Source organism: Sycon ciliatum, chromosome 13 (genome assembly GCF_964019385.1).
Source record: "Sycon ciliatum chromosome 13, ocSycCili1.1, whole genome shotgun sequence".
Taxonomy (NCBI): Eukaryota; Metazoa; Porifera; class Calcarea; order Leucosolenida; family Sycettidae; genus Sycon; species Sycon ciliatum.
The window spans coordinates 15,447,993-15,567,522 of NC_088655.1; the positions used below are offsets into that span (position 1 = coordinate 15,447,993).

Genomic DNA, 119,530 nt, shown 5'->3' on the forward strand with positions numbered 1-119,530 from the left:
TTGTGCGTAATTCTGACAATTGAGATCGCTATATTTGAAATAAACTATAGACGTATCAGGGACGGCTATTGGGACGCACAGTGACAGAAGGATACCACAGGCACTAGTTGCATGCATGAACAGCAACAGAAGGGGCGGGAAACGGATGTATCGTCTAAATACCAGACGCAAACAATTGCGTCAAATATTCAAATTATTGCAATTATTTCAGATTTGAAATATGCAGTTTTTACTGATCTACTCACGTCGAGCGAGGATTGGTGATTGAGAAGACAAGAAATAGTTACTAGGGGATGACCTCCACCTGCCTTGGTGATTTTATGCCATCGCTGCCCTCCCTCTCGCTGCTACTTGGAGAGCGAATGCTGTGATGGCTTCAGCGATGAAATTTGGCAGTTTCGATTCAGATCCTGAAGAGATATCGCTGCTTCAGCTCTCTCCAGGTGTCTACCACGACTAGAGGATGTCGATATTAGCTGGAGAAGGCTATATCTCTATTAGCAGCAGCGCGACGGAATGAAAACACGATCGAAATTGGCAAAATATATCGCAGAGCGCTGCATTTGCGAAGCGCACATTTCGCCGCGATCGGTCTCCATACTTTCAAATGGCGACCTACCCATATCATACGTCAAAATTTTCAGTGGGATCTCAGCTGTCCACTGCAAAAAACCATGAGTCAATCAGAGGAAGGCCGCCGCCGAACGGCGCGTTCAAGTGCGGCGCGCCGAACCGTAAATATTTTTACGGTTCGAGATGGGCGCAGTACATAAAGGGTTAACCTCTCTATTATGTGCATGCTGAACCTAGGTCGGCATATTTAGGTGGGTGCACGTGCCCCCTGTGCCCCATGCTGGCTACGCACCTGACCTACATGCAGACATTGTACAACTCTCAGCAGCCATCTGACACAGACCAAAGGTAACGAGTTGGCCTTACACAGCTAGGACTGGCGGAAGCAAGTATATAATTGGTCCGGCCGTACCAAATTCTTTCACACTTGTGCACGATACGGAGAGGATGTACATGTTTGACTTCGTCAGCAGTGAACATGCGTTAATAGCTAAACAGTTAGTCCGACCGCAGCCCAACCAACCGTACCTACCAGTTCAGCCGTCCAGGACAGCAGAGCACTCCGTGAGCACACGTGTCATCACACCGTTGCAAACCAACCCTCCCCCCCCCCCCCCGTTTTCCTTTTTTTGTAGAATTTGGCCTTATCCCCTCCCCCGCACACAAGTGTTGCCTGATGTTTACAGGCTGGCCGGAAGGAAGTTTGGAGCGATAATGACAACATCTCTGGTGAAAGCATCCTACCTCTTCGCAGGTTCTTGAGCACTACGTCTGCAAAAATGATCCTGGATATGAACAGCTTTTTGGCTTAGGATCCGTGAAAAAAGAACCCTGGATGACACATTGTTATTTCAAGGGCACATTCTCTTGATTAATCGGAGCTGATAAGGACAACTCGACAAGTTGAAAGCAAAACATAGCTACAGATCAGTGTAGGTATTAGCTGCATCTAATGTTTGGCATTAAGTGGTCTTTGTAAAAAAAAAAAAAAAAAAATGTACGTTTGCTGTCCCTTACAGCGCTCGAATGTGCCTTGTAGGCCAAGTCCCCCCCCCCCCCCCGTCTTGACAGATTCGCCTACTGATGGCCGACCCCTTTGGAGGTAATCATGCAGTTTAGGGTCCCAAATTATTTTGCACTTTCCCAGTGTTCAGTGTACTGTCACATGCCTTTTCCCAGTGTTCAGTGTACGGTCACACGCGTTTTCAGTGTACTTTCACTATGCTTCTTCTTTTCTCGTGTCAAAGTTTTGTTTCCTTTGTCAACGTTTCGTCTCCTTTATGGAAGTTTTTCTTTGACTTTGTGGTAATGGCTGGGTGTCCCGGAGCGCCGATACGCATTGTCCCTCAGGCACACATTCTTAATGATCATGCGATTTTGATGGAGAAGTGGACGGTGTTCACACTAGTGCCGATCTTTTCCAGAACCGAACTTGGTCAACTGGAGTTCCTTGCCGCTCGGCGCTGTATCAGCAACGGAATGCCTTGCGCCACGTGTGGGGCGCTATGTGGCCTCACTAGACGGCAGGAGAGCAGCGACGGGTTTCGCTGGAGATGCCGACCTTGTAAATATGTCCGGAGCGTTCGCGGTGGTTCTTTTTTCGAGGGAAGCCATCTGTCTTTCCGAGAGATACTGTTTATCTCCTACTGGTGGGCCCAGGATATGCCGCAAGACATCGTTATCCGGGAGCTGGGCTTATCGAATCACACGGTTGTGGACTGGTACAGTTTCCACCGAGACATTGCCATCCAGGACATCCTGAACAACCCCACTCAGCTCGGAGGCATCGATCTTCAAGGTCAAGCGATCGTTGTTGAAATCGACGAGAGCAAGTACTTCCATCGAAAGTCCTATCGTGGCGCCTGGCACGAAGGGCACTGGGTGTTCGGGGCCATCGAGCGACACTCTGGCCGATGTATGATCAAGGTTAGCAATATGATCTTGGATTAATGTAGGCTTACCGGTAGTTCTGATTTTGGTCGTTCTGAAAGTGGTCACCAAATAATTAATTGGTGCTTCTTGTCATGCCTATGTTGTTCGTACAGGAAGTTCCCGACAGGCGTGCTGCCACGTTGGTCCAGCTGATCGGCAGTGGATTCTGCCTGGCTCACGCATCATCTCTGACGGCTGGGCCGCATACGCGCAGATCAGGAACATCCACGGTGGCGTATACCAGCACGATGCCGACGACAACTTTGTTGATCCGGACGACCGAACGATCCACACCAACAACGTGGAAAACATGTGGATGCGGGCCAAGCGCCAGCTGAAGCGCAACTTCGGCACATCGCGAGAGTTGTTCCCGACGTACCTCTGCGAGTTCGTGTGGAGACAGAGAGTTCGTGCGGAAAACAACACGTTCGGCTCCCTGCTCCGCAGTGTTCACCAGCAGTAGTCTGATCTGTCCTCAGCTTTCATGAAAATAAAGTTCATGATAGTGACTGTGTTGTTGATCTTGGTTGTTCAAGGTTCAACGGTCGGAAAGCATGTGAAAGTACACTGAAAAAGCGTTCGACAGTACACTGAACACTGGGAAAGTGCGAAATAATTTGGGACCCTAAACTGTATGATTACCCCTTTGGACACACGTAGGGAGGTGCGGCTTTTGTTAATCATCGGTTACCTAGTTGCTAGGTCATATTTGAACAACGGCTTTTCGCTCTCTTGCTACAACACAAATACCGAACTTCCCTGTGATTCGAAATTGCTCCTTCCAAACGAAGGAAAACATTGCTTTGAAGAGTGGAACAAGGCGTTGCTTCCAATTTGTCGAAACCGCTAAAACAAGATCTTGCTTTTCCAACAGTAAAAAAGGACTCCGCAGATGTGCAGACTGATTCCTTTCCAGCAGCCATTTGTTGATTCAACACTATTATAATTATTATCGGGATTAGTTTGCGTTAGCTTTCAGTTTAGCATTAGCGGTTTATCAGTATCATCAATTCATCAACGCATTAGGTTCGTACAGCAACAGAAGAGAACAAGATAGAAACCATAAACTGATAAGGTGCAGAGTTAAGTTAAGTTGCTGGACAAGGAATCAGTCAGCACTGTTCTCAATCGTAGCGAGTAGAGCACACTGGTGGCACACTTGATTACAGTGACGCTTAGGTACTAAGGAAGAGTTTTGTCGATGGCGCTGCCGCGGCTTGTCTTCGCTGTAGTATGACCACGCAACTGGATAACCGATAAGCTTATGATAGGACTACGAAGAGTAGGATAACCTCTCCACACACACACACACTGTGTGACACAATGTGTCATGCTATTCACAGGAGGAGCTGGAGCCTACTGGGAGGTGCACAAAAGGACTAATATTGCTTCCTTCCTTCTTTTTCGGAAGTAAGGGGGGGGGGGGGGGACCCGAGCCTCTGCGGACCTGCCAAGGATTTAGGTACTTTAGTTCAACTACGTGCATGGCTACAGTATAGTATATCCTCCTTTGGCGGCTGGAACCCCGTGAACCGCCGCAATATGGTACAAGTAATAATGGATGCTCAATTGGCCCAAATAATTCACATTGAAACAAACAGATTCTTGTGCATTAGCATACCTACATGCATGTGCAATAACGTACAAGGATTGTTGCTTCAATGGTTGGCACTGGAACTCGCCAGGAAACTCGACGCCTAGAAGTTGACCTCGCAGTTCACATGCATGCAGTGGGGCGTAACTGGCTGGCCGATGCTTGTATGCGTTCCAGACGTGGTAAATGTGATCTCGCCAGACCAAACCACCCATCAATCGATGACCAGATAAGATACGCATATCTACAGCAACCTTGCATCCATGCACATGTACCTGCCCACAAAGGACCTGCTCGGATATAGTCGAGCTTGAACAGTTGAAGGTAGGAGCACCTTACTCCTTAGCGGTTCCGAGTGGCTGCAAGTAAATACACAAAAGATAAAATCCCACAAACAGTTGAAGGTAGGAGCACCTTAGCGGTTCCAAGTGGCTGCAAGTAAATACACAAAAGATAAAATCCCACAAAGTCTTCCCAAAAGCAGGCGTTACTAACACAAGTGGCTGGTGAGACACCTCACAGGAACACCAACAAGTAATGCAAGCAAGTGGGATTTCGTCAGAAGAAGAATGGATAAGTTTGACGCATAGTGCACGCACGCACGCAAGCACACCACAGCACGCGACGATGGAGTGGGGTGATAGAACCGCCCTACTCACGTCGGACCTTTCACTTACCAGTCGTTCGGCACAGATTCGGAACATTTACAGCAGCACTCCGGCCGTCGTGTTGGCTGGGGCCTTCTAAAATCTTCGCCGATTTCACTCGATGATCTGTCGACCATTGTCCCGGTCGATTACCGTGAGTGCGAGCGGAACGAGTTAGCGACCACCGATTCGCCTCAAATTTTCACAAGATGTTCTTGATAAGGACTACAACTGACCCCTGTTATGCTTGTGTCCAGGAAAATTCGTTTCGCCAAAGCACTTTCGAAAGTTCAGGAGGAAGAGAAACACAGGCTACTTTCGCCACCACAAACCAGAACTGAGCAAGAAGAATGTTCGGGATCCTTTCTCGCCCAGCGCGTGCAGCGTGCGGCTGACGACGCGGCTGGCTGCATGCGCGAGTGGAAGTGAGCTGAGCGTGCTTGGTACGGTAAACCGGTAGACAGCGGCCGACCTGCGGCTGCGTGAATGTCACACGATGTGCGACGCGGGCTCATCAAGCTTTCCGGGAAGTAGAGCGCTGATTGGTGGGACGATTTTTGCCGCTTAGCATGTCGGTCAGTTTCGTGCCGTCGGGTCAAATCCTGAACTGACCCATCGATATGCATCGTCGTAAAACCCAATCTGGTGTTTCGACGCACAGCCACTGCACAGACAGTACATAGCTCCGGGTGAGTGAGGGAAGCTTCCGGCAAGCCTACAAGCCGCGGAGGTCATGGGCCGGAGACAGCCTTGCCCTTGCAAGCTTGGCGCAGCACGAGTGGTTGCTGAGTGCAGATCAGCGCTCTCACTTGTGTGTCTGACACTGACAGACTCCTCACCTACAAGCTTGGCCAATGCAGTCTGTCATGTCTACTCATCTCGTTTTGGGACTCCGTAGCGTTGCATAAATCAGGGAGTCGTGAAAGCCCCTGCCCCTGGGCATGGTGCAGACCAACGGTACGGGTAGACACAGCCCGACCGAGATCAAGAGCCTTGCACTCTGTCGTGTAGCATGTAGATCTACATGATGTAGGCTGTAGCTATGATGGTCTACCAAGTACAGTCTGTATCGGCTATAGAGTGACCGGATATAAGAATATATCGGCTACAGTGATATTGGTACGAAATATCAAAAGCAAAACGTATTTTATCCAGTACAAATATCACTATAACCAATATTATCAGATGTAATGATATATCGGATATTATGATGGCAACAACGAATCAAAACATGCATAACACACTACATTATTATCGGCTATAGTGATAACTTTAAAATACATGTTGCAATAATATCAAAGGCCCTATTTCTTTACTTTCTTCACGTTGCTTATTTTGATAGTGACACATGTTCATGTACATAACAGAATTTTTTATGGAAATGCGGGCACTGTCAACTATGCAGCATGCTCATTTGTCAAAACGCCATGCTGGAAGTATTTCCTTGCCTTTCATGTGTCGCTCGAAAAAAATCGATCGTATCGCATATAGTGATGCATCGGTTATAGTGATAAAATCACGGAAATCAAAAGGGTACGCTATAGCCGATACAGACTGTACTGTAGATCTACCAATGACGTCATGGGCATGACCAGGAAGATCTACAGTAGCTGAGGTCTGCTTCTGATAAGCTGAGGATAAAGATGACTTACATCATTGTATGGATATGCATTCAGGGAGTCGTGAAACCCCTAGTAATAGTAATACTACAAGGTAGTAGATCTACCCGACTTCCTGGATGCAACAGCATCTGACTAAAGCCTAAGTAAAGCCTAAAGGTAGTAAAATCGTCACCTTGTGGACGGCCATCACAGACACTGGCACTGCCTAGCGCCGTAGCGGTGTTGCAGTGCGTGTGGAGCTCGCCCTATACCATGTATACTACAGTGCTGGCAACAGAAATCCGACCCCCTTGCCGGCGCGCCGCGGCGGCAAGGGGGTCGGATTTCTGTTGCCAGCACTGTAGTATCGAACACTGTCTTGTCGCCTTGATCATTTTGGCAGCGAGCATGGCACAGCTAGCTAGCTAGGCGAGTGACAGTAGCTCAGCTGGTTGATCTTTTTTTAGTGAGCTGAAGGCTGAAGTCATTTCCGCTCGTGTTCGGAACAGATGGATGGATTACTTACTTCGGCATTATTTTGTAAAGCACGCAACCCAGTATGCGGCTATTATGGCACTAGTTATCATGGTTATATCTGGACTGAAGTTTGCTTTCCAGCAGTGACCATGGTGACATCTTACTACATACATGTATCGGTAATCGTACTTGGATCTACAGAAAAGAGATACCTAAGACTAAGTCACAGTAAGTGTGTTCTCGCGTTTGTTGCGCAGGGGTTTCTCTCTGCGGTACCCGCGCAGTTAGTTGTGCGGGCGTTGCTCTTTGGGTTTGGCCAAAGCCGACTGCCGAGCCGCATATCTACGTAGATATCACAGTGTTGAACCGAGTCCGAGTGTGGAGTGTTGCAACTGACAGAACCGCCTTCACGGTCGTGTCCGAGTCCATTCATTCGTTGGTCCTGCTCCCCTTGCCAGCAAGAATGGGAGCGAAGGTAAGCAAAATCAAGCCGGAGGAAGTAGCCAGAATTGAACAACGCTACATGGACACAGGCGTGCTGATTTTCTGGCAGCTGCAACGCAGCAATCTAGAAGAGCAGCAGCAGCAGAGGAAAAAGAAGTCGCAGAGGAAAAAGAAGTCTGGTAAAACCGTGGTGACTGTGCGTGCATCGAAAACAGATTCTGTAACGACCAGTGATAAAGACGAAGTGCACAATAATTGTAGCTTCAATGTGTCTTGATGCGAGTCGATGAAGCTAGCGTTTAGCTGAAAGCCAAAGAGTCCTACTATCTGCTACACCACTCATTGCCTGCTGCACCTCAGCCGCCCTGGCTGGTAATAACCATTATTGGAGCTTTCTGGTGGTGTGCCCAGTCAGGGACAAAGAATATGCCGAAGCCACCGACTTAGCTGGAGCTGCAACCTCCTAACTCTATGCTGGATTGCAAGTCAGCACGCCATAATGGTCGCGCCAATGCTAACGATGGTAACCACCCTATCTGACTGCAGCCAGTGTGTCCGAAACATAACAAAAAAGATCCGTTGATCCCACTCCGCCTGCACTGCCACTAACTGTACATCATATCAAGAAAGTAAGTTGATCGCGAAGAAAGAAGTGCAATGAATTCCGGGATATAGCAAGGTGCCACATGCAGACACCAGAAAGTGCATGCAGGGGATAATCCTCCATGAGCTTGAACGAAGACGTGTGCATGAAAATGTCATGCCACTGCAGACAAGAAAATAAGGAATGGAGAGCCGGGGAGAGCTACGTGAGTGCCTACTCAATGGCAACTGTACTTTGAAGTAGCCGTGCAGTTCCGCTGCTTCCTGCCAATGGAGAGCGGCGGTGCGCATGCCAACCCTCCGTACAGCTTCATGCATGGACCACGTTCAATGATTCCACCAAGCTCCTCTTTTTTTTGGCCACAGTCCATTGCGAGGATAAAGGATTTCAGAAAAGCCCAAGCAATGATATCACTCAGGTTGCGTGCGGACGTCACCCAGTTCATTCAACGACGTCATCTAGATCCCATGCTGTTACCCAGACTTCCATGACATCACCTAGGCCATTCGATGACACCACCCGTGCAAGTCATGCTATGCCGTCGCCCCGATCATTCAAGGGAGATCACCAAGACCTTGCTTCCACTGTGGCCTATGTCAGCAACGCCTGCATGCGAGTGGCTGTTCACTTGCCACCGCCTGGACGCACAAATCTAGCCAACGTGTAGGTGTGTACGTCCTGTTGTTCATTTGCTGTGCTCTTACAATATTCATATAGACTTTGATTTTGAAGTGTACAGTATTGGTCACCATGGTACAGTAAAACCTGTGATTAACAATCGATCACCTCTTGGGGCCCAGAGAAAGCGGTCTTTAGTGGCAGGTGGTCCTTAGCTAGAGGGTTGCACCGCACAACCATAAGAAGTGGTCTGTAGTACAGGCTGGTCGTAGTCACCGGTTTTACGGTAACTACATAATTGCCTGCACTATCACCTTGATCGCAGGTGTAAAAGAAGTGTATCACCCGTGGAGGGTGGAAGTTATCCGTCCTCGTGCAAAGCTCTCTGTGTTCATCGACACTGACTTTCACTGTGACTTTGATGCCTTGAGCCGGTTTCGTAAATGCTTTGCTGCTCATGACAAGACTTCATTGCAATTAGTTCGGCCAGTCATGCTGAGCTCCGCTGATGAGACCTAAAAAAGTTGAAACGGCTACATTGTAGCTGTCCAGACTGGAGATTGAGTATTTCCTGTGTTTCCACCAATGCATGGTACACACTACGAGTGTGGGAAGACTCGTACAGTAGAGTCGCGCGCTGAAGAACGTGGAGCCCAAGAACGTCCAGCCTGAAATACTAAGAACGCCACAGCCTAAAGCTAAGCACGGCGGACCGCGGTGTTGGTTTTCTGGGAGCTTGTGAGATACATATGATTCAGTACGGATTGTTTCATTGTTTATAAGAACGCAGCCAGATTGCTGAACAAATAAGAACGTCCCAGGCTAACCCCTTGGAAACAACGTTCTTGGGCGTGTGACTCTACTGTAGCGTGTGCCAGCCTTCTGCAAGACTTAGAGAAGCGCACAAGCACACACATACTTCAAAAGTACACACACACACACACACACATACTATAACTGTGCTTGCTCACTGCCATAAACTGGCCACATCGTGACAGCAGGTGTCCCCCTCCCATTTGGAGAGGGGAGGGAAAGCAAGTACACACACACACACACACACACTTGTACTTGTTGCACACTGCCAAAACTGGTCACGTGGGTCTCCCCGGGAGAGGGGAGAGAGACTCAAAAGGAATCTTGGAAAGATGACTCAATTGGCTATTGAACCGCCCAACGGCCGACACCCCCTGAAATCCCCAAAACTCTGGGTGGACTTGAAAATGATCCCACTTATGGGCTCACCACACCTCAGTAAGTGGGTGAGGACAAGGTGCAGAAAAGGATTGACGGCATCAGGGTATCCGTCCTGGGATCCAACTGCAGTTACCCCTGCCCCCAGTGAAGGTAATACGTGCTACTAGTGTGGGTGGCTAAATCAGAGTGGATCTGATATTAGCTTCACTAGCACCATTGATTACACAAGAGTTAATCTAGCCAGAAGCACACACACACACACACACACACTGACAATCAAGCACCAGTCCTGCGCACGCACGCACGCACCACACAGCAACATGCCAGGAGGAGGATCTCGCATCGATGTAGCTGCTATACTTCCAAAAGCACCGCTGCATCACCCTAAACTATGTTAGGTGTACTAACAATTTTCGAAGCAGTATACAAATAATCATGGCATAGACTATATCTCTTATACAACATGATGATGATAATGACGATAAAGTGAAGAAAGAAGAAAATATCAGAAGTGAAGTGTGAAGCAAGGGACGACAATAGTGGCAAGATATATATAAAGGCAGAATGGACATTGAACAAAACAAGTGAGCACTACAGGGCACGCAACATATCTGGACGTGGTGCCAGCAGAGTGTCAAAAGCAGTACGATATCGGGTCTAGGGATGATAGAGTCTGTGGCATGGTTTGTGGACGACACGGTACGGGAAACAACAAACAACGCTGCCAATTATGTACATAAAGCACATATGAATGCATGCACGCACACACATTCGGCAAGTATAGATAGTTACTTTCAGCAGCGGGAGCAATGGCCCAGTGGCCTGAAGGCACAATTGAACAGCCTCAATGTCCAGCAAACCTCAACAAAACAAAAGGGGGGGGGGGGGGGAGAGCAAGATGCCAACCAGATCAGGGTGATCGGTGCATGGACTACAGCTAGCAACACACGCACACACGCACAAAAAACACACTCGGTGCAGTGATGCACCTGAACACACAAAACACATGCAATGCATTCTCTCAAGTTGTGCTCGGTGAGCATGTGCGCACGCATGTTTGCAGTCACAAAACAACAAAAACAAACACAAAACGAAGTTTAGGGAAGGTTACGCACGACACAGGAGCTCTCGGCTTCAGGCCAAACTTCCGAGGATGGAAGAAAGAGAAAGAAGAGAATATAGAGTTAGCCTGGCTCTTGGTAGCCAACACAGAGTGGCCTCCCAGAATAGAAAAAAAGAGAATAAAGGAACACATACAAAAGCAGAAGCACAGACACACAGCGCACCCGCGCACACACACACATGTATTGCACAGCGTGGTGCGGTCTACTCCTCTGAAGATGCTGAGCGCTCCGACAAGCTTAGGTCCAGTTAGGGGGCAGGACTCCAAGCGGTAGCATGAACAGCAGCGGTGCTGGTGGGCAGCAGCAAAAGCACTTCGCGGACAGTGGAGAAGAGTCAGTGTAGCAGAATGCAGTAAAGCTCCAAGGTGGATGAAGTGGTGATGTGCGCGCACCCAAGCAACCCTCTTGCTCGGGGATCAGGCCATGCCAGGTCAGATGAAGGACGATCTCAGCCAGCAATGGCTTCCTATGCACTTTGATCAGCGTTGAAGTCAAAATCAGTGAACTGAGCCTGAAGCACAATATAGAAAGAGAAACTCGTGTGAGATCACAAGACAGACAAAGCGATAGTAACTGTTGATCAAGAGCCAAAGATCACATAAGGTACAAGAGCAAATGAAGAGGAATTAGGCAGCACGATAATTTCTTCTTCCAGTTTGTTACTGGTGTGCGCTATGCAATGTGCAGTGTGCTTGTACCACAGTGCTTGTATCGCACAGGCAAACACTTTTCAACAATAAAGCAGCAGAAAAAAATTGTCCGTTAGCACTATTCAAGAGTACCCACATGTTCCGATGTGAGGGAACACCCCCCCCCCCCCCACACACACATACCATACAAACACTTGCACAGATTGCGTGCGTGCGTGAGTGTGTGCATGTGAGTGTGATAGTGTAGGGGTCCTGCTGAGAAGCGATCCGTATATTCAAGTAGATCGGATAAGAAAATATGCGACCGCAAGAAGCACACACTTGACACAATCATATCAATGCTACATTACCTGATCGCTAGCGTCCAAGTGCCGCGGTTCTCTCGGTGGGCTAAGGCATGGCTTTTCTGTTGTGAATTCCTCATCAAAATTGCTGACATCGTGCACATTACGGACCTTGGGCTTGAATGCTGGTGGAATTTCCTTGGCCAGTAGTTTGCCGAAGTCAAGCGTCTGGACGTGCACATATAAATGAACACACACGCGCGCGAGTGCGCAGGCACATGAAAACAAGACCACATTAGGTTTGCTGATCTTGAGGGAGGGCATGAATGTTCAGCCATGACTACAGCACATTTCCGAATAAAATGCATTGCACATGTAATTGCACAACATCCTAGGCCATGGACCATTCTCGCACAGCGATAAGCCACACTCGCTACACACCAAACAACAGCACATTTGTATTGCGGTTAGGAGGGCCAGAAGTGTAAGCTGACGATAGCTTCGGACACAAATGATACATGTTTGAAACAGCTTGAGTGATTTTTGGAACATAGGGTGTGGGAGTGGTTGTGAACGGTAGATAGTAACCATTACTTAATACATTGAATGTGAAGGACGAGCAGCCAATAGATGACCAAAAACTTAAACAATTACGAAGGCGACCGCTGAGTACAACATTACACGACAAGGATGATTCACAATAAAAATCATTGGCAGAATGCATAGGATAGATCAACTCAGCAATATTACATTGAGGATACGATTGAGGATACGCGTGATTCAAATGATAATTCTCTGGCTCATCGAGCTCTCCTAGCGTTTCCAGAGGCTGCGTCTGGGCAAAGCTTGGCCCAGTGGCCAGGTTTTCCGCAGGCGAAGCATACGACTTTCGCTGACGGGGCAGCAGACGACTGCTGTTCGGTTCGCGGAGCTGGAGGGACCCTGGGGCTCCGCGGCGAGTATGGCTCGTAGTGAGGACGAAAACTAGAACTGGGCCTCACTGATCGGCTCTGTCGCCTGGTCTTCTCCACTTCAGTCTCAGCCCTCTTGATCCTTTTCGCGTCCTCGTCATCGTCGGCAATGTCATGCTCGCCTTTGTACTGGATCGCCGTGGCCCAGTCATATTTGTCGGCGATTTTTATAATTTTCTTCCTTTTGTCGCATAAGGACATACCTTCCATGATGGCGGTTTTGGCAGGTCCATCCGGGATGGTCCGGGCCGCGTCCTCCAGCTTCGCCTCCACCTGGTCCACAAAGTCGTGATGCTCCTTGCAGCTCTCCTTACGAAAGGAGTAAGTAGTTGTTTGCTTTGCTTTGAGGCGATGCAACTCCGCATTGGCAGTTTCCAGTTGCTTCTTGCATGCCTCCATTTCAGAGACAGACTTCTCTGCTAGAGCATGCTGCTCTTTGACAAGTTGTATCAGGTTCGTTGCCCAGTCTGGCGTGGCGGACGAAGCTGAAGCGGGAGCAGATGCGTTCTCAGCCATGCTGGTGAGAGAAAAATTTCATAAATGTCTGTTGGAAAGACGAAAAAGAACGTGGTGTCGAAAAGGCTACCTCAAGACGACTGGCCAGTCGTGCTCATGCGCAGCGGTTTAGAGAACATGTGAAGATGTACGAGTAAAAAGAAATTGATCAGATGACTGCTCACTTGTGAGAAAAAAACACGAGAAAAAACCGCTGTGACGAGAAAATACTTCTCGCCTCTGTCGCTGCGCTCTGCCGTCGAGAAGATACCATACTTTCCCCCATACAGAGAAAGTTTTCAAGGCTCCTTCAATGGCCAATTACCTATATTTCTCACACAACAAACAAACTTGCATGCAATGTCCACAAGACCTGGAAGAGGCCTAGATCAGTAACTGCAAAGTTCTGGACAAGAGTTGAGTGACAGAACGACCCCCCCCCCCCCCACCCTAAAGTACATTGTATTCTGAAAAATATGTGTAGGTGAATTAGGTTGGGTTCAAGACAAGCTACAACCTACATCCACTCAGGACAAAACAAACCCATCTTGATAGAACAGTGCACCGACTGAAATAAAAAAAGTACCTATAACGAGCGGGTTAGAAACCGTTGGCTTACCCTGAAAAATGCTTGTCTGCGAATATCGGCAGCATCTGCCTCACTGGCACCAAGACGCTTCTCAGGGTTTCTTCTCATCAGACGACGCATGATAGAGACAGCCTCTTGGGATAAGAAGCGTGGGTAGCGCACATCATCATTGACAATGGAGTCGAACACTTCTTCTTCATCGTCTCCCGGGAAGGGCGACTAAAAAGGAAGTTGGTAAACACACCACACACGCACGCACACACACACACAAGAGAGAACAAGGTTGTCCACTATTCTATGAGAGACAGCCACTGGCTGGAGAATATAGCATATGAGTGATGACAGAACATAAGGAACAGCACACCATGCCCACGCGATGTACAGATACCAGGTCTGAGATACATGATGAAGATGAGCCTGCCTTTCCCATTATTAAAGCCCTACCCTCTTGTATGCAATGGTACTTCAAATCAAAAACACTCTACATTTTGAAAAGGACACTGTCGAGCGCCTGCACCGGCCAAACTCTATGTCATGTCGAGTGGCATCACCTTTGTACAAGCAGACCAGAAGTAACTGGCAGGGGCGAGAGCAAAGAAATCAGAAGATGGCCAACTCATCCATCCATCATCGTCTGCAATGCTTACCTCTCCGACCAACATTTCATAGATGAGTACACCGAGGCCCCACCAGTCGACAGCACGCGTGTACGATGTATCCGTCAACACCTCCGGAGCCAGAAACTCCGGCGTGCCACAGAATGTACTAGTTCGCTGTCCATAGCCCATGTTCTCCTTGCAGAGACCGAAATCAGCAACCTTGACGTAGCCGTCGCGATCCAGCAGCAAGTTGTCCAGCTTCAGATCACTAGAAAGTAGTACCATGGATACACACACACACACACACACACACACACACACACACACACACACACACACACACACACACACACACACACACACAGACGCACACACAAGCACGCACAAGTTTAAAAAAAAGATGTACAGTCAACTTCGCGTATAACGACACTCGGCGGGGCATCAGAAAAGTGTCCTTATTCGCGAAGTGTTGTTATACCCGAAGTCCCATTATATGTATTACAGTTGGATGGGACTTTGCTCTGGGCATGGACATTCTGTCGTTATTCGCGAATTGTCGTTATATCTGCAGTCGTTATTAGCGAAGTTGACTGTACACAACACACACTTGAACTAAGTATCCCAACATTGGCTTCTGAAACCAGGACATTTTTCGCATGCCCACTAGTGTGCCATCACATCCAAGCTACTACAGTAAAACCTGTAATGGCGACCACTCGACCGTGGCGATCACTTTTCCTTGTCACGGACGCATTCACATTCAAAACACCTCGGATAAGGCGACCACTCGCTCAACGCGACCGGCGACTGCCCACCCGCGACCGCGTTGCACAGTGCTAGTCATGTAAATGTATGCATTGCATGGTGCACCAGGCATGGTAGATTTACACATCAGTGCAGGAAGTGTAGATGAACATGGTGCATGCACGACATTTGACAGGTCTGAGGACCCCAGGCACATGAGTCGTGCTAGAGTAGCATAGGTGTGTGCACTGTGATGCACTGATCAAAATGATGACAGTATCACATGTGGATATGGTCACGTGACTCACTGAACCTGGATAAGAAGACCACCTGGCCAAGGCGACCACTTTTTCTCGTCCCTTGAGGGGTCGCCTTAGACAGGTTGTTTCACTGTATGTAATTCGCTTAGCTTCAAGCACTACGAAAGGCTTACAGTCATCTCATCCTATTAGGGAGTATTCACGAGCTAGGAAGAGTAGAGCAGTGATCATTGAGCAATGCTGTGTATTGCAATGTGACTCACCGATAGACAATGCTCTTCTGATGAAGATATTCCAAACCAAGCACGACACAACCAGCGTAAAAGCTGTAAGAGAGAGAAAAACAAGAAAAAATCGGATATCAATTAATGCCACACACAGTCACACAGATACACACACAAACACACACAGGGCAAGAACGTAGCTCGCCATTATGAGCGCGATCTGCACAGAGACAAGACAAAAAAGCCGAGGCTTCACAGGCTTTTTTTTGTCTCCAAAGAACCAAGTACATTTGGCACTATGTCGGTACAGTCTGTACTGCACTTCAAGAGATTTAGTACACGTGGAGCCATCTATAGGGTACTGGTACTCAACACGGAGGAAAAATAGCACCAGGGCCAGCTCTGGTTTACTGCACTAATCTATAGCACAGCGGCATAGGGTGCAGTACTACCGTGCAGCGTGTTTCTCTTACATAGTACGCGGCTCTGTGAAGATGTCGGCGTGGATGTGCATCATGAGATCACCACCACAGGCATACTCCATAACGAAGCAAACATGATCCTGCCAGCAAACAAGCAAACAACCAACAGCAACAGCAGCAACAGCACAGCCATTGTTAAATTCTGCAACAGCCACATTGTAGTCAAGCATTCCGATGAATCATACGCTACAACATTCCGTCATCCACGTCACTCTCACAGTTAACACACATGGTACCAGTAGTTAGAGTCCTATACTCTAAACAATGAGCTGATGCGATCGGGGACAGGGTACACAAAGAAGAGAGAGAGAGAGGGAGAGAGAGAGAGAGAGAGAGAGAGAGAGAGGGAGAGAGAGAGAGAGAGAGAGAGAGAGAGGGAGAGAGAGAGAGAGAGTCCACTAACAGTGCATTGTGCAAAGCAGCATGTTCCTCGACTCGAAGCAAGGTTACCCCCATCAGTGTTTGAAGTGTGTTGAGCAAAGTGGCATCACAAAACACTGGTTCGACACTCAGTACAGACAAAGACTACGTCATTTGCAAAGCCCTCCAGTCAGCTATGTAGTCACTGTAGATGTGACCAGGAGTGGGATACTGACGAAGGTAGCAGCTAACATCCAACCCAACACCCCCCCCCAGACTCACCTGTGTTTGGAAACAAGAGATGAGATTGACGAGGAAGGGGTGCTTTGCCTCATTGATCACTTCGAATATTCTCCTTTCAGACATCAAGCTGTCATGGCAAGAATGAAGAAGAGCAGAGCAAAGTGCATAACGTCATGTTGGACTCCAAACAACAGCAACTATCTACAACATCATTGTCTAAAGTAAAGTGCAGTGTAAAACGGCTATAGCGCGAGCTGTTGATCGTAGTGAGTTTGTCACTTGATGTCACTTGAGTCGGCATAATCACCACGGGCGGGACATGTACGAGTACACATTATAGATGACTGAATGACGTCTTATACATCATATGAACGCACGTAAGATCCATACTCATGGCGCACGCATATGATTTTAAAATTTAAACAGACATGTGATGCCTTGTACATGTGCATGTTGGATGCGCGGGACTTTTTTGGATCTTCCTAAGTTCAGGGTCGACAGAGGTCCGAAGAATCGGTGAACTGTCGCTGAAATCAATATAGCCAATGAAATGATTGCCAGTTTAGTTTGTTCTGATGCACCACAGCCACTATCACACCCGATATATTAGAGAGGTTCCGCACTACGTAAAGTTGAGCAACTTTACATTAGTGGGCGGGAAAACCCGTGAATTCGCGAGTTTGCACTCCACTTACGGAAAGTTGTCTACGGAGAGTACGTAGATAGGGCTCTGATAACGTAGCTGGTCCGTAAGTGGATTGGGGTACACATTTATGACTCTCTCCCCAGGTCGGTCTGGTCGTACACTGCCGCGTTCGGAGTTGCCAAGGGCAGCTACGTGATTTGAAAACTCTGTATGGCGGAACCCAGATGCGCATGCAGTTTACGTAAGACTTTCCGTAGATCGACTACGTTTTTTACTAACGTAATTACGTTATGCGGAACCTCTCTATTATTACAAACGATATCAAGAGTCCATAATCCCCCAGAGTGCGCAACTGGGATGGGGTTGTGGGACGGCGTAATCCGTGATGTACGTCAATTTTTGGGTCGGACTTGCCTCATTCCGTCGACGCGGACACGCGGTGCAACACAGTCCACACTTCCCCTACTCATGACATCATTATTATGACGTGCAACACGGATGTCGCCGTCCCAGATCTGATAAGTGAAGTTGCGCACTCTGGGGGGTTATGTTACCTTGACGATATTATATCCGATACAACGAGTGCATATGATAATGATTGTGCTGTTTCAAGATCCAATCACAACATCCGATATACGTGTACATATCCCCCAAAACCGATCTCTTTTATAGCCGGCGCAGACCATAGAAGACAAATCTGAATGAGTGAATAACAACGACCAAGCATGAAGATCTGATGCGATCCTCAGTAAGACCAATGTCGTCAGCACTACATCTGCACAGATAGATTACCTTTCTACTTCATCACGGGCCAGGATGTCACCCTTCTTCATGGCCTTGATAGCTACGACAGGTGTGTTCGGGTTTTTCACACTCTGTGCCAACATGACCTGAAGTGAGAAAACGAATAAACAAACACGTCAAAACGAGAGAGAGAGAGAGAGAGAGAGAGAGAGAGAGAGAGAGAGAGAGAGAGAGACACAGAGAGAGAGAGAGAGAGAGAGAGAGAGAGAGAGAGAGAGAGAGAGAGAGAGAGAGAGGGAGAGAGAGAGAGAGGGAGAGAGAGAGAGAGACTAGCTCTAGTTCAATATGACGTCTGCAGTACAGCAAGTCCTAACTCAATACACCAGTCCAGAACACACACACACACACACCATGTGCGCCCGTCGCAAAAGAAGCATGCAGATCTGCAAGTGCAATGAATGTACACCCACTGATTTTCTCTTATAGCAGCGACAGCGGACAAGATCTGAATGAAAACAGATCAAGACTTGCGCCACATACATGCCTAATCCACATAACTTGCGACGCCAAGGGGAATTGACCTACAATACACATCTGGTCACACACACACACGCACTCTCGGGTAATACAATACAAGCGGACACAAGAAGGGAGCCAGTACCTTTCCAAAATGCCCACGACCAAGCACAGACATGCACTGGAAGTCATTGACGGTGAAGTAGTTGCCGGAAGGCGCGGGAATGGCGGACATTGACGAGACCGACGACGACGTAGCAGCACTCGATGAGCCGTGGCGCGTTTCCGTTGGACTACACAAGCAAGAGTAGAGAGGAGAAAATATGCCGCAATGCAAGTATTTAAACCCAACGTTACCAAGAACACCTAGTAAGATAGCGGCCACACCGCACAAGCCTCCTGCTGGCTGATGAGCCAAAACGATTTGTGCACTGCCACCGCCATTCAGCTGATCGTCTGGTCACACTGCATTCCCAGCACCTGCTAAATGAATGAATGGATGAATGACGTATATGTTTTCAAAAGTCGGATTATTTCTCTCAGAAATGGATCCCGTGGGGTCAAGACCTTCATCAATATGACCTTCAATCACCAGGTATGCTTGGCAGAAAAAAAATTATAGTTCAGGTTTCCTGCGCTGACGACGATTAAAAATTTCTTCAAAATGTTCGTCTTGAGAGAACAATTTCAGCCTCACACCATGATTTCTCTCTGGCAGCTGAATGCAAGCAACACTAGACGGTCTAGAAAGGCCAGTGACATCGAAAGGGCTTGAAAACACCCCCCCCCCCCAAAAAACCCCGTCAGCTTGAGAAAATGGGCGACTGATAAAAGTTCAATGAAAACACGATCAAGATACTCAGGTTGCGGATGAATGCACCTGGCAGGATGCGGTGGGACCTTTTTGGACTAGATGATGCTCAGCAGAAAAAGAGTGGAAGGCAGTCATTGCCATCGAAAATGCCGCGTGCCTGTGGCTGAATGGCTGAACGCTGTGCAGTGTGACAGCGTCCTAAAAGAGAATGGGTGAAGTGTGGTGATGCTATACTCCGACAAGTACACTCTTCTCCTACTACGCATGTTTACCAAGCACTTGCAGCACTCACTCTACTCTCGTGAGTGTTTGAGGCAATAGTTTCACTACATGTCATTGTAATCGTCTTCAACAGATTGATAAGGGCAAAATACACTGACTTGAGAGATAGCGAGAGCACAAGGGGACACTTACGTCTCATCGGATACCGATTGGTTCTGCGAAGGCTCGGCCGGTGTTGCAGCCTGCGTGAATAGTCGGAGGGCATCCTAGAATTGAACATGCCAAGCAAATGCAAAATGAGTCAACTAGGACACACAGCACAAACATATGACCAGGTATTGGTCCATCACACACAAGCCATGCACAGAAACACAATACCGAAGAGTTAGGCAGTTAGCAGTTTAGCAAGTTATGTTGTCAGAAGTTAGACATGGCCGACCATGCGAAGAGCGATTACAATATTAGTCACATTAGGGGCTACTCTTAAGGCCGATTCATACTTCATTTCGCGTACGGGAAACGCGTCGCAAAAAAAGTTGATCTGAGCTCAACTATTTCGCGTCCGGGAAAGCCATCGCGCGATGGTCGCGCATGACTTTCCCGTGTGCGAAATGAAGTATGAACCGGCCTTTATTTGCAAGTTCTAAAAGCGAAATCTAAATGTCCTGCCCTGCATCAAAACTATCACTGTGAGGAAGAATTCCCATCTTAGAAAGCCACCAACTTGGTATGTCTGCAGCAGCAGCAAAGTCACCCCCCCCCCCCCCCCCCCCGACAAGCCCATATCATCTGACCAAGAGGTACTGCAACATAACACATGCGGCAGGACAAACTAGAGGGCAGTGAGTGAGTGCAAAAAGAACACGCAATGACCTTCATCTCGCGTGACAGGCCGCTTTGATCTGGTGACGGCGCCCGAGCTGGCGGTGGCAATGGAGGTGGTGGTGGAGGCAGCGGAATACTGCTTGCAGCTTCTGAAAAGCCGTTAAGATTCTCTGCCGTACCAGCCCCACTGGTTGATCCAGAGCTGCTGCCGACAGTCTTATTCATGAGCGGTCTCTGAAGGTTACGTTGGCTGGCAGAGCGCATTAGCTCCATCATCTCTCTTCAAACTTGTCGGCTACGCCACCAGTCTCGGCAAAAACAGGTGCTTCGTCCGAGCTGACGACATGCGACTGTGAAAGGCAACAACGTGACAATGGCAACGTGAGATATGATATATGGCTTGAGGATGGCCTTCTCCTCTCTCTCTCTCTTCTCTCTCTCTCTCTCTCTCACTCTCTCTCTCTCTCTCTCTCTCTCCCCCTCTCTCTCTCTCTCTCTCTCTCTCTCTCTCTCTCTCTCTCTCTCTCTCTCTCTCTCTCTCTCCCCCTCTCTCTCTCTCTCTCTCTCTCTCTCTCTCTCTCTCTCTCTCTCTCTCTCTCTCTCTCTCTCTCTCTCTCTCTCTCTCTCTCTCTCCCTACACATACACACGCGCACACACGCGTTATCCATACAATGACCTCAACAGTAGCATAAGTCAGGAATCGAAAATAGATGGCATATTATGACAAGGAGCCCCCAAGCAAATGATTCTTTGTACGCGGAGGTTTGTTTGATTCGAACATTCGTTCGTTGGAATTCGAAATGAATACCATTGGAACCTTTGTCACAAGCAACATTAGTCAGAATCAAAACTGACGTCACAAATCTCCACCATAGTGTTCAAAGAGCTACTGTCCACGAGTAGGTGGAATATCGCGAGATTGGCACATACACACAGAGTTAGATTGTTAGTAGGTTAGAGGCGGTCAGCCATGTTTGTTCTCAGTACACAGTCATCATCATGCATAAGGCAAGGTACATCTGATCATCATCATGCATAAGGCAAGGTACATCTGATCATCATCATGCATAAGGCAAGGTACATCTGATCATCATCATGCATAAGGCAAGGTACATCTGATCATCATCATGCATAAGGCAAGGTACATCTGATCATCATCATGCATAAGGCTAGGTACATCTGATCATCATCATGCATAAGGCAAGGTACATCTGATCATCATCATCACCACGGGTACCAGCATCCATGATGGTAAGATTACATAACCCCAAGAGTGTGCAGCAGCGGCTATGGGGTCTGCGGTGGCAGAACATCACACCACGCGACAAATCCGTACACATACTTTACATCCTGCGCATGATAGCAAGAGTACATAACCCCCAGAAGTGCACAACTCCAGCTATGGGGTCTACGTCTCTACGACGGCAGAACTTCACATCACGCGACGAACGTGTACACATTATTTGCACCCTGTGCATGATAGATACAGGCTTGTACGCAACCCTGCTTCGGTTTCAACTCTCTTGTGGTCACTTTGCACTGTTTGCCAGCATAACCGTTGAACCATATCATGCGATGCAAAGTTCTGCCGTCGCAGCACCGTATGGACCTCATGCACGTTGTACAGATGCACAAAGTTCTGCACTAGGATCGTAGGTTTGTACAGAGCCGGTTGGGTGTTCATTGTGTGCTCTGCATGCGCATTTGAACAATTTTAGCCTCATAATTAATGGCAAACAAACGCTTTTCCAGCTTCTTCACTTTGGTTAGAACTAATGACTAGCTAGATCTTCGTCAGAAAAAAAGTTTTCGTATGAAAAGCCTTCAGGGCCCATTTCTCAGTGGAAATAGCAGAAAACACAATAGGGTCCTGCACATTCAACATCCAACCGGGTCTACGAGATTCTATGGAATTTCGTGCATCTGTCCAGCGTGCATAATGCTCATAAAGCTTGTGCAGGCAATTGCACACTCTTTACACAGTGCTGCGATGGCAGAACTTCACGTCACGGGCAATGGTTCAAAAGGATACGCTGGCAAACAGTGCAGAGTGCCCACAAGAGAACTGAACATGAACCCAAAGCAGGGTAATGCACAGGGTGCAGATAATGTGTACAGGTTCGTCACATGATGAGAAGTTCTGCCGCCACACACCCCATAAAAGGAGTTGCACAATCTTGGGGTTATGTGCTCTTGATGATAGATGCGGGGGTGTACATAACCCTGCTTTGGGTTCAACTCTCTGGTGGTCACTTTGCACTGTTTGCCAACGTAACCTTTTGAACCATGTCCCGTGATGCGAAGTTCTGCCGTCGCAGCACTGTATGCTGTAGAGGTTGTGCAGGCGGTTGCACACGCTTGGGGGTTATGTACTCTTGACGATGGTTATTGCCATGGACCACGCAACAAACTGACATAAAGCCATGCTGTTTAGTGCACATGCTCACGTAGTTAAACCTTACCGCGTTCTTGTCACTCTCACTGCCCTCCTTGGACTTCTTATCCTCCTTGCGTCCTGCTATTGGTGAAGTGAGATCACGGTTGTTCTTGGAACCGCCGCCCACAGATTTGTTGATGGTTCCGGACGAGGGCGTGAAGAACATTCTTGTCCATAACGCCACGTTGGTGTTGAGATCCGCAGCTCTCTGGAAACCTGAGTCAAAAACATGCCATGAACACACCATAGACCATAGATAGGGATATCAGCGAACGCACTGCGCAGCCCATCTGCGCAGGTCAGCCTGGCCCATCTACGCGCGGCCGACAAGAAAACTCATGAACACTTTCATTTTTTTGCAAAATAAATCGTGTGAAGAAGATGCACGGAATGGCTGAAAACTAGGCTGAGGAATAGTAGCATCCAGAGACTCTCAAACAAATTCATGGTCCATCGCTTCTGACAATGGCAGGGAAGACATCAGGGAGCTGATTGCAGCAACTCTCTACCAAGCGCGATTCTGGTTACTCACCAGGGCAGGGCGCTTCCATCGGGCAAGAAATGGCCGCGAGCGAGAAATGCAAGTCCGATTTTGGAACGATCCAACCAGGGAAATCTCTTGAAATTTGGCCTGAACACCTCTCATACTGGTGTTTCACGATGTGCAAACTTTTAGAGAAATCGACCGGGGAGAACGTGGTGAGTACGTGGGTCCTTCGTCTCGCGTATGATTTGAATGGTCGCGGGGACAGAAGAACAGTAATTTTACGACTCCCAGCGGTGCAAACAGACCGCGGCCATGTTTTCTCTGTCGGCCGCGATCACGTTCAAAAAATCGATGACGCAATGCATGCGCAGAGGCCTGCGCAGTGCGTTCGCTGACATCCCTACCATAGAAGTTAGGTGATCAAGTCACATGAGCACAGCACAGACCAAAGTTAGGCAGCCAACAACATTAGAGAACAAATATGCTGGACAGTAGCACATTGCAAAGCAAAGAGTAGAATACAAAGCTGGCCTCGCACTGACCTTCTCCCTTCCTCTTGAAGATGCGGCCTCTCTTCAAGTTGACCTTGCGTACACCAGACTCTGGAGGCTCGTATTGAATCTAAGCAGAGCACAAGACAACGGTGGATTAGTTTCAGTCCAGTCATGAGAGTCTGGATTCGGAATAGAATCGGTAAGCAACGTAGACACAGATGGTTGGCTACGATCAACGGCATGACAAAGAAAAGGAAAGGCCCCTTGGCATGACAGACAGCAACCCCGGCTCTGATCGCAGTACAAGCCGATACGCATGACAAGTGCATGTGAACCAAAATGCAAAGCCAATTCGATATCCATCCACAAATGGACAAGTTGCCGCCAATTTTTCTCGTTCTGTGCGCAGATTTCCAGTAGCAGGTCTGTGAATCTGGGTAGCGTCAATCTTGTACTTACCTCACAGTGCAGGTGACCTTGTGGGATGACACGCAGCTGCTGTTCAAAGCGGTTCATGTGAAGATACTCGTCCAGCTTGACGTACACCAGACCGACAAGGTTTTGCCGGTCGTGTCGGAAAAGCAGAATCTCGATTTCACGTGCCTACACAGGATAACACACACACCAGAAAGCACGGTCACCGCAATTGCCCGTGGCACCAGCAACACCATCATAAGCCCAACTCGCATGCATTTGCAAGTGTGTGTGTGTGTGTGTGTGTGTGTGTGTGTGTGTGTGTGTGTGTGTGTGTGTGTGTGTATGCGGTGTGTGCAATCGCACAATCAGCCAGCTGTGTGGTGTAGACCAGGCTAAAAACAGTAGCGGTCAATTCATCAGCCTTGCACGCTGTTGAATGGCATAATCCCAGCACAAGTTGCTATGCCTGAAAAAACTGTTCGCTATCATCGCTTCCGCGATGGGCATGTCTGAGTGTGTGTGCACGCTCGGGCGCATGTGTAAGACACAAAGAGAGAGAGCGGAAGCCAGAGAGAAAAGCAAGGCATAGCGGAGTGTCGGATAGCCACATGTTTCACAATGTGAGCTACGCGTAATCTTCCCGCCGTTTGGCTTCGTGGGGCAAGTCCACTTTAGCCGCACACAGAACTCGTATGTCACCAGCTCCGCACAAAAGGTCATGGATTGGGTACAGTCCTACCTACAGGTGCACTAGAGCTGGCTTTACTGCTAAATATGGGACAAGTTGCAAAAAGGCTGCAGCCATGGGCAATGCAGAGGTGCCATTCAAATAAAATAGCAGAGTGCCGCGTACCTTAGTGACTTGAATGCGGAATGCAGTCTGCCAGCACGACACGTCCATTGGCTTCCAGGTAGTGGTTGCAAGCTCGTTGCTATCCACTCGCAGGATGGCCTTGACATCATTGGTACCTACACGGGCAAACAGGTATGCACATGCACAAGCACACACACATACACAAATAGTAGGGGAAAAAGGTCTCAACAATGCAGGCTGACGACATACCAAGCATGAGGCTAAGGACGCACAAGTAGTGAAGAGCAGGATTAAAAAAGTCAATGCTTGAATTCCGCTGTCTACATTCAACATACATTCTGAGTCACTATAGTAGGTGCAACCGATGACGCATATCCATGCACACATATAAAGAGAAACATCACAATTTATAGCAGCCACCACACTGACTGCAGGAACGAGATCAGAACCAAGAGCGGATAGACATACCGTGTGTTTCGACAGAGGAACCTCTCTTCGGCAGGGTCTTGAGTGAGAGTGTGGTGGTTGTACCGCTACAGTGCTCAGAGCACAAGTCCTCCACACCGCTCAGCGTGATCAGAACTGAACCAGTGACAGGCACAGGCATGGGCCAAGGGTAGAGCGGTGCATTGCGACCAGCCACCTGGGCAAACTTTTCCGTTGGTGACTCAGCCGTGCTGGATGAAGATGCTTCTGCCTCAGCTGCGGGTCGCTGCAAAAGCAAAACAAGACGAGGAATACAACACAAATGACAAAATAGCTAAATACGAATATTCAAAATAGAAGTACATTATGTGCGCATTGACAATCGGATGCGAAAAAACCAGTATATCGCCTCCCTCAAGTGCATGTGTGATTGCACACACACACACACCTTTGAGGCCCATCGCCGGAGGCGATGATAGCAATGCTACGGCAGAAGCCATAGCAACTTGTGCTGGGATTACACAATTCAACAGCTTGCAAGGCTGAGGAATTGACCATCACTATTCAGCCTGGTCTACACCATACAGCTATTTGGAGTGACATTTTCTGGCCAGTAAATCCCTATTTTTGGTCTTTTCATTTTTTTCCCCCCGCACACACATCACACCACATACTCCGGCATGCACTGGCTGTTGGTAACCACCCAGGAGAATGAAAGAAAAGTCAGGAAGAGTCTGAGAAAGAGAAGAAAGACGTGTGTGACCATAATCGTCGGGAATCGAACCCGCAATCTATCGATTGGAAATCGCTGCACATACCACTGCACCATATGGGACACACACACACACACACACACACACACACACACACACACACACACACACACACCTGGTCCTGGTAAACACTGCCATTACGGTCACGTGTCCCCTTACGGGGCCGACAATATAGAACGACGAGCGGGACCATGTTCGAGAGAGCCATCTCCAGCAGCTATGGATCTGGCTTATCATCGGAAACGATTCCTCTCACGGCTGCCGCTAGAACTGGTCCATCACTCTCCACAACAGAGTGAACATTCCATGAGCCAACGCTCAGAGTCGTTCCAAGTCGTCGTCTTCGTGCGGTAGTTTGCTCCACTCGCGGGCTTGCAAAGCCTCGCGAAGGACTCCGAGGTGGGGGCGACGAGGAGAGTGTCGGCATCGTAACTATCAGACCAAGTCTCCTGTCGGTGAATACCCCACCTCAGGCACTGTTGGCCTGGATGGCTGGGGACACCCCAGGCCGTCCACAACGGCGAGAACAAGCACGTACGGAGGCCAGAAACAAGAGCCCGAAAAAGTACAACCGTCCTCCACCAGAGCAGAGAACACACACATTGTCAAGATGTTCAGCTATTTGAAAGATTTTCTTATCGTCGGAAACGATTCCTCTTACGGCGGCCGCTCGAACTGGTCCATCACTCTCCACAACAGAGCAAACATTCCATGAGCCAATGCTCAGAGTCGTTCCAAGTTGTCGTCTTCGTGCGGTAGTTTGCTCCACTCGCGGGCTTGCAAGGCCTCGCGAAGGACTCTGAGGTGGGGGCGACGAGGAGAGTGTCGGCATCGTAACTATCCGACCAAGTCTCCTGTCGGTGAATACCCCACCTCAGGCACTGTTGGCCTGGATGGCTGGGGTGTCCCCAGGCCGTCCACAACGGCGAGAACAAGCACGGAAGGAGGCCAGAAACAAGAGCCCGAAAAAGTACAACCGTCCTCCACCAGAGCAGAGAACACACACACGAACACACACACGAACACACACACACACACACGTACACACACACGTACACACACAGAGGCTCAGAACTAAAAAGGTGCATGAATCGATGACAACCAAAAGTCAGTTCAAACCCCCATGTGAAAACTCCGTTGTGTTCCAGCGTAACGAAACAAACATCAAACCTACCGATCGGACGGAGAGTTCCAAGGCAGTCTCGAGCAGATCAAGCCTTCGCCTTCCATCTGACAGCTGCTGTTGAGTCTACAATGCAGCAGCAGCAACAACACACAATGAAACAATAACTTGTGCAGCACACACCCATTGGTAAGCAAAGAAAGGCAAGGACAAGGGCACATTATTGCAACCAGCAGGCAAAGCAGACACAAATCTACCAGGATCAGACCCATACCGGAATGAATAGTCTCAGCTACGGCCGCGGTCACACCGAGCTCGATTCAGCCGTTCAGCCGAAAAAAGCGCTTGTTTACGTCACTATTACCATGGAAATGGCTGAAAAATGTCCTACAAGCGACTTTCAGCCGTGGCTGACTCTCAGCCGTTTTTTTCGGCTTGTTTCAGCCAAAGCTTGTACAAGCGGCTGAAAGCCGAAATTCAAAAAATAATTTGAGTGCGCTTGGAGCACACCATGTAGCTAGTTGACATGATGAACTGATATTGATGTTCTTTCTTGTGTCCGTGGAACCGTGCTATCCCTGTGCCTTTGGTTTTGACCGTGAGTCTGTCTATCCAACTACACTGTATTCAGTTTGATTTGGATTTTGTCCGACGACCATGGATTTCTGCCGCTGTGCCTCTAGACTGCTGCGTAGATTGTTGGAGCTGTGGTTTGAGGCCAAGACAAGGCACCACACTCACGACCGAATTCCTGAAGAAAGCCGGGTACGAAGAAGTGAGTGGATTGCAACTGAGTTGAAGAACGGCAACCGGCGGGGCAGAAAGCTCGACATCAGGAAACACCACCCGAACCATCGCGTCCATGCATACCGAACAAATAAAAAGAGCACGACTTCGCAATTCAGAATCCGGGCTTCCTTTGCTTCTTCATCAAAACTGAACACTAGAACAAGTACAGTTTTAGATCGTGAACGTTCTGCTTTCCGCTTCTTGCAAACATTGGTGTGTTTCGAGATATACAAAATTTGGCGGGTAAGAAAAACAAGCCATTCAAGCTTTGCACTCAAGGTCTGGTGTGACCACGTCACAGGGACCACGCAAGCCAGCTGAGCGCCAGCGATAACACGCCCAAAGTGGCTTGTTTCGGTGTGACCGGGGCCTAAGTCAATACCACTACGGAATGCACCTAATCACCTGTAGACATACACACTAACGTGACCACCCACCTGCACAGACATGTACACAGACGTGCACTCACATACACATACACACACACAGACACACACGTGTTCCAGACAGCAACTATCACCACCTTACCATGCTGATGGCCTTCTTGTCAGTTGTGGTCATCCTTAGCATGTTCTCACAGCCAGATATCAGGCGACGCTCGACATCAATGCGATAGTCCAGGAACTGCTCCCAGTCCTTCGACGATGCCATGTAGCTGTTCTCCATCTCATCGCTCTTCTCCGCCGTGCCGTCAATCTTGCGCTGAGCAAGCATCTTCTCCTGTAGGATCTTCATGCGCAACACTTCAATCTTCTGCTTGCTATTTGCGAGCACCTGCAAAGGTCGGGACACAGCAAAAACAAACACAATCCTGGAGAGTAAAATCGATGATAGGAGGAGTAAAGAGAAGGTATTTTACGACAAACTCGTACAATGATTTGCACCCAGTGCATGAAAGATGCAGGGTTGTATGCAACTCTGCACTGGGTTCAAATCTCACTTTGCACCTTGCCAGCGCAACCTTTCGAATCATGTAGCGTGTTGTGATGTTTTACCGCCGCAGCAGTGTATAGAGGTTGTGCAGGCAGTTGCACACTCCTGGGGTCATGTAGTCTCGCTAACACAGACCAAAAAACATGGGTACAAGACCTGCATGTTTTGCATGTATGTCTGTCTATACAGAAACATCTTTACTCAATCTGCGGACAGAACTGTTTCGTCCTTTGTGGACTCCGAAACATCTTTAAAAATACAATAAAACAATTTGATGCTCATTGGCTTGAGGGAAAGATGCCGTCGCTACTAATGCTAATACACACCAACATTCAACATGCAGCGTAACGTTACCTGTATTGTCTGATTGCGAATCTTGTCCTGCTCCTTGCCGCCACCGCCAAGCGTGCGAAGCATGTTCTCCGACCCATCACGCACCTTCAGCTCCACTGTCATCTGCTTTTCTAACAGCTCGAGGCGCGCAACCTGCGGTGCGGTCATGTGCTCCTGTTCCTGCTCAGATAACGACGTGGAGGGAACAACGCCGCTGCCGTCATTTTCGTCTGGCGCTAAGGGGACAAATGACACACATACACACACAGGAAACCAACAGGGACAGTTAAATTTTGGAAGCATGCAGTCAAACACACAGACACACACACACATACGCGCGCGCGCACACACACACACACACACACACACACACACACACACACACACACTATCAACGAACTTCAAAGCTGACACAAATTCGACGTAGGGCTAGGAAGGCATCCCATGACTATGCGCAATTCTTCAAAGAGGAGTGTACCAGGCTACAGAACATGGCACCTCCAGTGAGTTCACATAGGCGCTCATTTATGTTCGTGTGTGTGTGCCTGGGTGGAAAACGGCACGATCACGGTTTTAACCGTTTATAACGGTGCATAAACTTCCATAAACACCGCGCCTTTGGGCTATATTTAGCGTACAAATACCAATGTACGTTGCTTATAGCAAAAGAAGATCCCCAGAGTGTGCAAGTATGCGTTAGATTATATCGCAGTGAAAGGCGAAAATATCGTGCCAGGGTAATCAGGTCATAATATGTGGCAGGATGTATGACTTTTCAGGCACATCTGTGATTGGCCGGCGCACAAAGTGTGATTGTTGTACTCGCCTTTGTGTAGTAGCACGCACTACGATGTAAGAAGTTTGTACTCAGCTGTGACGAATCGCCATGCAGAAAGTTATGTACAGTTGCACAACCTGGGGTGTTCTGGACTCTAGGTTACAGCTAATGTCATGTAGATACATAAGGGTGAACATCAGTCCATAAACTCTTTTCCATGACAGATGGCCCAGTCCTTTGTTTATGAACTACCTGCAATACCCCAGACACAGTGCCTGCATTTGAAATCAAGTCTGGTTGAAGTAGTCAACAGCAGGTCAAAAACGAAGTTCAATGACAACAGGTACATGTGCTACAGAACATAAAGATGATTAGATTCGCCATGCACATGCACACCCAATACTCTACTGCCCATACTGCAACAGGATGCATCATTTGTCACATTCGAAGTGAACACACCAAGTGTCCCATCTCAAGCCGCTGACAGGACAGGACAGGAAATTATCTCGCAGTGAGCGAAGATGATAAGGAATACAACCAGTCTGCACAGAGATATGGGTGCAGCGAGTTCAAACACTACAACTCTGAACTATACTCTATAGTATGGGCTATAGCAGGGTCAACAGTAGAACATGAAACTGTGTAGCAAGTCACAGACAGTCAAGCACAGTCGAGCCAGTGGCAGCTGGGTGGAGTTGTGTCAAATCTTTCTGTAAAAATAAATTGAATTTATTGATACTCTCATTTCGATCCACCCATTATGGTTTCATATCGAGTAGCGGGACGAACAGACTGGACTTATCACGCGCACGATTGCGCGACCTGTTATGAATATCGATCGTACGAGGTGTTGTGTTGTACATGCACCAGACGTCGGTGTATGTCGACATGTCGTACATCTACCAAGAATATTTTTATTTTTTCCTAGCAGCAGAACAGCCAGATCAGAAGCCGTCAAAATAATTGAACGATTGTGAATGTGACTGTATTGCGCTAAAGTCAGCAAACTCGCCGTTCTGAAGCAGTAACCAACAGCGAATCTTTTGCTGTGTCGGCCATTCAACATGCGATTGGAAGTACGAGCAGCGTACACGCCTTTCAAACTGGGAACAGAGCGCAATGAAGCAAACGAGGCACTCAAAAACCGGATCACATGAACAAAGGAAAAAAAGAACGAACAAGGGAAGCATCCTGTCAACTCTGCACTGCAAGAGGTCGAAGCAACAGTCAGACCAATGCCGAGCGCGAGCCTTTGACAGAAAACATGATTATTAGTAACAGAAATGTGCATGCTGGTGTGAATGACGAAAGGGGAGACGTTTGCTTTACGCACTGGCCAAATACAGTCCCTTCAAAATGCAAGGGAATGGGAAGGGCGGAAATGGATCTCAAAACAAGAACTTCTGAAGATCCAACACATCTTCTCAACCTGCCTCTCTTGAGCAAAAAATCGACTGGAATGCGAGGATCACAAACGAGATGGCCAAGAACACCGGGGTAGTGCCGGCCTAACCCAGAGACCGGGGAGAGAAAAGGCCCTCCGTACATACCAAATAATATGTTGACAACTGACTGATTACAATACGTGTTCAAAGGACAACGTTGCGATTTGAAAGGACACAAACATCCCAGAAGAACGCACAATAAGCAATAAAAGGTGTTACTGAAGGCATCCACTCACCAACTGAGTCGGCAATAACCGTATTGAGTCTCTCCAATTCATCTTGCAGTTTAGAAATCTTCAGCTGGCAAGTTTTCAGGATTGCTGTAACCGATCGACGTTGTTTGGCATCTTTGGCAACTTTAGCCAAGTTATCAGCTCCCTCTTTGATTTTCAACTCCTTGCGGATCTCAGCCTTGATCTTGTCTTTCCTAGACTCCAAATCTACGTCCAAAACACTGTTGGATACGGATTTTTCCAGTTGAGGGGGCTCCATGACAGGTTGCGAGCTGGCTCGTCTTCCTGCAAGGCCTGGAGTTGGCATTTCAACGACCCAAGCCAAGCAGATATGGAACACAGAGAGTTTGAAAGAACCGACCCTGCACCGCACACTCCGTAGCGCGCACCGCGCGTTTGCGATCCTATTTTTTTGCCGCCTCCTACGAGCAAACGCTACAGGGACACTCAGTAGCGCACCCCATACGTTCAAAAACTAACGTTACTTGGCTACCTTCTGTGCTGCTGTTTGGAGCTACAGCTGCCCACACCGGCTGAGGACTTCTGAAAACTAACAACACTGTTCTTCTCCACAATCGTCCTCGAAGTCAACGACTTTACGACTACTCGACTCCGCAGTCGGAGGTGATGTAAAAGAAAGCTGCATGAAGATTATTTTCGCCCCAGAAAATCATGTCAGCTGCGAGTGCACAAATGCCAATGCCAATGGTCACTGCATGCAGTTTTGCAGTACGGCAGTCAGTCATGCATATGGGCATGGTTGAGGTAAAAACAGTACTGTCACTCAGTAGAGCATGCATGGTGACCGGGGAGAACGAGTAGGGTGATCTGGTGATGTTGACCCTCGTGAGTCGTGTAGTGTGCAGACGTCACTTGCACTTGAACAGTCAGTGTCGCTTGTATGATTGTATTCACACCTTCGACATGTCTTTCCCGTATTCATGGTATTCGGTTCAGAACGTAGATCTGCGTGCCCACTATGTCGCAAGTATGTACCATGATTGTGCTAGTGCAGTCTGTATGCACTGCCACCATGGCCACTGGCACCACACTGCATGCCCACACTGGGCCACAGCAGCAGCGTGCTAGCATGCTGCACATAATCGTCATTCACCATTTTTGGCAGTGTGTTATCATGGTTATCTGGTTAGATGTACCGCGGTACCGGTACATGTATGTGTGGTAGTCATGACCACTGTCACTATGCACGCTATGCGGATAAGGCCGGCAGAAAAATTGGCTGAATTCGGTACTTTTTCTGGTAGGTTTCATGCATGTTTGGTATGTGGATAAAGAAATGGAGCAGAATTCGCCGGGAATTGCCCGCCATAAGGTTTGTATGGTTCTGCCAATTTCACTGTATTTCGAGCATTATCCGCACACCCCTAACTGTCACTGATCGATGCCGTCATCATAGTGTTATATTTTTTTATACATGTACATACATGTACACTGTAAAAATGATTCCTTGCCGTGGTTGGCTAACACCCTCTCTCTTTGTATTGGCCGGTGCTCTGTGCTATGAGATGCTGTAATAAATAAATAAATAAATGAATAAATACACTGTACATAATGTCTGTACATGGATAATGATGACAGCATAGCACAACGAGGCGGATGTCATTATTAATTTTGCCTATTTTGGCTTTGGGGTTTATTTTGAAGTGGCAACAGAGTGAATAGTGTACTCCACAGCGCGGCGCAGCAGCACCAGTACTGTAGACTGGTATACGATACGTACATGTACATGTACATGTACATGATTGGTTTCAAGAAAACAAGCCCAGGCTTGCGAATTAGATGGTTTGGAGGCAACAGCGCTGTGAATGGCCAATGGTCCTCAGCGCTGTGAATGGCCAATGGTCCTCAGCGCTTGTTCACTGTTCAGCACCTCCATAAACGAAACTGACTCCAGCTGCTATCTGCTGTTCTCCAGGTGTGTGTCGCGCTAGAAACGGAGCGTCTCTGTAAGTATGTTTGTATCCCTGGTGATGTTTGTGCCTGGAGAGAACTATAATTATTATAACTTATAAGTATAAGTGGTGCTCTTCCAGGGGCGTCGGACACGGTGCGGTCACTACGGTATTGACCGTACCACTTTTTTCCCCAGGTACCCTGTGAATGAATAAAATACTATAAATACACTGATCTGGGATCTAAATTTCCAAAATTTTCGGCTCAGCCACCCCTCTCCCCACGAGTGAAATGTACTTTAGATGGCTGACCGTACCACACTAAAATACCTTCCGACGCCCCTGTCTTCAGGCACAATCTTCCTCAGCCTAGTCAAGCTCAACTGATGATCGAGGGGTGAATTCCCCGAATAATGCTCCGAAAATGTTCGTATAATGCTGATCATAATGCTCCAAAAAACTACCCTGTAATGCTGATTATAATGCTTCAACAAGGGCTATAATGCTCTTGGTTTGGAACAAAAATGGAAAAAGGCTGCACATTGTCAAAACTTCCAGGAAAGGATGCATTTAGCCGATTGGCCTCTGAAACTGCTACAACACCTCTCACCAGCTCTACCACTTCTTAGCAATATAACACATGATCGCGTCTCCATTGGTTGCTCTCCATTGCAACTTTGATGCAGGGCTGTGGCTCAATGGTGGGTGTATCAAATCGTTTCCCTTGCTTATCCATGCAGTGAAAGGTGAACCCATTATTTCTGGTGATCATTTGGATGTTGGAAGCTTATCATGGGAAGTGGTATTCCTGCCTGCAGAAAAGCTGTCACTGCTTCCACTCTGTGAAAAATGTCTTCATCTGAAACAGCTCACGTGAGGCCAGTTCCTGAGGGACGATCTCAGATCGAGATCCCTCCCATTTGTGGAAATCCTGAAAACACGGGGTCAGAAGTTATTTCGCCGTTCTACATCCTCTGCTTGTTGTTGTTGTTGTTGTTGTTTATTTATTTTACATCGCATGGCAAACGGGCAGTTCTGCCCAATATTATGAAAGCGATGACAACAAAAGCTTGCGCTGTCTCCTTCTCCTGAGGTTGCGTGGAGACAAATGGTTGGCCACAATACTCTTCTTTTCTGATAGCACTTCACTTTAGGCCTTGCATCACAATCGTCCACGACGAACTGTACGTGCTTCAACAGGAAGACACGCGCTCCTGAGCACTCAAATCGACTTGGCGCTGCGTCCATGAGAAATTCTAGTTCTTTTCGAGCCTGCTGAGCTGGACTCGGCAAAGGCAGTTATTTGGAACAAGCTCTTTCTGGTTATAGCCGCTCCTTCATCCAAATGTATCAATGGATCAGTGTTTACTTCAGTATCGCTAGAGATGCTATGGCCAGAGCCTATAGTATGGCATAACAGGAAAACTCCTCTTCGTCTGTTTGATATTCACTTCGCGTACACCTAGTCTCCTCCGTGACCTGGTGATTCTCCATGACTTCTAAAAAAGAACTCCTCGTAAATCATCGTTACGGATTTTGTGTAACAGCCTCAGTTGCAATAATTATTATTAATATTTGCAAATTGGGCATGCTACATTGCCTGTACTTCAACGAAGTACATCATGGTACATTTACCTGACTATGTACATAAAGACTTTATGTAGCAATGGCATTACATGCACATGTATGTAGTCAGGTAAATGTAGCATTAGTGCTAAAGGTGTTGCGTGTCTACAAATCACAAAGTCATGTGCTGGTACAACACGTGGTGTTGCACCTCATGGCTTTAGCCGATTGTTGCAAAAAAACCCTGATATTTCCCGACATTATCCACTATTAAACTCGTTATGCCGCTCAAACCTCACATAATGCTCGTCTTGTTCCTTTCTAATGCTCTGATGCTCGGATCGTCTCATAATGCCGAATATAATGCCGGCATTATCCGCTGGACCCTGGCAGGGAGTGGTACTTTCTTGCAGGTTTGCGAGTGGACGGTTCGATGGACTTCTCGTGTGCTCTGGATCGCAGTCGTGAGTCAGTCAAGTGAGACAAGTCGGCAGGAAAAGCGCGAGCTCCCATGTAGGAAGCAACACACAATTCCCCAAGACCAAGTATCGCCGAAGTCGCACCAACCTCTTCAAAACAAGGTTTATCTACTGTACAATCATACTGTACACTCATGTAGATCTACATTAAATTTTTGTTGGTTGACAGCATGTAACAAGGTGGAGGACACCGTGTTCGGAAACAGTGACCTTTCCACCAGGGAGTAGTACAATACGTATTGTACATGTACTACTCCCTGCTTTCTACAACCATGCACGGTTGGTAGAGCCTCGGTCGGTTGCGACCAGGGAGTCGTAAAAGGCTTTTAAAGGGGAAGTATACCCTAAAATCAAATTTTCACCAGTTGTAGTCTTCTGGGTGCTGAGTCGAATGGTCTTGGTCCGAGGAAGCTGCGACGCTCCCTTCCTACTTGAATCCCAATCGAACTCGCGCACTTCCACCGAAACTGGGTGACTGCGCCCTACTAGATGGGGATTTGTATGCAAAATGTCACTAAAAGCGCCATTTCGTTCTTATAAAAGCACGGATGACCGCGATTGGCCCATATGTTGTAGTCTTTTGGACGCTGAGTCGACTGGTTTTGGTCCGAAAAGCCTGCGATGCAGCGTTCCTCCTTTATTCCCAATCGAACATGGTTGAACAAGCGGTCACGTGCTCCTGGGTGCCCAAATCACCTGGTCACCGCGCCAGCACAGGCCCAGCAGGCGACAACTTTCACACCAAGGTTCAACTCGAGTTCAACTCGAGTGACAGGACTGCACCCAGAAAAGGTCAAACAGGCTAGTAAGTTGTACCCTGCAGGCACGGTGACCAGCTGACTGGTGTACGCAGGAGCACGTGACCGCTTGTTCAACCATGTTCGATTGGGAATAAAGGAGGAACGCTGCATCGCAGCCTTTTCGAACCAAAACCAGTCGACTCAGCGTCCAAAAGACTACAACATATGGGCCAATCGCGGTCATCCGTGCTTTTATAAGAACGAAATGGCGCTTTTAGTGACATTTTGCATACAAATCCCCATCTAGTAGGGCGCAGTCACCCAGTTTCGGTGGAAGTGCGCGAGTTCGATTGGGATTCAAGTAGGAAGGGAGCGTCTCAGCTTCCTCGGACCAAGACCATTCGACTCAGCACCCCGAAGACTACAACTGGTGAAAATTTGATTTTAGGGTATACTTCCCCTTTAAGTTTTACGACTCCCTGGTTGTGACCATCTGAACCGTAGTCTCGCGTAGATCAATGGGTTTTACTTTTACTTAGACCCAGACAGTATCATGTATGAATAGTCTACCAAGCGAGTTCTGTACTCTGATACTGAGATGTTGCCAACACTGATCGACACTACTGTATTTTGAGAACTATTTTGACTGAGCTCCATGCATTGCAGCCTTGTCATTGTTGAAAGCCTTGAAAAGACTATCTTCGCAGGCGTCCGCAGTCCTTTGGCTACACAAATAAATAATTCAAAATGCACATGATACACCATTGCAGACTCTGAGAGGCTCTGAGTTGTAGTGTGAGTTTTTCTTGTTTTTCTTGCTCAGTGCAGTGCGTCAGGCAACCTGGGGACGCTGTTTGCCACGCCAGCTCAAATACATACATGTACATATTGTGCACCCACTCAACTTTTATGTTTATGTATCTATGTCATTCGGATCTTCTCAAGTTGTACATTGTACTGTTGAGATACCGAATTCAAAAAAATCAATACCATACCATACATCCATACATGCACATTGTATAATATATATTTTAAATAATGTAGGTATCCTCCAAATATCACCTGCCAACTGTACATAATGTGTTCGCTAGTAGCCCTTGACGGGAGATACTCGAAAAGTGGCAAATTCTGCTCAAACAACAGTGAAACTGGCAAATTCTGCTCGAAAAGCAGTGAAATTGGCAAACTACCCCATACAAACCTTATAGCAGGCACCTCCTTGCTCCATTTCCTTATCCACATACATGTATGTGGATAAGGAGCAAGGACTGAAAAATTGCCTGAAAAGATGAGTTAACATTCATTGAGTGACAGTCAGTAATCAGTATCCCAATCAGTGCCCAACTCCGATGCCCGCTCCATCGTGGAGGGACAAACCAATGAGCCGTCGGCGAGATCCACGCAGCCGAAGGTCGACAGCACGAAAGATTGCGAACTGGGTGCGAACACGAACCCATGCCATCACAGCTGACAGACGCGTATGACCTCCCCCATTTGTGTGCAAGCTGACTGGCCAGGCGCCGCTGGTAGGCAGCATACTCAGTACTCGCGATGAAGTACAGCATCGGTTGGTGCGAACAAGAGGAGTAAACGATGCACGCAACTCCTCGCTCACATGGCCATACTTCTTCTTCTTCTTGCTTTCTGCTGCTTTCCGATCGATGGCTTCCCAAGATGACCGGCGGTAGCTGGGTGCATCAGCTTCAACGATGCGACTGTCGAACAATGCCACCCGGCTACCCTCCCAGACACCCCGGGCTGACCAATCAGCTTGCAGGGCAGGAAGGTTGTTCCAGCCACCCCTGTGGCAATCTAACCCATGCTGCAGGGTGAAGCGAGCGCCGCAACCATTGCACTCAGCAGGAAGATGCATGGGCTCGCGCCCATATCTGATGGCGAGCTGATCCCGGAACTGTACAGACGACATGTCATAACCTTCTTGACGTAGAGGGAGAACGGTGAGCCATCACTCTTCTATATCGATTATCGCCCTCCACTATTTCTTGTGATCTTGACTGGTCCTACTTCGAAGTATATTATTACCCATATCGCCGTAGTATCGACCGCTTGTATCGACCACTTACATTGTAATTTTTCGACTTTGGAAGGACATAGCAATTTCCTCTCCACTTCAAAAAGAAAATTTGAAAGAAAGAAGACAAAGGAAGAGAACAAGAAAGATTCGAACCGACAACAGTATGAATCTCATGCAACCCCTTGTACCACCCAGCCACTGTGCTGCAGATGCTGAACCCTGTTGTTCTTACAGTCTTGTACCCAAAATAGGCAACATCCTATGTACACTATAGTACAAATGCTATACTAAAAACTAAAAAAGGTTAAAATAGCTCCTAAAGGATCAAATTGTGGAGTTATGGCAAAGGAATCGTGATAAATAGGATATTGACCTCGACTTCGGTTTATGTTTCCCATATACATGTAGGCCCCGTCTTGGTCAATATCTTATACGTAGTAGTCGAGAATACAATGTACATGACATAGTTGTACTGTCTTGTACTTATAGTCAGGAACACTGTGTTCCTCATGATTTATACGACCTACTTCCGAAGGGATGTCAATTGAGTGATAATCCTATCCTTTCAATGTTCTTACATCTTTCCTTTTCCACCAGGCCTCCTCCTTGGGTTCCCATTTTCTCTCTAGCTACTCTCTTGTACCTTCTTGCTATTATTCACTCATGTGGGGCTTTGGATAAATCGTGGATTACTCAGGAATGATACAGGCAGTAGCGGTAGCACAAGGCGGACGGCGCAGTGTTATGGAATATAGTCGCGAATGGTTGCAGTCAGGAACACTGTTTTCCACTTACATGTACATGTCATGTACATGATAACACAGACAGTCAGTGTGTCCTCCGACTCCTCCGCCATGTGCTATGCTGTCACCATCATCATACAATTATGTACCTGCCACTTGATTTGTGGTGCTTACTAGTCCTTGAACCCCATAGCCGCATGGGTCATTGCTGATTAGCCTTTCAGTGTACATTGTAGCTGTCGTCACTGTTGTTGTGACTAGAGTCTAGACTCTCTTAGTTCCACAACATAACTAACTTCATAAGGACTGGGATTAATTCTCATTCAGTACTACATGACTTACTCTAATCTCTAATCATCAAGAAGCTAGGTAAAACCATAAAAGCCATCAAAACAAACAAAAGGGCTAATGCTACGTGGACGATAACGTCACACAAACATACACGTGATATTATGTACAACTTCGTGATGTAATCACGACATTCCCACACACAGGTGGAGAGATCAATCACAAAAGACCTGGTGACCAAAGGGAGAAAGATTATAATAGCGCATAAGAACCGTGTATTTAGGTGATTATTATTATTTGGGTATTGTTAATGTTAACTAGGGCAGTCCCCACAGACGCATGTCTCCTGACAGGCTACGCTAATGATGTGACATATCTTGTGAACCAAATTGCGAAGGTACTGAAGAGCAAGGACACATAAGTCATGGAGCCATACTACACCCTAGTGCCAAAGTAGTGAGTGGGAGAGCAAGTTGGCAGAGGAAAAGAAAACTCGACTAAAAAGGGGGGTGAACATAATTATACAGCTTGAGTGGATGATAGCTGATTGAGACAGACACCAGCATGGTGAACTAAACCAAGTCTGCCTCGTGCAAATCCAGGACACGTCCTAAGCCTTCGATAGCAGCTCGTCTTACCGGTCGAGAAGCTGTTGCAGGGACGTGTGCGTCGTTGGTTACAGCGGGAGGCTGTGGTTCATTCGACGAGTGGTCAGCAGGTCGAGCAGACTCACACTCCAACGGATATAGGTGCTGTAGTGAGCGCCGTAGGAGCTTGTTATTGGGCGTCCTCACAGTGGCGGAACGCGTTTCTCCATCACGACTAGCGTGAAGTTCGCTGATGATACCCAGTTTCCACATACCTCTGGGCGCGTCATCCTTGATGAGGCACACATGTCCAATCCTTGGCTTCACGGTAGAATGAGCAACCTGTTTCAACTGCGATTGTTGCCGTTCTCGTAGACTGGTTAGGTATTCAGATCTCCAACAGTTCCAAAACTCATTCAATCGCTTCTGACCTTTCTTCCACGTAGAAAGTAGCAGTTCCGCTGACGACATTGTTGGGGCGAAATCAGGGTCCTCTTCTACATGCCCTTGGGGTAGACTGATTTCGGCTGATAATGATAAGAAGTGGGCAGGTGTCAAGACCGTATAGATCTCATCGCTTACGTACACCAGCGGTCGTGAATTTACTACTGCTTCAACTTCGACGAGAATGGTTGACAGCTCCGTTGTTCCGAGAACTAGTCTGCCAATAGACTTACGGAGGGCTTTCTTCACGATTCCAATCAACCGTTCATAGAACCCGCCCATCCATGGGGAGAGTTGCACAATGCAAATCCATTCGATTCCATGGGAAGCAGCATAATTAAGAGTGTGGTCATCCTTCACAATGGCTTCCCAAGCAAGCTGTAGAGTCGATTTCGAAAGCAGGAATTGCTGAGCGTTGTCAGAGAAGATCTTGCGCGGTACTCCTCTTCTTGCCACAAATCTGCGCAATGCCATCAGGAACTGTTCTGTGGTCATGTCAGCAACAAGCTCGAGGTGGATGGCACGTGTGACCATGCACGTAAATAGGCACACCCATACCTTGTGGATGAGTCCATGTTCTCTGACTGTCATTGGGCCAAAGTAGTCGACGCCGACGTGTGTGAACGGTTTAGACTCAGCTACGCGCTCTGGAGGGTAGGGTGCCATTTTTGGTAGCGAGTACGGCCGACCATTGAACCTCTTGCATACACCACATTTCTTGAGTACAGTCTTGACGGTTTGTCGTCCTCTGGAGACCCAATAGTCATACCTGACTCGCGATAGGGTATGGTTAGTTCCACTGTGCAGCACCATGCGGTGACAGTCATTGATGATAGCTGTGGTTACTGGATGTGAACGAGGTAGAAGGATGGGATACTTCGCTGAGTATGGCAGGGATGAATTCTCCAATCGACCCTTGCAGCGGATGAGGTTATGTTCATCTAGAAAGAGCGCAAGGTTTTGGACCAGCTTGTTCTTGGCGTTGCTTTTGATAGCCTCAATCTCCGGTGTATAGTGTGTTGCTTGAACATGTTGAATCCACAGATGTTTGGCGTTGTCGATTTCAGCAGCAGACAAATGAGTGCCGCATGTGGTCTGTTGACGGCATCTCTTGACAAACTTGATACCGTATGCTGTTACACGGGCTAGCTTCTCAAACGAAGTATACTTGCTCTCATCTATACTCAGCGGTGATGGCTTGCTGCTGGTCTCGGTTTCCGCAGGACCCTCCGCCGCGAATAGTACTGTGGAAGGAGCATCGATGACGTCTTTGGGCCAGTGTACAGGAGGATCTCGAAGCCATTCTGGACCACACCACCAAGCTGTACTGTCTGTCAGTGTGGCTAGCGATGCTCCACGGGATGGTAGGTCGGCTGGGTTGTCGGCTGTACGGATATAGTTGAAGCACACACTCTGGTCTGCACGGATTTCCTTCAACCGATTGGCGATGAAGACAGGGTACGATTTCTCAGTATTCTTAATCCAGCCAAGCACGCACTGTGAGTCAGACCACAGGTGGGTAGCTGAGATGTGAACTGCGCCCAGAAGCTCTTTCTTCAGAAATTTGATGATCCTGGCGCCGATGAGTGCTGCTAGGAGCTCTAGACGTGGTATACTTGTTGCCTTGATGGGCGAGACTCGTGTTCGGCTGTAGATCAGGTCAACTGACGAATAGGCACCGTCAACTTGTCTCACACACAGGTACGCGGCTGCACCGTAACCATCTTGAGACGCATCACAGAAGACGTGGAGTTCATAGGTGACCTTGTCGACGTGGATTTTTGGTCCAATGAAGCGAGGAATGGCAACGTCACTTGCGCAGGACAGATCGGACAGGATATCCTTCCATTCATGAACGAGAGCGTCAGGCAGCGGAGAGTCCCAGTCTACATGTAGCTTCCATATACTCTGTACTAGGATCTTCGCACGCATGATGACCGGGGAGAACAGGCCCATCGGATCATAGAATTGGGCTATGCTGCGGAGGACATCTCTTTTGGTAATGACGGAGTACTGGTTTGTGGTTGACTTTGCCGTCGACAGAGTATCGCGATTGGTATCCCATGACATACCCAGTACCTTCATTACATCACAGCTAGACTTGTCTTCAGGAGCTAGAGCATCTCTGAAGTCAGGATCGTTGGTACCCCATTCACGCAAGTTCATGGTGGCACTGGCAAAGGCGTCCTTTGCCTCTCTGTAGTATGCAGTAGCATCCTGGACGCTGCTCTGCCCGGTGACAACGTTGTCAACATAGATACTGCGACGCACATCATCGCATGTCCCTGTCTGTTGCTGTTGGAGATGGTGGTCGACTGTGGCGGCAAGAAGAAACGGGCTAGCGACAATGCCAAATGGAACTCGGCAAAAGCGGTAGATCACTAGGTTGGCTGTGGTGACGGGTTTTGTAGGATCGCGAAGCCATAGGAACCGTGTTACATTGCGATCTGTCATAGATAGACCTAGCTGAAGGAAGGCCTTCTCAACATCGCTGACAATGCCAATGGGGTGTAGCCGAAATCTCACCAGGATACCACACAGATCCGGCAGAAGTATCGGACCTCGGTGCAGGCAGTCGTTCAGGCTGTTGTGTTCTGCGCGAGTTCTGGCGGAAGCATCATATACCACACGGACCTTTGTTGTGGTACTGCTGGGGCGAACAACACAGTGGTGGGGGATGTAGTGAATCGGCCCATCCTGGTGATCAAGGTTCACTTCCTCGATAATGCCATTGGCTAACTGCTCTGTGATGGTACAATGATACTTCTCTAGCACTTGTGGTGTCTGCTGGAGTCGTTTGACTAAGGATTTGAGACGGCCGAAGGCGAGCTCGTAGTTCTCTGGTAGATTAGGTTGTGGAGTATGGCTATCTTTCCATGGCCAAGATACCATTATATCGGCCGTTGATCAGTTGCAAGGAGCTGCGAAAGTGTTCCAGGGCAATGTCGTCCGCTGTCTGCGGATCACTGATGTCATCGGTGATACCAATATCTTCAAGTCGCCAGAAACGTTGGAGATCAAATACTGGGTCTGGCAAGGTGGTAGCATCTGTGAGCATTATGTGGCCCGCAGTGTCATCTGTCTCTGTGTCAGTAGGGCCTGCTGGGACAAATCCCAATTTGGAGTTCAGCAAGACCAGGCCGTTGTTGAGTTGGATGTGACCGTTACCCATGATGGAGAAGTAGAAATCCGTGCCGATAAGGAGGTCAATTTCTACCTCCTCACGCTTGGTGACAATGGTGTCAGCTAGTTGGATGTTCTTGACTTCAGGGTACTGGCCGATGTCGATTGGGGATTTGACAACAGGACAACAAATCCACGGCATAACATTGGCGGTTACGGGCAAGGCTGATCCATCTCGACATAGGAGGGAAAACTCCACTCTCGGCAGGGTGACCGTTCGCCGGGACGCAGATCCAAAACTAGCGATGGACAACACGTCTTCACCGACAACAGCTGCGTTGACAGAGGCAGCTAACGATTCATGAATAAATGTGCGAGTTGAGCCGGTGTCAAACAACAGTCGGCAGTCTGAGATGTTGCCTTGCCCGGCGACAGTTGCGATGGCGGTTGGGAGATTCACACCTTTGGACTGGACGTGCACCGTAGCGGTAGTATGTTTCTGTGGCCCTTGCTGCTGCTGAGTAGGATAGAAGGTACTTGCGGCAGCTGACACTGGTGATGAGCCAAATTTCTGAGGGCACAGGGCACGGTGATGGGTCAACAGATTGCAGTGATAGCAGGGTCTTCTAGCAGTACAGTCCTTTGCCCAATGTCCCTTCCGTAAGCATACAAAGCAGTGGTCTTGTAGCTGCTGCTGTCTGGTAGAAACCGTGTTGAACGTTGGGCAGGTGTCCGAGAAGTGTTGCAACTTGCAGAAGAAGCATCTCGGAGTGGCGCGCCGCACAGAGCTAACTAACGTGGCTGCCGTGGCCGGAGGTTGGGAGTAGGCAGCATGAGGCTGTGCGGAAACAGGCGGTGGTCGTGGCAGAGTGCTCTCTGGTTTGCTGGCTGTGTCTCCTGCCAGTCGCTCGGCCGATTCACGGACCTCCAGGTAGATTCCCAGCTGTTTCCGCAGCTCATCAACAGTCCAACTCTGATTGTGGGGTTTCTGTGTCTCAAGTTGTACGATGACGCACTTTGGTAACTTGGAAGTGATGACAGGAATCAGCAGTTCCTGTTGCACACTTTGACCTTCCGCTTGCAAACAGCGCAAATTAGCCTCCACCTCGTTGTAAAATCTCCGCAACATGTGAGGTTTATTTGATGGCACTGGCATTTCGGTAATTGCGCGGTATCGGGCTGCGATGATGGCATCCTTCTTGCCAAAGCGATCCTTCAATAATCCTAACGCCACGGGGTAATTTGAATCGGTGGTGGGAATACCGGCAATAACATCCAGGGCCATGCCTGTCAAATGACTTCTCAAATACGACAGTTTCTGTACGGCAGACAGGCTTTGATTTGTACCGATCGCAGATTGAAACATGTCAATGAACTCAGTGAAATGAAGTATGTCACCATCAAACTTCCTGATTGTGAGCACGGGCAATTTCACAGATCCATGAGCACTCTGTGCAGGCTGTGCCGAGTTGGCCGCCAGCTGGCCAACCGTGCTGGTGTGCTTCCCAATGGCTGACAGCAACTGCTGTGTTTGTTGCTGAGTTGCGGTGTGCATTGTCAGCAGCTGCTGGACGTCAATTCCAGGTGCTTGACTGCTGGTACTGGTGTTCTGGGCACTGGCGCTGGCTGTGGCTCTTTTGGCTTGAGCACTCAGCAGGGACAGATTTTTGAAGTACGACGGTAACGTACTGGCCATATTTTCATACTCTTCTTCATCTTCTTTCTTTTTCTTTTTTTGAGTTGCTCCACTAGCCACGAAATCGTATAACGCAGCGCCGTACTTATCTAGGTCAGCATCCAACTTCGTGAGGGCATCTCTATGCTGTTCACAAAACTGGGTCCGAATCCCGACCCACTGGTCTGCGTCGTCAGATGGACAACTTTCTGAAACTAAACGTTGGCACTTCGTATCGTCATCGTGGACAGTAGAATACAATGCACTAATTTTATTTGCTAAAACTCGGAGACTCCCTGGATACTCGGACATGGTTTCGGCACCAATTTATGTTGTGACTAGAGTCTAGACTCTCTTAGTTCCACAACATAACTAACTTCATAAGGACTGGGATTAATTCTCATTCAGTACTACATGACTTACTCTAATCTCTAATCATCAAGAAGCTAGGTAAAACCATAAAACTTAAAAGCCATCAAAACAAACAAAAGGGCTAATGCTACGTGGACGATAACGTCACACAAACATACACGTGATATTATGTACAACTTCGTGATGTAATCACGACAACTGTTGTCGTGCCCTGAGTGCCCCATAGAGGCGTACAAAGACTGAGGAGAAAGAAGGAGGAAGGCCAGTTGTTTGGCGGATGATGCGGGCAGAAAATGTGCCAGAATTTGGCACTAGTACTTTCTCTGCGGGCATGTTTCATGCATATTTGGTATGTGGATGGAGCAGAATTCAAGGAAGTGCTTGCGATAAGGTTTGTATGGTTCTACCGATTTCACTGCTTTTCGAGCAGCATCTGCCAATTTTCCGAGCATTATCTGCCAAGCGCTACTCCGGAGAGGTGTACAAAGAAGAAGAAGAAGGACAGTGACGGGGAAGGCCAGTTGAGTGCCGTGTGCGATATGTTGGTACATGTCATAATTGTAGACGTTGGTCATTGTTCGTCCCAATAATTGCTGGCTACTCAACGTTGTGCTCTGGGTGTGCTGAGGAGTCCTGTATGTCGGCGAGACCAGGAGAAATATTCGTACTGAGCTTTTTGAGGAGCATTGTAGAGAGGCTGGAGCAGAGGCACTAGATGGCATGCACCGTGGGGAGAACGCTACGCACAGCACCATCACAGCTACTGAAGTAATAGTTAGACCAACACGGCAGTACCCGTCACTATTGTTTCTTGCCACCCAGTCATCCGGGCCCTTCACTTCAGGCTCGTCTTTTACATAATAGTCGTTGTACAAACAATAAGAGGACGGAAAAGTGTCACTGTTTCCGTCCTCTTGTTGTTTGAACTAGCTCTGCCTCTCGGTATTGAGCACTCTCTTGGACAGCTTGGAACCTCTCTGTTTTATTAGTCATTGTACTTCGCGTCTGGGAAGTAATACTTGTTCACGATAGGTGTTCTTCTGTGAACACCAGGGGTTAGTCTGTGGATGGGCCGGGGGGGGGGGGGGGGGGGATTTGGACGAGGGCTTTAGCCTTAGCCTATGCCATGGATAGCTAGGATAGGCTTAGGAAGTTAGGTGTGAAGTGTAGAGTTGCTTATGAAGTTATGGTGGGCATTTTCGCACACGGGTCAATCCGGTATTCTGCGTGACTTACTGAACCTCTTTGTCATCCATTTACTAGTATTATTTAGGTCTCACCCTGGTGGTGAAGATCCAGGCCCGAATATTTGGTGAATTGTATAACACCCAGTTGTTTGGAATGAAGAGATGGCGTTTGGGAGAGACTGAAAGAGAGTTACGAATGATGTGTCAGTGGCTGAGATGGAGGCCCTAGTAACGAGCAACTACTTGAAAAGGTACTGTGTCTTAGGTCAAATAACTGGTATAGCATGATTCATAGTTCTTGGACTTCTATTTTATTTTTAAATGAAGAAAGCTGATGCTGCGTCGTACTATGCCATTATGTATTCCAAAAGAGGCTTCGTAGAAGGCTGTTAAATATGGCGAAGGAGGCTGCCTGCCGGCACTCCGCAAGAAGATAATTCCACCGGTGACCCATCATCGGCCAGATAGGGCAAAGCATAGAAACCGTGTCTTGAAGAACCACTAGGTAGGGCTAAAGCGAGGATGGTCTGTACCCTGGTCAAGGCTTCAGTGTGGTTACTATTGGATCTGCGAACAAAAACCTCTACAACCAGGCGGCTGCGGCGGCCATGCACACATTCATCAGTAAACAGGGCGAACAATTTAAAAAAATGCCATCCGGTATATAACCTTGAGAGGTTATACGGGGTGGTGACAGGAATGATTTGTTGGCAGTGACAAATGGTAGCCAATGGGTGGCATGGTGAGTAGCCAAATGTTATCCTGAGAGTGTGAGTGAAACAATGAATGAGAATTGTTGTGCAAGGTTACTGACATGGCATGCACGTAGCAGTTACTAGAGTATTCCACAAGGAACTGAATGATGCTGAGGTAGAGCGAACGCTGCAACCGGACAATGAAGTCACTGAGGTGATGTCGTGTCCTGCAGTATGCGGCCAGCGTGTGGTTGACATCAGTAACATAGCCGCTCTGAACCTACCCAGAGCTACGTCTCGTTACGGCCTGAATGCTATTTCATTTTTGGCAGCAGACAGATGGAACATGTTTCCACCTGGATGTCGTCAAGCTAAGCCCCTTTCTGCATTTGTCACAAGCACCAAGTCATTCCTAGGGTTCCCAGTAAAAAGGCAACGCCTGTTGGGAGTTCCCTAGTAAAAAAATAAATTCTACTACTCTACTACTACAACCTTCCCAACGTGCTCCTTGAAGGCGAGATGCTGGTCGCCTAGCACTCTGAGGTAACTGACTAGGCTTTCCCCAAATCGGCCCGTTTTTTCGCCTATTCGGCTTTTCGCTTAGCTGAAAATTACATCAGATTTGGCTGCAAAATCAGCTAATTGTTTGAAAATCGGCTGCAAAATTGGAATGATTTTCCAATAATTATATTATATTGGAAAATCGGCTAAAATAATTGTTGGCACATTGGCTTCAAAATTGGTGAGATATTGGAAATACAGCTCTGCTAGATGGAACTCGTCACAACTGTACGTTGTAGTGTAGTATTTTACAAGTTACGATCTTCCTAATGGCTAATGTTTGTTTGAGAGGAGGTCGAAGGACACGACTCACACGAGTCACACGACCTCAACGCACTAGTACTACAAGTTCTGAAGTAGAGAACTCGAGCGATCATGCTTGCAGCAACATCATTCGTTCGTAAATGCACTTTGCAACAAAATTTGGTAGATTCTCGGCGATTCTCAAAGTAACCCTCCACAATCGGCGAAAATCTTAGCGATTTTTCGCTAAAGTCTTCTTTTCGGCGAATTTTTCGGCTGGCCGATTTGGGGAAAGCCTATAACTGACACACTGGGAAGGGCACACAGGGACACAGTGGACGCTGGTGGGACTGGGCTGGTCTTCTGGTGGACGATAATTTAGTTGCATCTTGTCGGGGGTTCAGTTGGCTGCCCAGTTCTGTGAGATGCAGTTGCACCACAGTGAAGCTCTCTGATAGGCGGTTCTGGATTGTATTGATGCCACTGATCCATGTGTAGAGTCCAAAGTTGTTGGCGTGGAGTATGTTCGATGTGTGAGTTGGTGTAATGTCAGTTACGTGTCTTGTGTTTATTGTGTCTATTGTGCATAGAAAGGGGTCCAGGACAGAGCCCCAAGGTACCCCCAACTACAGGTCACAGAGTCAGGGGGGACACAGGTGCACACTTTTATATATCGGGAAAGGAACCAAGGGAGAGCGATTATTTTAAAGTGAGACAGAGAGGGAACAGCTAGTTCTTCGGCACATATTTTCAGGGGAAGGCATGGACATTCGTGGTGTAAAGCAGACCTGTGCTTTCCTGATCACTCTGCAAACATCAAGCTCCTATTCATGGTAGGGGGTCGATGACTGCAGAGTCATCGAGACGTTCATAGAGCAAACAAACTCATGCCTGGCGCCCATCCCGATTTGGCCGGGATCGTCCAGATATCGAGGGCGGTAATATGCACCCAAAAGTGCATTTGTCGCTTGCTTCATGGCTACATTTGTACACATTCTCATACCTAGGTATGTCATTGCCCCGATCTCAGGTTTGTATTGGTTAGCAGGTATGTAAACCGTTCCAATGGTGATGAGGGTATCTACATGTACACGACTTTTTAGTTTTACAGCATATTACAAGGTGGTTCAACACGTGTTCGGAAACAGTGCGCCGTACTACAACCATCCACGGTTTCCGAACACGGTGTTCCACCACCTCGCAACGTTAGTATGCTGTCAAACTAAAAAGCGCGTTTCTATAATACAAGGTTTATCTAATGTACATGACTGTACATTATGACAGCGAACATTATTGTATTTTTCATGGTTATAGGATCGTGAAAAAAAGTTTTCAAGTAAAATATGTTTGTCATGAGACACCGTGGCATTTGTACACAGCCCTACAGAGATAACCAGGTCATGGACCTTAGGGTCCAGCGGATAATGCTCCGAAAACGTTCGTATAATGCTTATCATAATGCTCCAAAAAACTACCTTGCAATGCTGATTATAATGCTTCAACAAGGGCTATAATGCTCTTGGTTTGGAACAAAAATGGAAGAAAGGCTGCACATTGTCAAACTTCCAGGAAATTATGCATATCGTCGATCTGCCGCTGAAGCTGCTACAATATCTCTCACGAGCTCCATCACGTCTTAGCACTATAAGACATGATGGAGTCTCCATTGGCTGCTCTCCATTGCAACTTTGATGCAGGGCTGTGGCTGAATAGTGGGTGCATCAAATCCTTTCCCTTGCTTATCCATGTAGTGAGAGGTGAAATCATTATTGCTGGTGATCATTTGGATGCTGGAAGCGTATCATGGGAAATGGTTTTCCTTCCTGAGACAAGCTGTCACTGCTTCCACTCTGCGAAAAATGTCTTCATCTGAAACAGCTCACGTGAGGCCAGTCGAGAGACGATCTCAGATCGAGATCCCTCCCATTTGCGGAAATCCTGAAAACACGTGGCCAGAAGTTATTTTGCCGCTCTACATCCTCTGCTTTGATCCTAGAGGGTGGTGGCGTTCCCACGGCGGATGCGGAAAACTCGGCTTCCAGCCGAGTCTCACGCGAACCGTGACATTTATTCATTATTTATTTATCCTCTGCTTGCGCTGTCTTCTTCTCCTGAGGCCGGTTGCGCGAAGACAAATGGTTGGCCACAGTACTCTTCTTTCCTGATAGCACTTGACTGTAGGCATTGCATTACAATCATCCACGACGAACTGTACGTACTTCACCAGGAAAGTAAGACACGCGCTCCTGAGCACTCAAATCGACTTGGTACTGCGTCCATGAGAACTTCTAGTTCTTTTCGAGCCTGCTGAGCTGGACTCGGCAAAGGCAGTTACTAAGTATTTGGAACAAGCTCTTTCTGTTTATAGCTGCTCCTTCAGCCAGGTCCAAATTTATCAATAGATCAGTGTTTTCTTCAGTATCGCTAGTCATACTATGCCCAGAGCCTATGGCATAACAGGAAAACTCCTCTTATTATTACTATCTTTATTTGAGAGATGACCTAGAGGCAGGTAGCCTACCAAGGTCTTCGTCTCTTTGATATTAACTTCGGGTACGTCTAGTCTCCTCCATGGCTCTCCATGATTTCTAAAAAAGAACTCCTCGTAAATCATCATTACAGATGTTGTGTAACAGCCTCAGTAGCAACGTTGGGGATGCTACATCACCTGTACATTTACCTGACTACAATCAGTCATAATTGCTACACAAAGAATTTATGTAGCAATGGCATTACATGTATGTAGTCAGGTAAATGTAGCATTAGTGCTAAATGTGTTATGTGTCTGCAAATCACAAAGTCACGTGCCGGTACAATACATGGCGTTGCACCTCATGGCTTTAGCCGATTGTTGGCAAAACCTGATATTTCCCGACATTATCCACTATGAAACTCGTTATGCCGCTCATACCTCACATAATGCTCATCTTGTTCCTTTCTAATGCTGCATAATGCTGTGATGCTCGGATAGTCTAATAATGCTGAATATAATGCCGGCATTATCCCCTGGACCCTAGTCATGGTGCACCTCAAGTTGTCATGTGCGCAGGCTAGGTACGCTGGGGGCCTTGGTTGATGGCAGCATTACCTTGATCTGGGGAGGCTTTGCCATCTAGTGAAGCTTGTACACAAATGACATGGCTGCCAAAAACCAGCGGAGCTGGAGACTTTGGAGGATGGTGCCAAGTCCTGGGAATTGCAGGGTACGTCAGGCCCGGAGCCAGCTCCTGAGGGTTGGTGTAGCCTCAGGTCGATGGCAGTGCGGATCATTTTTCCGTGCCTGATTTCACTGAGTGTCAAGGGAGGACGCATCTCTATGTAACTCTACGCGGCATTACCTCGGGTTGTTTCAGCTGCTCACACTAATTATCTTTCCGATCACGTTACCATGGATTTTCAATATAGTGTTTTGAGTAGCTAGCATGCAACCGGCATATGGCCCGGGAGCACATGATGTGTACAGTTATCACGGTAGTCGTCACAGGGCACACAGTAGAACAGTTGAAGAGGGAGAGCCTGATTCTAGCCAGGATAGTTTATTAGTACATACACACAATTCATTATACATTGTGAGAGCTGGAATTGGTTTTACATTGAAATTGTATGGCCATGGCCGCACCAGCCACACCAGTGGCGCCGGCCCTGCACGTTGCTGAACCGGATCCGAATGGGCCGTGTTGCTCTTGGCCTGCTCGACCAGGCTAATGGAGCATGTTGGATTAGCGGTCGCATGAAACTGGCTCAAAAGTTAGTCCGATTAACTGGTTTGAGACCGGTTTTGAAAAAATAACGATCAACCGTTTGTGGAACGGTTACGCCGGTACTTCTTCGAGTTTTTTTACACTCTTTTATTGAAATAGTGAACACCTGCAGACACATTATACCCAACAAAATAATAATATGTAGCGCGAAATAAACAGAAGGAAAATAATAATCAGTCGAGCGCTAAAAACGAACATCAGAAAAATGAAATCATAAGCCTCAAGGCGCTAAACTGCGCTTAAATTATATGGAGGGGAAAACCGGAATTCGAGAAAATAATACCATTCAAAATCATAAAGGGAGGGGAAAACCGGAAAACCGGGTGGGGGGTGGGTGGGAGGAGAATGAAACAGAACAGTAGACAAACACGCCACGGATAGTTACCGAAAGCACTCTGCAGCAGCAAAGACCATAGGAGGATATGACTCTCTGGCGGGCATCTTGAGACCGTGGCCTGTGGTGACCTCGGAGGCTGGCATGGGAGGCACGAACAAGAGAAAAGGAAATCCTTGATCTTATAAAGGCAAGAAGTGAAGAGAAGGGCTCCTTTCTCTTGTCGGCGAGCATATAGGCGAATTCTTGAATAAAGCGGAGGCGGACTTGCCGTAGCTGCCGGAAGCGCTAAACACAATTGGAGAAAACGAAGCGTTGTCAACTTTGTGGACGCGTTCTTCGTACGCAAGCCTTTTCTTGGCCGCATGCTTTCGGTAGGTAGCCGTTATGGACTGCTGGCGGTTGGAGCGGGCGTGAGGGTTGAACACCCGGATGTCCAGGAGTGCCCGTTCGAAACGTCTGCCGCAGACACCCGATGCAGCCACATCCAGGCGGGCACCATCATCGGAGATGGTGGAGCGGTGACGGAAGGTCTCACCAGTCAGCGGCCGGAGATGCGGCTCGACCTGGACGTCATGGGCCACTTCACCCGGGAGAGATGCGGTGAGATCCCATAGCTCATTATGCCGCATGGCGGGGTGGCCACCAGTTGGGCAAGACAACACGTGTTCCGGTGAGAACGCTTTGCCGCACACACATTCCGTTGGCAGGCCTGTAGGGGTCCAACAATGCCGTAGGCAGAGAGCGTCCCAGAACGCCTGCTTGTGTAGGTTGAAACCATACTGTCGAAGGGGCCAACAGGCCAACCAGCTAGCTGGAGGCGCCCTTTTCGGCAGCAAGATGCAAGGTGCGCTCTGCGGTGCTGGTGGAGGTGGCAATGACCGAGGTAACAGCTTCCTTCGCCAGGCGCCGGGACTGGGAAACAATCTCTGCTTTGGCTGTGATGGTGGCAGCCGGGACCTTCGACGGACTGATCTTGGTGGAGGATCTTCTGCATGAGATACTTGGTGATATGCATGGAGTCCTGGAACTGGGAGGCAAGGGAGGGTGGGTTGACGATCTCCAGCCCTCCATCCCTGCACGGTAGGGCCAGCATGGCACGCTCGAAGTCTCCTGGTGGGACGCGGTTGATGATAGCAGGGATGACTTTGCTACGGATTGTTTCTTCCAAGGGTGCAAGCAGGTCAGCCGTATTTGGCACTGTCCGGGCGACAAAGGACCACTTGAGGCGAACTCTCTGGCCGAAGGCAGCAACTGCTGCTTGTGGTTGGGTGCGGGCGAACTCAGCCATAACTGTGCACACGTCAGGCAGTTCAATATTCTAATTCTTGGGAGAGCTTGATTAGACTGAATTTATTGCTGACATTGCACAAGGGGTAAATCTTTGTTCTTGTTGTGAATGGAGAAAGAAGACGACCAAGGCGCTTGCGCAGAGAGAAAAAGGAGCAGAAAAAACATGGAGGACGTAGTTTAGAGGTGAGTGCGTACGTCTGGAATAATCTATGCAGACGGAAGTACTGCATAGCATAAATCTGATGACGAGAAAACCGCATCAGTCAGCAGAAACAATAAACTCGCGGCCCAGCTTCGGTGTGGGAACGCGGAAACAAACTGGGAATGAGAACACAAACTATGACGTGTACATTGGCTAGTATGCGTACTCTGAAGACTAGAGAAACTACAGTGCAAATAATCTCATGACATTGAGCATCATGTCAATGTCGTGACAATAACATCCACTTCGCGACATCACTCATTCACCTTGCCCGACATATATGCCGAACAGAATGTTGGTGATCCGAGGACGGCACCTAGGTGGCGACACCCATCCGACCGGATGTCTATGCTGGAGTCCTGGACGATTTGTAATTTTTGTAATTTTCTATTGTTTTTAATTCCCCAAAGACTTTCGCCTATCGAGGGGGTTTCCAAACTTTCCATAATACCAAAAACTGTAAAAGAAGGGATGAGCAATGGGTGAGCAAAGAAGGAGATAAAGACAAAGTCTAGGGCCGCTGAGAGCTCTGCGCTTGAACATAATGATTGTAAGCGTGCAGAACTCTGGGAAAATACATGTAAATGATGAAAAGTGTGCCAGAGATAAGCTTCTAAAGAATACGATGTGACGCTACATATTCAACGGAATTCCGCGGCAATGAAACCAATGCTTGTAGAACTGTTTTCCCCTGGCCCGGTCTAAGTACTCAGGCTTCATCAAGAGTATCGACCTTTTGGCGTTGATGTAGCAACCATAGGATGGACCTTCTCCTTCCAGGATGGGCCACCACTTATGAAGCTTGGTGAGAGTGCTTGCTGCCGTGGAATCATCTGTGAACCACGAACGTACGGCCTTGCTAGAGGCTGCACGACGGATGAGAGGCACAGTGCCCAATGCATACATCGCCATTGCGAGCGGATCGCCTTGCGTAGTCCCTTCGCAGGAGAGAATGGTCTCGCCACCAACAAACAGCCGAGATGGGACCTGTACATGTTGACGATGGTGGTGGAGAATTATGGGCACAGACGCTGGATGTTGCGAATGCATACGTACTCACTATTACGTAGCGGTTGATACGATTGAACGCATTTGATGCATCGGCTAGAAGCAAGGCCTCAGTGTCGTTATGCGCGAACGTGGATTTCATGGCACGGATGGCTGCTTCCATACCCCTCTATTGGCCTGCACACAGTTGGAGGCACCCTGTGGCTTGCTGAATCGCTGGGCCTACTACCATCATCAATATGGCCTTGCCGATAACATGTCGGACGACCTCACCAATTCCGATGGGCCGAACTCCGGGTTGCTTGTCTAAATGGATGAGCGTGAAAGCAATATAGGCCTCAAGGGAGGCAGGGTTGATGACAGTGGTCGCTATGCGATGCCCACACAGGGCGAGTGCATCGCAAAAAGCATCAGAGGCACTATGGAAGGAGGAACAGATTCTTCGCCAGCTACTGGCGTCCATGCCTGAGTGGCCGGCCGCGCCGTTGGTGTTGAGAACTGATTTCATGATGACCTCTCTCGTGATAGCTGAGACCATGATGGCATGTGGTTGTTCGGGAGGTATTCCCGGTATGAGCACTGCCTCATGGAGTGGCTCACCCGGAGGGTGCTTGGAGATGAGGACCTCTCGGACTGGTTGACCGTCAATGATGTCATTCAAGAAGTGCGTGCCTGTGGATGAGCCTTGGGAAAGCAATCGAACCGCTGCTCCGGTCTTCCCTGCCGTGATCAATGATGCAAAGTTGCGTGCCTCATTTTCCCTGACTAGCTGGATTGGAATGGGTGGAGGATTTGCTGGACTCAAGTTGCTCCTGAATTGTCCGGTTTCCCGTACTAGATCGTCCGCGTTTGCGGCATTCTACAGCGGCAATCGGCGGTTGAGGCAGTCCAGGTGTTCTTGCCGGCTGTTGGCTCCGTATGGTTTCTGCAAGATGTGTTGCGTGGCTGTTATGGCTGGCCTGATGACATAGCCTTCACCTGCACCCTCTTGCCCAAAGCGCCTGAAAAGTTGGGATAACAGTGAGACAAACTGCACCCCGACGGCTCCAAAGGGCACTAGCAACAGGTTTGGGCGGAAGTGCACCACCTCTTCATATGAGGCGGAGAGTACTTGCTGGGTGTCCGCTACGGATAGGTTCCCCAATTTCAGGTCACATTTGGCAGGTGTATACGATGGGAGTTCATGGGCCCTGGTGCTAATGTCGGGAGTGGCTCCACTGGCATTGTTGAGTGCCCTACGTCGCTCTCATCCAAAGTGGCTAGCAACTCGGCATCCAGGGTTTGACTGGACATTACGGTGGGGTGAGCACAGCCTGTGTGCTGTGTGTCGCTTCACTCACCTCGGCAGTGAGTAAGTGTTGCGCTCCAGCTGCATTGCTCAGGGGACATGTAGGCTGCGCAGCTGCTGGGGAACACTGGGTGTGTTGTGTGTTGCATCATTGGATCTCTGCACTCTGGGGCGTTGGTGGTGGGCGCATGGGGGTTGAGTCGGCCTCGCTGTCCTCATTTGCTGACCCGTGCACATGGTTGTGGTTGGTGTTCCCGTGACTGTGGGTGTGGCGGAAGCTTGGGAGTCTGGTGCTCTGTCCGGTGTAGATTGTTGCTCCTGCTCCACAGTAGTGTGGACCGCGGCGGCACTACCTCCTACCGCTGTAGCTGACCTTGCATGGTCCACAGACTGGGTCGAACTCAATAGTGTCTTGCCAGCAGTCGAGGACCACAGAGGTGTTCACGGTTGCGGTTGCTGGAGCTGGCAGCGTGGTGAGGCTACGCCTGCTGCTGAAATATCCGTTCAGAGACTGCTAAGGGTATGGGTATGGTAGCTGTAATCGTCGGTTGAGAAGACGGTTGGGATGTCGGGGAGCTGTTTCGGCAGCTGTTCTTCTTCAAGGGGACACAATTCCGACACTCTCGACTCTCCTTCATGCAATCGCACCGAACGCAGGTGCCGTTGCCGTTGCATCGGCAACAAGTGGCACCCTGCATCGGCTGGTTTGCAGGAGAGGCACGTTGAAGTTGGAAAATCCAATGAAAACTACAGAGCTCGAGAAACGCGTACCTACGTCAACATAAAAAAAACGTTTTTGAGTTTTCGAAGTACACATTGTGCCTGGAGAGCACTATAATATAAGTGGTGTTATTCAGGCACAATCTTCCTCAGCCTACTCAAGCTCAACTACTGAGGGGTGAATTCCCCGAAACACTGTGTGTTGAGCAGAGAGTGGTGCTTTCTTGCAGGTTTTCCGAGTGGAAGGTTCGATGGACTTTGCGTGTGCTCTGGATGGCAGTCGTGAGTCAGTCAAGTTAGAATTCAAGTCGGCAGGAATAGCGCAAGCTCCCACATGGGGAGCAACACGCAATTCCCCAATTGTCGCCGAAGTCGCACCAACCGGCCTCTTCTACACATTGTTGTCCCCGGCGCGGGCTTGCGAATTAGAGGGTTTGGAGGCTACAACGTTGTGAATGGCCAACGGTCCTCAGCGTTTGTTCAGCACCTCCATGAGCGACACTGACTCACGCTGCTATTTGGTGTTCACGAGGTGTTTGTCGCGCTGGAAACGGAGCATCTCTGTAAGTTTGTATCCCTGGTGCTGTTTGTACCTGGAGAGCACTATATAAGTGGTGCTCTTCGGCAGCAATCTTCCTCAGCCTACTCAAACTCAACTGATGAGGGGTGAATTCCCTGAAACACTGTGTATTGAGCAGGGAGTGGTGCTTTCTTGCAGGTTTGCCCAGTGGACGGTTCGATGGACTTCTCGTGTGCTCTGGACGGCAGTCGTGAGTCAGTCAAGTTAGAATTCAAGTCGGCAGGAATAGCGCAAGCTCCCACGTAGGGAACAACACACAATTTTTACGTTATGTCTAGGCATTCACATACTGAAATACACGAACATGATGGGATGATCTGAACCTCTCTATCCTAATGCCAAAGACCAGTGAAACTTGACCTGACCAAAGTAGCAGCACTGTGTTCGAGTGCACAAAGCAGTGGTGTTAGTGACATTCTATTCATGAGGTCAAATCTCACTGACCCTGTCTATCCCATGTTCTTTAACTTTTTTTTAATTTTTTTTACTAGAGCCACATAAACCCGTCATGTGTGAGCCATGAATAAGGGGAGTGGTGGCGTGGTAACTGCGAGTCTTCTGCTTTCGTGTATATTGCTCTGCACACTTTCGACCTCCCCGCGTACCTTGGTTACGTGTTTGGCACCTGCGTTGTGTGTGTGTGTGTCTGGGGGGGGGGGGGGGGGGGGGGTAATGCTGTTCCTGCGCCGCTATTTCAAAAGGTTTATCTTGCCGCATGCCCTGTGCCAGGCTTTACATACCAAGTTACCCAACCAAGTCAAGGTGCACAAGTGTATTGTTGATAAGCAGACCCTGACATACATGAGTACACATACATGAACATGTCGGAACTGCACAGCAACCACTAGGGCAGGCTCAGCTCTTTCAGCATCACATTGCTCTGTATAGGACAGTGTGAGAACAGCATTATTATTCATGTACAGATACATGATTCGTCACAATGTGTACTTCAAGTTCAACGTACAAATCTCTATGGTCACTTTGTACGGTACAACGAGTGCATGTCAAGTGTAACCCAAAAGCGTTTGCATGTGATCATTTGGGGCCAAAATCGATGTTCCCGCCAGGTTTCACAGTGAAAAAGTAAAACTGCTCTGGTTGCCCCATGATCCAGCCTCAAACTCAAAGCCAGAGCGTTCACATGCTCAGACCGATCCAGAACAGGTGCAGTCCCAACCTAACGTGCTGTTCTGCTGAATCCTGTTCTAGATTGTACAGACCAAACACTCTTAAAGTCTTTGTAAGACTGGTGCCCGATTTGCTGCCAAAATGTTCGAATTTGACATCACACCTACATGTAAAAGTAAACACCGTGAACACAGTTGATTGTTGTTCAGTACTACTGTTTGTGTTGTTTGTGTGTGTGTGGGGGGGGGGGGGGGGGGGTATTATGCAGAATGAATCACAGTACTATTAGCATGCCAGGTATTACTTCTGCGGCCCCTTGCTTGAGTGGTACATGGTATGAAACAGAGGGAACCACGGGCACATGTTATGGATTCACCAATTTCTGGAACAGCGACCAGAACATGCAATGGTTAGGCTAAACTTTAGCATTGAACTGACAACTGTGCATTGATGACTGCTGTAAGTCAACAACCTGAACCCGAACCCTTTGCACGTTTGGAACTGTTCCAGATCTCGTTGAATTGTTTGACACTACGTCTGTAACTCATAGCATGTGCTCCATTGTTCCCTTTTCTATTCAGCCGTCTCATCAACCAACCACATCCATAGGCGAACACTGAATACATATAGACTGATGATAGAGAGAGAAAGAGAGGGAGAGAGTCTGTGGGGCGAAGAGAGAGGGAGAGAGAGAGGGGGGGGGGGGGGGGAGAGAAAGAGAGAACTACCGTTCGTGACGGTGTTGACAAACCCTGAAGTCTGAGACATGATGACAGAGAATGTACGTGGGAGAAAGCGAGAGGGAGAGGAGTGGGGAGAGGGAATGCCACTATGCATGCAGGTTGTGACCTCCCTAAAAGGGTGATAGATAGCGTTTTGAACAACGCCCATTGTTTACTACATGCATGGACTTGACTTCCGCATTAATCGCTACCATGGCTTGTTTTCTTCAATCCAGAAAGTGATTAGTCAGTTGCATCTATCTTGGGATCGCGCGATGTGTGTCGGCCTAGTACATGTACTGGCTTGGCTTGCATCACACTTGACTGATTCAACAAGCACCCATCCCAACCCAGTGGGATAGCTACGATCGATGCTCCAATGCACTCTTGGGCCAGTTGGGGGTCCAGGTATCGTCAGTTTGACTGTCGTCTAGGGATATGTATCGTATTGAACACGGGTAGCAGCCCCCTCCACGATCACACTACACGCTATGGTGACACAAGTCTGCGACCAAGGCTGTACTGGCCTTTCAGCGCAAGACAAGCATGCAGCTACCAACTCCGAGGGAGATGGTGGAGTGGGTGGGACACACCAAGTTTTGTTATTCTATGTTTCGTGGGGGGGGGGGGGGGTGTCTGAAGATTTGTGAGTACCCATGAAACTCATGGATGGTGGGCAGGACAGTGCCCTTGTATTTTCCTGTTTTTTTGTTGTTTTTTTGTTTTTGTTTTTTTTTCTCGTTTTTTTTGCGTTTTTTCACACATACAATTGTTTTCATTTTTTGGTGTTGTGTTCTAATCATTCGCCATGCCACTGTCAATTGTATTCTGTTTGCCCGTAAAAGAGGCCTACTTACAGCCATGAAACTGAGAGTTAGAACCAAATAATAATTAGCCTTGTTCCATTGCCCACCTGACTGTGTCATATAACACGAGGTGTTTTGCGTTAATTTAAGTTCGTTTTCACTCTTTGGGCTATAACCATTCTTAAGCGCTCCGCATACTTGATAGACTGATAGGAGTATCAAGATTTTTCTCATCTCTGTTTTCTGGCGATCGCTTAGTGCGTGAAACTCGGAGTAACAACACTACACCTTTGTCATCCTCTTATTCTTGTAGGCGTACTTGTAAGTAGTAGCACATCATGTAGAGTGTACTGACTCCACACTATGATCTTCACTCTACCTAATTGAATTCGAAATGACACCTTTGCCAGGGTCTGCAAGTATTCTCGGTCTGGTCTAGAAGATAGGAATCTCTTGACTAGTAATGGCAGCTTGAAGCACGTGGTTTGCCTGAGTGATGTACCGATGCCATGGCACAGGAGCTGCAGGGTACCGATACATGTCCTTGACGGCCTGTGCTAGACACTCCAGCACTCGCGATGCGAGCCGATTGCGTTTCCTGGGTGCGGACAGCGGAATCTCCGGGCGACTACCCGCAGGCTACTCGGACTAAGGAGCTCTTTCACGCAAGACAGGGATAGTAACGCCACGAGGTAGTTGGACGAACAAGATAAGAGTATCATGGCCTGTCGATTATAATCCTGAGTCCGAAGTGTCATCATTCAAAGTGGTACCTGTACTGTCCTAGAATATGTTTGCATTTTCATCGCTCTCAACGCGTTAACGAGAAACGGATACAAATAGTTTGTTCTTTGAATCTCACTTCTGTCCAACCATCGAGGGGTGTAATTCTGTTTGACGATTCCCAGTCACAGGCGTGGTTTCTCGTCCGTACTGTTTGTGTGAGGATGCCTAGCGATCAGGTGCAGTATCTTCCTGGCCTCTAGCATTAGCAATATCATCACGCATCGGCGCAGCTTGACCAATAGGTAGGGTGCTAGAGTGTCTGATTTTCCAATACGAAATACTTCAGTCCTGAGAGCGAAGTAATTCGTTGCTGTGGCAATGATGGCGTGTTCGGAGACGAATCACTGCATCTGTAGTCAGTGGTGTGCGATGCATCACCTCCTCGTCCTAACGCTGACAGTAGTAGCTGGGAGTCACACCACTGACTCCAGCGCTGTTTCACCATCGGGTGTGCAGTTTCCTCGTGATCAGATTTCACCAGGTCCGGAGGCGGAATCCCAAGTGGGCATGGATTACAGCGGCACTACGGCTGTAACAGGACACTGGATCCGACAACAGGAGATTTCGGTCAATCGCGCAAAAGAGATTCGAGCACGGAGAGAAGTCACATCGGAGGATCGCTCCTTGAAAAAGTAAGCCAATGCCAGCACAATACAGAATATTTACACTGAAAATAGTGCGAAGAATATCGGGGGTGGGAGGTTAATGATATTGATTGTGCCGTACAGTCAGTACTAATCTTTTTGAGTTGTTCGATCCTCCGTGTCATGCCTTGCAGCCAATACGCACATACAGGTGAGATACAAACGTTCCAAATCACGTACATGACGTACGTAGCGAGGAGAAAGTGTACATACACACAGGCATTTGAGCACTACTTCGAAGTACATCAATGACCAGTTCCGATTCTCCAACTCTTACCTTGCGCTCTGGATTTGACTATCAATGCCAAGATACAAGTGTTCAAATAATTATTATAATAGTGCTGCTATACTTGTGGAAGGTGTTTGCTCCCCACAATGGAGCTCGCGCTTTTCCACCGACTTGACTTGACACTTGACTAACCCACAACTGCCATACAGAGCACACGAGGAGTCCATCGAACCCTCGACAGTGTTCCGGGGAATTCACTCCTCATCAGTTGAGCGTGAAGCCATCAGTAGGCTGAGGAAGATTGTGTCTAAAGAGAACCGCATCATAATAACAGGTTCGGTACATCTATAAAGGTGGTTTGAGGAAGATGAGTCTTGGGACATATTTGGCCAAGGACACACGTGCGTCTTACCAAACCAGCAGCCGAGCCAAATCCAATAATATTACCTGCTACAAGAAAGGGTGCGCTCCTACTTAGCTGAAGCAATCAGATCGATTGTGTTAACTTATAATCACGACGGAGAGTCACGATGAATGCGACAAGGCGAGCGACTGTGCAGCCGGCCACCTTGCTAAGCATGCAGGGAACATGTAACAGACTGTGCAGCGCTGCATCGTGGATCTACAAGACAGTCTGAGACTACAATACGGGTTTGTAGTGGTATGACTATCACACACAGAATGTCCAACCATTCCACCCTCAGCACGATAGTCCTGCTTTGGACAAAGACACAAAAGTCATTTATTCAGGAGACAATAATTGCATGTGCATGTATTGTCCCTGCATGCTTAATCGGGTGTCCTGCTTTCAATCAGACAGCTAAATGTAGCTCGGGAATCAAAATTCCCATTCCTGGCACTTGGGCACCGCCCATGGATCCATCTATCGCAACACTAGGTGGTCCTGTTATTTTCCGCTCATAATCGAATGTTTGCCTTCAACGAGTTTTGATAATGCGAGTTTGAGTAGACTTTCAGAGTAGTTTCTGCCAGCACTCGTGGTAGACTGTTTCGTTAGAAGTGCATGCCACTTCATCGTGCTGTGAAATCTCAATGAAGAGAAGCGCTGAGGATAATATTACGCACACACTCATGGCCAAGGCCAATCAAGGAGGAGGTGAGGGCGATTATAGCCAGCCATGGCAAAAAACCCAAAAAACCAAAAAACAAGTGCAAATCAGAACAACAACAATATCAGGGGTATAAAAACCAGTAAGAGCAAGGAGGGTTGCTGTCACTCGGTGTCAGATGGTCGCCCTTTGGCGTACAGTAACAACTAACTAACTAACACGTTCCATTGTGCGTCAAACCAAGAGTAAGTACTGTAGTTGTTTATCTACTCTTGGTCAAACCAAAGGAGATATTTTCTGCTGGTGTGATGATGGTTGTGTATGTATGGCTGGTCGAAGACCACTACTAGTGACTACTAGTAGTCTTCATGTCGTCACTTTCATCAATACTAGTATAGTGCAATTTTTACGCCTCTCCCCTACCACATCGGCTAGCTAAAAAAAGTATTATCAGTACCTGAGCGCATGTGTTCCATATGTCTCATCGCTGCCTTGCTGCTTTGTGCCGTCAAAATTAATGGTGTGTGTGTTTTTGTAAAAAAAAAAGTGAGTTGGTAGATGTCGTACGTCACATGTCAACACGACGTGAAATGTACTCGTCCGTCCTCGACGCACTTCAGGTTTTCAAGTGGCAACTATTTTGACCTGAAGAGATTCCATCAGTCACGATGGAGGATACTTGTGTCACGTCCGGATTCCACAGGTCTATCCTTCTGTAGTGTAGAGTGCTGAAGGAGTGGAAAAGCTCTTCACACTGGACGCACGATCCCAATCGTAGTGGATCACCGATCAGTGACAGGGGTGTCGGAAGGTGTTTTAGTGTGGTACGGTCCGCCATTAAAAGTACAATTTACTCGTGGGGGGGGGGGCGGGAGTGGTGGCTGAGCGGAAAATTTTGGAATTTTAGATCCCAGATCAGTGTATTTTGTTGCAGGATTCACGGGGTATCTGGGGCAAAAAGTGGTACGGTCAATACCGTAGTGACCGTACCGTGTGCGACGCCCCTGAGTGAGTTGTGAAAACCTCACTTATCGCCCCTCCCCCCCCCCCGAGACACACACATCATAGCACCATAGAATGGGGTTGCATTTTTGTTGTTTTTGCCATGTGATTAAGCAATCACGAGTGAAACGAGGGTTGCCTGCTGCTCCTCGTTGCTAGTCTTGAAGAAAAAAAAAATCACGCCCATCTGCTGCTGCTGCTAGCTGCCAATATTGATGCTGTCCCTGCGTTCGCCACCTCCAACTGCTGAGGTGCCTCGTGCTGTGGCACTACCACACCTTGGTCCGCCCTGCGATGATCCGGCCTCGTACTCTAGTACTCTGCTCATGCTGCCGTACTCTCGCGTTGTGGCCTCGTGGGTACGTCTTACGCTATTTGCGCTTGCCACGTGCTTATGTGGCCCGCCTTACCTGGTGGGCTCTCGCGCCTTATTTCCCATATAAGCATGGTGGTGTCTGTCATTGTGGGCGGCGCCGGGCGGCATCCGGGGACTTCGCCTCTTCCATACGTGGTATGTTTGCTCCGCCACACCGCCTGTTCTATCTTGCGTACTCGGTTAGTACTGTACCTTGGCTGAGGCTTAGTACGCGCGCTGGAGTCCTTTCGTGCCATAAAAGGAACTGCTTCCTAATATAGAGATTAGGTGCCATGAGCCCTGCTTGTAGTAAACATTGCATTAGTAGCGCTGATACCTTTATGCAAATATGGGGTATTCAGACATGGCACGTGCTTGTTGCCAGGAGACGGCCAAGGAGCGGCCAGAATAAGCAGTCAAGATCAGTCGATCTTGACCGCTTAGCCGGTCAAGAACAGCAGTCGTACAGCATCGCGCCGCACATGCGCATTTACCATTTTTCGAAGTCCTTGCCTTGGGCAACATCTCCGACGAGGACTAAAAATTCGTCTCCCTTCTCCAAAATTATTATATACTCACTACTGTCTTGAACGTCTGCAGGGAGACCAGAAACGCCAACCGACCTTGCAGCCGGTCCTGTTTCTCGCGGCGAAACGTACACAAGGGAAGCAGACCTCCACAAGTACATTTTGTACCTGCCCTAAGGCTGCAGCTTCTCAGCACTCGCATTTGAACCTTACTCTGGCAATCACCTAACTCGAAGGTCGGGTTTATTCCGAATCCGTCATATTACTGGTACTAACGTTACTACTGCCTTCACTGTACTTGAATACTTTCATCTCAAAACTGGAAAGTCCCGACCAAACAAATAACTGTTTGTGATGGTCACTGCACACAATGTGACATCAACTCATTTGCCGTCAAGGCTTTCTTTCTGTTTGAATCTCTCTACTACTGTACTGGGCCTTGTTGTTTGTGAGGTGGGCCTTGTCTGAAGCGCAATCCTACACAGTTGCGTCGGGCATGCCGCTCTGATCAGGCCCTCGGTCATGTGAGTGATCTTGCCCTCGGTCGCGACGCCCTCGGGGCTACGCCCCTTGGGCGTCGCGACCTCGGGCAAGATCACTCACAGACCTCGGGCCTGATCAGAGCATCATGCCCTCGCAACTGTGTAGGATTATGTATGTCTCGCCCGCGCATATGGGCGTACTCGTACTGCGGCCTGGGCTTTCCCCAGTACGGCTGCCCGCCATTGCATGCCAGACACCCCCATTGTTGCGCGCCTAGCCACGCGCATGGCTTTTGCCTGCTGCTCGGTTGTCAGCGATAACTACGGTTTGCCGTACGCTGCAAACCTACATAGTTCGTAACCACTGTCTTCATGTAACGAAAACACCGTGTGGAAGTTAGCCCTTGGCGGATAACGCCGGCAGAAAATTGGCAAAATTTGGTACGTTTTCTGGTATGTTTCTTCAACTTTCTTTCATGTTTGGTACGTGGATAAAGAAGAGGAGCAGAAACCAAAGTACGGCAGATATTGATTCCTCAGTACAGCTGTTTCCATGCCTTAGAAATCGAACCATGCGTTCCAAAGGGTTTAACTAACTTATGTTTCTTTCTACACGTATCGCTATCGTCATTGGACATCAACATTCTACATTCACATGGTGAATGTTAATGAATACTGCAAACACTAACCAGCACCGTCGATGGTCTCTTGAATATGCCACTGCAGTTCTAATCAGATAGGGCAGCGCGCGCGGGCACTCGCGCAGGCGTAATGCAGTGGCTGGCAGCTAGCTAGCTAGCTGCATGTAAAATACATGATCATTCGATTCTTGCTTGAAGCCTGCTGCACACCGTGGTACATGATACAGTCGTTCAGTGCTTGGTCCCCGATTTCGGAGCAGTTGTCGCAATTCGTCTGCAAGCTTGATTGATGACGCTAGCCCAGATCGTTCACAAGTCTCGCCAGCCACCTAGCACGCAAGCAGGAAAGCAGGCAGGTGTTCCAGCCGAAGAAAGGTGTGTGTCGTCTTTGGAACGCAATTTAAGGAGAGACAATTGCCAACTACATTCAGATCTCTAGGAGGTTGCGACGTACAAGGAAGACACAAAAGGAGCGTGTTGAAGTGGAATCTAGTGCAGTGTCCGCTATGAACCTGGTTCTATCACAAGGTGTGGAAGTTTGCTGTTATAATAATGCATGCATGTACATGTATGTTATCATTCAGTGAGTATTTTGCAGTAAAAACAAACAGACACTGTGGAACAAAAATCTAGAAATTTGAATCCCAATGGGAAAGCTGGTGATTGATGGCTTAGATCTTGAGTCTCCAATTGTAATCTGCACTTCATAAGACTGTGACTCTGCACTATGAACGTGTGCATTATGTACGAGTTGATGCACGTCACCACCTACTGCAGGCGCAACGCTGAATGAACTAACTTCACTCGCAGAGGACATTCAGCGGCCATAGGTTTACTTCTAGGAGGCTTTAATAGCGTTGGTGAAGCATAAGCTGACACTACTTGACGCGACATAGACAGCACAGGACGAGTCACGACCCAGTTATATTCAATGAAGCATGCAACTGGAACTGATAACTTTGAGGGAGGGAAAAAGGGTAAGGTCTGAAGAAAGGAAGAATCCTGAGTCCTGGTGGTAATCAATCTGATTGATTAGGACACTAGGAGCCGGGGACCTTGGCTGTAGGCCAATGTCAATGACGATGTACCCCTACATTGTCACTTTTAAGCCAACGTGTAACTGTAGTGTACAAGTAGCTTCGACCCTATCCTCCTCCATTCCACCAGCTGCTCACCACACCTATACCCTGGGTGATTCTTTTCTTATCATATTTCACTGCTCTAGCCTACACAGCACTCCACGGTCCATCTATTATATTTTCGGTTGCTTGCCTTTAGTTGCTCAACCTGATGATGGTGAAGGAGACCGGAGAAAGTGTTGTACAGCAGAGGAGTCCGGGAGATCATAGTTTTACTGTGCGTGCTGAGATCGTATGATGTGTACACTGTTTCAGTACTTCCAAGTAAATGACTGCATTTGTGCGTGAACATTCGTAGACATGTGTTTCCTCTGAAAGTTGTCAGTACAACCATGTACATAATATTGCAAATCAGGAAGGTGGAGTCCTTCACAATGCAGTACAGTGTTTGTTGCACTGGAAAGTCCTGTTGACGGTTGTGAGGCTCGTCATTCTGACCGTGATTGTGTCTGAAGTTTGAAGTTCGAAGCAAGGAAGGCCGAGAACGGTTGTGCATCGTTAACCTTAATTTGGCCGTCACAAGAATTCAGCGTATTCTTGCAGTTTTTTTCTTATGTTTCGGCTTGTATTGGACCAATTAAGCATGTTTATAAGTTTGACCTCAATATGTCCATGCGTTATGGAAATATTTATATGTTCCCAAAAGGGAACGTTGGCCGGATCGCGTACCGAAAAGACCCTGGTTTTTATGAAGGGAAGATGCAATATGATATAATGGATTATGTTGCATTCTAAGTGTTTGTGGAGCAATGCAAACATGAACAAGCAGTAGTGGAGAAGAAAAAATATGTAATAGTCGTCAAGGAGTGTCCAGCAATGTTTCTTAGTGTTTTCGTCTGCTACCGTTCGCGTCTCGTATACACCGTCGTATTCGATCCACGATCGAAATGCAGTCGAACTCCACACTTAGAACAGTAACATATCGTGGTTTGTCTGCACCATTTACAACGACATTGTGTTGTCCACATTCTGTGTTGTCAAACGCCCTTATATTGCACATCAACAGCAAGACACTGGTGGTTCTGGGCGGGGTCGGCTATAATAAAATAGGACGGCGATCTCGGGATGAAACTGGATGTAGGACGTCGGCTTGGCGCTCGCCGCTGCTTGAAAAATTGGCACTCTCAGATCAGTTGTAGGACTGTGGAGCCAGACAAAAAGAATTACAATGAATCTCTCAAGATTGTCGGTCTCCGAGCTAATGTGGGCCTTGTCCGTATCGCGGGTATCGCGCGGTACTTACTCGTCAAATAGTGTTTAGAGATGTACAGGGTATGTATATCTCGCGATTGGCAAGTGGGTGATGCTGTAGTGATCTCGTGGTGATCGTGAAGGGATTTGTCCAGTTCAATTTCAGGACGCCTATCGTAAACACCAGCCTATTTCACCCAAAGCGTTGCTCCAGCGGGTTGGCGTTTTTTTGCCGTCGTACTCACTATCAACAGGACAGGCACCAACATCATCATCCTCTCCATTCGTCACCTGGTAGTTGTCTAGGTCCATATATCTTGCAAGTTCGATGAAATCCTTATCATCCGTTGAATCATCTGAATATTACTCTATTTCATCGTCCATGTTCAGATCAACGAGAGTGGTGAGAACACATGCTCTTTCCCTGGGCACAGCAAATTCACTGCATCAGAATCACTGAATCATTAGCACCATGCAGTGAACTGAGTTGTGAATTTGCAGTGCTCAGGGAAGGAGCAAGTGTGCTCACCACTTCTTTTCGAGTTATGAAGCTGCAGGATGCCTTACCCCTATAGCGCTTACGTTCAGATTGCCAGTAATCGGTGGCGCTATGACTAGGTCCTGAAGTGTGTTGGAGTTCTCAACAATGTCCTTACCTTCCATTGGAATCACTTTTGAGTCCCTCAGAAAGGACTCTGCTACTGTAAAAATTTCCCTCTGCCATACCTAATTACAGCTAAAGCGATATTTTCTGACAAAAATGCAACCGCGCGGAGGAAAAAATCATCGAAAGTCCAGGAGAACGGCATGAAGCATCCATACTTTGCTGAATATTGTTCAAGTGAATCTTGTTACACAGAAGAAAACCTACTTCAGAAGTATATCCCTTTGGAGACTGTTTAGCAATCTTTACTTTGGCAAATGTCAGGCTCGCAAAGCATTGCTGTATTCCGCATGTCAGTGAATCACAAATATATCACCAAATTTGGTTACCATGGAGACGGTCCAATCACCATCAAAACATCAAAAAGGCTCCATCAGTTATATATCAACGTTTACGGATGTTACAAACAAGACATATGCGCTAGATATACTGGTTCCTGAAATCTGGTGAAAATGAGGTATATCTGGGTCTCGGATCAGGCCAATGTTCCCTTTTGGGAACATCGAAGAAAGACGGCGGGTTTCTATGTGCCATGACCAAATTTCCGGTGAATCTTCAGGCCAGTTGGGTGGTTATAGTAGCAGAGTGCACTTCTTACATTTGGAATAGTCTGATAAAGACTGTTTTTCACACCAGAATTCTCAATTTCTGAAGTACGGCCGAATTCCGAAAATTCACCACATTTCGCGTTATATACCGATACTCGAAAATTTCAAAAGCCTGACAAATATTCCAAGATTCATGATCATCAGCCTTCTAGATATGTATATAAACAGAAAATGCGGAGGAAAAATGAATTTCCCTTGACCAAATCGCATGCGGAAAGATATGTTCCCTTTTGGGAACATTGGCCTGATTTAAGGATTTAAGGTTTTTGGGTGCATTCTCTGATATTTTTGTATTCTAATCCAGCTCGTCTCCACGTGAACGCCGAAGCAGCCAAGGAGGTCAGCAACACCGGCAGCAAGGTCAGAGTGGCAGTACGTCACCATCGCCTGCACTGGACCACAGCAGCTGCTTCCGAACACTGGTGGCTGCGCGGTACATTCCCGTGTATGGTACTGTGCGCCATCAGCGACTGACATGCTACACAGGTGCACCATACTCAGCGGGGAACCCGTGGTGCAATACTACAGTCCAGTGAGTGTCCTCATCATGAATTCAATCATGACTTAACTACTTAATTCGAACACATATACCGCTTGATAAGAATTTTCCTCAAATGTGAAAAAGTTAGCAAACACATAAATGCATTGGCGACAAGTAAAAGGCATAATGTAATTCCCCCGACTGTAGTCGCACATCTGACTGCAAATCCCATGACGCAGCTCTCCAGATCAAGATCTGGGTCGTCTTCACCCGGCCGGTAGAGCCGAGTCAAACGAGCTCGTACTGTCGGTGCTGAGAGGCGGGCTCACACATGGCAAGCTCCCCATGTCTCGCCTCTAAGACGAAGTGAATAAAGTAGCAGCATACAGGCCGAAGATAAAAAATATCCCAACCAAGAGGAGAAACTGTGCGGTAGCTACAACAATGTACTTCTATTTTATTGAGGATGCAAACTACAAACATGAGAGAGAGAGAGAGATTTAATTTATGTGAAAGGCACATGACGTAAAAGGTAAAGGTGTTCAGAACATTTTTCTCGTTATGTTCTTGTTTATCTCGCTCTCATGTTTGTAGTTATGCATCCTCAATGAAAAAGATGGTCACCGCACAGTTTGTCCTCTCGATTGCAATTATTATTTTACAAATTGTTATCTCCGAAACTCTTGTTTAGACAATTGTTAAACACACTAATACTAGTTAGCGACGCGGAGACAATAATTTAATGGTAGCAATGAATAATCCACTGATGAGAGTGACAAGAAAATCGATTTTGGTTAAACCTCTTTTGAGACTTCTTTTTTGTGTGATATGACCGCGAAACTAATATTACTCATTGCTATCGTTAAACACACTGCTTACAAAACTGCCAAATGTGAAACAGCTAGCAAAAACACATTTCCCTGGCGACAAGTAGTGTATACGGGCTAAGACGCTGATTGTATCTGCTACGATGTTGCAGGTTTTCACGGCAAATTCTGCGCTACCAGCAGCGAACGGAAACAACAACCAGGTGCTGCCCCGGTTGGTCGACGGAATCAGCACACTCGTCAACAACACCCAGCTCTGTGTCGGAATGCTCATTACGTGAGTAGGTATTATGCTCGATGAGCTGTTGACTGCGCCCTTTTGCAGGATAATATCTTGTAAAATGGTGGTCAACAGCACATCGCTAGAAAAGTACATGTAGAGTCTTGAATCATTATTCTGTGCAGAGCCTGCGCATGCACACTAGCACATTGCGGACTCATTGCTTCGCTGCTGCCTGAGCTTATGCCTTACTGTATGCCTTTATGCCCTTACTTTATGAAATAGTGATTGCGACTTCGGCGATGGTTTTTTTAGGAATGGGTTTGCTCCCACACTGGAGCTCGCGCTATTCCGCCGACTTCACTTGACACTTGACTGACTCACGACTGCCATCCACCTTACTTTATGCCTTACTTTATCATGGAGTAGATTGTTGAAGACCTCAATGGCAACATCTTTGGCCGCACAACAGTGCATATTGTATACGCATGACCACCGTCGACGCTCTGTCTTCTCCACACTGTGTAGATCCTGATGAACAACCGACAGTTGCTGCACCAGTCACGCTATCCCCAGTAGATGTGATCCAGACCTCTACCTCTGGTGGACCCTCTACAGCTCTGGTAAGCACCGGTCTATGGAAGTGGTAGTAGTTGCACGTATGCAGCACGCATGAAGCAGAAGAGCAGAAGCAAGTTGCGTTAGCATACCGGAGGTAGTTGTTATCATATCTGAGCTGAGACTGGCATTTAAATCAGGAATTGGAGGGAAAATGTCAGAAGGTATACTGTTGACTGTGGCCCCACACTGGTATGATTTTAGTGTACCTTATTTTTCCAGAGGATGAGCCGCACTCAGATTGTTTTTCACAAAATACAGACATCTATCCCGTTTATCACTGTTATTTGACCATCGTGTATGTACATGTAGTATAAGCTGCAGCGACTTTTTTTGGCTGAGTTACTGGTGTTGAAAGTGCGGCTTATACTCTGGAAAATACAGTAGGTCTACGTAGTCTATGTGTCCCAGTACCCCAGCTGATGGAGTAATCTCCTTTTGTCCTGCAAACAGACAGTGGATACTCACCATGAACTGCGAAGACTGCGGCGTAGAGTTCGCCAACTGGAAATGGAGCAGGGAGTGATGATCGAACGTCTCCATCGAGAAATCAGCCTGGTTCAGACTATGCAGCAGCAACTCTCCCAGGCCCTGGAGACTGTGAGTTGTTAATTAATATCCTGCTGGCATTGCTGCAGAGACAAGTAAAGGAACGTGTGGTGCATTGTACACTTATACCTCGTTTATCCTGGCAGTCCGGGACCGGGCACTGCCCATAACTTTCATCTGTCCGTATCTCCGAATCACATACATTTTGAGGAGGAAGGCCGTAGATATGGCATATGACGTCACTATTTCCACACAAAAGTGACAAAAGAGTAGTAATATTTCCACTAAAACTCGCCCAAAGGGTACCTGGTAGACCGAAGCGCCCGTAACTTCGGGGTCCGGATAACCGAGGTATGAGTGTACATGTACATGACATATGTGCATGTGTTTGTGTGCTTGTCATGTGCTTCCATGTATGCAGGCTATCCAGCAAGAGAATGCACATGTTGATTGTACTCTGGAGTTGCAGTACACCCAGTCCGACTACTTGCATTGCAGGAACAAAACGCGAACAATGGAAGCACAGATGGTCAGAGGTGAGTTGGTCATAAACAACAAGCATACTGTTTATTTCACTCCGCTTTAGCTGCATCTGCGCTTTGATCATTGAATGGTAGTGGCGTTCCTACTAGTACGGATGCGGATAACTCGACCTCTGGCAGAGTCTGACGCAAATCGTGAATATTTTACTTCACAGGCGGAGGTGGTGGTGGAGGTGGTGGCGGTGGTGGTGGTGGTGGTGGTGGTGGTGGTGGTGGTGGTGGTGGTGGTGGTGGTGGTGGTGGTGGTGGTGGTGGTTGGGATGGTGGTTGGGATGGTGGTTTAGGTGGGGACAGGCATAATCATCAAAACCTCATAAACTAGAGTGTTGGTTTTCTGGAGTATGATAATGCAAGGTACACGACTCAAATGAAAAGCACCAGGTAATACTCCTCTTTCAACTTGTGCTCACTGCTCAAACTTCCCCTCCAAATGCATGTAGGTTACTCATCGAGAATCAGTTTAGCCTCCACCATTACACGTCATGTGAAATTTGCCGGCAAGAAAATGTGTACCTTGGCTGATTTACTTACTAAATTGCAATACAGATATGAGAGAACGGAGACAGACAACACTGCAAAAATCACTTTGCCCTACAGGACCAACAACTTTCACTCATGTACCCTTGTACCCTTTACACCTGTCCTTGGACTATAGCCCCAATGCAGATGTTCTCACTTTCAATCATGTCCTTTTTGCCTTGTGACTTGCAGAAGAAGCAGTGAAAAAGTACCACGGCCCGTTTCCACCTCGTGACCCGTGCCATGGCTTGCAGTGTGAGGGCTATCCGGAGGCGATCTGCCTGCTGCAGGACAGTGGCTGCTGCCAACGACCCAGCATTGTATGGCTGGACCTTACTGGTGATTATGTCACGTGTGGATCCAATCAATGACGTCATCCACAATAGTATGGATGTGCTTTCATTCTTCAGTGTGGCACAAAGACAATTGGAAATATTACTACCGAAGTACACCTAATACAGATCTTCCACAAGTAACGCCTTATGCCACCACCCGTTGATGATTTCAGATGTTAGGTAGCAGCATCATTTCAAGGCAGGTGCAAACAGTCACCAAACGCTATTCAGTATGCTTTCGATGCTGTCTGTGAGAACGTTGATATTAATGAACCACTATCAATATTCATACTAAATACGGTGTGCATGCACTGAGCAGCTGCATGTTGCAAATGATGCCTTTTATAAGTTGCTGGCCATCAGCACTGCACAAACACCAGCAGGAACAACGCAAGTGAGCTATGCCTATCAAGAAACTTGGTTTGACTTGAATTTCATGAAGGCTGGTGTATCTTTTATAACACCTGCTCTACGGATTATGTTGTGCACAATGCTGGAGATGTTCAGATCGCGATACACTAGCACAGAGTGTTTCGTGGTCTTGGCTGTTGAGTTGTGGATTATGACGTCAGGGAATCCGCATCGAATAAGCCTAGCAGTGTCTAAAATATCAAGAGAAAATAGGCTAAGGGGAGCTTTCAAACTCAGCTTTGTACTCTTCTTGTCTCTTGCTTACAGTTCACGTATTTCTAAATAAAATGCAGGGAGGAGTGAACCTCAATGACGTAACAGCTTTTGTGTTTGTTGCTCTTCGACATGACTGTAGTCATGAGTCACAATAATTATCATGACATCATGACACAGACATGCATCCTGGTCACTGGGGATAAATTATACTAGTAAAGTGGTAGACCATTTTGAGAACGGATTTATTCACAACACCAATATCGTGAAACCTTGAAGTAATACCCAAAGCAAAAAGGCAACACAATTCGGAAATAAACAGACACTCAGACAACTACTAGTACGTCAAGTAGTATTTGAATTTTTTATCGCCGGGTTCATCTCCTGTATCTGTGGTGTTCTTCCTTCTTTCCGTGTCAATGTGTCATGTTGAATCAAAATTGCGCTTCCCAGTAAGTATGTGTATGTATGTATATTTTTATTTGAATTCGCAAGTACACACGGGCTACAAGCCCAATTACATGGAAGCGAATGCCATAATGAGGCCAATTAAGAAAGAAAAAAGGTGGAGGAAGGAGGAGGACGGTAGCAAAGCAACAGGGAGGACAATTCAGGACCAAAATCAACAATTGCACAAATGTGAGAGCACCTGAGACCGAGGGTACCTGTGGAGCGATAAAATGCCAAGCAAACAGAAGAAAGGAAATCACAAGCCAATACAGAAGTAGAAGACCTGCAGAATCAGATACAACACCCAACAACACCCATCAACACCCATCAACACCCATCAACACCCATCAACACCCAACAACACCTATCAACAACCATCAACACCCATCAACACCCAACAACACCCATCAACACCCATCAACACCCATCAACACCCAACAACACCCAACAACACCCAACAACACCCATCAACACCCATCAACACCCATCAACACCCAACAACACCCATCAACACCCATCAACACCCATCAACACCCATCAACACCCATCAACACCCATCAACACCCAACAACACCCAACAACACCCAACAACACCCATCAACACCCATCAACACCCAACAACACCCATCAACACCCATCAACACCCATCAACACCCATCAACACCCATCAACACCCAACAACACCCATCAACACCCATCAACACCCAACAACACCCAACAACACCCATCAACACCCAACAACACCCAACAACACCCATCAACACCCATCAACACCCATCAACACCCAACAACACCCAACAACACCCATCAACACCCATCAACACCCATCAACACCCATCAACACCCAACAACACCCATCAACACCCATCAACACCCATCAACACCCATCAACACCCATCAACACCCATCAACACCCATCAACACCCATCAACACCCATCAACACCCATCAACACCCATCAACACCCATCAACACCCAACAACACCCAACAACACCCAACAACACCCATCAACACCCATCAACACCCAACAACACCCATCAACACCCATCAACACCCAACAACACCCAACAACACCCATCAACACCCATCAACACCCAACAACACCCAACAACACCCATCAACACCCATCAACACCCAACAACACCCAACAACACCCAACAACACCCATCAACACCCATCAACACCCAACAACACCCAACAACACCCATCAACACCCATCAACACCCAACAACACCCATCAACACCCATCAACACCCATCAACACCCATCAACACCCATCAACACCCATCAACACCCAACAACACCCAACAACACCCAACAACACCCATCAACACCCATCATTACCCATCAACACCCATCAACACCCATCAACACCCAACAACACCCAACAACACCCAACAACACCCAACAACACCCAACAACACCCATCAACACCCATCAACACCCATCAACACCCAACAACACCCAACAACACCCAACAACACCCATCAACACCCATCAACACCCAACAACACCCATCAACACCCATCAACACCCATCAACACCCAACAACACCCAACAACACCCATCAACACCCATCAACACCCATCAACACCCATCAACACCCAACAACACCCAACAACACCCAACAACACCCATCAACACCCATCAACACCCAACAACACCCATCAACACCCATCAACACCCAACAACACCCAACAACACCCATCAACACCCATCAACACCCAACAACACCCAACAACACCCATCAACACCCATCAACACCCAACAACACCCATCAACACCCATCAACACCCATCAACACCCATCAACACCCAACAACACCCAACAACACCCATCAACACCCATCAACACCCATCAACACCCAACAACACCCATCAACACCCATCAACACCCAACAACACCCAACAACACCCAACAACACCCAGCAACACCCAACAACACCCAACAACACCCAACAACACCCATCAACACCCAACAACACCCAACAACACCCATCAACACCCATCAACACCCAACAACACCCATCAACACCCATCAACACCCATCAACACCCATCAACACCCATCAACACCCATCAACACCCAACAACACCCAACAACACCCAACAACACCCATCAACACCCATCAACACCCAACAACACCCATCAACACCCATCAACACCCATCAACACCCATCAACACCCATCAACACCCATCAACACCCATCAACACCCAACAACACCCATCAACACCCATCAACACCCAACAACACCCATCAACACCCATCAACACCCAACAACACCCAACAACACCCATCAACACCCATCAACACCCAACAACACCCAACAACACCCAACAACACCCATCAACACCCATCAACACCCATCAACACCCAACAACACCCATCAACACCCATCAACACCCATCAACACCCATCAACACCCATCAACACCCATCAACACCCAACAACACCCAACAACACCCAACAACACCCATCAACACCCATCAACACCCAACAACACCCATCAACACCCATCAACACCCATCAACACCCATCAACACCCATCAACACCCAACAACACCCATCAACACCCAACAACACCCAACAACACCCATCAACACCCATCAACACCCAACAACACCCAACAACACCCATCAACACCCATCAACACCCAACAACACCCAACAACACCCAACAACACCCAACAACACCCATCAACACCCATCAACACCCAACAACACCCAACAACACCCATCAACACCCATCAACACGACAATACTAGACCAATAGTGTCAATGACTTACCAGTTCTACAATGATTATGTCATTGTGCTTTGTAGTGCGTCATCACGTTACCCAGGGCTACGGTTTTCATGACGACTTAGACACCACTAATACTAACTGTCTTACTACATGTACTTCCCTTTGGGAATGGACACGACATTATTAACTTTTTACTTACATGTACAATACTTGCATGACTCAATCTGCGGACAGAACTGTTTCGTCCTTTGTGGGCTCATCAGCGCAACACAGAGAAAATGAGGTCGAACATGACTTGTGCTTTTAAACTTAGTTTTAGTTTTACTTACTACGAGTCGTAGTACGACCAGTGCAGCTGAACTAACTGACGTGACCATGGTGACAACGATGCTGACTGCATCATTCATTCATTCTGTCCCTCCAGGAAATCGCGATTCCACGGATGCAACAAATTTCGCGATTTTCGCCCAAACCCGCGATTTTCAGCAAAATCTGCGATTTCCCGCGTTTTTTGTTGTTTTCTGCACTATATCTCACTTTTTATGCACTTTTCACGCAGTGCTTTCCATGATCCTGTTATGTTATGTGCACAGTACGACTCGGACTACTCCCGAGTAGATATACGATGCAACAAATTTCGTAATTTGGCCCAAATCCGCAATTTTCTGTAAATAATTCCGCGAAATCTTGGCAAGTTCTGCATCATTCCGCACTTTTCGTCGCATTTTTTGTTGTTTTCTGCCGCAATTTCTTGCGCAAGTTTTCGAGAGTTTTTTCCGCAAATAATTAATTCCCGCAGGGACAGATTCATTGCATGCTCATGCCGGAAACATTCCAACCCAACATCCTGGACATCTAGTCCCCCATGGGTGACACGGTCCCTCGTATCTGAAGTGAAGCGCAAGCGTGATCTTTTCAGCATCTACAAGAAATTCCCAACGCCGGTTAACCGGGAGGCTTACCGAGTTCAACGCAACTTCGTCAAACACCTTTCTCGTACCTCACACCGCTCCTTTCTAAACTCTCTTTCTGCAACACTCTCCTCCCCCGATCGCCCATCACTCCACCAATTCATTCGCAACCAGTGCCGCGGGACCTCCCGCGCGCCAATCCAGTACCTGACGGACTCCAATGGCAACTGCCAGCACGATGTGAAGGCGATTGCAGACACACTGAACAAGCAGTTTGTTTCATCCGGCATTCCGGAAGATCCGAATTGGGTCATTCCATCGCTGTCCCCAGCCCCTGAACTTAGCGCACCACTCACACGCGTCGTTACCACGACTGCTACCGTCTGTAAGCACCTCAAACTCCTGAAGAATTGTAAGTCCCCTGGCGAAGATGGCATACCCAATGAGGTTCTCAAATGGCTTGCGCCATCTCTGTCCTATCCCTTGTGCCTGCTCTTTAACATGTCATATCGTACAGGAGTATTTCCGTCCGTCTGGAAATCTGCTGTTATCGTCCCGATCTATAAGAAAGGCCAACGCTCTCAGGCTGGCAACTACAGACCAATCTCTCTCCTTCCCGCTGTGTCCAAGGTCTGTGAACGTATTTTCTTTGAGTCTCTGTACTGCCACGTCACCCCAGCGCTTTCACCATCTCAATCCGGTTTCTGCCGTGGAGACTCCACAACTTTCCAACTAACACGTCTAGTACAAGACATCTACACCCAGCGGAACCTCAGGCGGCATGTTGGCATCGTGTTCTTTGACCTAGCGAAAGCTTTCGACACCGTCTGGCATCGTGGTCTGCTTGCAAAGCTAGAGTCCGTCTTCTTGGTACACGGTCCAGCCCTGCAATGGCTCTCATCCTATCTTTCCTGCCGCCACCAGACTGTCAGAGTATCTACCTCCCTATCAGACCCATTACTAGTCGTGTCTGGGGTACCCCAGGGGTCCATACTTGGGCCGCTCCTATTTCTACTGTACGTTAATGACTTGCCAGCCCTTGTACCAAATGTAAGTCTTTTTGCTGACGACACTGCTCTGATGTGCTCCGACAGCTCGGCAGACAACCTCACGGCCTCCATGCAGTCCGGGGTCAACGCTACAGTAACATGGATGGAAACCTGGAAACTGAAGCCTAACCTCGCCAAAACCGAGGCCATGTTCTTCTCTCCCTCGCCCCCCACTCAACTTCTGTATTTTCCTGGTCTAAATAGTACACCTATTAAAGTTGTTAACGAGCACAAGCACCTGGGCGTTATTCTCGACCGCCAACTCTCCTGGTCTCCACAAGTCCAGTCTGTGTGCAAGCGTGCGAGTGCGTCCTTAGGTATGCTACAACCCCACTGCCAACACTTGAATGATAACTGCAGAGAATTGTTCTTTAAGTCGTACATTTTGCCTATATTTGACTATTGCGATATAGCTTGGTGCGGGTTGTCTCAGACTTTACTCCACAGACTGGAGGTACATCAACGCTTGCTTCTGAAAATTCTGTTTCGAAAAGACCAAACATTTGCCTCCCTTTGTCTTTATAAACTTGCTTCCACGCACCCTCTTCTTGCCCGACATCAGCAGCATCTTTGTATCCTTGTGCAAAAAATCTTCCTAGCCCAAGTCCCGAAACATATTGCCAAGTACAACTGGTTTGTTACCACTAGCCCAACACGCAATGCCTTATCACTGCCCCGCGCTAGTTCCTCTCTGTTTTTGAAATCCCCTTTCTTCTCAGCATACTCCCTTTGGTCTAACCTGCCTACTAGCATTAAGACATGCCAGGATATCAGGAAATTCACAGTCCAGCTTTCCACACTGTCTCATCCGAAGTGATCCCATGTATTATTAAAGGGGAAGTTAAGGCAAAAATTAAAATTTCACCAGTTGTAATCTTCGGGGTGCTGAGTCGAATGGTCGTGGTCCGAGGAAGCTGAGACGCTCCCTTCCTACTTGAATCCCAATCGAACTCGCGCACTTCCACCGAAACTGGGTGACTGCGCCCTACGAGATGGGGATTTGTATGCAAAATGTCACTAAAAGCGCCATTTCGTTCTTATAAAAGCACGGATGACCGCGATTGGCCCATATGTTGTAGCCTTTTGGACGCTGAGTCGACTGGTTTTGGTCCGAAAAGGCTGCGATACAGCGTTCCGCCTTTATTCCCAATCGAACATGGTTGAACAAGCGGTCACGTGCTCCTGCGTACGCCAGTCACCTGGTCACCGTGCCTGCAGGGTACAACTTACTAGCCTGTTTGACCTTTTTTGGGTGCAGTCCTGTCACTCGAGTTGAACTCGAGTTGAACCTTGGTGTGAAAGTTGTCACCTGCTGGCGTGGTGACCAGGTGATTTGGGCACCCAGGAGCACGTGACCACTTGTTCAACCATGTTCGATTGGGAATAAAGGAGGAACGCTGCATCGCAGCCTTTTCGGACCAAAACCAGTCGACTCAGCGTCCAAAAGACTACAACATATGGGCCAATCGCGGTCATCCGTGCTTTTATAAGAACGAAATGGCGCTTTTAGTGACATTTTGCATACAAATCCCCATCTCGTAGGGCGCAGTCACCCAGTTTCGGTGGAAGTGCGCGAGTTCGATTGGGATTCAAGTAGGAAGGGAGCGTCTCAGCTTCCTCGGACCACGACCATTCGACTCAGCACCCCGAAGACTACAACTGGTGAAATTTTAATTTTTGCCTTAATAATAATAATAATAATAATTCGCGGGATTCGCGTTGGCATCGCTTGAATGTTCAGAAACACACAAACTAGCCTTCGCTTCCGCAGGCCACCACTATGCCTACTACTTCTTAACTTCCCCTTTAATGTGCCTCCCTTTCTTTTTCTCTCCCTATCTCCTTTCCCTCTCTGACAGCATCTTTCTTTTCTTTTTTTTCCCTTTTAGCTTGCCGTGGTTGGCTATCACCTGACCTCTCATGTTTATTGGCAATCTTCGGACGGGCCAGGAGATGTTGAATAAATAAATAAATAAATAAATACTCGCGCCATGCTGACTGAGCTAGCTGAGCTAGCTAGCTGCTGTCAGCGCTGTTACCAAGGTTTCATCATTCTGACATTCATCTCGTTTTCAGCCCCTGACATGGCACGACACCATGGTGCCGGACACGGCGCTAGCGCTACATTCAAATGTTTCTTTGAAAAGTTTCTTATCGTGCATAATTAGCTGTTACGCGTATTACATGTTACCTAAGTCCTTTGTTGATTTCCTTTCTTTCTTGTCGGCGTTTTGCGAGTAGGGGCTTGCAAGTCGAGCATGGCTATTTCCAAATGCATGCTAGTAGTACCCATATGTTGCTTCTAGAGGTAACATTGATTTTCACGGTGCGTGTGTGGTCTGCAGTTTACCTGTGTTGAGAGTCACCAGCTGAGAAAGAGAGAGAAAATAGCTTTGAGGTATTCTTGTCTCAAGTTGGCAGTGTATTGAATTTTCCGTCAGTGCATCTTGTTTTACAAGTAGTTACAGGCGAAGGCAGTAGGCAACTATGCGTAAGCAGCAGAGACAGCCGGTGCGTAAAGCTGGCAAAGGCGCGGACGAGCTGCTGCCGGGTCTGGTCGTTCGCGATGCCAAGACATCACCAGCAGTGTGGACAGCCGTTGCTCTGCAGCAGGCCAGGTTGAAAGACCTGGACATGTCGTTTCCACAGTCTTTCTCTCTTCCGCCTGTGCACGGTCAAGCTAGTAAGGCCCAGCGTGCTGGAGCTGGGAAGTCACTCAGGGTTAGTACTAGTACATACACTGTAGGAGAGTTAGGGAATCAATGGGAAAATACGTTGATACACGTTCCGTAATTATAAGAAATTGTGGGTAGAATTCCATTCCAACCCGACGGGTTTCCAACAGAATCGTATTTCCAGAGGGGAGGGGGAGGGGTGTGCAGAAGGTAAGCTTACAGTCCGTTTCAAAAAGATTTGCAATCCTGGCGATCGCCCGCGGAGTTTGGTGTCTTACCGTATGAGCACTCGAGCGCTGCCTGGAAAAACTCACTGTGAACTCGAAGAAATATTCCGCGCGAAAGCAGGAAAAATGACAACTCACTCACGTTGATACAGTCATGTACGTCTGGTTTACAACAAACAAGTTCTTCCTCGTATCGATAATGGTGTCAGAGAGGACATGTCGAAACGAAACTGTTGTAAATGTTGACGAGCGGCATGGGTCCCAATTCGTTTTGTGACCAAAATAGTTTCTTTGAGCTGCGATGCAATTTACTCACCGTGTGACGAAAACGACATCGACACGGACTCATTCCCAAGGCCATGACTTGGCAAAGCTATCCGTGTGACTTCGACGACATTTTGAGAAAAGCAGATGCTTGTGAACGCTGATAGAAGACGCGACCCATAGAAGACGGTGTTGACTGCTAAATTCAAATAAATTGGCGATCTTGAAATACTAAAATAAATCTCTAAAAGCTACAGCGCGATGACTTCCATTATAATTCACTCACATCATTGCAGTGTTGTGGGTGTGTTCACATGGCGTGAGCCAGTCAAGTGTCAGTCAGTTAGGCAGGAAGCGCGAGCTCCAGCAACAAGTCGTTTGGTGCAGCCATCTTCTTTGTCTTGTACCAGCTTGATCACCAAAACAATGAAAAAAAGTTTGACTTGTAGGATAGTTTGGGATTTGAACTCACAACTTCATGGTCCGGCAGCAGACAGCATTCATAACCAAAAGGCCAAAAAGGAAAGGATAAATCGTGGGTTTTGATAAAAAATCGATACTGGCTTCCTGGGCAAATTGTAAACCATGGGAAAAGGCCGGAAACCTGGCCGAAATTCTAACTCCTTAGCGGTTGGTCCAATTGTTCCGAAACCTTCACAGAACAATTTGCCGTGTCCTAACAAGCCATTCTATGTACTTTGTTGTCCAATTTTCCCTTATCTTCATACAAATCTTCATTGCCCACGCTGCAGTCCAACAAGACTATAAACAACGGAGAACCATATGTATGCGGGTCACATTTTCTCCCTCAAACCATCTCCAGAGATTTATTAGAGAGGGTGAATTCGGAGGTGGTATCGCGAGGAAAGCTTGTCTAGCCTTTACACAGGCTGCTCCAGAGTGACATAAAACAAGAAAATAAATGCATGTATGAAAGGGAGGACAACAGCCAGTAGCCAGCTGCCGCCATATCGGAACAAATGCTGAGGATATTGAATGAGCATTCAGTTGGTTGTAACTGCGAGATGTAAGCAAACAGCAAGATGTGTTTTGTCAGTAGTCACATGATTGTTGTCGTCACAAGTTGGGTTAGAAGCCAGTCTTAGGTTATGGCCAAAGAGGTGCCATCTTGTTTCGACAAAGATCTTCCCCAGGGGCTGGGAATTGGTAGGATAATACAGCTCGTTGTTTTGATAGCTTTAGGGTACATCATCCTGATTGCTGTTCACAGTTGTTGTCAGTGGAATGCCTCTTACTCTTTGATGAACCTGCTCGGCACTCCTAGCGTTGAACGGTTGGACAGGAGAATTGGTGTGATGAATGCTTTGTATGGCTCGCCACGTCTGTCCTCTCTTATCAAGTTATCTGTTGACCTCTCACCCACAGTGCGCAAAGCCGTTGAAATGGACTTGTGGTCAGCTGCATGCGGCAATATATTTCCTCTCTGCCCCACAATAGCGATCCCAGCTTCTGGGTCAGCCACCATTCCTCTGCAATGCAATCACTGAACGTCTCAATATGAGTAAACTCCGTCTTGCTGGAGTTACCTATCAGAATGCATTGCTTTAAAGTCTCCCCGATGACAGGGAGGCATGCTGGAAATCAGCTCCCTCGGATGATAGAAAGTCTCAATCGTCGGCAAACAAGCATTATGTGTCTGTGGGAAGGTGCAAGTCGACATCTCGTTGGGTGTGAGTCAGTAATTTATTGCACGTTTTTCAGTCTCGGGACTCTCTCTAGATATGCTACGAATAGCACCGGGGAGAATAAGTCATGCTGTGGAGTGCTTCTGTTCGTTGTGAACTCAATCCTAACTCTTCCCGGCAGTCGGACCTGCAATGTTGTGAACTTGAGAGGATACAACACTGTAGCATCGTTTTTTTTGCCAAGAAACAAGGTCACAACGCTGATCAGCTTTGGATGTGAGCTATTGCTGGATGCCTTCGACATAAAAAACAACAATAATGTCACACTTTTGCTTTTTGCGTTGGTATCGGGCCATAGCCCAACGGTAGGGCCAGATTTTGTCCTGGCACAGAAGCCATATCATTTCAACTACACTGAATCCGAAAAGTCAACGTTTCCATGACTCCAGGCTGTCATTACTTTTCAAGTCGACAAAGTAGTGATTGAAGCTGCAGCAAGCAAGCCCATACATCGGGTACTTAGTCTTGGGCGGTCAGAGTAGTGACAACAGTCGCACCTAAAAAAGTGCTAGTGGTGTCCACTACATGTTTAGATAGTTTCCCTTCACAGCAGGGTGACACATCCGCGTGTAGTGACTGGCCTGGAGCCCGTCCAGGTCGTCAATCCACTGCTGCTACATAAACCATTCACACTTGCAGGCAGCACGAGGGACGTACCCCATCATGTAAAGTACTTCTTTATTGGCATAGTGAATCCAATTCGACCCAGAAGTCGATATTTATAAAAACTCGGATGTTGAGCCAATAGTAACAATGTAAAGAGAAAATGACCTATAAGTTACTAGTTATGACCAGCAGTCCACCAAGGTAAAGAGATAATATACAGTCAGATAGTGCGACAACTAGGTTGTTGTTGGAACTAGGTGTTAGGTCGTCGAATTTCTCGATATCCTTGTCTGTTTTGTGAACTCATGACGGCCGCTAACACCCGGTAAACCCTAGCGGCAGATGCAGCGACTAACGGTGGGGGTGAGTGGATAAGTCTCACAACCAATGGCACAAGTGCTGAGAAACCCCATTAGCTGCATCCATGTACTGTACCCCTTGTGCCTGGCCGCAAGTTCCCAGTTGACTGTCTCGTTACCTTGGGGGACTGTTAGTCATAACTAGTAGCTTGTAGGTCCTATTCTCTTTACAAGTCGATATTTGTTGACTGCTGGTATCATTACTTACATTGTGAATTTAGGTCCTCTACAGTAGAGGAAAAGGTTTAAAGTCCCAAGCTACCAATATAAGGAGTCTAAAAAGTTGAATTGAAGTCTTCAAATACTATGTGGCATTTGGATCAGGAAAACTTGTGGGGCCGGCCTACTAGAAATATAGTGACGATTATTTTTGGCCCCGTACTGGTGTCCCAAATCCCTGCCGCCACCCACGCTTACCTAAGTGAATATTTCTTGAGCCTTCCCAGCAGATCAAGCCGATCAGAGGCATTTATGTGGTGTTTCTTCTCACTTTCAGCCCTGGCTAGAAGTGGTCGGAAAATGTCTCTAGATTCACTGTTCATCACATCCAATGTAACGAAAAATGCATACTCTATCCAGGAAATTTGATACTTACTGTTACACTTTGTGTTTGCTTGCAGTCGTGTGTGTGTGTGTGTGTGTGTGTGTGTGTGTGTATGTATGTGTGTGTGTGGTGTGTGTGTGTGTGTACGTGCGTGTGTGCGAGCGAGCGTGCACACATGTGCTTATGAATGTGTCTGCTTGTGTATACATGTGTGCGTGCGCGCGTGTGTGTGTGTGTGTGTGTGTGTGTGTGTGTGTGTGTGTGTGTGTGTGTGTGTGTGTGTGTGCATTGCATCGATCTTTTGTAGAACAGCACTCGGCCGTGTGGCAATAAGAAGGCTCTTGATCCGAAAGCCAATAGCAAGCAGGAGCGTGTGCTAGGTCCAAAGCAGAAGCCATTGACGCTGGCACAGAAGCTAGGTCTTGAAGAACAACCATCGCCATGTCTCAGTGAAGGAGAGTGGAAACAGGTACTGTCACTATGCTATGTGCCAGATTAACGGTGCGTCCTTAACCCCTTTAGCGCGAGCGTCGTACTGGTACGACGCACATGAGTTGCATGCCCCACGGCCGTCGTACTAGTACAACGAGCGCTGTACACTGTACAGTGAACCTGCATCTCATAGTCGTGGGGTCCGTGTTGAGTCCATAGTGACTTGTTCAAACTATCGTAACTCACTCAATACTTGGTCGATTGTCACAATCGAAACATGTATCTGCAAGACAAAACTCTCAGCTGGCGATAGAAACAATCGCCGAAGCGATGCGACTGCCGGTTGTTGAGATATGCGACTCGACACGGCAAATTTCAACTCGTTTTTTTGCGCAGTCTGCAGAACGCGTATTTTCCATCATGGATCATTTGTGCGCTACCTGCTGCCATGGAAACAAGATTCAAATGATTGTAGTGGATCCCGTGAGTCCTCACAAAAAATTTGAGCTCGATACGAGCAAGGAGACCGAAATGGCAGCTGAATATTTGAGCTTGGTTAGTCTTGGCCGTGCTCAAGTCTGTCGAGCGCGTGGATGAAGTTTGCCAGACTGTAGCACGGGGTTTTGGTTTTGCTCCGAGCTGGGTTTGACACCAGTTTGTCACTCGTCTCGAGACCTTTCCAGGAAGCTCAAAATCGTGCAATTCGTCCAAGGGAAGGTAAAGTTATCGATCCTTGAGCAGCTAGTACTTTCATGGGAAAATGCGACTTTTACAGGTGTTGTCGTGGGGCGCGCTCAGGTAGCGTCGTGCTAAAGAGGTTAACGTCTAAGAAAGTGGGATAAATTAGGAATGGGTCTCGAAGATTTCAGGTATCTTTTGCACATGTGAAGCGCCAATGGGACCGCGATTTTGAATGACACCAATGTAGTGAGTATATACGTATGTGAAAAGGGAATGTCCAAGTTTCAACAACCTTCGAAGTTCGGAGAGCATGGGGAGCTTTGGAGAGTCTCCCGAAATTCAGACAGGATATAAGAACACTAACTTTTCCGAGAGGATATAGAACGCACATTAAAACTCAGCGCAGGCCTTTACTCAAGCACAGTGCCACTATAATACTTCCTCTGTCAACAAAAACTTCGTGATGCATTTAGATGGATATGAAAACGCTTAGAACAGGTCAAGAACAGTTTGTATCGACTGCAAATCACTGGACGAAGGTGATTCAGCCTATGTACAGCGTCTTTACACGAGAAACTGTTGGCGGAATGAGCAGAGAGTTCAGTTTGCGTCGCTTTCGCTCGATTCATTTTTGACCTGCGTCGCTGTCGTCATCTGCTGCACGCAAGTCGTCATCTGCGGTACGCGAGTCGTCATCTCTCTCAAGTCGTTGCTCAGCTCATTTCAGCCTTGCCTCGGCTTCTTTGATCACACTCCGCTGACCTTGATGTCGCCGTCGTTCAAGTAAGTTGGCTTTCAAGCTGCGTGATCCGCCGCGATGGCGATTACTCATTTCCACCAGGGAGTCGTGAAGAATATTTCACGACTCCCTGGTTCATCTTCGCTCTCCAGAACTCCTCGAAAGGTCGCTTTCCTTGCATCGTACCTCTGTCATGGCATGCCAGGGAAGACCAAGAAAGTGATTGCGATTCAATTCACGGCAGTTTGTGCCCAAATCAGCCTCTCAAAATTCCATCACGAAGTTTTTGTTAACGGAGGAAGTATACAGTAAAGTCTGTGACTAGCGACAACCCCTTGGGGCCAGAGAAAGCGGTCTTTAGTGGCAGGTGGTCCTTAGTTAGAGGTTTGCACCGCACAACCATACATGAATGTGAAACCGTCCGCGCCTGGCGAAGTGTTTTGTAGTACCAGGCTGGTCGCTAGTCACGGTGATCTTTAGTTACAGGTTTTTGTGTAGTGACTCTGTAGAAGTTTCTATTCCATTATTCGCCCAACTGCTGAGAATGCTCAATGTCATAAACGTCACCTCTTCTGAGCCTGCTATGTGTAAACGTTACCGAAATCTGCTGTTGTGCTGACGTGTGTGAGGTTTTCATAGCAGTGTTGTTCGTAGATGACAATGTCGGTGTTGGAGATGTGCTGTGTTGAGTGATATCGCAAGGACTGTGTGCCTCTCAATGCAAAGCATATGACATGATGTCATTGTTTGACGTGGGATGTGCTAAAAGTGACATCACAAGCACTTCACGCCGCTCGATGCGAAGCATGTACAGGGATGTTGCTGCTTGACGTGGGATGTGTTGGCTGGTGTCACAAGCACTGTGCGCCACTCAGTAAAAGGCATACCCGATGATGCATACCTGTCAACCATCCCGATTTGGCCAGGACCGTCCCGATATCGAGGGTGGTAATAGGCACCCAAAAGTGCACTAGTTGCATACCTCACAGCTCCACTTGTATACATGTTCATACCTAGGTATGTGTATGCCATTGTATCGATCTCAGGTTGGCAGGTATGCAATTTCATTGGCATCAGTTTCACACATGTCAGTGTCACACTCTGGTGAGTCTATTCTGTATTGTGTCTTGACTCTTGTGTCATGTTCAGGTCAAACAGAAATCATCAGTGCGTGGTGATTCTGAAGCTCCCTGTCCAGTATGCCATGATGTCTTCACGGCAGAGAAACAGCAGGTCATTCTCTCGTGCAGGTAAGATGGATGTAGCAGCGTTTACGGCCATGAATGTAGCAGTGCATTAAATTTTGTGTTTTTCGTATTATTGGCACTATGCACCACAGGCATACACAGAGTGTAGAAGGGGAGGGAGGGTCTGGGCTGCAAGTTTCTATTCACCCATTTTCTCTTCACCTGTCTGTTTCTCCTCTGTCCTTATGCTTCTTTCCCTCTCTCTCTGTCTCTTTCTCTCTCTCTCTGTCTCTCTCTCTCTCTCTCTCTCTCTCTCTCTCTCTCTCTCTCTCTCTCTCTCTCTCTCTCTCTCTCTCTCTCTCTCTCTCTCTCTCTCTCTCTCTCTCTCTCTCTCCATCTCTCTCTCTCTCTCTCCCTCTCTTCCTCTCTCTCCCTCTCCCTCTCATCCTCGCTCTGTTTCAGTCACACATTTCACCTGGCATGTTTGGAAGCGTTTGAGAAGTTCACCGCCAAGACCCGCGGAGGAGAGAGGACAGCATCATCCGGACACCATGGTTGTCCCCTGTGCCGTCGGCGTGACTACGAGAAGAGACTGATATTCGATGGCGAGCGCTCGCATCTCTGGAAGTCAGCTTGTCTTATTCAGGCTGCATGGCGTAGCTACGCCGTTCGCAAGTGGTACACGAAAATGCTGTACTCAATGCCAATGCCCACGGACAAAACATTACAGCGACGCTACGTTGAGAGAAAGATTCATCAAGTGTCTGATAGTGTAGTCAAGGCTGAAGCCAAACAGACGGCCGAAGTGGACAAGCTGCTAGAGGAAGTTGATGATGCTCTGGCACTGAGTCGGCAGATAACCAACGAGGCAACTCTCTTCCTCGAAAGCCGAGCAGAGCCAGACGACCTTCCCAGGCAAGAGCATTACGGTGGTAAATGTGACAAGATTGATTGGGATTCTGTCTCACGACAGGCCAAGACACGGTACGGTCTTGACGGCACGTGTGCTGTGTGCGTTCGACTGCTGACATCACCAGCTGAGTGTTCAGCCGGCCGCGTGCCAGCTGCACGTGGCCATACGGTGGCACTGCTGTCCTGTGCACATGTCTTTCACACTGCCTGTATTCTAGCCGTGGAGAACTACAGCTGTACGTCTGTGTTACGCTGCCCGCTGTGCCGATGCTCGTATGTCAGAACACAGTGGACACCATCCAGAGCTATTGATAGTCCTTGATTGTAACATTAGAGTGTCCACTGGTACCTCACTAATTTGAACAAAATGGACATTAGTATGGGCAATCCACATTCTATCCCTTCTTCTCTCCTCTTCAAGAATATTTTGTGGCAATGGCTTTAGTTCTTTTTCCTTGGCAATTCGTGTAGTACAGGTACTGTGAAAAGAGAGAGAGACAAAGTGAGAGTGAGTGAGTGAGTGAATGAGTCACGGAGAGAAAGTTTCCATTCGCAGTAATGGTAGCATGTCCCTAGCACGGACCTTCATCCGGCTTGCCCGTGTTTCCCACCCGGCCTAGTTATGACACCGTCAATACTCAGAATTCTGATCATTTTTACCTTACCCTAGCAGAGCTATTTTTCAGCAATATCATATCACTAATACTCGGTTTCATCCGTGACAGACTGTGGCCGAGTCTGCATCATCTATCAGTTATTCTTATCATTGTTTGCATCCTGGCAATCATCACTAATTGGAGTATTTAACCTGTGGAGGAGTAGTAGCTTGGTGCTGTTTGATGCCCGGGAAACCCGTGCACGACCTGTGTTGTGCTCGCATCCTTGAATCTTGCCCATGTTGGAGGAAAATGCATGGTGTGGTTTCAAACACACCGACTATGTAAAGTATATGTATGACCTCTGAGTGCTGCAAGTAACAAGGGTACAGGTTGAGAGATTGGTTGACTGCTTGAATTGCCGTGCTATGGCTGTGTTAATTTGTAGAGGTTCGATTCCAGAAATAATAAGAAAAAAGTTTGTTCAAGATGTGAAGTGTCTATGTGAATTTGTGTAATTGCCTGAAACTTTTGGCGCTGATCTGTTGCTCATGTTGTCATGTACCGGTACTTCGAAATATACAATTAGTCATGGAGCTGTGTGGAGGTATATGCCTTTTTTCATTTTTTTCTTGAGAAACTTTGGTTTAGAGTGGCAGGGCTTGTTTCTAGACCCAGGTCCTTCTCGTGCTGCGAATGTTGGTTCTTTCCCAAGACCCCACCATCCACCCTTTTCGGACCACTCAACATATAGACATTCCTACTCCAGCGGCTATACTCTCACAAATACATCCCCGTAGCAACCCCGCCAGCAGGATCGTTTCGAGTTCCTGCAAGAGTGCATGAAAACCAGAGCTCGGATGGGTGGCTGTCACGGCGGAATTCCGTGATTACATCATTTTAGTGATGTAGTGCGTACAAGCAGGATTCAAGCAGGTCTCTTTCTGCACAACTGCAGCTCAGTTGTACGCACTACGCCATTTCCCGCCTCAGATCTGGGCCAAATATGATGTAATCACGGAATTTCGCCGTGACAGACACCCATAGCAGAAAAGGCCCCAAGCTGCACACTCTGGTTTTCATGTACTCTTGGTTCCTGGCACACAAGCGCCCGCATGCAACCACACACCACATGGACAGCTGATGATGACAACAAAAACACTTCCGTAACGAAAATTTAACAAAGCCAATCATCAGCACTGTCATGGCAATGCATCACAGCATGCCATCCAGTAACCATGGTAATGCATCACAGCATGCCATCCAGTAACCATGGTAATGCATCACAGCATGCCATCCAGTAACCATGGTAAGCGGTCATGGTTAGGGAAGGACGCGATAGGGACGGAAGATAGGAAATATGCGGGGATAAGTTGCAGCATACACTTTTAATTCAGCAAAATCACACAGTGACATCTGCAAGAGCGGGAGACAACTGTATAATTGTATTCCTACTTCCTTTGATGCATATCACAACAAAAAGAAATGGTAAAGTGTTCCGACTGTGAAGCTTCCACCAATCTAAACTTCTACTGAACTGTGCTGAAAGGAAAAAAAGTCTGGGGCATGCTCACTTTCCCGGCCCCGGCTTACCCGGCGCTGGTAGAATGATGATAAATTCTGGTGAACATGATGTTACAGTGTTCATGACCTGCATACTCTAATCTAAAGAGCTAGACCGCGTAAGCACTCACATTCTATAGTAGAAGTAACCTTGCTGTAAGAATTTCTACGTTGAAAATCTCTAAGGCATGCACACATAACTTGCCACAGCTTCCAAACAATAGCTCAGTGTCAGTCTCCAAACTGTGAATACCAAACAGCAATTACACCGATGGCCACACAGCGGGCCTTAGTGCAGAAACGTATCCATTAGAATGGCATGGTAGCAGATGAGGTTCTCACTGATCGGTGCTTCATGCAATGAAGGTCACGCACGAGGTTGTAGGACACCGGCTCAGATCAGTTAGTGATGGCATCATCAGCACGAGATCACTTACGTCACGGCACTGCTTACTACTGCACGCACCCATCCATGCATAAACACTCTCCCTCTCACTCTCTCCCTGGCTCTATGGCACTTCTGCCTGGATGAAATGGACTGTACAGGCTGACCAGAGCTGTGTTGAATCTGCAGTGAGGAGTAGAAGCCAAAACGGGAAAAGCAAACACAAAAGCATTATGGAATGTCACTCTCAGCTTTGTCCTTATAAACTGACCCTAAGGTGGATAGGAATGCGCAGGACATGAGTGAGATCCACATCCACCCAGGTGGATAGATTTCCCTTGTCCTAAGGACAACTGGAAAGGAGTGGAAATCGCATTCACCCCCCCCCCCTCCCCCCCCCATGTCGACTCCCTGGATGATACAATTCCAGCCTGGTTCTGACCAAGCGCGCCTCAATTAATTTTGAAATGCTTGACTAATCCGTACTGTGCATATCACAGGGTCCTTTGTACGGTGATGACAGCACACCACATGCACAAGGGTGGAGGACGCGCTGTTGGGACAGACTAAGTGCTCATCACTGCAGCCAGAGACCAGTGCAGTTGGCAGGGCCTCGGTCACGTGGCCATATGAACCATGTGGGGTTGTGCTCTTGGTTCAGATATTCTTCGTCAAAAAAAAAAGGGGATATCATGCCTGGTAAATTATCAAGCAAGGCTTAAGATAATTTGGTGCAGTGCACATGAAGAGGGTGCTTAGCTTCACTTGACAGAAACAGAGCGAAACGCATTTGAGCTGTGAACTTGCACACATTTGTGACTTAAAACTAGTGTTTAAACCGAACACGGATTCTTCGAACGAATAATCTATCGAATAACTTTGCCCTCCATCGAACGAATAATCTATATTCTATCATACGCATGATGGCATTTTTCAACACTTTTTCAGCACTTTTTAAGTAGTTTTTTTAATTTTTTGCTGATTAATATCGGATTTTGTTATGTGGAGGTGCAAAACCGGTTAACCTATACTCGTACTGCCAAGAGTACATAACCCCCCAGAGTGTGCAACGCCTGATCCAGCTCTACATAGGGTCTTGGTCGAAAGTGGTCAAAGACCGAAAATCACATTCACTGCATCCATGTTTCCCTCGTATGGAAAGAACAGAAGTATTACTAGATACCGATAGGAGATTAAAACTTGGAGGAGAGGAGATTGAGAAGAAATACTACGAGCAGATCTACGCCGTGCAAATATCAACAGGGTCAGCACCAGGGAGTACATGTAGTACATACTAGTATTGTACTACTCCCTGGTCAGCACTGAGCATAGACTTTTTTTTTTTTTTTTTTTTTTTTTTTTTTTCGATTTCTGATAATTCCTACGACTATTCGATTATTCGTTCACCCCACGAATATTCTAAATTATTCGATTATTCGATTATTCGTTTCAACACTACTTAAAACCGCATACAAAAAAACACCACCACAGCATAATGTTCACTGTTCGAGGGAGAGACACAAACAGGAAAAGTCTGAAGAAAATATTGACTGTCACCACCAGGACTCGAACCAGGGACCCTCGCTTGTAGCCAGCAATGCTCTAACCACTGAGCTATGGTGTAGTCGCCATCCCAGCAGAGACCGTTCAACGTTTTCTTCAGACTTCGTGTCATCATTTGTTGACGGATTTCCATCTGGTGTTTGCTCAATATGAAAGCTGGAGGGGCACGCTACCACAAGGGCATGATAACTCAAAACTTCAAAATTCGACCCCAAGCACCCTTTCCACGTGCTCTGCACCATGTACCATACAGGGTTCTTGTAAGCAACGGATCAGGAGAGTAACAGGCTGTAGCACCTTCTTACTCTAGGTGGGGTGGTGCTTGCCCTGGGGTATTGGGACCGCTAACTTGTGCCAAGAGATTTTGGAAGTTAGAACGAACGGCCAAAGGCTATAAATCTTGGATAATGAGCCAGTATTAAATGCAAAATAGAAGAGGAAAACACATGGGAACGAGTTATTAAGCAACTATCCACGACTGCAACAAGATAAATTTAATGTTGAATGTCTTAGTAGCCTGTCCGTTTTGTGCCGTGTTATCGCACGTTCTGACTGTTTATTTTCTTGTTACTGTCGTGGATAGTTGCTGCATAACTCGTTCCCATGTGTTTTCCTCTTCTATTTTGGCCATAAATCTGTACTGTAATTCTTAGCTGAAGCACTGAAAACATGACGGACAATGTCATTCAGGAGTAGTTAGCTGCTCACTGTCACAGTTCAGGCTCATCGAAATCTCAGTCGGATAACTGCAACGTAAGCTAAGAAGAGGACACATCTACGAAATATCTTTAAAGTAAAGTGAAGTTTGCACGTCCGCGTTACAACTGGCTATACCTTTGTGTTGGGAAAGTTTAAACGGCAATGAAGCAGTTTCAATGTACATGTAGATGGATTGTTCTCAGTCAGGGCAATGTTCTTGAAATTTATCCTACCGTCTTGCACGACTTATCCAGATCATAATTATCCATTCCTCAACAGTGATGTTTGCATGTTGTGAACTGTTTCGCATATGGGCGTGTGGGTCTATGAGAGTTTCGTTTTGAAAATATTGATAACTGAAAGCCTGAAACATCAATCCAATTTTAGCTGTCAAGCCCATAATAGTTATATTTTTTTCGTTCAGGAGGGTGGGGGGGGGGGGGGGGGGAGGGAGGGGCGTAACAAACCTTACGGTCCGTGAAAATTATTCAGAATGCCAGATGGCTCATAGCTCTTTGTGGTTCTGAACACGATTGTATAGTCGGTCGTAACATGGACGTGCAAACCTTACTTTTACTCACACTGTATGCCTGTAATACTTACCTTGATTGGGTGGCTGTCTACACGCATGTCATCCTGTCAATCAGTTACTGAGCCAGTCCAGACTGTCATGTGCACGACACCCATCCTGCCGTACCACTGCAGTGTAGCATGATGGTGTAGCATGCGTGTGTCCGTCTCCATGCTCTAGTCTAGATGTTCAGCTGACTTTGGCAAGCAGCTCATCATGACATAGGAGTTTTGGCAAGCAGCTGACACCAATCATCTGCCTTGCACTTCATCGTCTTCAATCCATATTGAGCTCCACTGACATAAGATTACAAGCCACCGTCCATTCATGCAGGCACCGATGACAGCAGCAAGTTCTGTGTAAGCTAGCTATGTGAGCAATATATCCGCCGGGCCGATCTACCAAACTGTCCAAAGGCACAAAAGTAGTTGAGTAACCCAGCCAAAGCAGTCCTGTACTCCTGACTCAGGTAACCTGGTTTATCAGCGGAGCTCACGACTCATGGAATGATTATAAAGTGATGACTGTGTGCTAATCATGGTAATAGAGAGGTGATTGCAGCAGCCAAATCAAACCATGGTCTCCCAGCTTGTCATTTCTATACTTCAGTAGATCAGCAGGCTGCTCCCAGGCGATCGACCTTCTCTGGCGCTGGAAGATCCCTCGTAGTATCGGCATAATTATTATTGTTACATCTCTCATTATCTGCTCCACGCCGGAGCGTAAGACTATCCATGGCGACTCCCACCGTGGTGCACTACACGGTGGATGGAGAGGATGTTGTGGCATGGTTCGAGCAAGTGTCCAAGAACGGTTACGCCAGGACTATGGGTGAGTGGGGCGAGAGAGCGGTTGGTATACACGCACGCGCTATACAGGGCGAATGCCAGGGACTACTGGAGAAGGGTGCTGGCGTGGTGCGCCTGGAAGCTTACCAGACAAGCAAAGACGAGGGTGGCAAGCTAATTCGCGTGCATGTGAGCAAACCAGAGGCTTGGCAGGTATTCACAGACCATCACTACTGAGACAACATTTGCTAGAAATTTGTTTCCTTCTGCGGTATGATTAATTTTTACCACGTGAGTGCAATAGATAGATACTCGCTGTGGATTTTATCTTCTATTTTCTGATCTCCCCGCTCCATTTTCACCATAGTTACGAGTCTCACCAGCGCTAGCTGATCTGAACTTTTTTTATTACTTACTTCTGATTGATGCAATGTTTATTACACTAGATTTAGCACTTCAAAAGTACTCAGTTCAAAGACGAAGTACATGACAATGGAGTAGCTATCTACTGTAGCATCAGCGCAGCTGCATGCACTCTCGGTCTCCCCCTCCGGCTCCCTCTCTCTCTCTTGCACTTGGAGATAGAATATCACATTTTGAAATTAAGTTGGGGGTAGAAGCCCCTGCAACAATTTTGGCCCAGTTTTTCGCGAAAAAGGCGACAGTGCCAGTGGCCTCGGGGAAATACGATAGGATGGGAGGATAGGATGTCAAGAGAAGCTGATCGCTTCCTGCAGGGCAATGAGTGGCATGCAGTCCAACGGTTTACCATAATGGGCGTATCATCGATATGTTCATCACGCGGTTGATATGAAAACTCAGAGTCGCAGCTAGACACATTTCTCTATTCTTCATGTATCTTCATCAGTCGGTGGTAAAACAACAAGGGAATGATTGGGTCACTCTGCAGCTCCGCACAGTGCTTTTGGCTAGCACACAGAACTAGCACACCACCCCATCCCTAGCTACCCGAGAACAATTCCCGGTTGACGTACAGGTATTGATCATCAAGGAGATACAGTCCAGATAGTTTTATCGCACCTTCACAGTTCATCAGTGATGGGGGATATAAAGGCATACTTCAAAGCACATGATCACGTGCACTTTTGTGCCAAAATAGAGAAACTGAGCTTTGAAACAATTTTAAAAATAGGACACCTTTTTCCAGCTGTGTAAAGCATCATCAGCATAATCACAAGAAAACCTCGTCTTGTTATCAAGGTAGTAAACAGTAATCGTTTCTCGTGTTATATACGCAGTCAATAAAATCAAGAAAATACAATGAGAGAAAGGGAATTCTCTCGGTAGGTAGTTCATAGAGTAGCAGCTGAAAACCTGAGGTGTATCCCCAGTCATTTCATGCACACCCATACAGGGCCGTTGGAAGGTATTTCCGGGTGGTGCGGCCAGCAATCTGAAGCATAATTAGCTCTTGGGGGGGGGGGGGGGGGGGGGGGGGGGTGGCGCTCCGTCGAAACCGTTTCGAAACTTTAGAGGCCAAATCAGTGAATTATATAGATTCGCAGTGTACCTGGGACAGAGATTGGTACAGTGAATACCGCAGTGGCCTTAGCGTGTCCGACGCCCTTGCCATAGCAAAGGTACTGGACACCAAACACCACGATGATTGTCCTCGAGCACGGTGACATGAACAGCAATGTGATCCATTCCGGGACCAAATGACTACAGGGGTCATGTGGGAATACTCTTAGGGTATGTATATACGAGTGTGTCAAGGCCCTGCCGAGAGAGCACTGCCATGACCAATGCTGCTGCACACAATCATGTACATGTGCTATCAGCCAAAGTTTCACTGCTCAAGTACTGCTCACAAGCATGCTTCCAGCTGCTGACTCGGTACCTGCACTGTACGTGGAGCACTGTGTTCCGTGTAGCCCCTGGCCTGATGACGGCACCATACCACGAATGCATTGCACTGACCATCACCGGGTATGTATCACCATGGCATTGGCATGGCAACACGGGTAAGATCGAGGCAGCAGTCAAGCCATTATCGTCCGTCAAGAGTTACAGTTCACCACGGGCGGCACTCGGTCAGATGATTTTCTACGCGCCGCGGCAGGACGGGGACGGCTTTGCTGGCTAGGGGTGCGATCGCTTCGTGCCGCTGAGCTTACTGTTACTTTCTTTGGCTTACAAGCGCCCTGCAGAGCAGAGAGCAAGACGTGGAAAAGAGCACACAGTTAACCTCACATAATATACAGTATCAAATTCTGAGTGAATACTCCACCATGCAGGCTGGAACCTTCGGCACCGATAGCATCAACGTCAGAGTGCCTTGACTGCGAGAAAGACAGCTAGCTTTGCAAGCCCTTTATTGCATACATGTAGGTTGTTCATCACACAAGTTGACAATGGGCAATGTTGTCTGATTGATCGAAGAGTTACCGTACAACAAACCCCCCACCCATTGTGAATGTGTCTAGCGGGCTCATTTTCGTGCATTGAGCAATTCGCACGCCGATGGTAACATTACTTTGTCCTATTTTGCGGCACTCATATATTCATACCTAAACGTGTTGAGCTTGAAGTGTACACAACACACGAGCAAATATGAAAATTCCATGCAGCGGACATGACCAATACTACTTACTGATTTGGGTTGGCTTTCCCTCCATCTCGTGATGGCGGCAACCTTTGATGGCGGCAGGCCGTACTTTTCATCGTCGAACGGTACGTCAGTGTCTGTATCCATATCACTCATATGCCTCCGCTCTGCTCTACGATGGTCTGAGCTGTGTCCATTGTGCTGTGCGTGCGATGTTCCCGCCTGCAAGGGAGATTCACTGAAGCTCACCAGGCGCTGGCGTCGATAGTTCCCGGGGATGGCCGAGGAGTCGGTGTCGTATGCTGCCGACGAGTGGCTGGTGACTCGCGTGCGAGTGCTGCTGAAATCCGATTCGAAGGAGCTGGAGTCGGCGCGGGGCCGCTGAGAACGGATGAAGGAATCGGACGGCGTTTCAAACGCGCTGCATATACTGGTGACACTGATGCTGCGTGCGCGACTTGCGTAGTCCGAGTCGTCCATTGACTCCTGTAGCTGGGACCGGGACCCGAGGCGTTTTCTACCCGAAGAAGGCGGTCCAACACTACTCGCACTGGACATTCGACGAGAAGAAGATGCTGACTCGCCGCCAAAGCATGCTGAGACTAGGGCTTCGTTCGGCCTGGCAGCGGTTGGAGAGGCCACCTTCGGTGGATTTCGGGGCAGCATTGGTGATCGGGCAGTCGTAGCCTGCTGCGGCTGCTGTTGCTGCTGCTGCTGCAGCTGGGAATTGCGAATTATTCCCTTTGCTTTGGGAGCCACGGCTGGCGCTGGGCGTTTAGGCTTTTCTGCGTCGGATTCGGGCGGGCTGGGTGACTTCGCGTGGGGAGAGTCTATACTTGTCGGTCTGTTTGGCCTCTTTGGGGGCATTTTCTTCTTGGCCTTTGTCGCAGACATGCTGTCCTGTGACTCCGAACCAGATTGCGCAGCAGAAGACAGGTCAGACACCGACGGTACAATTCTCTCATATGTATTGTCATCGGCCTCGTCTTGTTGCTGGTTTAGAGAACCGGTGGGTCGGATATTGACATAATGAGAAATTTCCTCTGCCCCGGCGCCAGACCGTTGTAGCGTTGCTACCCTCTGCGCGGCAGTGAGCTGTGCTCCGGATGCTGCGGACGGCATGTTGCCTTGACTTAGCGCTCGCACTGGTCCACTTTTCTTCGTTGCTATGTGAGCAGCTTTCTTCTCCTTCAGTCTCGCTTTCAAACCGCCCAAGTCGCCTTCAAGGCCGTCGAAAGCACTGCTCAGTCTGCGCCGAGTGCTCCGTTCGTCACAGGACTCCGTCACGAGCTGGGCGGTTTCACGCTTTCCACGGGACGTGGAGCGTGCTCCCTTGCCTTCCGGTGCCGAGAAATATCCGCTAGATGCGTTGCGAACGGCTATGTTCTCTTGAGGAGAGACGGGCGAGACAAGTATGCCGCTGCGGTCGTTCACGTCTCTCTGCTTGATGAAGCTGCTCTTGGTTAATTGATAGAGACTGGCAGAGTCCTCAGCTGCAGTGGTGGCAGCGGTGGTAGCTGGTACGATGGTGAGCAAAGTTGACGAAGAAGACCGGGACGATGTGGCCGGTGACGAATTTCCCGTGTTGCTCGCCGAGATACAATTCATGTATATACAGCTGTCCTCGCTCTCAGAGTTCCCATTGGATTGTGTTATGACCAGTGAATCTGGGTTGTTCGAGGGTGCACGGGTCATTCTCTGTGGTGTTGATTCAGAGCCACTGGGCTGGTGATTCTCATAAACATTTTCTTGCTCAGACCTTGCCGCAGATTGCCCCCGCAGCAACGTGGCATGAAACTGGTAGACGTCGGTGTCTTCACCGAAATCCGTGTCAGATTCTGATGGCAGCGGAAAGCTTTCGGTGGTGCGTTCACCGATGCTTAGTTTACTCAGCGCTGCTGTGGCGGAGCTGCTCGTGTCGGACATACTGCCAGAACGGCCTCTCGTTCTGTCTTTTCCACCGCCGCTGGACTTCTTGCTGGACGAGGACTTGCTGGGTTTTGTTTGAGGGGCTGATTTTCTTGGTGACGACGGCGACTGATTCTGTAAATGAGTGGTAATGTCAGTGATGGATTTCAGCAGTGCTGTGATTGCAGCCTGGTTTCCCAAGGTGTTGCGTTGCTTGCTGACAAGTTGCTCAGTGAGCAGCTGTAGGGCGGTGAGTGCTGCCTCCTCCGTCTGGCTTAGCTCGCCCAGTTCAGTTTCCGACCCACTTGCCGCCTCCTCCTCTTCGTTCTCCTGCTCCTCCTCATCTTCATCCACAGTTACCTGCTCCTCAGCTTCCACACCTGCACAAACCACCACATCTGCACCATCATCGTCGATGTCATCGTAAATGGGATCCGCAGTATCGCTCGATGCCTGCTCTTCCTCATTAGACCCTGGCTTGGAAGCTTGCAGAGTTGATTGTGAAGCTGCCGATGTAGCTGTGGCTGACGCTGCCTTAACACCACCTCGCTGACTCTGCAGTGTCGATTCGTTTGACCGCTCGGACACGCTACTGAGTATGCTGGCACGCCGTGACTTGAGCGTAGCATTGCGTGCCTTGGCCTTGAGTGAGGATTCCTTAGCCCCCTCGGCGGTGTTGGGTGTGGCCGGGCTGCTCTGACTGCGCTCTGTACGAGTGCCAGTGTTTGCCTTGGAGCTGCTCGTGTCCGTCCCCGGGCCCACATCGGAGTTTGCACGGTGATTCTACAGGTCAAAACAACAGAGCATCGAGAGCATTCATTGTGTTATATGTGCGCATTCATTGTGCCATTATTGTGGAATAGTAGACCAGGGTTCACCTTGGACACCCTGCAAGAAGACCTCAGGGTCTGTTGGGAATGCCCAAGTAAAATACTGAAGTAGCTAAATACAATAGAAAATACAAAAAAAAGTGGAAGTGTGCTGCACAGGGAAGTCCGGATGTGCAAGCCAGCTACCACTGGGTGGCCACACAACCCTTGCATGCACCAGGTGCAGGGCAATAACCTAATCATGGGACCTGTTTCAATGAGTAACAGTGTTGGACAAAGCACGATTATCATTTGTAGCACAAGCACATATGAAAGGTCAAGCAACACCATTTTTATGACGAGAGAGCTCAATTGTGATCACCACGGCCTTGACTAAGGACATCGGTTAGTAAGTTTTCAGCGCTCAGTGGACGGGGAATCCGTTTCCTCGTGCAAGCATGCGATCATCACAGCGTTACCTACCCTGGGTTCACCCCCGCCACGACGGTGCTTCTTGAGAGTTTTCGACAGCGCCAATGCCAACGGTCCACCGGCCGCTCTTTCCCACTCGCTCTTCACGGGCAATGGCTTGCCTGCTGCTTTAGCCTAGGATAGACAGGAATGAAAACACGAAACAGCCAGCAAGTGAGATTGTTGAAATGGGCATTATGATGGCTTGCAAGGATGGTGCTTGGAAAGCTTCATGCACAGTGGTGAACATGTTCATGGATACAGCATGAAATAATACTTAGATTCAACTTTTAATGTGCAGAAGCTCCATAGAGGGTGGTGGCATTCCTATAGATGCAGAAAACTCGGCCGAGTCTCACACAAACCGTGGATTTCTGTTCTTTTATGAGCAGAAGCTCCAATGCAGCACTTCGTGAAAAAAAACTCTACACTATCTCCAGCGCAAGTGGTCTCTTTGCTGCAAATCTGTACGAATCAAATGTCAGTCAAATTTGCAACCAGGAGCCAATATCAGGATTAAATCACCATCTCAATATGCCGTAACTCCCCTCGATCTACACAACCAATACGAATAGGGAGGCGAGTGCTCATCACATCTGTGTTTCAGACCCTGTGTAAGTCATGTGATTCACTGGCAGATCGAGAGTTAAATTTAAAAGGCATTGCGTGCGTGCACATAGCTATATTTATGCTGTACCTGAGCACCCTCAAAGCCAGCTTCCTTTTGCGATCCCAAGCAGTAGAGAACCTGTGATGAGCAGCATCGGAGGACAACACCCGCACAGCGAAATAACATCAGCAACGCCTAGCATCAGCCAAAACAAACTTGGTCGACAAACAGACAGCCATCATCAAATATGCACACGTAGGTACTTCATATACAGCGAAATCTCTCAAACATAAATACCCGTGCACCCAGATATATCTCGATAGAACTCTGACAAAATGTAGCGTCACGGGCAGCACGAAAGTGTACTACTCGACATGCAGAGATGACATGAATTTGTTCACGTGCACTAGCTTTACATGTCATATGATGTTATCTGCGACTTCGGGTTTTCGGGTGCTATTCTGTACCCGATTATCAGAGGTCCTCACGGCTAGCACGGGTACCCACCCGACTACCCGTGCACACCACTAGTACTGAGTATTTGCGGTACTTCCTATCCCAGCAAACTGCAATGTGGACCAATAAAGCTGTGTTCCGGACAATGTTCAATAAAGCTGTGTTCCGGACAATGTTCACACTAAGTAAGAGTATATATTTTTATAAATTATCAGAGTACCAGTGTCAGAGTACCAGTGTCAGAGTACCAGTGTCAGAGTACGTAGTAAGCGAGGTTCAGAGCATTGCTGATTCCCCAAAACATGTAGGTGATTGCCCATGCAACACTTCTGCTTAGGGAGCCATTGCTGCTATCAATAATTGATAGCAGGATTATTTTAGATGAAAACACTGTTGATCGAAGAAGTGCTGGTAGTGGTGGTGGTGATGGTGGTGGTGGTGGTGGTGGTGGTGGTGGTGGTGGTGGTGGTGGTGGTGGTGGTGGTGGTGGTGATGATGGTGCTGGTGGTGGTGGTGGGGGTGGTGGTGGTGGAGGGGGGGGGGGGGTAGGGGGTTGAGAGGGGGCTACAAGCTATGTATCAACATAGACTATACCTTTGCCTTGCCCATGAAGTTTTTCTTGATCTTCTGCGAGGCATGCAGCCAGAGCGATGACAGGCCACGCGGTCTGAAGATGGGTTGGGGATCAAGCTGTAGAAACGCGCATGTCTTCTCTTTATGATTCTCCGTGGCGTCGCAGTAGCCCACCAGGTCAGAGACGACGTCATTGGGTAACGCAATCTGAAGACATTGCACACAGTCAATGACAGTATACTCTAATTTCAGGATTTTTAGGTGCTCAATATGTTTCGGTATGAGGGCAAAAGGCCAGGTTAGGTGAACAGAAACTTTAGGTACAGAGGAGTAATTCCCTATTGGATTATGTGTGTTAGTGTTTTTTCGTTGTATTGACATTTTAGGTATGAAACAGACGCACTGAAAGTACCGAAAATAAAAGTACACTGAAAATTTGTGAAATTACAGTACTCTACTTGTGAGTGTGCCAGTATATCATAGTGCACTGCATGAAGAACATACAACTTGTAGCTAGTGTATGGCATTACCAACTATGCATACACCATTAGAGCTGAGCAACACTGAGAATTGCTATACGCTTGCCAAGGCACTTGATTGGTCATCCGAATGGTGACAATCACATGCTATGAGCTAGGGCGGGTTCTTACCTCCAGTAACTCCTGTGTGTCGTTTCCGGGTCTCTCGTTGAAAGAGTCTTCCCTGGATTTATGTGCTTGTTCTAGGTAGTGCAGGGCATGGCGTTGTAAGCCAAGGCACACGTAGATCACGGCAATGTTTGCCAGGATCTGCAGGAAAGAAGGAAATATGCCGAAGAAGAGATATTGAATCTATTAGTCTTCCCCGTGCTCGGATTTGAGAAGGGATGGTAGAAAAAGCTTCATCGGATTCACAACTGGCTTTGCCTCTTTGTGTGCAAAGATTAGTCTTCCATTATGATAAGAAGATGGCATGCAAATACCCACCGGTCTCTTCTGATATTTCACTTGCAAGCAAAGCGCCCAGATACAAGTTTGCTGGCTTTCAAGATTGGTAAATCTGACCAGTTTCGGACCAGTTTCGAAAAGTGAACGACCATGCAGAGACTGTTCCGAGTTGCATCTGCATGCATTTCAGTCATGCTTGTCTGTGTGCATGCATGGTGATCTGTGGTGCACATGCCTACTGGTATGGATGTATGTATCACATGCTTTTAGATGGTACAGCTATCCCATGAGGAGCATAGCTAGGGCTACTTGGACATTTGAAATGGTTAGCGAGTATTTAAGCTCTGGACGCATAGTATCAGCCTATAATGGTGAAACACTGTGTTTATTGCAAGAGTTTCAGGATTTCCTGGCTGTCAGCCATGTCAGACTACACCCTTGCATAACCATGTGCCAGAAAATAGGACAACTACGAACAGCTGTGTGATAACTTGAGCTGAAGCTGGAACCTTTTTCATCTGGTACTGAGGTACCTTTGAATTCATTTCGACTCAAAAGATCTTGATCCAAATAAAAGAGTCTCCACGAAGTCCAAACATACCTGGCACTCCCACTGGACATAGCTGAGACCGAGGTTTGTGTAGTCGATGAACCGGTTGCCACGCATGCGCCGATGGGCCTCGTGTAGATCACGCAGGGCATCTTCATTCCTGCGCAAACATACAAGAACAGCATACCGAAGGTTATCCAAATTTCTTGGCTTTCCATATTATCGGGCTACCAGATCCTAAGTGAGTTTGTACAAGGCCATGCAAATTGGCTTCATTATACGACTGGGTGTTTGAAAGAAGGATCTTTCAGTGGGAAGGAAAATGCTGAACCAGATCATTAGCTGAAGCCGTTCTTGAATTACTCCTGACAAGAATCTCTAGGATGAAGGTCAAGGGGGAGGTCTGGTGGTGAGATGACATCATGCAAAGAATTCCCATGATGGGCACACATGCCCTGCGGCCTTGCTCACCATCCATAGATGTGGAAGGACATGGCTCTTTGGCAGTATGCGAGAACAAAGTGTTTGTCTCGCTTGAGTGTCTCTGTGTAAATCTGTTTGATAAAGCACAAGAACACGCAGACACACACACAGACACAGACACACATACACAGACACTCAGACAGACACACATACACATGCACACACACACACACACACACGCGTGCGCACACACACACATTATGAAACCAGTTACGGACCCGGGATTATATTTTGGAATGGAAAAGGAGAGGGTTGACCTTGCACATTTCTGTTCATCATGTAATCTGACGTCTATGTTTTGGATCATGACGGATCATGCTTTCACCAAGCTAGGCTTGACAGTGAGCCAGAACACAATCAATCCATCCACAGTAGGTTCGTGGATTGAAGCAATGGTTGAGACCTAGGCAAGTAGTGTACTGATGTGGATCCTAGCTGTACATATGACAGTTACCAGCGTCACAAGTCTACACGTAATTGCCAACTACCACTCATGCTATTACAGCACATTATCTTCTTGACCAGGGTACCATCTCTTTGCCGGACTTAGATTTTCTCTGATATTGAAAAGAGTACAATCGTGTGGCGTGTCCTTGAGGCAGTATGCACCGGGCTTTCATGACAACCTTCCAACACCGTTGCTTTCAGAATGGAAATTATGCTTTACATCGTGCTATTTTTTTCAAGAGTTCAGCAGCGAGAAGGCCCACTGACATGACACACTAACTGATTTACCTTGCTACACAACGATTTGTTGTCACGCTGCTGCGTCCGGCACGTGTCGAGATCCCTCTTCTTGAGGAGATACCGCTAGCAGAACCCATTATCTACTGCTCGCGTGAAAACTGCCTTTCAAGGTCTCTCTACCATGCAAAGAAGGGCGACAGTGGAATCATGGTAATTGCTGCATCTCCAAATTTAATATCAGCACCAACACTACAGTGGACCGTATGCGTGTTAAAACAAAATGGCGTCACGATTTATTGAAAGTGGTATAGTTGGTGGAACGAGTGTTCAAACCCATTTGAACTTCATACTGTTCGTCTTCTTTTTGACATGCTCTCTTTCCATCGTCCTTAGCTTTTGTTTGTTGAGAGCTGTTTTGGCTTTCTCCTATACCTCTGGGGGATGCCAAGTGATGGTTTTGAGAGGCTGGTGATGGCTGTGAGCGAGAGTTTGCCGATCGGCGTCGTCCTCGCTATAGCGATGAAAATACTAGTTACTGCGCACCTGGCAGATATCACAACACGTCGGAGCGTCCAGGAGCAAAGGAATCTTGGGTTTTCACTGGAATCTAGTTCCACCAGCATCGTGTAGCCCACCGTCGGTGAATGGCGGTCCAGAAAGGTCGAAACTGGTCTTCTGCAGCATCTCGCAGTCCTGCGAGGCACACTGAATACGCCTGTCATGTATTCTACAAATAAAAATCACGAAGTAGTGGACTTTACAGTGATGAGTCTATCCTGTATGCTGCAAAAGACGCAGGAAATGTGACTGGTGTCCGTACACTGGACGCCAATATCATCCCAGTCTTCTCCTGCAGGATCTGTTTGACATTGACATACCGGTATGCAGTGGGTCGACATTGGCCTGGTTTGGCAGCTATCTGCCTGGGTGGATGTAGCAGGTTTGCATTGGCGCGTCGTCCAGTCCGACATTTTCTTGTAACTGTGGAGTACCGGCAGGGTCTGAGAGGTTGCTCGTGCTGTGAACACATCTCTACTGCCTGTCTCGTCCTGGAAGTGCCGTCTCGCCGCTTCCTTGCTCTACAGTCACGCCGTTATTTCGCTTTGTTTCGTGGTGCAGCTCAAAACCTGCCCAAACAACTGTGAGCTCGCGACATGGTATGGACAAATTGCACCACTCATGCTGGTTAACTAAAACCGGGATAGTCGAGTAAGCGAGTTCACTCCCTGGGCCATGGCAAGATCTGTTCAGCGCGGGCTATTCCAACCTCCAAGTGCATAGTCACCGATCGATCCATGCGATGGTGGTTGACCTACAAAGAGCCAAGGTCTACGAGTACTACTATTGGATGCTGTCTACATGCAGTCAACAAAATCAAAGTACCTCAGTATGCCCCAGAACAGGGCATGTGCATCTATAGCATGACACAACAGGGGTTCTGGCGGCACCTGTCAAACAAGCAGTAGCGACTAGTGCCAGCTACCTATTGGAGGCTAGCTGCTACAGTCTGTCACTGGAGATAATTATTATGTTCACTGTTTAGACTGAGCACAATCAATGATGCCCAATCAATCTGCCCAATGTGTGTTCTGTTCCACCTAATTATAACGTCCCATCGCATCAACCCTACTACACGCACATGTCGTCACTCTAGCACGACTTGTGTTATTATTGTTTATTTTGATTCGCACGATAAATAGAGCACAATAAACGTTAACTTGACCGAAGGTTAAAGGCGACTGCAGATAGAGGAACACATCGAGGTACAGGTGCCGGCATCAATACAGTATCAGAGAGGTACGCAGGAAAAACTCTCGTAAGCCCAAGGGGAAGTGGTTGATGAGGGATGAATGTACTCTCCACGCTCGTCTACACTGTTCGTGGAAATGCACACATACATACAATAATATACAACATAGCAATAGCATGCACAGAACCGAACAATTTCATGTTCACACATGCAAGCACAGACCTGAACATTAGTACCAAAAGCCGATACAGACAATATCCCCATACACACAGACGCACACACACACAATGTCCCATGTATGCGCCCGTGGCGAGAAAAGCACGCAGATCTAAAAATGCACTGGATGTGAACCCACAGATTTTCTCTAATAGCAATGATAGCGGATCTGATTCTGAATGAAACACACACACAATACAATTATTGAATGCCCATCCGCAGATGATGGCAGGTCCTGAAAGAACAGGCAGTGTTCCAGTGATGGGGAACAGAACTTCGAGTGGCGAGTGAGGTATACACACACACGTGCGTGCGCGGGCACACGCCAAAGTATGAAGAAATAGAATCGACATTGTAGTATTCATTGGTTGGGGAATGGAAAGGAAAATAAAACATTGCTATAAGTTATTGTTGTAAGGACACTGGGAGCACAACAGAAAGGTAAGCAACTTGCTTTGAAGCAAAGAAAGTTATTATTCCACGGATCTCAGAAGGAAGGAACGTTCCAGAATGCTGCACTGGCAACAGGCGGCCTGCATGTGCGCGGCCCCTGCAGTCGGTCCAGCTGCCGGCCTTGCAGTGCTGAAAAGAATGTGCAGTACAGCATGTCACATAGTATCGCAGCCTGGACAAATAGACGCTGGGAAGTCCTAGTTATGTGCTCACCTACACCACGATGCACCAATCTTCTGAGCTACTTTGGCAACAATTTTGTCCACTTGAGACTCCCATGGGCTGAGCCAGTTGTTGAGGGCTGCATCAAGGTGGACGGCAATGACCGCTGATGGCAAGGCAATCCATGACACACAGTCACTAGGGCATCGTCAACATGGCGCTAAGGCTGGATGAATAAAATCAACCTTTAGGCTGCCGCGGGATTGACAACGAGGCCGCTGTCTCGAAGCTAGTCAGTCAGCCTGGTCACCGCCATTGACGAACCAGTCGCCACCGCCAGCAGTGGCGGTAGGTTGTGACAAGTATGGTGCAATATTGTCAGCAAATTCAGTACTCAGGATAAGATGAGTGACAAAGGGAACGTTGTGTTTGATAATATTGAAGTGAACAGGGATGATCACAAACCCTGCGCGTACTCCACCGTGAGTTACAAGAAAATTCCGGACTGGACGACGAGCAAACACCAACCTGCTACATCCAACCAGGCAGATACTATAACGATAGCTGCCAAACCAGGTCAATGCCGACCTACTGCATAATGTCAATGTCAAACAGATCCTGCAGGAGAAGACTGGGGTGTTGGCGTCCAGTCACTGAGTGTACAGACACCAGTCACATTTCCTGCGTCTTTTGCAGCATACAGGATAGACTCATCACTGTAAAGTCCACAACTTCGTGATTTTTATTTGTAGAATACATGACAGGCGTATTCAGTGTGCCTCGCAGGACTGCGAGATGCTGCAGAAGACCAGGTTCGACCTTTCTGGACCGCCATTCACCGACGGTGGGCTACACGATGCTGGAGGAACTAGATTCCAGTGAAAACCCAAGATTCCTTTGCTCCTGGACGCTCCGACGTGTTGTGATATCTGCCAGGTGCGCAGTAACTAGTATTTTCATCGCTATAGCGAGGACGACGCCGATCGGCAAACTCTCGCTCACAGCCATCACCAGCCTCTCAAAACCATCACTTGGCATCCCCCAGAGGTATAGGAGAAAGCCAAAACAGCTCTCAACAAATAAAAGCTAAGGACGATGGAAAGGGAGCATGTCAAAAAGAAGACGAACAGTATGAAGTTCAAATGGGTTTGAACACTCGTTCCACCAACTATACCACTTTCAATAAATCGTGACGCCATTTTGTTTTAACATGAATATCGCGGATTCCCGAATGTTCACTTGGATCGATCATGGAAACGGTGTTTGCTCTTTTGAAGTTTCGTCACCATTCTGGTCAGGAACAACAGACTGTACATATTATGTAGTACCGTACATGTACAGTGCGGGCACCTGAAATCCGACCCCCTGGCCTGGGCGGCGCTTTCACTTTCTAGCGGCCTCTATTTCGGGTCTTTGCGATGTGAGCGCGCTGCTCAGGGATCGGATTTTAGGTGCCAGCACTGAGTGTAGTACTACTAGTACTAGTACTAGGGCAGTGCCAGTACTGAGTAGTTGGTAGCCATGGTAACATCACAACAAGTGAAGGAGAGAGCAGCAGCTTTCACGAAATCTGACTACCTACATGTATGGTGACAGTTACCCTTACAGTCATGCATGTAGATCTACATGATTGTACTGACAGTGACAGGACTTTTGGTTTTAGTTTTACAGTGAGTGAGACCACAGCACCAGAAGATTGGAGATCGCGTGAACCAGTTGAACCATCGATTCGTGCACAGAGTGACATTGTAATTGTACTGTAGCTTATTTTTTATAAGTAACTACTACAAGTAGTAGTTAGGTATGCCTATGTTACGTATGTATGATATCTTGCTCCCAGCACATCGCCCAACCCGGTACGGCCACCCTGGGTCTATGTTGCACTCCTCAAGACATTTGCCAAAATTAATGATGATTTGCTGGCTTTGCTCTACATCCTTCCCATCAGCTCTTCTTTATGACATGTGATGACAGTGATGTGTGGAGGAGTTTCCAAGTCGTCGCTGTCCCCACTGCTTGGTTTGCGTGTGGCGTTGACCATTTCTATGATAAATTCACTCTCTGCTTAGACTATCACGAGGCTGACAAATGTAATGAAGCCAATCAGTACACTCTCGCCGCACCAAATACGACTCCTTCGAGACAGACGCCAGCAGTTGCACAGAGAACGGCAGCAGTCTTCTAATGATTATGATGCCTCAACCACACGCCAGTAAACCAGACTCAGTCAGCGCCGCGAATGCACGCTGCTGAGGTATCCCGTACACGGCCTGTAAGGCTGTAGGAGGACGAGCCCCATACCATGGTCTAAGAGTACTGTAGTTGGATATGAAGTCAACAGAAGGTCATGACCTCACCATGCCAATCATGGTATTGTTTCTAGAGTAGCCTAATAGGGCAATTACATGTACATGATTGTAATCACAATAGCGAGAGTTTCCAGATTGCCTAGAGTGCTCAACACCACAAGGATGGAGCATTACCACAAAGGCAGAAGAGAACAGAGACAGCCGGCTAGGCCATTGTTGTAACGCTGCGTTTCATGCACATAGCAAAGCTAAGGCAATCCTCAGACAACTAATTGTACATTGCTACATACATGTAATTTGATACCAAGTCAAGTAACAGTCTTCGTCTTTACTTCAAAAATGAAGCACCCAAACCACGGCTGCCACTAGCCACCGTTTCTCCCGGTTTATTGCACCCACTCTGATTGATAACACATAGTACTGTCTCTCTCTTATTGGCTACGGCCATCGTGAGAATAAAGATAATACTAATAATAGTTAGAGGCCAAACGCCACGGCATGACACCTGGCACTGAGTGGTGCCCCAGACCCCGGCCACATAACTGACATGAAGATCGTCGTTGATCATAATAATTTTATTTTACATGTGCGTCGGTTTGTCGACTGTCCATATTCGGTCACGAAACACGAAACGTCTTCAGCGTGGCATGATACGCGATACCGCAGGCACATAGGTACAGTATGTATGTGCGCCCGACAATTATGCTCTGCCTTGGAAACCAGTATAATAATTGTGTATACGACGCGATCACGTGTCTCGATGCGTAGGACATTGTTGTAAGCTTTCCGCGTTGAAGTGTTTACCATCAGTGCAGTAAGCTGAGTCCACAGCAATGCTGAATGGCTTGGGACATGCCAGTGCCTGTGCTAAATCTAACCATGTAATGTTACACGAACAATACGCATGCACTGCACTACAAGATCCCTCGGCAAACTAAGCCTAATAAGGCAATATACCAGCACTTAGCCATGTTGCAGGTCAATTATAGAAGAAAAGGCCAGTGACGGCAGTGTAGGTCATATTTGCTACAGGACCGCTGACGGAACTGTATGACAAATAGAGTAGAACTAAATGTATGTGACAGCTTCCCCCTAACTGTAACCATTGTACACACAAGCCCCAACTCGGCTCTGTCTATCGAATTATCTGCCACTTCCCGGAGGACCATTTATGGAGCCTATTCTCAGCGGAGGATAAATGCTATTTTTACACTGTATGTGACACTAGAGGATAATGCTACTAGTCTTTATGTGACATGTACCAGGTGATGCAGCGGACGGTGGCCATGGAGACGTTAGTGGAGCTGGTACTGCTCGGAACAACAGACTAACTGGATACTGATCACAACACTGGTGCAGTATCCTTGAGAAGCAAGTCTCGCAGGGTTGACAACGAGACGCGAGACGCTTTGTTCTGGGCTTGTATACCCATCGTTTGATGTCACGTGTGTCGTCGAAATTATCACACGGATTTAAAGATCAGCTGTCACTAGAGTTTTCCTGTTTATGCAGCAGGTTTCTCAGTCGAGCATACCCGTATCGTTTCCATGCATCAAGATTATTACCCTCCAATGTTCAAGACGGTTGGCATGATTGCGACGTTGAGCGTGTCATGAATGGGGTGAATGTGTCTCCGCTGTGCGCGGTAAGACCAGTGTTCCGAACGTAATCACACGAAACGGCTTTGCAATTCTGGTCCTTGCCTCGGTCAATACTCATAATGTGGCAGGTAAAAGAGCGATGATTATATCGATATGCTATCTAAAGTGGGCAATCGTAGCGTACCGTGACGGAGTAGAGGCTCGTGTATGATAATTTATGGAGGTCATTTAGGCTTCAAACACGTGTCTGTTGGCCATTTGTGAACAGTAACGATGACGAGTAACCCGCAAGAGACGACGTGAGCACGAATTGAATCTTAACATTCAATTCCTCAGAGCCAATACATTCCCGCATAACCATCAACCTCATGTGTTGTATGCATCTCCGGCTGCCCCAGCATCCCGGCAAGAACCGCTATAGACCAGGCACGTATCAGGCTATCAACGTCTGATACGCCATATCCCACATCTTTTAACAATTGTGACATTGGTTTCTATATGGCGCTAGCCATGTTATATCGCACAGCAGTCATTGACTCCACCCCGAGCGTTCATGGACCAGATAATCATTGTAGAGCTGTGCTTGCAGATGCTGCGCTGAGGCTACACAGTACGGAGTTCAGCCAAATATCTAAGATGACAGACATGATTCTGCCTTCAACACAGTAAATTAATCCCAACACGAATGTTGTCTTGCCATGCCCAGTTTAAACACATTATCCTTCTCCATCATTGGAAGTGAATGCGGCAGTTGTATTCTCGCTCCCCACACCACATTGAACGATAATTTCCACCTTTCTTCGTAGGTACGAGTAGCTCAGGTATCTTTGCATCCTTGCTACAACACCACACTGAACGTCACCGCGGCACCCGCCATTCCTCATGGGTATGAAATAGTGGGCCAAGTAGCCCTCGACCAGTCCCTGATGCACAGCACAAGGTGGTCGTCCTTGGGAGTTGTAATTGAAGCATGTGAGGAATGGGAACCCGGAACTACTCTCCGCTAGTCGTAGCGTATGCACGGAACAAATGCCCAATCCTGCTACAACGTTAAGACCTCCGCTTGTCACTCACGTTTGTAGTGCTCGATTGCATCAAAACCACCATATGTTTTTATACAAAGAGCTATGCGCGCGACACACACATGACACGATATCCGCTGTAGTTCCTCTACAGGCCAGGGTTGGACGGAAAATAGAAGCAACCATAGAGGGAAAAGTGCCTAAGAAATTGACACCGAAAAATCTTTAGATTTCGTACTCTGTTAGATATGTTCGCTTGGCGCGAAATGGATACACATCCCTCTGTTCGATAATGCTGTCTATCTAGCGATCTACCTCCGTATCATGCATTCTGCACCACCTCTTGGAAGACACCAGCCGGACCCCACGATTGTGAAAGCAGCACGCGTACGGTCACCATCTCTCAGCGTGGACGCACGCACACCAACTGAGCCATAGAGTACCACTCCACGATGCGAACACAGAGTCGTGTAAAAACACGAACACAAAGGCAGAGTGACAGTACACGACCGGAGAGGTGTATGGGACTGGTAATGCATCTTCTAAGTTCTAACTAATGGCGATGCCTTGTCATGGTCCTGTCCTCCGCAAAAACTTTGTTCATCCAGAGTTCATGTCCACGGCGAGGGTAAGATAGCGATCTTGGCGTCATTGACGACCATGGTCTGATTAGTAATGCCTGTGGCGTTGGAGTCATTGTCCTGACTGTGAAGCGTTCAGCACAGTCACTACTCTCCTTTCCTCAGGAAATTGACGTTTCTCTTTCGGTGAGATTGTCCATGCGTTCTGCGCAATTGCCTTCCAGACACTTACCTCAGGAAAGTGTAGCAGAAGCATGAGATATTTTCGAGGGGGAAATGAAAGGAGCGCACAGATATTCTCCTGCACGTTAGGTGCAGTCTACATTATCACTCACTCACAAAACTATAACCCGCGTTTATATCAACTTTCAGTACAAACAATAGGAGGGCAGAGAAAGTGTTTTTACTCCGAGTTTCAAGCACTAAGCGATCATCTGATGATCGCTTTAGTGCGTGAAACTCGGAGTAAAAACACTTTCTCTGTCCTCCTATTGTTTGAACCAGCTCTACCTCTCGGTATTGAGCCCTCTCTTCGACAGCCTGGAACCTCTCTGTTTTTCAACTTTCAGTACATGTAGTCACAGAATTTTCGATAAAAAGGTGATGCCTTTTCGACTGTACATTCGTTACTAAACTGTGGATGAGAAACCACGGACAGAAGAGCGAAGTACTCGATATCCACGTTCGGTATGTGTTTGTAGTTTGGGTCAGAAATAGTATTCTAGAGGAGCAAACCAGCGATACGGTGACAAGCTACATGTACATGTAGGTGTATGGTGAAAGTTCTGGCTCAACGCTGAACGGATAGGTATTTCAATTCGCGCTTCTAGTGTTCAGACTAAGAGGTTCGTGGCGAACAAACGTCAACAGAAATAATCCCAGTGTACAATGCAGGAATTTTCCACAGAGATGCGTTAAGTTCCTGCATTCGTCTGTACGAGTACCCCACGAGGCCTATTCACCATCAGCCCACAGCCCACAACGTACAGAGCACAATCCACGCCACAACACACACACACACACAACACTGGACATTACTCAAGGACATTACCTCTATTGCTTTCTCCACATCACCCATGGAGAGACTGCACGTGGCGGCGTTGAACTGCACAGCACTGGTGACATAATCCATGGAAGAGAAGGTCTCCTCGGCCTGGGCAAACTCTCCTTTCTCGAACAGGCTGATCGCCTCACTCCATATGGCCGTGTTCTCGCGCACATGGCGCGCAATGTTCCGCTTACGCTGCGCCACGGGCATGTTGGACTCCTTCAGAAAGACACCACAACAATACTACTACCTAGACTCGTGTCGAAGTTGATTTGAACCAAAGAAGTCTCCACGGCCAAAGGCCGCCGTCGTCTCCGCTCCTTGCTAAACGGATTTCTCTCTCGCTCTCGTCCTCCAACTGAAAGCGCCCACTTGTGTAGCTACACAAGTTGCCTTTCGAAAACTTCACACGCTGTACACAAGCTGCCTGAGTTCCTCAAGGACACCTCATCGGCTCTCCACTCGAAAAGGCGCTAGCACTCCAAGCAACGGTGGGTGGCCACCACCAATATTTAGCACCTTTTGTCCAGCAGCTCCCACTGACTGGGGCAAGGACGTGTCGATCAGTGTGGCTCCTCTCACCCTAATCGTCCCCTCCCAGGACTCAGGAGCATAGGAATCAGAGGGAAACTCCAGCACTTGCTGTTTGCGCAAGGGAGCGCATATCCATCATGAAACTACAACGTGTCACAGGACAAGGCTTCGCGCCGCTTCGCCATTGCGTCAAGCGTACAGGGGAAAGATAGTGTAGGTCTCAGACACGGAGTCAACCTTGCATAGCCAGGCAGAGTAGTGCTACCCAGCTGGGCAGTGATTTGCTGTGCGCTTGCGCAACTTTGGACACTTCGGATAGGCCACCTATCCACTCGCATGATGAGGTCGCAGAGCGGTTTCGGTTACACTTGCGCTTTCCGTCAGAACGCATTCATCAGCTTGACAGTGCAGCCATCACCGTGCTGCACCTCGGCAATAGCCAGCACCACCACCAGCACTAACACTAGCACTACAATTGTAGGTCCCTCGCATCAGCCGTGGCAAGTTCAGCGGTAGCCCTTGCCCGCTGCTAATGCAGTAATGCCTGTAATGCCAATGGACACCACCACGGCACCAGGTCCTAGTCGATGTATACTCTGCAGTAGTGGAATGTGTGCTGAGAAGAGTGTGGTGGTTGCAGGATGCATACAGCGGCAACCAATCATGACTTAGCTTAGATACTGGTCGGAAGGTCACCGGTGACGGGTAGTGCCTGGCACGATGCTCAGTCGTGATCGATATCAGGTGGCTGTACTGGTCCAAGGTGCTGAGCTTCTAGATGCATGGCGGTGCATGGGTACAAAGAGCAACGACGCGTGAGAAAACAACCGCCATTAGCGCTTGCACGCCGCACACTACCAACCTAGCCAGTGAAGCTGGGCAAGATTACGAAAGAGTTTATTTTACTATCATAGTCCTAGAATATAAACGCGTGGGCAAGACAGAGAGAGAAAGCAGAAGAGAGACGTCGACCTCGGCCTCCTTCCAAACAGAATGTTTGTCAACAGACCGACCGCACGCCACGACCACAGCGCATGCGTTCTTTGCAATGGCCCACGTGAGTAACCAGGGGACAATTGCACGAATATGGTACTGGACACACTTTATCAACTGTCTCCGAACATAAACTGCAATAATAACTGCAGTCTCCGAACACTGTACACTGTACACTGTCTGTAGGCGTACAAGCCGATTTTCCGACAGGTAATACAGCACTAGAGCATGTATACACAATATTCTGCCATCTCTTGTTCACTGATAGCCTGTAGCCTTGTGTATCTTGTGCATGATTGCTTCAACTGATCGGCTATTATGTGCTGTGCATGCGTATGTCAGCGAGGTAACTCTGTCGCTCTGCACGCCAATTCCATGGTACACTATCCTGGCTTGTGACAGCTATGGTTGGTTGGTTGCTTGGTTTATCTATTTTTAAATCGCACAATAAACGAGAACTACAGCCCATACATTGGAAACTGGCACCCTAACTTTTTGGTGTCTCCCACACATAGTTGTAGATATCGTGAAAACAACAGTACATCCTGCATTGTGTGATCCGTGCAATTACTCCTTGTAGGCCCAGTGATATAATGGCGAATGGACAAGCCGCCGCATTTAGAACTGAAAGGAAAGGAATTTGTCGAGGCTACAGATTATTACGAAAGAGAAAGGATCGTACCGAGGAGTTATAAGCTCAGGGTATTGGACTATCGCCTGTTGCAATATTATCCTCAGTGTACATGGGCATCGGCGAAAGGCCGTCGTCACCCAAACACGTACGTTTATCGCTTGTTCGGGGAACTTGGGAGGGACGATGAACATAGAGCCCCGCGTTACTGTTAACCTTATGACCACTGTTATGTGGTTGACCCTTGAGATATAATTATATCATGGTGTGATAAAAAACATTCCGAGATCAGGTTTTCACCCGAAATATTAGAAGTCGCGCCTCAGCTCGGCGTACACGAGAATCCAGCCGTAGACTGATACTACATACATGATTGTACTTCTACTAGTACATACAAAAAGAATAGAATGGGATACGGAGCTTGGGTTGGCTGTGACTCAGAGTTTCACGCCTGTGGCGATCATCAGACAGCAATGATTACAAAAACTCAATGAATGTTCTTGATAATTATAGTGTGGTAAGGTGCTAACAGTTAGTGGTATCAGAGAATTTAGGCGCAAATACGGTCAAGCGGTGATTCTATGCATGTACTTGCAAGATCAGCGCCAGACATCATGTGTAATCCTGGTTTATGTAACTGGACGTGTGAAGTTAGATAGGTGGAATTTGTACATACAGGTACCACAACTGAGCTACCATTCCATGCAGGCTATTGTTTGCCGTCGAAGTGTAAAGCGATCCTTCCAAGCGCCCGTCCAACACGACGCATACGGACACAAGGCCGAGCGGGCAATGGCGCCAGACGCAACGCAGCAATAATGATCTTCACGTCTCGGTCAACGAGGCTAATGGACGGGGCCCGAATGCGTTGGTTTCCCAGTTAGCACGAGCATCCTCCAGAAGGATTGAGGGATGGCCAAGATGAACGGGTGTTCATCGAAGCGCTTTGTAAGAGCAGGTGGTGACAATGGCCCGATACTGCGGTTGAAACGTGATAGTAGAATTGTTCTTTTCAGAATTGATTACCTGAAAAGTCGCCCATGATAAGCTGAAGGAAGTTGAGTTGTTCTGGCACCTGATACAATCACATAAGAACTGTTTATGTTTTCAATCAGCATTGAGCACCGTTCTAAAGGAGATGTACTGTATACGGACTTGTAGAAGATGGCTGGGTATTTTGAACTATTTCTTTCCCCCGGCTGTGAAGCGATCTGGTTCGTCTTGCATACATTGAGAGGACGGCATGAGATTGGTAAGCTGTAAACGGGTCGCAAATACTTCGAAGTACATAGGCGGGTGCAATCGGCTCTTCTTATCCCCCCACCCCGTCAATATTCAGGTGGAGTGGGTGACGGTACTGTTTGCACCATCATTGCGGACACGTATCGTGTGTTGTCAACTATATTCATAACAGCATAACATTTTTACTATCTGCGTGCATAGCACTCAATGTGTTGTGATATTTTGCGTTACGTCCGCCCGATTGGTTCGTTGGACGTTGTGCAAAGTACTAGTACACATTTTTACACTTGTTTTTAAACTTTGGAAGCGGAAGGATGGTTTCCAGCCGTGCAGCGACCCACAGTTATTGGGAACTCGTGGCCTGGCACGAGGAAAACATGGATGCAGTGAATGGGATTTTCGGTCTTTGACCACTTGCTGGTGAGCTGATCTACTCACCTCCCACCGCTTTAGGAGCTGCATCTGCGCCTTGATCCTTGAAGGGTGGTGGCGTTCCTACGGATGCGGAAAGCCCGGCTTCCAGCCGAGTCTCACGCGAACCGTGAATTTTTTTATAAACTTCGAAGTATTTTATGGGAGGGAAAAGTCACTACTACTGTACCTTGTTTACTTTCTCAGTGTCTTTTGGTGGTCTTTTTTGGATTGCTGCTGTGGAATGCTCAGCCTACGTATGAACCAGCATCGAGAATGTGAAGCTCATACCTGTCACTGGCTTTGCAGGAAAAAGATCCCTCCAATAAACGGCGGTAGATGTTGATGCATTTTTGAGTCAGTTTGTAGCCATAGAAA

At 47.8% G+C, this 119,530-nt stretch overlaps 6 protein-coding genes across 8 annotated transcripts; 2 read left to right on the top strand and 4 right to left on the bottom strand.

The window, feature by feature from the left end:
• Positions 1–10,019: 10,019 nt before the first annotated feature.
• On the bottom strand, positions 10,020–32,601 carry LOC135829660 (serine/threonine-protein kinase N2-like). Its single transcript, XM_065342051.1, has 19 exons — positions 31,963–32,601; positions 29,525–29,739; positions 28,766–29,011; positions 27,500–27,574; positions 25,595–25,838; positions 25,166–25,281; positions 24,355–24,498; positions 23,944–24,022; positions 22,940–23,130; positions 19,844–19,917; positions 18,761–18,908; positions 18,148–18,245; positions 16,749–16,836; positions 16,098–16,186; positions 15,664–15,726; positions 14,445–14,664; positions 13,828–14,016; positions 11,809–11,970; positions 10,020–11,319 (listed from the first exon to the last, which is right to left on the bottom strand). The coding sequence occupies exons 1-19, from the start codon at positions 32,264–32,266 to the stop codon at positions 11,275–11,277; spliced, it is 2,790 nt and encodes a 929-aa protein (XP_065198123.1). The 5' UTR covers positions 32,267–32,601; the 3' UTR covers positions 10,020–11,274.
• A 7,694-nt stretch (positions 32,602–40,295) lies between these two features.
• LOC135829206 (uncharacterized) lies at positions 40,296–43,208 on the bottom strand. The gene has a single exon (XM_065341612.1). It carries the CDS (start codon positions 43,206–43,208, stop codon positions 40,296–40,298), a length of 2,913 nt encoding a protein of 970 aa, XP_065197684.1.
• Positions 43,209–43,620: 412 nt separating this feature from the next.
• LOC135829207 (uncharacterized) lies at positions 43,621–45,573 on the bottom strand. The gene has a single exon (XM_065341613.1). The coding sequence runs from the start codon at positions 45,571–45,573 to the stop codon at positions 43,621–43,623; it is 1,953 nt and encodes a 650-aa protein (XP_065197685.1).
• A 15,566-nt stretch (positions 45,574–61,139) lies between these two features.
• On the top strand, positions 61,140–74,572 carry LOC135829368 (uncharacterized). 2 transcript variants are annotated; one of them, XM_065341772.1, is made up of 7 exons: positions 61,140–61,870; positions 70,095–70,322; positions 71,251–71,375; positions 71,847–71,941; positions 72,390–72,536; positions 72,907–73,021; positions 73,739–74,572. In XM_065341772.1, the coding sequence occupies exons 1-7, from the start codon at positions 61,557–61,559 to the stop codon at positions 73,915–73,917; spliced, it is 1,203 nt and encodes a 400-aa protein (XP_065197844.1). In that variant the 5' UTR covers positions 61,140–61,556; the 3' UTR covers positions 73,918–74,572. The 2 variants fall into 2 exon arrangements, with proteins under 2 accessions (XP_065197844.1, XP_065197845.1); XM_065341773.1 differs by lacking the exon at positions 61,140–61,870 and adding an exon at positions 66,429–66,563 and having other exon boundaries at positions 73,739–74,570.
• Positions 74,573–81,817: 7,245 nt separating this feature from the next.
• LOC135829611 (RING finger protein 32-like) lies at positions 81,818–90,807 on the top strand. Its single transcript, XM_065342007.1, has 4 exons — positions 81,818–82,381; positions 86,349–86,510; positions 89,043–89,143; positions 89,543–90,807. Exons 1-4 carry the CDS (start codon positions 82,148–82,150, stop codon positions 90,312–90,314), a joined length of 1,269 nt encoding a protein of 422 aa, XP_065198079.1. The 5' UTR covers positions 81,818–82,147; the 3' UTR covers positions 90,315–90,807.
• Positions 90,808–97,884: 7,077 nt separating this feature from the next.
• On the bottom strand, positions 97,885–116,296 carry LOC135830116 (AF4/FMR2 family member lilli-like). 2 transcript variants are annotated; one of them, XM_065342506.1, is made up of 9 exons: positions 115,345–116,296; positions 105,501–105,583; positions 105,081–105,189; positions 104,204–104,341; positions 103,575–103,760; positions 102,612–102,662; positions 101,927–102,049; positions 98,772–101,417; positions 97,885–98,322 (listed from the first exon to the last, which is right to left on the bottom strand). In XM_065342506.1, exons 1-9 carry the CDS (start codon positions 115,549–115,551, stop codon positions 98,179–98,181), a joined length of 3,687 nt encoding a protein of 1,228 aa, XP_065198578.1. In that variant the 5' UTR covers positions 115,552–116,296; the 3' UTR covers positions 97,885–98,178. The 2 variants fall into 2 exon arrangements, with proteins under 2 accessions (XP_065198578.1, XP_065198579.1); XM_065342507.1 differs by lacking the exon at positions 115,345–116,296 and adding an exon at positions 106,248–106,399.
• Positions 116,297–119,530: the final 3,234 nt, after the last annotated feature.

What these genes read in the sequence shown, in the direction of transcription:
- LOC135829368 (XM_065341772.1), top strand. Translation starts at nt 61,557, where the DNA reads ATGATGGCGTGTTCGGAGACGAATCACTGCATCTGTAGTCAGTGGTGT. An exon ending in GAGGATCGCTCCTTGAAAAA is followed by an intron (nt 61,871 to 70,094) that starts GTAAGCCAATGC and finishes ATTCTAATCCAG; the next exon opens with CTCGTCTCCACGTGAACGCC. An exon ending in TCTCCCAGGCCCTGGAGACT is followed by an intron (nt 72,537 to 72,906) that starts GTGAGTTGTTAA and finishes CCATGTATGCAG; the next exon opens with GCTATCCAGCAAGAGAATGC.
- LOC135829611 (XM_065342007.1), top strand. Translation starts at nt 82,148, where the DNA reads ATGCGTAAGCAGCAGAGACAGCCGGTGCGTAAAGCTGGCAAAGGCGCG. An exon ending in GAGCTGGGAAGTCACTCAGG is followed by an intron (nt 82,382 to 86,348) that starts GTTAGTACTAGT and finishes GATCTTTTGTAG; the next exon opens with AACAGCACTCGGCCGTGTGG. An exon ending in GTGAAGGAGAGTGGAAACAG is followed by an intron (nt 86,511 to 89,042) that starts GTACTGTCACTA and finishes TGTCATGTTCAG; the next exon opens with GTCAAACAGAAATCATCAGT.
- LOC135829206 (XM_065341612.1), bottom strand. Translation starts at nt 43,208, where the DNA reads ATGACAGATCGCAATGTAACACGGTTCCTATGGCTTCGCGATCCTACA.
- LOC135829660 (XM_065342051.1), bottom strand. Translation starts at nt 32,266, where the DNA reads ATGCCAACTCCAGGCCTTGCAGGAAGACGAGCCAGCTCGCAACCTGTC. An exon ending in TTCACAGAGCCGCGTACTAT is followed by an intron (nt 15,727 to 16,097) that starts GTAAGAGAAACA and finishes TCTCTCTTACAG; the next exon opens with CTTTTACGCTGGTTGTGTCG. An exon ending in ATGAAATGTTGGTCGGAGAG is followed by an intron (nt 14,017 to 14,444) that starts GTAAGCATTGCA and finishes CTTCCTTTTTAG; the next exon opens with TCGCCCTTCCCGGGAGACGA.
- LOC135830116 (XM_065342506.1), bottom strand. Translation starts at nt 115,551, where the DNA reads ATGCCCGTGGCGCAGCGTAAGCGGAACATTGCGCGCCATGTGCGCGAG. An exon ending in ACACACAGGAGTTACTGGAG is followed by an intron (nt 103,761 to 104,203) that starts GTAAGAACCCGC and finishes CAATGTCTTCAG; the next exon opens with ATTGCGTTACCCAATGACGT. An exon ending in ACTTCATGGGCAAGGCAAAG is followed by an intron (nt 102,663 to 103,574) that starts GTATAGTCTATG and finishes TGCTCATCACAG; the next exon opens with GTTCTCTACTGCTTGGGATC.
- LOC135829207 (XM_065341613.1), bottom strand. Translation starts at nt 45,573, where the DNA reads ATGGCCAGTACGTTACCGTCGTACTTCAAAAATCTGTCCCTGCTGAGT.